Source organism: Chlorocebus sabaeus, chromosome 3 (assembly GCF_047675955.1).
Source record: "Chlorocebus sabaeus isolate Y175 chromosome 3, mChlSab1.0.hap1, whole genome shotgun sequence".
NCBI classification, from domain to species: domain Eukaryota; kingdom Metazoa; phylum Chordata; class Mammalia; order Primates; family Cercopithecidae; genus Chlorocebus; species Chlorocebus sabaeus.
In genome coordinates this window covers 51,216,098-51,360,276 of record NC_132906.1, presented here as the reverse complement: position 1 = coordinate 51,360,276, position 144,179 = coordinate 51,216,098, and the positions used below count along the sequence as shown (strand labels likewise).

The 144,179-nt window shown below is 33.5% G+C and overlaps 1 long non-coding RNA gene across 1 annotated transcript; it reads right to left on the bottom strand.

Annotated features, from left to right (window-relative positions):
- Positions 1-53,516: 53,516 nt before the first annotated feature.
- Positions 53,517-110,406, bottom strand: LOC119627524 (uncharacterized). Its single transcript, XR_005243701.2, has 3 exons — positions 110,284-110,406; positions 64,256-64,317; positions 53,517-54,277 (listed from the first exon to the last, which is right to left on the bottom strand). It is a non-coding gene; the product is annotated as an uncharacterized lncRNA (long non-coding RNA).
- Between the last annotated feature and the right edge of the window lie 33,773 nt (positions 110,407-144,179).

The following is a 144,179-nucleotide window of genomic DNA, read 5'->3' as shown; positions in this document are numbered from 1 at the left end:
TGCTTAAATAAAATTCTTGTGATATGAAGTACAAAAATGTATTTGAGACAAATTTGATTATGCCTGGCAATGGATTAGTGATACAGACAGGAGGCAGGAAAATACTGGGTAGAAGAGAGCAGGCCCCCAGCAAAGCTTCCACTCCCAAACCTGGAAACAAGCAGCCCTAATGGGAACCGGTATTTCTGTTTTCATGCCCAAATATTGCCTTTTCCAAAACCACTCTGGCCTGCCACACCCTCATCCTGTACCCACAAAAACCCCAACCCCAGACTCTATGGTTAGAAGAGCAGAAGAATGGCAGAGAAACATGACAGCGGAGGAGAGAAGAGAAGGGACATCCGAATGTTGAGAGCAGTTTGTCCGGGTAGGGTCAGAGAAGAGATAGGAAATGGGATGGCCAAACTCCAGGGGAAGATTTTCCTCCCACTCCATCCCCTTTCCAGCTCCCTATCCAACCCCTGAGAGCCACCTCCATCACTTAATAAAATCCCCGCCTTCACCATCCTTCCAGTCCATGTAACTTGATTCTTCCCGGATGCGGGACAAGGACCTGGGTACAAAGAGGGGGATTGTAGAAGGCTGTAACCCTGATGCCCCACTGAGCTGGTTACCACTTAGGCATCCATGATGGCAAAGCTAAAAGAGCACTATAATACCAATGGACACTGCTGTAGAGCTGGAGCCCTCCTCAAAAAAAAGTGCCCTCCCTGTCTCACCTGCGTGATCCCCCTCCTGTAAAGGGTTTGAGTGCATGGCGGCTGAGTAAATGAGCCACTCCCTTCACAAGGGTTCCCTGTGAAGGGGTCAAGGAAATTCTCCTGTCTCATTCATATTCACCATTTTTTAAAAATTTTTATTATTTTTTTTCTTTTATTATATTGTAAGTTCTGGGATACATGTGCAGAACACGCAGGTTTGTTACCTAGGTATACACATGCCATGGTGGTTTGCTGCACCCATCAACCCATCATTTACATGAGATATTTCTCCTAATGCTATCACTTCCCTAGTCTCCCACCCTAATAGGCCCTGGTGTGTGATGTTCCCCTCCCTTTGTCCATTTGTTCTCATTGTTCAATTCCCACTTATGAGTGAAAACATGCAGTGTTTGATTTTCTGTTCTTGTGTTAGTTTACTGAGAATGATGGTTTCCAGCTTCATCTATGTCCCTACAAAGGACATCAACTCATTCTTTTTATGACTGCATGATATTCCATGATGTGTATGTGCCACATTTTCTTTATCCAGTCTATCATTGATGGGCATTTGAGTTGGTTCCAGGTCTTTGCTATTGTGAACTGTGTGGCAATAAACATATGTGTGCATGTGTCTTTAAAGCAGAATGATTTATAATTCTCTGGGTATATACCCAGTAATGGGGTTGCTGGGTCAAATGGTATTTCTGGTTCTAGATCCCTTTATTTTACTAATAGATACCACATTTTTCCTCACTTAATCCCATCATGCCTTATTTAATTGTGACAAATAATTTAAAGAAACATTTATAACACAACTTTATTCATATAAAGCTTTGAGTTTAAGAGACAAAATCAAAATGGGTAGTGTAGATAAAATAGTTTGAAATTTATTGAATATAAAAAATTGGTTTACAAACATTTCCATTCATAAATTATTTAACTTCATTTTATACAAGGGATGATTCTCTCTATGGAAACAATAACTTCACATTGCTATGATTTTAATCAGACATTTTAAAACTGTAAGTGATATACTTGGGAATATTTGAAAATGTAATACATATTACATGGTATGATTGTGTACATACTGCATTTCTTGGATGCCATTGTCATTTTTGTGTTTATGTAGAGGAATGTTCTTTGTCTTAAGGAATGCACATTGACGTATTTAAACATGGTGTATTTTAGTAACCTGATGCCTAAAATTTACTTTTCTATGTAGCAAAAAAAGTCTGTGTATCCTGTGTGTGTGTATGTGTGCATGTGAAGAGAGAAAAAGAGAGAAGACTGAAATGGAACAAGAACAAAAAGTGCAAACAAAAATATGTATTTTACATATATTTATACAGAAAATATCATATAGAAATTATATATATATTAATTTTAGGTATAAATATAAAATATAATTAAATTTTTCTATATAGTCTACCTAATTTTTTTCCAATTTTATCTAGAAAAATAAATGCTTTTACTACCCCTTATGAATTATAATTGCAAATTTTGCCTTCTGATTAGTGTTCAACTCCAGAAAATAGATTATTCTCAACATTTATTTGATTTACTGTAAAACCATGTATATCATCGATACCTTTATAGTCTTACTTCCATTTGTTCTCTCCTGAAGGTTATCAGTGCTGTCTTCTTTTAAGAATTTTAATTATTTTTTTAAAGCCTGCTAAACTCTCAGAAACTTTTACCATTATGAATGATCCCGTCATTCTTAAAATATGTCTTTTCACTTGTCCCCAGACATTCCTTCTTGTGATTCTGCCCCTTGCTTCTACTAAATTGCCACCTACCACCCAAGGCTAGGTTTATGACTCTAAAATGAGAAAAATAGATGAGACTCTCTTGTGTCATATAGTGGAATGTATGATTTAAAGCTTGTCACATATTGGAGATGGAAACAATGCATCATTATGTTATCTCTATTCTATGTTAAATAGCTATTTTAGCCTTACTGCTTAGTCTTCCAGTTTTAAACTTTTTAACAATTTGCTAAAGATCCAATAGTTGATCAGTGCTTCACTTAAGGGGTATTGAGTACAGTATATTACCACCACCGGAAAATGAATTTCCTTTTTCTTTTGTTCTTTAATATATTTTATTTGTAGACATAATTAAGACATGAAACTTATGTGACATATTGAATTTATAATAAATCAAGATTCTCCATTAATAATATATTACCCTTAATTTGTAAACCTTCCCTACTTCATACTGATTGTCTTGATTTTTTTAAAGCTTAATATTATATTTAATATAATCTTTCCCCAATTTCCCTAAGTAGAGAATTGTTTTCCTGTAATCTTTTTTTTCTGCTTTTATGATCTGTACAAATTTAATTCTTTTTGTATCTTACTTACTTACCATATTTGATGAATAAGTCCTTTAAATTCCTTATGAGCATAAGTCAAAACTACTTACAGTTTCAAGTTTGAGATAGACTCACTTCTGAAATTACATTGGTGCAGCATTCACCAACAACCAATAATTTATGGGTAGAATTTTGTCCAGTTAATGATGAAACTTCCCTTTAAATAGATTTTAGTATGTGTCAGGAAAAAAAAGATAAAAATACAACTTTACTTTCAATTATTTGCCATCTATTTAAAGATACGTTGTAAGGACCTATCTTTATTTCCACATACAGTCTGGTAAAGCTGCCTTTTTTTGAAAAGAAGGAACCTCTTCTGTAGGCCAGATGCATAAACTGCTTGACAGATGTTGTATCCCTGCTTTAGCTTCCCAATCACTCTCTTAGATGGATTTACTGCTTTTCTGTGCAAGAAGTGTTGGGTTTCAGTAAAGATGCCAATAATTTCATATGCAGTGACCTTGGCATGAAGTAACTTTTCCAAAATTGTGAAACAGCAGCTGTGTGAATCTTCTTATTTATCTTTTTTATGCAAAATGTTTACTTTTTTTCCCTCATAAATATAACTTCAGTAGTTTGGTTACCTTGAAGTTGTACATAAAGGGAAACATGTAAGTGCTCATGGTAATGAAGGATATTTAACTCATCAGGATTCTAACTGCAAGCATTTGCTTTGGAGAAATGCTAAACGTTCACTGTGTAATGGGCAGAATAATCATAAAAGATCCATTATAGTGTGTTCCTTACATCCTTTTAGGTTGCCTTAGGGAGTAGACAGCAGGTCATAAAAAGTTGTTTTATTTAAGACTCTAACAGCTTTTTTCAAATCAGAAAAATCACAAACATTGATGTGTATCCTCACAGTGTTCACATAATTACCATTGAAAATCATGCTCTTAAAAAAAGTATATCTGTGATGAATACCCAGAAATGAGAATAAGAAAAATATACTCCTAATATTTTCTTCTCAAAATATGTGTGTTACTCTTGATAACATCCGTGTTAATTGTTATCTCAGTTAAATATACAATAACAAGAATAATATTCATCATTATAAGTGAGGCAGCGTGAAATCTAAAAATAAATATGTAATGCAATATAATGGAAACTTAAATTCCCAAAGCGATGATTGGTCATAGTTGGATGATCTTTAATTTTAAAGATTTGACTTTTATAGAGATTTTTTACTTTTCATTCAACTCCATTTTATAGTTTTAACAAGTTTTGTGACACAATCACTTATATTGAAACTGTGTAGATTTGAGAAAGTTCCTTTTTAACCAGTTTTGTAAGACTTTCTGATCCGAATATACCAAGATAGTTTGATTTTCAGGAAAAATTAAGAGTAGTACTTTGATTTTATATATCTGTAAATGATGGCAACATAAATTAATTGTTATCAGTTACTCTAGTGCCTATGATTATAATTTAATAGAGACTATACAAATCCAAAATTGTATTAAATATTAGAACATAATACAATGTAGAATCAAACATTTGTCCCTATAAAAATATGTTAGTTCTTTGTGTCTGCCACTTATTTTCATTTTGTTATTGATATCTTTGAACCCTCGTTCTTTTTCTTTAGAGACAGGGTCCCACTCTGTTACCCAGGCTAGAATGCAGTGACATGATCTGCAACCTCTGTCTCCTGGGTTCAAGCAATTCTGGTGCCTCAGCCTCCCAAGTAGCAGGAATTACAGGCACACACCACCACTCTGGGCTAATTTTTGTATTTTTAGTAGAGACGCGTTTTGCTATGTTAGCCAGACTGAGCCATCATTCTTTTTATGTGTACATCTGAACTATTTAAGTGATTGTGTTATGTAAAACAATTCAAACAATTAGTGGAATATTATTTTATGGAAAATAAAAAATGAGAAAGGCCATAAAGTGATCCAGAAATTATTGAAGAAAACTGACTTTATTCTACTTAGTTACATGTGTAATTGGTTGTTATTTTTCTCATCAGGATAATGTAGATGTGAATGGTGAAGGTTCTGGAGACATGTAATACAGCATTTCATTGACAGCAAATATATTAGCTATCTTAAGCGTTGGTTGCCTACATAATGAAACTGGTAGAGTAGAAACTGTGTGTATATTCTAGAGAAGTTGTGAGTATTAAGGAAATTAATGCATATAAAATGTTGCCACTGTATACTGAAAATATTAAGTATAGTTCATTTTGTTCTCAGAATGTAACTAAAAAATTGCTTAGTTCTGAGTTCAATAAATACTGCTGTTTGTTATTTTTTATTTGTGGTTATGATGTTAAAACACAGTAAAAATCTATTGTGCCTGTTGGTATCAAAATTTAGCATGTCCTTTTTTTCTTAGCCTTAATTCATGGTTATATAAAAGCATACATACAAAAGTCTTATTTCTAACTCTGTTTTTCCAAATTGTTCCCATGGTCCCCTATAGAAAACCATTTCATTAGTATCAGTTTGTATTTCCCTTATTAAGTAAGCAAATGCAAATGCACATCATATGCATATGCACGCACGCACGCGCACACATAGACACACGCACACACACATACACACATATATATATGTATTCATTAAATTTTTTTGATGTATAATAGGTGTACATATTTTGGGGATTCATGCAAAAATTTAACCAGGAGCTGTTTCATCCTCATATTTGACTTAGGGGATATTCTTTGGATAATGTCAGTGCTATATATTTGTCTCTGGTTTTCCACAGTTGTGGGGAGTGGAACCAGTTTGCTTCTACACCACTATTTTGGAACCAGAAGTGTATTTTTTTAAAAAATCTACAATATCATATGTAATACTCTTGAACTTTGATTTTTTAATGATAGCAACACAATAAATAATTCCATGAGTTTTTTTTTATATTTGTGCTAGAAGTATGGTAGCTGGTTTTAAGCAAATATGCCTATGTATACATAAGTAATTGTGTTAATTATTGGCAAATTCACCTTCATAAATGTATCATTTGTTATTCCCACAAGCAGTGAGCAGATGAGCTAGTTTGAATAAAGACTTGCCAACAGTGATATTGTCACACTTTAAAATTTTTAGGAAACTAATTGGAAAGCAAAGGTGTGATAATGTATTTTAAATATGCAATTTTCTTCTTTTTTAAAAAAATTCAACTTTCATTTTAGATTCAGGCAGCACATATGCAAGTTTGTTGTATATGAGTATATTGTGTGATGCTGAGGTAAAGGGTATGAGTAAACCCATCACCTAGGTAGTGAATATACACACATACAACACAATAGGTAGTTTTTCAACCTTTGACCCTTCCTCCCTCCATTAATAGTCCCAGGTTCAGTTGTTCCTATCTTTATGTCCATTTGTACCAAATGTTTAGCTCCCACTTATAGATAAGTACATAGAGTATTTGGTCTTCTCTGTCTGTGTTAATTGGTTTAGGACAATTGCAACCAACTTCACCTTGTTGATTCAAAGGACATGAGTTAATTCTTTTTATGACTATGCAGTATTCCATAGTGTATATGTACTATATTTTCTTTATCCAATCCATTATTGATGGGTATCTAGGTTGATTCCATGTCCTTGTTATTGTGCATAGTGCTATAATGTGATATAATAATTTATATTATAAATTTTATCATTTAAAATATTGGTGCATGTGTCTTTTTAATAGAATGATGTATTTTATTTTGGGAGTTTCCCAAGTAATGATATTGCTGAGTGAAATGGTAATTCTGTTTTAGTTATTTGACAGATCTCCAAACTGCTTTTAATAGTGGCTGAACTAATTCACATTCACACAAACAATGTGTGTGCTTTCCCTTTTCAACACAACTTCACCAGCATCCATTATTTTTTGGCTACTTAATAAGCCATTCTGACTGGTGTAGCATGATCTCTTATTGCAGTTCTGATTTGCATCAAATTTACATCATCAATCAACAATCATCATCTCTAATGATTAGTAATGTTGAACATTTTTTCATATATTTGTTGACCACATGTGTGTCTTCTTTAGAGAAGTGTCTGTTTATGCCCTTTGTCCACTTGCTAATGGGGTTATTTGTTTTTTGTTGTTGTATGTTACAGATTATTGTTATAGATTCTGGATATTAAACCTTTCTCAGATGCACAGATTACGAGGATTTTCTACCATTCTGTAGGTTTTCTGTTTACTTTGTTGACTTTCTTTTGCTGTTTAGAAGCTCTTTAGTTTAATTAGGTCCCATTTACCAATTTTTGGTTTTGTTGCAATTGCTTTTGGGGACTTAGTCATACATTCTTTGCAAAGTCTGGTGGTCAGAAGAGTATTTTGTAGGTTGTATTCTAGGATTTTTATAGTTTTAGATCTCTAATTCATCTTAAGTTAATTTTTGTATATGGTAAAAGATAGGGGTCCTGTTTTATTCCTCTGCATATGGATAGTCAGTTTTCCAAGCACTTTTTTCATGAAATATGAAGTTTTTCCATGTGGTCCAGTTTTGAGGGTCCAATGACTGTAAGCATGTGGCTTTATTACTGGATTCTCTATTTGGTTCCATTAGCCCATGTGTCTGTCGTTGTACCAATACCATGCTGTTTTGCTTATTGTTGCCTTGTAGTGTAGTTTGAAATTGGGTAATGTAATGCCTTCGACTTTGTTCCTTTTACTTATCACTGTCTTGGCTACTTAGGCTCTTTTTTGCTTCCATATGAATTTCAGAATAGTTTTTTTTTTTCCCCCCTAATTCTGTGAAAAATGCTGTTGTTGATTGTTTGATAGGAATAGCATTGAATCTGTAGATTACTTTGGGCAACATGGACATTTTGATGATATTGATTTTTCCAATCCATGAGCATGGAAATTGTTTCAATTTATTTGTGTCTCTATAATTGTATTCAGTAGTGCTTTTTAACTGTCCTTGTAGAGATCTTCCACTTTCTTAGCTAAATGTATTCCTTGGTATTTTATGATTTTTGCAGCTATTGTAAAATAGGATCGTATTCTTGATTTGTCTCTCCGCTTGAATGTAATTGGTATGTAGTACTGCCACTGATTTTAGTACATTGATTTTGTGTCCTACACTTTATTGAAATCATTTATCAGGTCTAGTAGCCTTTTGGGGAATTTTCAGGATTTTCTCCATATAGAATCATATCTTCAGTGAAGAAAGATAATTTGACTTCTTCTTTTCCTATTTGGATGCTTTTTTTTTCTTTTATCTGATTTCTCTGGCTAGGATTTCCAGTACTATGTTGAATAGGAGTGGTGAGAATAGGCATTGGTATCTTATTCCAGTTTTTAAGGGGAATGCTTCCAACGTTTGCCTGTTCAGTATGATATTGGCTATGGGTTTGTCATGGATGGCTCTTATTATATTGAGAATTTTTTTTTCAATGTTTCAGGTTTTTATCATACAGGAAATAAGTCTACTTTGTTGAGGGTTTTTATCATAAAGGGAAGTTGAATTTTACTGAATTTTACTGAAAACTCTTTCTGTGTCTATAGAGATAATCATATGGCACTGTTTCTGATTCTGTTTATGTGGTGAATCACATTTATTTATTTATGTTTGGACCAACTTTGTATCCAAAGAATAAAACTTACTTGATTTTGGTCAACTAACTTTTGATGTGCTGCTGGATTTAGTTTGCGAGTATTTTGTTGAGAATTTTTGCATCTATGTTCATGAGGGGTGTTTGTCTAGAGTTTCCTTTTCTGTTGCATCTTTGCCAGATTTTGGCATGAAAATAATGCTGGCTTTGTAGAATGAGTTAGAGAGGAGACCTTCCTCCTTGATTTTTTGAAATAGTTTCAGTCGGATTGATAGCTGCTCTACTTTGTGCATATGGCAGAACTTGGCTGTGACTCTGTCTTACACAGGGCTGTTTCTGGTTGGTAGTTTTTATTTGCTTGTTGCTTTTACTGATGCAATGTAGTAATTCATTACTAGTCTGATCCAGAATTCAATTTCTCCCTGATTCAGCCTTAGGAGTTTGTGTGTTTCCACAAACTTATCCATTTCTTCTAGATTTTCTAGTTTATGTTCACAGAGGTATTCGTAGTAGTCTCTCAGGATCTTTTGTACTTCTGAGGGATTGGTTGTAATATCACCTTTGTCATTTCTCAGTGTACTTATTTGGATCTTCTCTTTCTTTTTCTTTATTAGTCTAACTAATGTTGCATATATCTTGTTTATCCACTCAAATAACCAATTTTCATTATTTAATTGTTTTCATGGATTTGGGGGTTTAAATTTTATTTAATTTTTTTAGTTAAACTTTATTGATTTATGATTTTTATTTAGCTACTCTGATTTTAGTTATTTCTTTTCTTCTGTTAGATTTAGTGTGTGTTTGCTGGTTTTCTATTTTCTCTTGGCTAAATTAGATTATTAATTTGACATCTTTCTAACTTGTCTGAGTGAGTGTTTGGGGCTCTAAACTTTCATCTTAACACTGCTTTTGCTGAATCCGAGTGATTTCACATGCAACGTCTTTCTTTTTACTTATGTCATAGAACATTGCTGCCTTAATTTCTTTCTTTACCCAAAAGTAATTCAGAAGCAAGTCATTTAGTTTTCTTGTAATTTAGTTTTGAGAGTTTCTCTTGATACGGATTTCTACTTCATTCTACTTTTTTCTGAGAACATGTTTGGTATGATTTTGATATTTTGAAGTTATTGAAACGATTTATGGCTGAATATGTGATCGATCTTACAGTATTTTTCACATAAAGATGAGAAGAACGTCTATTCTATATTTGTTGCATGGGTGTTATATAGACGTCTATTATCTATTAGTTCCAGTTGTTTATATTTAAGTCCAGTGGAATTTAAGTCTAGAATTTCTTGTTCATTTTCTGCCCTAGTGATCTGTCTAACACTGTCAGTGTGTTATTGAAGTCCCCCAGAATTTTTGTGTGGCTGTGCAAATATATCTGTAGGTCTAGAAATACCTTGTTTTATGAATCTGGGAGCTACAATGTTAGGAGTGTATATACTTAGCATAGTTAAGTCTTCTTGTTGAGTTGAAATCTTTATCATTATGTAACATTCTTCTTTGCTTGTTTTTACTGTTACTAAAGTCTGTTTCATATGATATAAGAATAATGACTTCTGCTTTTTCTTGTTTTCCTTTTTTTGCCATAAATCTTTCCTCCTCAGTTTACTCTGAGACTGTGGGTGTCATTACATGTGAGATGGGTCTTTTAAAGAAAGTAGAAATGTGGTTCTTTTTTAAAATCCAACTAACCACTCTGTGCCTTTTATGTGGGTTATTTTGACCATTTACATTCAAGGTTAATACTGATATATAAGCTTTTGATCCTGTGGTGGTGGTGTCAGCTGGTTGCTTTGTAGTCTTGTGTAGTTTGCTTTATAGGACCTGTGGGATATGTAGTTGTCTGTGCTGTTGTGGTGGCAGATATTGTTCTTTTGTTTCCATGTTTAGAATTCCGTTAAGGAACTCTTGTAACGCTGCCTAATGATAAAGAATTTCTTTATCCACTATTTCCCTGTAAATTATTGTATTTCTTATTTGCTTATGAAACTTAGTTTGGTGGATATGAAATTTACGATCAGAATTTCTTTTCTAAGAAAGAAAAGAAAAATGCTAAAAATAGGCCTTCAATCTCTTCTGGCTTCTAGAGTTTCTGCTGAAGAGCCTACTGTTAGCCTGATAGAGTTCCTTTTGTAAGTGATCTGACCATTTTCTCTAGTTGCCTTAAAAGTTTTTCATTTTATATAGTTTTAAAATTTACTTTCATAAAGTTCTGAAAAGTTGTCTATAATATTTTAGTTTTTTCTGAATTAATGATTATTTTACTTGTCTTATCTTATTTTGGTTATTTTTATTTTATCTACTTTTTAATGTATTATCTTACCTAGTGATTTTGTTGATTCTTTTAAATATTGAGCATTTTAATTTACTTATTAACTGTTTTAACCTTACTACATTCTGCTTTTTATCTTTATTATTTTCTTTTACTATTTTGTCTTGATTTGTTTTTTGTTCTTTTTCCAGATTTTTCATTTGGAATTTAATTCCCCTGTTTTTATCTTTTATTTTTTATTTTGTGGTCTTGGGGAATAAGGAGATACAGTTACTGCCTTGATCTCTGTCTACTCTTTTCTTAAGCCCAACATTTACTCTACACACACTCCACCTCAAAGGAAAGAGAATAAGTCAGAACACATAGCATAATCTTTCTATGAACCAGATCTTCTGGTAGATAGGCTAATACTATTTCCTGGGAGGAGATAATTTGTCCACCAAATATACTTAGCTGGAGGAACATGACAAATTTTACGTTCTATAGATAAAAATTCCACTATATGAGGTTGGTGGGGATATCTTCTCCTGTTAGTTGTTTCTTCTGACTCTCCTATTTGATTTATATTCCCGTTCTCCCTCTCACTCTCTTTTCTGTATTCCACACATTTCGTCAAAAATTCAATTTTGATTAAGAGTACAACTATAAAGTAAGTATAAAAGTTTATTTCTATTAGGCTACTTATGCCCCATACTTATTCAGGCCTAATTTAAATTAATTTTTAAGCTTTGGATTTTCAAGGCAACACAGGGAGAATATACAGATATCTCTACTTAATATAAAAATCCAGTTCATTAAATCAGACTTTCTGCATGAAAAGATTTATCATGGATTTAATTCTTATTCTTTATTAACTTTTTCAGCATTTTACAGACATTTTCGTATGTACAGAAAATTTAAAAGAAATGAATCCTGCACACTCACATTCTATAACTATGATTTAACAATTAACATTTTACTATATTTGCTTTATTATCTATCTATGCATCCACCCATCAATTTTTATTTAATTTCAAAGGTGCAGACATTATTTTCATTCAAAAACATTTTTGCATACTAGAGTTAACTGGAGTTGGATATCTTTAAATGTTCTTTTTAAGGTCAAATTTACATAGAATAAAGGCAGCAATCTAAGTATACTAATATTTTTAATAAAATGCATACACTTGAAACCAAAAGTTCTATAAAAATGGAGATCATTACCATCACCCTTTTTGTCAATCTCTACCTCCAAATGCTGATAGGCAACCACTATTCTTTCCTTTGTCAGAACCAACTATTATTTTTGCTTGCTCTGGATTTCAGTAACTTGAAATTATGTATTATGAAATCTTGTGTAAGATATTTCACTCAGTTTAATGTTTTTGACATTTACCTATGTGGTTGTATGATTTTGCATTTTTAAAAAAATAATAATAATATATTTGACATGTCACGGAAAGACCCCCTAAGAGATTTCTGAGTAATACAACTAAGAGTTACCTGTTTATATGTAAGAAATAAACTATCATGTTAGGATACAAATATTTTAAACAGTTTCTACTGGATTAGCAAAAATACATATGGCTGCTAAATAAAAAGATCCCTTGTGTATAGTATGATTTCTCTTAGTGCCTCCTAATACATTTTATGTGCATTAGATTTGTTGATGCTTACAATGTTTTTCTAAACATCATTATTTGATTCTTAAACTCTGCAAATTGCATTTGACATATAAATTGAGATAATCTCTGCATGTTCATTTATAATTCAGTGAGCTTTGTAAATATGCATATATTTTTTCCTGTAAATATTTCCTGAAAAACATTATAATGAGAAATCTACTCCATAAAATATTTGGATATCAAAAACCCAGAGATCTTTCTCTAAAAAAAAAAGAGTAATTGAGGAGATGTTCTGTAGAATATGTTTGTATTGGAATTCAAGTTTGCCTTGTTTTCAATTTTTTCTTTTTGTAGTATTCTGCTAACTAATGTGTTCTTTCTTCCATAAACTTTCACTGGAGGTTAGTCCCAGGACCCGGCATGAGTCCAAGATTCTACTCTCCCTAATATGGTCATTACATCCCATGCCTCTTGTTTAATTACACAATACATTCATAGCTTCAGCAATAACTTACCATTTGTTTTTCAATTATCAGGTTTTTTTATTGCTCTTGTTTATTGCTTATTTTCTTTACTTTTTTTGTGAACTCCGCTATTCATGTTATAGAATATTAACAAAAACATTGTATCAATAATGTTTAAGTGCATTTAATAAGTTATTTTAAAGATATTTAATCATAGTGCAAGAAATAGAAGTTGATCTTGGTAAACGTGTTTTAAAGATTATAGTAGGATATTTTAACTGTTTTGTCTCCTCTTTTTTTGTTTAGTTTGATTAAATTTATTAGCATTGGGTAAAAGAAAATTTGTAATGAAGCTGCATATTTCTATATGTACTGCCAATTTTACTAATGGTCTTTCCCCCCCTCCCCCGCAATGATGTTTACACTACTTATTATTTTATTATTGACTTACAATCATTAGCAATTTACTTTTAAATTTTAAACTTTTTATGTAATGTATTATTTAACTACTAGTATAAATTGTTTTCTGAATTTTCATAGGACATTGCTGATTTCTTTTTGTGTGAGTAATGTTTCAAAGTTATTGCCTCAAATGTCAGCAAATAATCCAAAATAAGTAAACGTTTCAAACATCCTTTAGCTTATGCTAATTACACATTTTATTGATAAAGCAACTACTTGTTTTTAGGTAGCCATACAATTTTTAGTTAGTTCAGGAGTTAGAAGTTTTAGTCTACAAAGTAGTCAAGTATTTATCAAGCTCATGAATATGAAGCCTAATGCAGTCATTCTTGGAATACAGTTCCTTTCACTCATCTGCTCACATTTTAGAGTCTCCATTGTGTAACATAATGCCTGGCATATAATAAATGCAAGGCAAATTAAATATTTGGTGAATGGACTATTGTACTAGCATGATTTTGTAAAGCACTCAGCAGTTCAGGGAAAGCAGTCTGTGTGGTTACTCACAGTTGGAGACTGGCAGTGCTAATAACATGACAACAAAATCAGTTGAAGATTATATTGCATTATTGAAAGGGCTGAACACATTACACAGGATAATACATTCTGAAGTAAGAGGAAAAATCACAACAAAAGTAGCAAAGAAATAGACAATATGAAATGATAGAAGACTGAACTCAGAAAGAAATATTTAAAGAGAATTAAATGTATGATTGCTTCACGAAATTTATTTATCCTGTTATTTAATGCATACTTCCTTCATATGTAAAATTATCAAAGGCTTCTCTAGGCTTTATCCAGATAGCTATGCCTATTGGTACTCATAGTATGTAACTAATATCTTAGAAAAATTAGATGCTACTTTTTAGTATTTTCTCTTGCAATAATCTTTTCCATAAAATTGTGGATTATCCCCTTCTCTATTTTTCATCTCTTTTTGGGAGGTGTATCTTTTGAGGGTGCATCCTCCTTTCCCCCAGTGTTTTCTGTTTTACTACCAGTTCTTGGTCTTTTTCTTAGCTAGTAACCTCCCCTAAAGGGACATCATCTATAATTTATTTTCAATTATCACATAGAAGACCAGTTCAGAACTATTATTGGAGTCCCAGGCCCATCTATCTGTCTGCTTGATATTTCCAACAGGATGTCTCACCGACAATTCAAATTTAACAAGTCTAAAGATGAATTCATTTTTAGTGCTCCTCTCGGTTCCTGTCACTGCTAGTATCAAAGCCCTAATCTCCTCCCATGTTTTTGATGAGCAGAGCCATCTTCTACAAGTTGTGCAAACTAGAATTTTAGACATCATTACTGACTTGTCCTTTCTTCTCTCTCCTGTATTTCAGTCAAATTCTGACATTCATCTTCTAAACTCGTCTCCAATTCATCCACTTGATATTATCTTCCATTACTAATTTCAGACAATCTTCCTATGTTGATTATTGGAATTAACTGTTCAAATGTGGTCACTTTTGAAGAGAAAAGTGCTTACACCGAGAGACCTTACATAATAAAATTTGGACTATTTCTGACAACAGAATGATCATATTTCTGACTATAAAGATCTTACCTCAACTGTTGTTCTTACTCTCATCCATTCTCCTCCTTGCAGTAAGAGTTAACTTTTAAAATACAAATTTATCAATAATTCCCTTGCATTGCTCTTAGAATAAATACTACAATTCCTAACATGGTCTATAAGGTCTTGCATAGTCTGGCTTTCACCTATATTTTCAAATATTTCTCACACTCCTCTTGCTTCTCATCTTTCTCGCTCTGTTCCAGGAATCAGGCTTTGCCCTTTTTTACATTTTTAAATTTTCATTGTATTTTTGAGATGAAGCATTACTCTGTCACCCAGGCTGGAGTGTAGTGGCACAATCAAAGTTCACTATAACCTCCGTCTCCCAGGTTCAAGTGATTCTCCTGCCTCAGTCTCCCGAGTAGCTGGGATTGCAGGTGCGCACAACCACACCCAGCTAATTTTTGTATTTTTGCTAAAGACAAGGTTTCACCATCTTGGCCAGGCTGGTCTCGAACTTCTGACCTCTGGTGATCCACCTGCCTTAGCCTCTTAAAGTGCTGGGAATACAGCTGTGAGTGCCTGGCTGCTTTTTGTTTTTCAAATGACTGTGAACCTTTGCATTTCAGGATTTTGCATGAGTTGCAGCCTCTTAAAGATGCCAATCTTTTCTTCCATTTTATGCACCTCATCTCTACTGTATATGCAAAGTGCAGCTGAAACATAACTGTATTTTCTCAGAGAAATCTTTTCCAACCCTCCTCAAGACCAATGTTAAGAATTCTCAGAGAAGACTTGGTTTTTTCCTCTTCAAACTTAGGTATTTATGTACAGGTAATTATACATAAATTATATGTACAATTAATTGTTTAATACCAGTCCCCAACTATAATGTCAGCTTCATACAAGAAGAAATTGAGAATGTGTCATTTACCTTTTTTTATTTCTCTTGTTTTCTTTAATTTTTTTTTCTTTTTTTTTTTTTTTTTAATTCCAACAACTTTAGGAGTACAAATGGGTTTTAGTTACAGGGATGAATTGTAGAGTGGTGAAGTCTGGAATTTTATTGGACCCATCACTCAAGGAGTGTCCACTGTACCCCAGTAGGTAGGTTTTATCCTCACCCACCTCCAATCCTTCCTCCTTCTGAGTCTTCAATGACCATTATACCACTCTGTCTGATTTTGTGTACCTTAGCTTAGCTCTCACTTATAAGTGAGAACATGTGGTATTTGGTTTTCTATTCCTGAGTCACTTCACTTAGAATGATAGCTCTAGTGCCATCTAAGTTGCTGTAAAATACATTATATTATTCTTTTTTATGGCTTACTAGTATTCCATTACATAGATCATATATATTTCATATATATTTTATATATATGCATATATATCCCACTTTTTTATGTAGTCATTTATTGATGGAAACTTAGGTTGATTCCATATCTTTTCAATTGTAAATTGTGCTGCAATAAACATGCACACATAGGTATATTTTTGATATAATGGTTTATTTTCCTTTGGGTGGATACCCTGTAGTGAGATTGCTAAATCATGGTAGATCTACTTTTGGTTCCTTGGGAAATCTCCATACTATTTTCAAAAGAGGCTGTACTAATTTACATTCACACCAGCTGTATTAGTCTGTTTTCACACTACTGTGAGGAAATACCTGAAATGGGCTAATTTATGAAGGAAAGAGGTTTAAATGACTCATGGTTCCACACAGTTGGGGAGACCTCAGGAAAGTTAGCAATCTCCATAGCAGAATGGAGAGCAAATACATCCTTCTTCATGTGGCAGCAGGAGAGAGACTGAATGCCCAGTAAAGGTAGAAGCCACTTATAAAAACCATCAGATCTCATGAAAATTAACTCACTATCATGGGAACAGGATGGGGAAACTTCTCCCATGATTCAATTATCTCCACCTGGTCCCTCCTAGGACACTTGGGGATTATGGGAACTACAATTCAAGATGAGATCTGGATGAGAACACAGCCAAATCATATTACCAGCAGTTACAAGCATTCCCTTTACTCCACAACCTCACCAGTGTCTGTTATTTCTTTGACTGTTTAATCATGGCCATTCTGAATGGTGTTTGATGGCATTTCATTGTGATTTTAATTTTCATTTCACTGATAATTAGTGACTGGACATTTTTCATATTGTTTGGCTGTTTGTACATATTTGTAAAATGTTTATTCATGTTATTTGCTTACTTTTTAGGGGTTTTTTTTTTTCTTGCTGATTTGTTTGAGGTAGATTCTTGATAATAGTCTTTTGTTGGACATGTAGTTTGCAAATATTTTCTCCCATTCTGTAGGTTTTCTATTTACTCTGATGATTATTTCTTTGGCTCTGCAGCAGCTTTTAAGTTTAAGTGGGTCTCATTTATTTATTTTTGGTTTGATTGCATTTGCTTTGAGGATCTTTGTCATACATTCCTTGCCTAGGTCAACGTTCAGAATAGTTTTTCCTAGGTTTTCTTACAGAATTTTTATGGTTTCAGTTCTTAGATTTAAATATTTCATACATCTTTGGTTAATTTTTGTATATGGTGAGAGATAGGAATCTAGTTTCATTCTTCCACATGTGAGTATACAATTTTTCCAGCCTCATTTATTGACTTTTCCGCAGTTTATATTTGTATGTTTATGTTTTGTATGTTTTCTCGAAGATAAGGTGGCTGTAATTGGTTTTATTTCTGAGTTTACTCTTCTGTTGCATTGGTCTATGTATCTGCTTTTATGTCAGTACAAGGTTGTTTTGGTACTATAGCCTTGTAGTATAATTTGAAGTTGAGTAATGTGATGCCCCCATATTTATTCTTTTTGCTTAAGAATGCTTTGGCTATTTGGGCTCCTTTTTGGTTCCAAAACAGTTTTAGGGTTGTTATTCCTTCTAATTCTATTAAGAATGATGTTGATATTTTTATAGAAATTTCATTGAATCCGTAAATTACTTTGAGGAGAATGGACATTTTCATGACATTTGTTTTTCTAATTCATGAACTTGGGATATGTTTCCATTTGTTGATATAATTTCTTTCAGCAGTTTTCTTAAGTTCTCCTTATAGAGATCTTTCACCTCCTTGGTTAAGTGTATTCCTAAGTATTTTATTTTTTGGAGCTATTGTAAAAAAGATTGAGTCTTGATTTGATTCTCAGCTTGGTTGTTATTGGTGTGTTGCTACTGGTTGTGTGCATTGATTTTGTAACCTGAGACTTTACTGAATTCATTTATCAAATTGAGGAGTGTTTGGGGGAGTTTTTAGGGCTGTCTAAATATAAGATCATATCATCAGCAAACAGAGATAGTTTAACTTTCTTTTTTTCCAATTTGGATGTCCTTTCTTTCTTTGTCTTGCCTGATTGCTGTAGGTTGAACACCCAGTGCTATGCCGAACAAAAGTGTTGAAAGTAGACACCCTTATCTTGTTTCAGTTCTCAGGGGGAAAGCTTTCACCATTTCCCCTTTTAGTATGATGCTGGCTTGGTTTTATATATATATATGGCTTTTATTATTTTGAGGTATGTTCTTTTTATGACTAATTGGTTGAAGGTTTTAAGAATGCTGAATTTCGTTGGCTTCTTTTTCCGCATCTATTGCGATGATCATATGGTTCTTGTTTTTAATTATTTTTGTGTGATGAGTCATATTTATTGATTTGCATATCTTGAACCATTCCTGCCTCCCTGGGATGAAATCCTATGATCATGGTGAATTATTTTTTCCATGTGTTGTTAAATTTGGTTTGCTAGTATGTTGTTGGGAATTTTTATTGTTCATCGGGAATATTGTTCTGTAAATTGAATTTTTTGTCACATCTTTTCCTCCTTTGACATTTGGGTGGCTTCATAGAATAAGTTAGGGAGGATTCCTTCCTTTTCAATCCTAGGTCATAGTGTTAGTAGGATTGGTACCAATTCTTCTTTCCAATGTCAGTGGAAACTGGCTGTAAATTCATGTGGTCCTGGGCTTCTCTGTTGTTGTTGTTGGGCAGATTATGTATTACTGATTCAATCTCACTGCACATTTATCCTTTTATTCTTCCTAATTTTAAATTTTAATTGCAGAAAAAAATACAAAAATAGGCTCAGAATATGTAGAAAATGTTACTGTCCTAGTATTCTCTGTTTATTTTGGTTTTGTGTTTCATTTAGAGTAATTAGTAAGGATCCATTCTAAAAAGGATTGGGAGAAGATAGACCAATAGCACAGGAAAGATATTTTTATCTGCAGTCTAATTATCAAAATTTAACCTCTAGGAATTCTAACAAAATTACTCTATCAAAACGGACTCTTAATTGACAAATCCAGTATATTATCTTGAGTTTCTATCTTCATTGACTTCTATAGTACTGGCAACTACATAGTTTCTAAGATTTTTTCCCAAACCCTGCTGTATCCTTTTTTTTCTCTAATTCCTCTGATTCTTGAACTTTTTCTCAGTCGATAACCTACCCCCAAAAGATTTTATCTGTACCCCATTTTCAGCATATTATATTGTAACATAATTTACACTCATCCATGAGTTTTTCTTATCATTCTACTAGATTTTTAAATTCTCTGTGTGTTTTAATTTTTTGTTCATCTGTAGTACCTAGCATATTTGTATATACACTGTTTTTAGTAAATAGACACTAATTTAAGTTTAATAAGTACAGCAAAGACTTTAATGGCATATGTTTTCATGAAAAGTGGTGGACTCTGTTTCCCAGAAGAAATATTTTTATTTATCTATGGCTTACTAATCTTGAGCTTCAATCTGTCTGCTATAATGTTTGTTTATACAGTGCATGTGGTTAAGGGAACTCAATTCAAATATAAGTATATGCCTGTAACTCAATCTTTTATGTATTCATTTTTATGTTACATTGTATATCTTATCTTTTTTAGCTTTGTGTTACATTTATAGACAATCAAAAGTCTATAGCCACTGTGAAATGGGCTGTACGCCATCATCAATGATTTGAGAGTATTTCTAGTTTTTAAAATATATTTTATAGAAATGTGAGAGTTTAACATTTGAATGTTTTTAATGTTTCACATAATTTCTCATTGTTTTTATATTCTTTAAATAATGAATTCATAGTGAGCAAATTTTTATTTTGTAATTTACCTGCACTTTACCTGAAAAAATTTATAAATTTATATAGGCAATTATTTAATATTTCCTAATTATGCAAGTACTTGTTATAATTGCTGTGTAATTCATTTGATCTATTTATGAGATTTTGGAAAATAAGTTATTAGCAAACTTAAATGCTTTAACTTAAAAGTATAATAATATAATTATGGCAAGGTAAAGTTCTTATTAATAATGAGATGTTCTTATATAGGTAAATTATCTACAAAGATATTTAAGTAATTGAGTTACCAAGGACTATATAGTATAATTGACTTCAACATTAAAAAAGAAATTTCAATTTGGAAATTTCTAAGGAGGTAATGTAAAGGAAAGACATCAAAGTATTGAAAGGCATGATGAAGATTTCTCCTATGAAAATACACGCTGCAGAAATTTGGATAACTTACAACTAACTGAAGTAGTGAGTGACTGAAGTTATAGATGTTAATATTCTCTTGTGTTATATGATTTATTGTCCATCAGATAGCATATCCTACTTTAGAAGGAGTTTGGAAGTGACCATTAATTATGGCTGGGGCCATTCCTCAGCCTTCATATTAAATGGTAAAGTTGCCAAACGGTTTTCAACATATTTTCAGTCTGTTATGATTTTATTGTATTAGTTCCTGAAATAGTACAACAAAATAATCCCAAAATATTTGAGTTATGTTAAATATATTTAAGGTCAATAAAAATATGATGTCTAATTATTTTGTGCTCCAATTTCACCCACATTTTATAAACCATGAGATTCATAGTTAATGTACAATTTTTGTCTTATATAAACTAATATACTATTAATAGAAAACTAAAAATCTCCATGTTTCATTTTATAGAAGAAAAACTATTTTAAAAAAATTGAAAATGGGCCTCAAATCTTATCAACTAAAAAATACTAAGGAAGACATTTTAAATAATAAATAATATGAAGTGGAATCACAAACATCATTGAAAAATTTTTTTTGAGTGCTGCCTTTATGACAAGCCATTTTCTGAGTTCTTCACTGTACTTATTTTTCAAAACATCCCAATTGGCTAGATCCGATTGTCACCTACAGTTCATATATAAAGGAGATTATAAACACAAACATTATCATATCAATTTTTATCATATTAAGATTGCATTGTTACTAAATTACAGAATTAGGATCCAAATATGTTATTCTGTCATCAAACAAGGCACCACAATGCCTATGATAGATGAAAGAGGGGCTTTTGTTTTTCTTGGACAAACTGGAGGTATTTCCTGACGAGAAGGAGCATATATGAAATAAAATATCTGGTCTACGCTTTCCAAGCACAGGGAACAGCAAAGACAACATTGCTAAGACAAAAATGAGCAAGACATTTTCTAGAAACAACACACGAAAGTGATATGTGTGGCTAGACAGTAAGTGGTACAAAATCAAGAGAGAGCAAGTGGTACAAAGTCAAAGAGGGCTTAGTAATGTTTTCTATTGCATTTCTTGTGTAATATTCAACATTAGAGGAAGGATATACATTTCTCTTTAAAATGCGTGTCTGCCTTGTCTCTCAGTTACAGTTGCAACATGGGAGAATAACAGTCATTTTATAGGATTTCTAGCAAGATCAATTGAATTAATACACATAACAAACAGGCTCTGATGCACATTGAATAATCGATAAATATTAGCGGCTATTATTATTTTCTAATCTGGATGAGGTTCTGAGTAGATCCTCCATCCTTAAAGATGTAGGCATTTATTTCCATAAAATGATAATACTAGCACAATAAAAATAATTGTATACTATGAATCAATAGCATATAAAAGGATAAAAGTTACTTGCAAAATTTAACAAGTTTAAAAAAAGAGTGAAAAGTGAAAAAAAATGCTACATTTTAATCTATAACAAAAAGGTGTGTAAATATTTCCAAAGAAATGAGCAGATATGTTTAATAAAAGAAACACAGACAAGCAAGAGATCATCAATCAAATATGAACACAAAATAGTTATGAATCCATATATATCAAATGATTACATGAAAGAGTATCAAAGGTATTTGAACCATAATTAGCAATACAGGCATAGTTGCCAAAAACAAAATCATTCTGTTGGACATTAATGTATATGTAAAGTTAAGTAAAGCCAGAATAAATAAAAATAGATATCAAGAACAAGATACACTTTAATTTTGTGAACTAATAAACTTCATTATATTAAATTTAAAACTTTTATTAGAAAAATTATGAACAGCAAATTAAAATCAAATAGAGCAATTGGAAATATGTTTGCAACTCATGTTATAGAGAACATTAATTAGAACAAAAATTATTTTTATCAAGAATTGAGTACATAGTTTGATAGTTTCATATTATATATAAAATATTTTAGTTCAGATTATGTGTTTATTTCTAGTTCAAGTATTTTTACTTTAGTATGAAGGCTTCATATTAACATTATTCTTCATAGAAAGCGAAGTTCTTCAAATATTCTGCAATATACAGGCAAAGAGTCTCACAAACTACATTTTCTATAAATTTACCCTGTATACTTGAATAGTTATGTCTATAAAAAGAAATGCATAGGATATTTCTTTAAAACAAAAGTAAAATACAAGGTCAAGCACCCTATTAAATGAGACTTCTTTTTGGTTATTTCTTGAAAAACCAGTTGAGATTGCTTTTAAAGTAATATTTTAGGAAAAATATACATAGCAAATATTTTAGTTGCATTCCTTTTAACTACAGCAAAGATACAGAATTATTTTGTTCTTTGGGTTTTGTGTTCTGTCTTGTCTTAATATAGCTACACACATTTTACCACAAGTGTTTATTTCAGTGCAAAATTTTTAAACAAGGAAGAAATTCTTAGAATTTTCTGTTGGATTACTATAACATGGGGTTATTTATTTACAGGAATGGGGGATAATGTGAACTAGTATCTGAGTTCACTTTATCATATAAATTGCATTAATAAATAGATGTTTTTATATTTAGTAAGCTTGAAAACATGTTATATAAGGTCATCAAATTAAGAAAAATAGAAATTTACTTATTTAGAGACAACAGCTTATCAATCTATCAAAATATGGGATTACAGAAGCTCAACACTAATTTTCAGTAGAGCAATTTTTCTAACTACAAGAAAGTCATATTGAATATTTTTATACGGGACCTTTGTAACATAGGATAGTAAAACTTGAAAAAATTTATTTTGAGTTAAAAGGAACTAGAAAGATAAAATAACCATACTTTATTAAATACTGCATGAAAATTATGCATTTTTTGTTTCAAACATGTGTTAACAGATCTCAGATTGCTATTTAAGAATACAAAGTCTATAATTTTTGAGTCTTTCCTAAATACTTCAAATTACATCTTGGAGGAGGCCCTGGGATAGTCAGATGTTAAGTAATGCCTATGATTTAATGTTTTAGACACTGAAGTATGGTGGTTTCCTGCTCCTGGGTTTTGAGAACTCTTCAGCTTCCTAAAATGTGATTCTTGTTAACAAAAACTTTCTTGCTTTAAATTCTGAATCTCTGATTCCATTTGTACCATAATGAAGACCAAAAATTTTTAAGAATGACTAAACCTATGAGATAAATGAAAACTACATTGATGTTAATAAAAGTTATGCACAATAGACATACAAATATTTAGCATAGTTTTATTATTAACTTGCAAGAGTATTGAATAACTCATACATTTGAATAAATGAGATGTCTTCTTCACCATATCCTAGGTGTATCAAGAAAAATTGAGCAAACGTGTCTGTGTCTGTGTGTGTGCATGTGTATGTATATTGTTTGTGTGTGTGTGTCGAATCTCATACTTATCTTTATAAATCCACAGGATGCTTTTTAGTAACTATCTTAATTGACCTATGTCTTTTCTATTATCTCACTACTTTTGAATTTTCCTCCTCTGTTTGTTAGCATTTCACATTAGCACCTTCTGATTTTAGATTCACATTGCCACTTTAAAATTGTACTTGTTACTTCCCTGTCCTCTATTCTCAACTCTTTTCTCTTTATTCTTTCTTTTCTAGATTCAAATTCTCCATAATTTTCTTATTTATCCTCCCACTTTGCTGACCAGCTTTTCGTGCTGTATTGGAGTCTACTCTCTCTGTACTTCGCTATTTCTGAGTGTATCCTTTTGTTCTGGCATTTGTTTATATTCCTTCTTGGATATATACTATATATTTTTATTTTTGTTGTGGGCATACCTTTCTTTAGGAAAACATGATAAAACTACTTCATAACTTAAATGGGCATGACTTATAATACTATAAGCTTTATTATTAATAAATAATATGATAATATATAAGTCTCTGTTTTTAGTGATGGTGGAACATTTGATTTTGCCATGTGAGGTAATCTGTGTATTTTTATTTAAAATAAAGTATCTGTAGAGTAAAATGTCAGCCTAATTCGATTTAATCTCATTGAATTCAGCCATTAAACTGTATTATAGAACTGTTCCTAGGTGTCTGTATAGACATATATGAACGTCCACAATTTCCTCCCTGTGGTGAACCTCGATATAGGAAAATGCTTGCAAATGTGATCACATCAGAGCAAGAAGAACCTGTCTGTGTAAATTTTCTTAGCCTTTACCAGTCTCTGCTGAGATGTCCCCTTCATTTTGTTCATTGAGATTTGTCTTGTGTCTTGTCTTTTTCTTACTGATTCTAGTCATCCATCATTTTAAGGCAAAGCTAATTTAGTGATTTATTTGGAGGAGATAAACAACGTGCTCTTTGTTATTTTCCCCAAGGGTTTCCTCAACCCTTCCTGACTGCAGATTATTTGAAGCCCATTTGGATTTCTTTCTGGCTAAAGTTTTCCACACTGGAGTGTCTTCTATTTGACCTCTTTTCCCAAGATGCAGTGATTCTCGACTACATGTTTTGCTTTTCTGAATGGTGCATAGAGATATTTTTCAAATATTTTTCCATTCCATAGTAGAGTTTGAAGAGTTTTAGGGATATGGAGAGGAACATAGACCTTCTTTGCTGAGACATACTCTACTTTTGTTTGGCTACCTTGATGTGTCTCTTACTGCTGCTCCCTGGGTTGCTGCAGGATAAATGTAAGGCAATTTCCTTCCAGAGGCCTAGGAGGAATTTGGTATTCACGATACCCGATGCTCCTGGATTCTTCCTCAAATGATGTGGGCTTTCTATTGACTCATTACCTGGACACTCTGACTGGAACTGTGACTCCTTCTTAGAAGCCCTGGTAGACTACAAGTGCCAGACACTTTTCCTCAGATCCTCTCCAAACTTTACTTCAGGTTAGAAATGACTTTTAATTGTTTACTGCGTGGCGGTAAAATAACTTCATGGTAGATATTCCATTATGTCCATCATCACAATTTGCGTCTAGGAATTCTAGTCTTTTAGTTTTTGGTCAATATGACTGTAAAACAAGCCATATCTTCCCCAAGTGTCTAACTATCACAAACACAATTCTTCTGATATCAGACTGATTGCTGTGAATTAAAACACTCATCTGATGTTTTATTTATTTTAGTTCTTGTAGATATTCTGAGCCACTTGTCAGGGGTAATTAGTGCTACTGGCTCCAGGAATGAAAGATTATACAATTAAAAAAAAAAAAAAGAAACCTAGCCAAGAAAAAAAAAATGTTTCAGTTTAAAATGTTTAAGTGTTATTTTACATTGGCATTATGAAAAGCTTCGGTCTAATCTTAGAGTCACAAAGAGAGTCTAAGATTTGTTTTATAAGTATCTTTCTCTCTCTCCCTCTCTGCTCTTATAATTCCTACTTCCCATCAGTTAACAGGGTATGATACAACTATACTATATGCTATTTTATAACTCTTCGCTTAAATTTTTTTGTATGATATCCTTGCATTCTCATTCATCTAGAATATTTTCATTTATTTTTTCCAGGAGTGTTAGCCACCAAATTACCACTTCTGACAGAGATCACAACCAAAGTCATACTATAGTAGGGATGGGCTGCCTATGGTTTCTGGAGAGAATGTCTATCTCCAGCAATCATTTCACTCAGACAGTCACCACCATCTTTTATGCTCTGAGTTAGTTCCAGTGTGCTTCACTTTCCCTCTACTGCAGTAAACAAAGTTATCTAATTTTATCTAACCATTCTCATACAGCCTCCCATATCTTCTACCAAACCCACCTCCAGATTTCTCTCTAGCTTAAAGGTACCCAGTTACTTTGAAAGTCTGTATTTGGGATCAGGTATTTTCATAATGTTAAAATTCATTCCTAAGAATTTTTTCCTCCTCTCTCTCTCTCTCTCTCTCTCTCTCTCTCTCTCTATATATATATATATATATATATATATATATAATGGGTTCTCAAAAGTGTCTAATGATGCTATTACATTTCCCTGATTTTCATTTCTAAAACTCCAAACTAAGTATTTTAGACATTACTAACTCTCCTTCTTCTGCTTATGCCATGACATAGTCTTTGAAGATAATCTTGCTTCAAGCAACGTTAAGAAAATAGAAGCCCCCAGATAAGATAGCCTCTTATCATCCCACCTCCGAATAATGACTACGCCTCTCTTTGGCATCTGCAGCTTCCTTCCTCTTCCTTGCATTTGTTTCCAACTAAATGCATCTTTCTTTCTGTTTTCTTTGTTTCTTCTAAAACATAAACAAAAAAAAAACGGGATACATGTGCAGAACATGCAGGTTTGTTACATAGGTATATATGTGCCATGGTGGTTTGCTGCACCTATTGACCTGTCCTCTAAATTCTCTCCCCTCAACCCCACCCTCTAACCCCTGTGTACTGTTCTCCTCTCTGTATCCATGTGTTCTCATTATTCAACTCCCACTTATGAGTGAGAACATGTGGTGTTTGGTTTTCTGTTCCTGTGTTAGTTTGCTGAGGATGATGGCTTCCAGCTTCATCCATGTCCTCGCAAAGCACATGATCGCATTCCTTTTTATAGCTGTATAGTATTCCATGCTATATATACATATCACATTTTCTTTATCGGGTCTATCATTGATGGACATTTGGGTTGGTTCCATTTCTTTGCTATTGCAAATAGTACTGCAATAAACATATGTGTGCATGTACCTTTATAATAGAATGATTTATATTCCTTTGGATATATACCCAGTACTGGGATTCCTGGGTCAACTGGTATTTCTGGTTCTAGATCCTTGAAGAATCACCATACTATCTTCCACAATGAAGAACTAATGGGAACTAATTTACATTCCCACCAACATTGTAAAAGCATTCCTATTTTTCCACAGCCTCGTCACTATTTATTGCTTCCTGACTTTAATAATCACCATTCTGACTGGTATGAGATGGTATTTCATTGTGGCTTTGATTTGCATTTATCTGATGATCAGTGATGTTGAGCTTTTTTTCATATGCTTGTCAGCTGCATAAATGTCTTCCTTTGAAGTGTCTGTTCATATCCTTTACCAATTTTTTGATGGTTTTTTTTAATTGTAAATATGTTGAAGTTCCTTGTAATTTCTGGATATTCAACCTTTGTCGGATAGGTAGATTGCAAAAATTTTATCCAATTCCCCAGAGTGTCTGTCCACTCTGATGATGGTTTCCTTTTCTGTGCAGAAGCTCTTTAGTTTAATTAGATCCCATTTGTCAATTTTAGCTTTTATCGAAATTGCTTTTGTTGTTTATGCATCTTTTCTTCTATCGATAGCCAATCTCCTCATTTGTGCTCTAGATCTTCTTTCTCTTATCAAGGGATAATTTTCTTCACCTATCCACTTTCACTTTTACGTTATCGAGTTCTGCCTTTTTCCTGATGCATCCTACAAAGAAACACATTAACTCTGAATTCTCCTGTTTGAACAAAGCAATCAAACCAAATCAAACTAAAAACAAAAACAAAATGTGAATAATTTTTCTTTGATTCCACCTCTGTTTGCCACAATTTCATGTTCTATTTCTTTGTTTTTTCTAACTGTTGTCCCAAATTTTTCCATATCAATTCACTTTTAACCCACTACGATCTGGTTTATATATATTATGTTCCAATGAGTCCATAAAAATAGCTTTTGTAAATGACACTAAGGGTTTTCATGTGGAAACATACAGTGGATATTTTTCTGAACTCATTGTATTCTACTACTTGGCAGCTTTCCAGAGAATTGACCTTTATCTCTTTTCTAATATGTTCTCGCAGTTTCTATGAAACTTCAACCATCTGTTAGTGTGCCTCCTTTTCATTTTTTTCCTCTAACATTTCTTCTTGACTCCAACTTTTCCACTATGCTTCTAAAAGATGCAATACCTCAAGTTATGTGAATGGAACTTTTCTCTACCTCCATCAACCTTCTCTTCTTAGGTAATTTTGTCATTTCCCTTATCTCTAAATAGCATACATATTCTGACAACTTTCTAACTTAACTCTGTGTTTTAGACCTATCCTGTGAACTCCCCACTTACATATATATATTCTATTGCCCATTTGGCATTTCTGATTCGATGCTTCATAGCCATCTCTAAATTAATATATGTAAATTCAATTAGTTAATCTCTCCTAGTCCATCCAAAACTTATTTTCCCTTCAGTTCTAGTAAAGCTATCAAAATGATTAAGCCAGATATAATAACCGATAATAAATCCAATAGTTTTCTCACTTTTCTTTCAACCCATCTGCAAATTCTATCAGTTCCATTCTTAGAATAAATATTGTATATGTTTACTTCTCTACTGCTGTTATCCCAGGCCAAATTACTACCATGTACTTGCTATGAATTGCATTATGTGAGCCTCCTAATCTCTATTTCTATTTCCAATTTTACCTACTTCAAAATTATTCTATACACACCAGCCAGAATAATGATAAATTACTAAATTTGGTTATATCTCCCCTCTATTTAAATCCCTAAAATAATACTAGGAGTCATTCTTTTTACTATAGACTATAAGGACCCACTGCACCTTTTCAGTTATCCAGCATCATTTCATTCCTCACCTCCTTTGATTACTTTACTCCAGTGGCACTGGCCTGATACAATGGAAAGGTTCATATACTGGTCTTCTTGAAGCTCTTATATTGTTCCAAGCTCTACTAGAAGTCAGAACCTCTGTACCTACCCTTTCTATGCATGGAATTGTCTTAACATTTCAAATAGCTGGTTATTTCCAATATTTTTGAAAACAACTGCCCAGTTCTGTTTAGATGAACGACATGATGTGACTCACATCTTTAATAGATCCTTCTGTCTTCTCTAGGGAGACCTTAGGATTTTATTGCGTTGTTTGTCAATGTCTATAGGGCAATCAGAAAATTCTGACAGCATCAACGAGCAGGGTAGAAGTAGAGTGCAGAGATGGCTGAATTACTCTTTACTTGAGATAAATAAGGAGACAACCAGTTGTAACTAAATAAAAAAATTTGCCCTAGTACTGCCAAAGACTCTTCTTCTTTTTGTCCTTTTGATTGTCAGCATGACTTTGCCTTTTTATTCATGACTTATGCTTATATCAGTGGAACAGTGACTTTTTTTTTCTACTAGATCATTTTACGTCAATTATAAAAAGTGTTCTATTTCTGAAATTATTGAAAATAGAGAAAGAATATGTTATATCCATTAACTCAATCTTCATTTTTTGTTCACTTCTACAGAAATGTGTAACTGAGATATTTAAATTACTCTCTTGAAATAAGCCTCTACAATACATCTATTGTCTTTCGCCCATAGAATTACGTCTCCCTTCATATTCTTCGCAGATGTTCTCCGATTCATCTTTTTAATTTTCATTATTCTGTTATGTGAAGTGTGTCTCTCACTTTGTTGGTGGTTGGCAAATGTACATAAAAGCTAGACTTGAAAAGGTCTCTACACTTATAGAGGTAGAGACTCAAACCAGGCCCACCCCATGGATTCAGGCACCTCAGGCCAATTTTCATGCTAGGATGGTTCTGCAGCCTCAAGCTTAAAGTGTGCCCCAGCATAAAGTCAGCCACCATGGATCTAAGTTTTAGCCCCCAGAGACACAGACTCAAAGCCCATCCCACAGACTTACGTTCCTAGCACGTCCCTATGAACTCAATAGACAAACCTACCACACTGGACCCAGATGCAGGCCGGCGTGAATAGATTCAAGTTGCAGGCCCATCCCAGTGAACTTAGGCTTCAGGCCCAATCCTGCAGACCCAGCCAGCAGGCTGGTCATTGTGGACCCAGGTGTCAGGCTCACTGATGCGCTTACGCAGGCACCAGGCCAACCCACCTGAAGACTCCAGCTTCAAACTTCCCCTTGGACCTGCCAAATGGTCAGTCCAGAGTCTGAGAATGTTGACTTGCAAAGGGCTCTTTCTGTTAAAAACAACCTGTAAAAACTAGAAGAGGTGCCTAATTCTTCAAACATAAAAACACCAATGCAAGACCGCAAGGATCAGAAATAATCATAGAAACATGGCATTACCAAAACTATAAAATAAAACATGAGTAACCAACCCTGAATAAATGGAACTTATGAACTCTCTGACAAAAAATTAAAAATAATCATTTTAAAGAAGCTCAGTGAGCTACAAGAGAACACAGATATACAACTAAAAGAAACCAGAAAAGCAAAACGTGAAGAAATAGAGGTTCAATAAAGAGATAGAAATCTCACACACACACACACACACACACACACACACACAAAGGCAAACAAATTCTAAGTTGGATTACTCAACAAGGGAACTAAGAAATTCCATAGAAACTGCTATGGTTTGAATGTCCCCTCTAGAACTCACATCATTGAAAATTAAGTGCTAATGTCATGTTATTGAGATGTATGATCTTTAAGGGGTGATTAGGCTATAAGGGTTCTACCCTCATAAATTGATTAATGCCATTATCATGAGATTGGGTTGGTTATTGTGGACATTAGCTCCTAATAAAAAGATGAGTTTGGTCCAATTTGTCTCTTTCATTCACCATTTTATCCCTTTTTCCATGTTGTGATGCAGCAAGAAGGCCCTCACTGGCTGTGGCCCTTTGATCTTGAACATCCCAACTTTCAGAACCAATTGTCAACTAAACTTTCATTTTCTGTGACTTACCCAGTTGTGGCATTCTGTTTTAGCACCAGAAAATACACTAAGACAAAAAGCTTAATCAGCAGAATTTATCAAACAAAAGAAAGACTTAGTAAATTCAAAGTCAGGTCATTTGAAATGACCCACTTCAAAGGACAAAAGGATAAAAAAAAAATGACAGAGTGGAGATAACCTACAAAACTTATGGAACATCATCAAGAAAGCCAATACTTGCATTACAGGAGTCCCTTAAAGATTAGTAAAAAGAATGAAGAAAAAAAGCTTATTGAAAGAAATATTGAGAGAAAACTTCCTAGACCTAGTGAGGGAAATAAATATTACAACCAAATAAACTCCCCCAAACCCCAAACAGATTAAATATTTTTAAAACTTCACCAAGATCATATTATGATCAAATTCTCAAAAGTCAAAAACAGAATTTTGAAAGTGGCAAAAGAAAAGCAACCTGTCACAAACAAAAGATCCTCCATAAGACTATCAGGTGTTTATAAGCAAAAGCCTTTTAGACCAGGAGAGAATGGGATGACACATTGAAAGCTCAGGAAAAAAATGCTGCCAATCAAGAATAGTATATCTGGCAAGGCTATTTTTCAGAAATGAAGGAGAGATAAAGATTTTTCCAGACAAACAAAACATGAGATTTTATCACTAGTAGACCTCCATTAAAGAAATGCTAAAGATAATTCCATAACTTGAAAAGAAAGGATTTCAAATACAATGTGAAAATATAAAAAAATAGGCAAACTCACGGTACAAGTAAAAAATAATATAAAAATTATAATACTTTAATACTGTAGTGATATTCATAAATGATTTTAATTCCATACAAAAGTGAAAAGACAAAATTATTAAAAATATAGCTACAGTATTTTTTAATGAATACATGATATGTAAAAGATATAAATTGTGACATCAATAACAAAAAATGTGAGGGGAGGAGAATTTAAAATGCAGAACTTGAGCTCTTTTGTACATAAACAAACTTAAACTGTCATGAGTTTAAGACATACTGTTATAATTGAGCTTTTATGTATGTCACCCAGTAACTACACCTACAAATCCTTTAGTGTATACTGAAAAGAATAAAAACAAATAAATCAAAGCCAACCACTAAGAAATCATCAAATGATAAAGGAAGATAGTAAGGGTGGAAGGATGGAACAAAGAAACTATAAAACAGTCACAGTAAAAATAACAAAATCGCAATAGTAAGTCCTTACATCTCAATTACTTTAAATATAATTGGATTAAATTCTCCCATCTAAAGACATAGATTTTCTGAATGGATAAAACAATAACTACCATCACAACAAGATACAACAATATGGTACTTATAAAAGACATACTTTACTTTTAAGAACACACAGGCTGAAGTTCATGAATATTTTTTTAAAATACCATGCAAATGGTAACCAAAAGACAGCATGGTTGGCTATACTTATATCAGAAAAAGAAAGAATAAACCTACATCAAGAACTTTAAAAGTGACAAGAAAGAGTATTATAAAATTTATAAAAGAGTATATTCACAGAGAGGATTATATTATTAGAATATTCATTCCTTTGAAAAATCACATTGAAATTTAATCTCCGATGTGATAGTATTGAGATATGAGATTTTAAAATTTTGATTGAATCATGAAAGCTTTGCCCTCATGAATAGATTTATTCATTCATTCATTAATGGATTAATGTGTTGATGGATTAATGGGTTATAATAGAAGAGAACAGGTGGCTTTATAAAAAGAGGAAGAAAGATCCGAGCTAACGCATGTTCAGCCCCCACCCCCCCCCATCATGCAATATTCTGCACCACCTTGAGAGTTTTTAGAGTCTCCATCAGAAAGAAGGCTCTTAGCAGGTGTGGCCCCCTTGATTTCTCTGCTTCAATAACTGTAAAAAATAAATTCATTTCTTTCTGTATGAATTACCTATGTTTAGGCATTCAGGTATAAGCACCAGGAAATGGACTAAAAGAGAAGATAGCTATCTATCTATCTATCTATCATCTATCTAGATATAGCTATATAGAGATATAGATGGATAGATACCTATGGATAGATATCTATATATCTATGCCACCAAAATTATCTACATAGATATATATAGATACAGATATATAGAGATAGACATATCTATCTACATATAATTTTATAACATACTTATTTGTTACCATGAGGCATATGTCTATAGATAGATAGATAGGTAGGTAGGTAGATAGATAGATAGATAGATAGATAGATAGATAGATAATAGATAGACACTAGGTAGAGAGATAGATAGTTATGTCACCAAAATTAAAGCACCTGAATATATAAAGTGAACTGAAAGGATAAATCAAAACTGAAAAGATAAATAGTCAGCAATACATTAATAATAGAAGACTTTTATATCCCATATTAAACAAAGGATAAATCTTCTAGAGAAACTGTCAATAAGAAATCTGTAGAAATGAATAACTCTATAGACCAAATAGACCTAACAAACACATACAGACTACTCCATCCACCAGCAGCACATTACACATTGTTTTCAAGCACACACAGGACATTCTCCAGGATAGACTGTGTGTTAGGAAAAACAAAAACAAGTCTCAACATACTTAAAAATATTAAAATCATATTAAGTATTTTTTCATTAATAATTTTATAAAACTAGCCATAGATAACAGAAGAGAAATTGGAAAATTCACAAATATGTGGAAAATAAGTAACGTACTCCTGAAAAACTAATTGATCAAGAAAGAAATCAATAACATAATTAAATAATATCTTGAAACAAAGGAAAATAGAAATATGACACATCAAAGGGAATAAAATGCAGAAAAAGTTCTAAGAATTAACTTTATAGAAATAAATGCTTACCTTAAGAAAAGAGAAACCAAGATTGAAAGGGTTAATTACAGAATCTGGGGGTGGGAAAATGGTTAGAGGGTACAAAATCTTAGTTAGACAGGAGGAATATGTTTTATTCTCCTTTTTAGATATATTGCAGAGCATGATTAATACAGTTGATACAGTATATTTCAAAATTACTAATTAAATTTAAAATGTTCTCACCATAAAACGTGAGGTATTTGAGGTGATGTGCCAATTCTTCTACATTATATTCATAAATCATAACATCACTTTATACTCCATAAATACATACAGCCTCTTGTACATAAATATATACAGACAATTATGAATTGTCAATTTCCAATAAAAATTTAAACCAAAATTAAAATTTTGTCAGAAATGAAATTTGGATCAAACTCTTCTTTTATCAGTTGGTAAACTTTTATCAGTGTGTTTTACTGCCACTTTACTAAGTTCTAAAATGAAAGGTATAAGATCTTTGTGTGTGTGTGCGTGCACATATGTGTGTGTGTATACATATGTGTGTGTGTTTATGTGTGTTTATGCATATATACATGTATTACATTGTGTGTTGTGTCTACATGTTAGTATCTGGCATAATCATCCAGAAACCCTTTAAGAAATTCTATTCTATTCAGATTGGCTTAGACTAGTGAGTGCTCATATAAAATGTGAAAATATATAGTGAGTAAGAAGATGCCTTTAGTTCACATGACTTAAAAATTTTTCATTAATAAGCTAATTTTAAATTTGTTGATAAAATACAAATATTTTCAGAATTGTCAGAATAGGTTTTTGCCTGGGTTTACTATTCACACAGAATTATCTTTACCTCTTCTAATTATTTTAAAGTGACACAACTACAACTGCAGTCTAAAAAGAGAATAAGCTTTGTTTTTGTAACTTTAATAAGACTAGTTTAATATTTTTGTCTTAATGAAAACAGTTGTTTCTTCTAAGTTATTGGCAAAATACTTATTTCTACAACTATATAGAATTTACTGATGTGAATACCTAATATTCACAAGCTATAAAAATAGTTAACAGAGAAATAACTTAGAATGATGACTAGCTTTGTCTCATATCTCAGCTTTAACAAGTAATATAGTTATAGTTGTTAACAATATATATGTTTGGTGAATGAAAACGGGAAAACATTTATTAATAAACTTTTTATATAATTTAAATTCTAAAAATTGTATTTTATTATATTAAGTAACAGATATTCATTACACTTCTAGATCATTTTCAAATAAGGTAGAATACTAAAACATAAACTAATGTACAAATAAAAGTACATCCTCACTTTCTTAAATGTTGTAGGAAGACTAAATATATTTAGGTCTATTAATACACATAAAATTTTTCTCATAGACAAAAAATGTTTCTAATATTTTAGAGATGAAAAATGCTTATCTTTAAAATGCTAATATGTGACAGACAATTCAAAATTTTTTGCTTCCCTTGTTTTCAATAGAAATTACAGTTACTGAGTTAAAAATTCTAATTGATATATACAATTTTTTATACGAAGTCTACCAAAAATGTAAGATGTGTTTTTTAAGAAAAAATTATTACAAAGGTATAAATTTGTGGTTTTTTTGAGAATTTTTTTCCCCCAAATCCAGATGGTGTTTAGAGTTGTTTCAAAGAGTAATTTTAGGAAAGAAATAGACAAAATACAAAAAGAAACAAGGACCACATACAGTGGCTCACACCTGTATTCTCAACACTTTGGGAGACTGAGGTAGGAGGATTGTTTGAGGCCAGGAGTTCAAGACCAGCTTAGGCAATGTAGCCAGACTCTGTCTCTAAAAACAAACAAAAAACAACAAAAAACAAGTTATAAAAAGAAAAAAGAAGTACATAAGAGATAAGGGAAAGATGTGAAAAAAGTTGTAAGTATTAACATGTATTTTTGGTGAGGTGATTTCAAATAAGACCCTAATTTTTCAAAATGATTTTAAAAAATGGAGTAAATTTTTCAAAAAGCAAAATGACTGGTTATTCAAAACAAAACAAAACAAAACAAAAAACAGAAACCAGAAACTATAGGACCAAATTAAAGGTCTAAGCACATCATGAAAAGTGTGAGTACATTATGAAATGTTAATGAATGACAAATTTATGAGAGAAATTTGTGTGTGATCAAGCCAGCTATAATTAAAAGGGAATTATTTCTAAGTCTTTCTAAAGATTGAACTTTGAGATATGTACACACACATACTGATACGGAATTAAAATGGTGGTCTCCTATGTTACAACAACAAGGTTTTCTTGAATTATTAGTATTTCCTAATATATAATTGCCAAGAGGTTTTTATTTAATACTCAATTGGTTTCTTTAAGTTTTCCACCATCGTCTGAACTGCAACTTTACAGTGTAGATCAATGTTTTCCTCCAGTTTAACTTGGTTTTGTACTCTTGGCTTTTACTTTGGTGTTTGAAATATTCCATGTAATCAGAAAATCTTCATTGCTTTTACTAAGAATCATCTATGTCCCTGCTTAAAGTAATAGTTTTTTTGTTTACATTCCCGAGAAATATGACAAATTGTACACTTTTAACTTTAGACATACATTCTTTTTGTGTCTGATTAAAATTAAGTGCCTCTTCATTAGGTTCAACTTTCAAATTATCTAAATAGATTTCTTATAAGGAGAACCAATCACAGTAGAGGAAATTTTCTCTAACATTTTGGTAACTAACCTGAGAAACAACATATTTTTTAATATTTCCAAGATAATTTCCTGTGTTTCATGTTGGTCTTATTGATTTTCTTTGATTACTTAGACAAAAATGAGCTGTGAAATGGTTAAGGTTTTTTTTTGTTTGTTTGTTTTTGTTTTTTGTTTTTTTTTCTTTCACATATATGTAACTTTCCTTACTGTTCTAAAAATCTTTTGTCACTCTGGTTACGTGAATGACTATTATATCCCAAAAACATGTGATTCTATTTTGGAGAAGTGTTTTAAACTTTTTGACATTTTGCAGGCTTCCAAAGATCAAGTCCTAAATTAAGTCATTTTTTTAATCTCAAACTCATTTCACAGAGCCTAGGAACTTTTCAGTTGTGTAAAATGGAGTTAATAAACTAAATCATACTTATTTGAGATGTTGAATTATACATGAATCTTTATCAAATGATAAGTGATACCAGATCTCTCAGTTATATTTATGAGTGTATTATTGAATTAATTTTCCAAAATTGTTTAAAATTTTTAAAGATCTAATATGCCATCAGTCATAATTCGAGTTACTATGTTGTTTGCCAAAAATAACTGTATTTTCTTATCAATTTTGAACTCAGATTTTTAACCATGGCTAATATAAAATTTTGTCATCTACATTTACTGTCTTAATTTTTCTCTGAAAGCATCTATGATTAGATTCAGAGAAAAGCCTCTAACAATTACTGTTTAATACACGTTTCTAATAACTTTAAGAACATACCAACAGATGAAGTAAAATTTTTCAAAACTCTAATGAAGAAACTGATAGGTACATAAAATTGTGAATCAAAATTTAGCAAATATTTTAATACTGCAAGATTGGATAACTGCTGAATATAATGTTTTTACAACTTTGTTTGTTTGTTTGTTTGTTTTTGAGCCTGAGTCTCCCTCTGTCGCCCAGGCTGGAGTGCAGTGGCGACATCTTGGTTCACTGCAAGCTCCGCCTCCCATGTTCACGCCATTCTCCTGCCTCAGCCTCCCGAGTAGCTGCAACTGCAGGCGCCCGCCCCCAGGCTTGGCTAATTTTTTGTTTTTTTAGTAGAGATGGGGTTTCACCGTGTTAGCCAGGATGGTTTTGATCTCCCGACCTGGTGATCTGCCTGCCTGGGCCTCCCAAAGTGCTGGGATTATAGGCGCGAACCACCGCTCCCGGCCTGTTTTTAAATTTTTATTTGTAGCATTCTTTGATCCTTAGTTAAATGTTTTATTTTCCAGATTTATGACGTTTTGTCTTAAGCTATCTATAGTTTACATCAATTTGGCAAAGTTTACTTTTTTAAACAAAAGTGATAACATTTACTTCTCCCTACTTGAACCTTACAACATTCAGAATATATTCATGAGTATTCTTATTTCTATGGCAATATCAATTTTTGCGTAAGTTCAATAAGAATCTGCTCTCTTTAGTACAGGATATAGTTGAACACACTGGTTATATTACCAAGGTTTTGACTGAAACGTCATAATTTAAATTGTTTATAAGTACTGCAGGCAAAATCTAAAGTCTACATTTATTTGATATCCTAGTCCCAAGAATTTCTTAAATTTGAGATTTTGATGTAATTAATACCTACCTTGCTGCACTTAGGTAAATAATCTGACCAAAACTGATGAAACTAAACTTATTTTACAAACAAGTTTATTTTGCTCATATTATCTCTGGTAGAAATTGAGATATCTATGGAGAGAAAAGTTTTGTTTCTAAAGAAAAGCTATAATATATCTGCTATTAGACTATAGTTCTGTGCACTGTTTTCAAAGTTTTATTATCTATCTGTAGAGTAGACTAGATCCTGAATTCTTCTAGGTTGCTGCAATCTAACTTTATTCTATGAAATTACTAAAAATAGAAGCTACCGTGGTGCTAACGCCCTATAAGCTGAATGAATTTTAATAAATAAGTCTTGTGCCTGATACATGTACCATACAGAGTGCTCACTGAACTGCCTGATGTCATAACCAGATATATTCAAAATGCAAACCAAAATCAGAAGTTGATGGTTTCACACTGTAGACAGCTTTTCCCAAGATGGCAGAATAAGACTCCATATCATGATGAGATTCTTATCTGTCTTCCTGCCTACATTTTTTTACTTGGCAAGATAATGGTATAAGTGAAATTTTAAAACGAATTGCTTCCACTGATAACTTTGTAGCATCTTACCTGAGAGATTCTTTATTCCACCTTAGGAGTAATTTTGGCAACATCCCTAATACAACTATTGCTCTCTCTCTGCTTTAATTCAACCCAGTCGTGGATTACTAGATGATAAAATTGCTGCATATTATCTATTGGTTAAATAAGAAAATGTCTGTGCTATTGCTAATACTACATAATGTACCAGAATAAATTCCTCTGGGAAAGTGCGACCCATATCCACAAATAAGAAAACGGGCCACATCATGACAATAGGTCTCACCTAATTTCTCATGGTCATTTGATTTATTAAATTGGTGGTTTTAAAGCCTAGGTTCATGGCTCAAAAGTATCATGTAAACTGAGAAGATCTTATTAGTATTAATTTTACTCTCTCTCTCTCTCTCTGTGTGTGTGTGTGTGTGTGTGTGTGTGTGTGTTTCAATTTTGTATGTTACTTACAAATTTCTGCAGAAGTACAACTCCTAACAGAATAGTGCTCACCCGGAACCTTAAAATGACAGCAGCTATGGAACAGACAAAATGAAACTTAACAATGGACTACAGATAGACCTAGCCCTAACCTGAGAACCACTTCCTCCAAAGGTCCCTTATTACTCAAAGGTGGCTAAAAGTGCCACTGACCCTTTTTTGCCAATTATGCCCTCCAATATGGAACAAATCAACAACCTGGGAAAGATCCATCCCCACACCAAGGGACAATCAAAGATTCATTACCGGATAACTGGTCAGAGAAAAAAAAAATTACCAAAACAAACAAACAAACAAACCAAAACAAAAAGAAATGTGAAAGTTATAAGAATTAAAATGGCCACTTGTGTTAAAAAAAAAAACGACGAGTGGAACCAGGGAAGGCTATAAGGTAAGGTTCTCACAGATGAACACCTGATAAAAACAATTATCACAAAAGACTGTAAAAACCACAACCTTTTACCAGGGCAATCAAAACTTTATACACAAAAATATACTTCTGTGAGGACATCTGCTCAGCAATTGCCTTTCTAAACTTGGACTGGTGCCACCCTTGTTATTGATCTTTGTAGCCAAGGATAATTACCTCAAAACAATTATGTAAATCCTCATTATTTTTTTCTTTAAAAACCTTTGGCTTCCCTTTCCTCCCTCAGTATGTATACAGTTTACTATGGCATGCATATTCACATTGTAATGGTCACTTCTAAATAAATATCATTTTGTTTTAGAGAGCTTTTCTTTGTCTATTATTTAGGTTGATAGCCACATCATATTTTGGACCTGCTATACAGACATCAGAAGTAGTAGAAACCTTGGAAAATCAGAAATACTAAACAAGATTCACATTCATTTACATTGGATTTACTTTTAGTACAATATGCATACATAATATGGGTTAAAAATTTTCTGTAACTATCAATTCACAAACTCTTGTTCAGAGACAGAAGGACTTTCCTGGTGTAGGACACTTTGGGTTCTAGGACTAAATCGACCTCTATTAGGTTGAATCATTTAGCCCAACTAGAAGAGTTCGTTCATCTGTAAAATTAGCTGGTTTAAGTAGGAAATCTCATTGCAAGTGATATTTGAGTAGGAAATCTCATTGTACACGAAGAGCTGAGTAAAAATAATTTTTATTTAATATAGGCACACACTAAATCAATAATAAATAAACTTTGTCCCTAGAAGGAATAATGTGTTTGTAATATAAGAAAATGATACAATGTGTGATTATTCAGTGATGAAAATTCTTAAGGCCAACGTAATTTGGCATTGAAGGAAATTAGTGTCAATTTCTAAGTCTGGCTTTAAAAGTTTATATTCAACCTGACACCTGGACAGAGTGATAGTTTGAGCTCAAGGGTATACTTTATCATATCCATTTTGGATATTCATTTGCAATTTATTGAATTAAAATTATATTCGATATGTTAATTTTATATAAAGGTACCAGATTGGAGTTTTTGGGAAAGCAATTTTTCTAGATAGAATTGGATAAGTTCCTTTTATTTTATTTTTTAATGCATTTTGTTATGTGGGCCTTATTGGTAACAGATTTAAATGTAAAATACAGTGTTTTGATTAAGTTACATCTTAGTTCAAATACACTATAAATCACTGAGGTTTGCTAAATGTTCAACATTTTTTCAATGAATTTGTTATTCAAATATTTTAATTCAGATCTCCCAAGTGTTTATGTAATGACTTAGAATTGTGTTAAATATTGCTCTCCAAAGTATTCATTTCAAATTTTCCCAAATGTATTCTGTCATGAAAATTCAGTGAATTGAGATCTTCATAATTTACTTTGCCACCTAAACCCTACCGTATAAACTTAACACCTTCTATTATGAAAAGGAGAGCTACTCAAAACATTCTTAAAATCTTACTGTCACAGTCTGGTATATTTTCAGTAGATGCAAAAGTTTACAAACTGGGAACTCTCATTAAGTTAGTCCCAAATCTGCATTCTGTGTTTTTCCTTCTGTGCTTACTGAACCTTTAGAAAATCATTTGTGTGATCCACTTAAGTATCATCTCTGCTATACTGTTAAGTCTTGGACGACAGAATTTATATTATCAACATTTTTTACTATCACAGCTACTTATGATTAGCAGAATGATTTGGACAGTCTTATTTTAGTCAATATTGTAAACAGTACATAAATAAATGCATACATAATGAATGCATGAATAAATGAATCCAAATCCCTTATGTTTAGAATGCAGCATTCACACTACTACAATATGTTGACACAGTTCTGGTTGGCAACATTTAATGCAGGCAGGTTCTGCTGTAAGAGTGTATAGAACTTCATTTAGGGGCTCTCAAGAGTTTTATTTTAGACTTCAAATTGTAAAAACCCTAAGATTTCTATGGGCAATGATGAGCTCACTCAATAAAGCATAGCTTGCCTATTTGATTTATTTAGGCCATTGGATTCTTAATTCTAGGTGTTTTACAGTATTGCATTAGCTATCACTACTCTTCTCCCTCTTTATTCTGTTTTAGTATAACATCCAAGGTCACAAAAGGAACCGTTATGAGATGAACTTTCGTGAAATCCTATGGCCTTTTGGAAATTTATCTCAGACTCTCAATTTGGATTTGAATTGTTGATTAGATAACCATTGACCATGGTTACGTATTTAAGAGCTGCTGAGTGTAGGTTCAAAATTGGTGCTATTGTTCACTACAATTAATGAAGAGAAGGGATATTTACAGCACAAGACTATTTTCCTGAATTGGAGTGGAGGAAAAAGAATCAATGAAAGTGTGGTAAACAGTGGCTAAGAAGAGTGTAAACAGTCTATGCTGAAAATTCCCTGACTCTAGGAATCATTTTGCTCAGAACTAAAGGAAAACAGCAGTGAGAAGTAAGAAGACTCAGTCTGCCATAGTCACAACAAATAGAGTTTGGCTACTTTAAAAGGAAACACCAGCAATACAAGGAAGAATGTGATAAACTTAAAGACACTTTTTATCTCTTAGGAAAGTGAATTAAAAAAAAAATCCAAAATGCTTAAATTCAGCATCCAATGTTTTTCCCTAATATGTTCGAGAGGGAATAATGCCAATGTTTTAAAAGTTTATCTTACATCTGACAGATATAAGAGAAAAATAGGGAAGAAAGTAGAATATAACAAGAATTTCGGTCAAGTTGTTTTACTGCACGGAAAGAGAGGTCACCCTTTTATTACAATATAAGAGGTCAAAGCTTTTCGTGGTTAAAACAAAAGTAAAAAACTGAGAGGTTTGAGAAAGAACACACATTGGAAGATAGAGGCTGAAGAAAGACAAAATGAAGGCTAAACAAAAATTGACAGTCTTTTCAAGGACTTTTTCTAATTTTAAGAAATTGAAGAACATGTGGGACCCATTTCTGGGATACAAGAGAAAAACTGCTGGAGTCCGTCTTCTACCATTGAAAATCTCCATTTAATTCAACATTGAAGTACCAAAAGCATAGTAGTAAATATACATACATATATCCATTAATTGATTTTAAAAAGGAAAGAAAGACTCAGACAATTACTCAAGAATAAACATATTTCAGATATCATAGCCTGAATGGGAACCTTTGGTTTTCCCAGGAAATGAGAAGACAGTACCCCAATTAATCACCTGATAGAAGAGTTCCATCAATTGCAATTTCGATTCATGTATTTTACATTCTAAATAGTGCCACAAAGAGGCCCTGGTAGTGAGTATACATACAAAAATGTTTTTACTGTTTTACTGTTTTGTTTATATTACTCTTGTTTGTTACTTTACTCCTTTTCCTGAAACAATTAAGTTTCTCCTGTAGTCGGTGGCTGACAAGCATAGGCAAGCATTTCGCAGTAGGAGATGCATGTCTAATAATCACTTGTGGAGTTCTTAAAAATTACAAAATACCAAGTTCAACTTGGAATCAAATATGTTGAAATAAGCTGTGTACATGTGCATATTTAAATAGCTACGAAGGTGACAGCTAGGTGAGGCTCTGACTTAATACCTTATAACTAGTTGCCTTAAACATTGTTTTTGAGTGTTTCAATTTTGCACCAGAAATATTATTTTCTATGGGAATTTGTGTCTAGATCATAAAAAGCAGTAGCTGTTTGCATTTGTTTTTAGAGAATTGATTTTTTTCTCTAAATATTGTGGAACTTACATTGGTGCTAAAATGCCCTTATGTGTCTTGACCAGCTGCGACGTCAGCAAAGCGGACACACAAGACTGAAGTTAGACTAACCGACTTTGCAGATGTTAAATGAAGATATGAGTCTAATTACGGTAGAGGATGACTCAAGTGGCTACAGCTGGGGATAAAATCCAGGCTTTCCTTAGCCACATGAGTGTGTCATTATAGCAAGGACTGAGCTGAATAAAGACATGATAGTGGAGAAATTATTTTTGAAAATAAATTTATTTGAAAGGAATAAGAATGTTTATTCAGGAGGCTTTAATTCCCCTGTAGAAATAAAATGTTAACTTAGGAATATGTTTTGAAATTTACTTTTCTCACATTGCTTAGTTGCTGACAAGGCATGATAGTCAAAGCTTTTAAAATTTACTTTAATGCAACAATGTGATAGGTTAACCAATGCTTTGTATTATTTTATAATAGCCATGACAATTAGGCTACTTTTTTGTTTGTATGCTTACCAAGATTATGTTGTATTATTCCCGTGACGGTTTATGCCAGTTTTATCATGTATTTGATTATGCAGTTAAGTAATATGCAAATGAATGATGCATGAGTGTGGGTAAAATAGATTTATTTTGCTCTGTATGCACTAAGTGAAATACTTTGGAGATATTCCCTTAAGGCAAATCATTAAGAAGAAATAGCGGTCAAATTGGTTCTGACAAAGATTTTTAAAAGACTCAGGAGTGGTGGGAGAGTAAAGTGTATAGAAGGATTCTATACTCAGAATTATTTTCCAGTTATCTTTAATGTCTCTTTAAATAAGTAGTAAACTGAAAGTAGATGTATTATGGGAGTCATATATAAGAAATATTTTATTAAGATACATTATCACTGATGAATTATGTTTTTAAAGTTAAAATATAGAAATGACATGTATATCTTCTTAATTGATGAGTTAATATATTTGTTCAATTTCTGCACCAATACATCCATTAAATCCGAGAAGGATTCTATTTTCTGGAGGCAATGTTAAGGGGCATTTAGAGAAGCCCTTGATCAATGTCATGTACTGCTTATTTCACTGGTCCCAGAATGATCAATAGAAGACATGGCAAAGAGCAGGGAAGTGGCCTTACCACAATGCTTGCAGAAATTCTCTGATTCTCTGCCCATCTCTTCCTCAGAGTGGAAATTAATGTTCCTAATTGACAACAGGTTTTACTTACACAATAATAAATTGGAGGGAAGGTTGAAATAAAATGTGCCCTCTAGAGTAGAGGATAAGATATTTATGGGCCAGGCGCGGTGGCTCACGCCTGTAATCCAACACTTTGGGAGGCTGAGGTGGGTGGATCACTAGGTCAGAAGTTTGAGACCAGCCTGACCAACATAGTGAACCGCCGTCTCTACTAAAAATGCACAAATTAGCCCGCATGGTGACTCATGCCTATAATCCCAGCTACTCGAGAGGCTGAGGCAAGAGAATCACTTGAACCTGGGAGATAGAGGTTGCAGTGAGCAGAGGTCGTACCGTTGCATTCTAGCCTGGGCAATGAGAGCAAAACTCGGTCTCAAAAAAAAAAAAAAAAAAAAAAAAAAAAAAAGATTTTTTTGGGTAGCATCCTACTCTTTCTCCAAAGAGAAGTACTTATTTGGATAACTCACATCCAAGACTCTGATAACATGCACTTTATAGTAGAGTTTAAAGTTTAGCATGCATGAGCATGACTCCTTTCTCTCCTTTTAGTTAAATGAGTTCATGAGTGCTAAAGAACACTTTCATATAGGAGGTTTTTGGCCATCAACATTTCTGGGTTTCAATCATGGAAGTCAAATTACTAAAGTCACTTGGGGATTGTCCCTTGATGTAGTCCTGCATTAGCTCCTGCTCTCCTCAAGAACAAGTTGGAGTTAAATCTTTTACCATTTTACATGCAAAACTCTCTACTATATTGTGACTGAAAAAGATTTGAAAAGATCATCATTAAAAAATTTTGAACAAGAAACGTGTATATTTCTTAAATCACAGAAGCATGTGTAAAGTTATGCTTATAAAACAAGCTTGTTATTAACAGTTTTGAAATAAAAATTGAATCCACATTTAACATCTTTCCTTATACCTCGCTTTAATAAAAAATAATTTCATAATACAAGAAATATAATAAATATAATTATTTTTAACAAATCGAGCTTTGTATAGGTGCCTCCAAATTCTCTCCAGAGTACATTCTCCTCTCCCCAGCTTAAATATAATATTATTATTTTCTTAGTGTGAATATGCTGCTAAGATGGCTAGATGACCTTGGGCCAAGTAGAACTTATACTCAAGTTTCTTTCCTTAAGAAGAAGGTATAATGTGAAATAAGAACCCGTTGAGATTCCAGAATGGAGGTTTGGAGCTTTACTTTGGAGTAGCAGACACTATTCATTCCTCTGATTACACTGTGTTATTGTTTTTAGGCTTTAATTTATGCATTTGCTGTTGGTATGGTAATAGGAGCATGCAAATATCCACCAATTGAGAAGTGCACTAACTCATATAATTGTAAGTACACATGGGGCTCAGAAGTTTTAAAACATGTATTGACCACTCAGTCCAACCTTTTTTTTTTTTTTTTTTTTTGAGACGGAGTCTTGCTCAGTCGCCCAGGCTGGAATGCGGTGGCGCAATCTTGGCTCACTGCAAGCTCCGCCTCCCGGGTTCTCGCCATTCTCCTGCTTCAGCCTCCCAAGTAGCTGGGACTACAGGCGTCCGCCACTACACCTGGCTAGTTTTTTTGTGTGTGTTTTTAGTAGAGACGGGGTTTCACCGTGTTAGGCAGGATAGTCTCGATCTCCTGACCTCGTGATCCACCCGTCTCGGCCTCCCAAAGTGCTGGTATTACAGGCGTGAGCCACCGCGCCCGGCTAAGTCCAACTTTTAAAGCAGTGATTTGTTTTTACTGAAGTTAGAATACTAAGGATCTAAACCATCCAAAACTTCACAAAACGAGTCATTCATCTTGTTTCTTTTTCTAGTCTTGACATTAAAAATTCAGACATGAATTTCGTTTATCTCATTTTCATATGGCAAAAGAATGTGAGGAAAGTTTTAGGAAAATCCCAACTTTCGATCTTTTTTTTCTTCCTGGAATACTGCAACAGTATCTGTTAATTGATCAAGTGTTGAGTGTATAATTACTGATATTTCTGGGAATTTGAAATCAGGGATCTGACCTTGCTTTTTTAGGAGACCAGGTACAAATTTATGAATACCCGTTGAAGGTAATGATTTCAACTGTATTTGTATTAGGTGGTGCAAAAGTAATGGCAAAAACTGCCATTACTTTTGCACCAACCTAGTACCTCCGACCTTACTCCCCTTTGAGGCAATTTTCTTCTTTTTTTCCAATGACAATCAGCCCAGGCCAAAAGGATCCTTAATCAGCTGTCTTGTCCTAGTGTTATTTTGGTAACTTCAAAAATCTTGAATTACATTTTGGAGAACTGACTACTTTGACAAGATGATATAACCTTTGCCTTATGATTTTATTTTTCCTGATGTTTTTCTAGGTCATTCAATACTCACAATAAAAATAACTATAGCTATATTTCTTTGGCTTAACACTACCCATTGCATTTTGGACACTGGAGTCAATTTAAATTCTTCAGATGATGGTTCACATGTGATCAGTCACATGCACTATATCCCAGTATCTGTCATTTCCTCCTCTCTGTTGTCCACAGATGTTATTTTATGAAACCATTGAGTCTTGCTTGCTATATAAATTTTCTCCATCATTCCAAAGTCAAACAATCTGCTATGAAGAGATAAAACAAAAAAATAAAATTTCAGGCCAATATCCCTGATGAACATTGATGCGAAAATCCTCAGTAAAATACTGTCAAACCGAATCCAGCAGCACATCAAAAAGTTTATCCACCACAATCAGGTCGACTTCATCCCTGCGATGCAAGACTCATTCAACATACACAAATCGATAAACATATTCCATCACATAAACAGAACCAATAACGAAAACCACATGATTATCTCAATAGATGGAGAAACGGCTTTCAATAAAATTCAACATCCCTTTATGTTAAAAACTCTTAATAAACTAGGTATTGATGGAACGTATCACAAAATAATAGGAGCTATTTATGACAAGCCCATAGCCAATATCATACTGAATGGGCAAAGGCTGGAATCAGTCCCTTCGAAAGCCAGCACAGGAGAAAGATGCCCTCTCTCACCACTGCTGTTCAACATAGTATTGGAAGTTCTCACCAGGACAATCAGGCAAGAGAAAGAAATAAAGGGTATTCAAACAGGAAGAGAGCAAGTCGAGTCGTCTATGTTTGCAGATGACATGATTGTATATTTAGTAAACCCCACTGTCTCAGCCCCAAAACTCCTTAAGCTGATAAGCAATTTCAGCAAAGTCTCAGGATACAAAATCAAAATGAAAAAAAATCACAAACATTCCTATACACCAATAATAGACAAACAGAAAGCCAAATCATGAATGAATTCTCACTCACAATTGCCACAACGAAAATGCAATACCTAGAAATACAGCTAACAAGGGACATAAAGGACCTCTTTGATGAGAACTAAAAGCCTCACAGTGTGAGGAACGAATATCACTGGGGTCTTTCAGTGGGTGGGGGCTAGAGGAGGGAGAGTACTGGGACAAATACCTAATGCATACAGGACTTAAAACCTAGATGATGGGTTGATAGGTGCAGCAAACCGCCATGGCACATGTATACCTATGTAACAAACCTGAACGTTCTGCGCATGTATCCCGGAATTTAAAGTAAAATAAAATTAAAACACAAACAAATAAACAAACAAAAACAGGCTTCCATGTATTTCAACCAATAAAAAGTCATTATGCTTAACTGGGAAAAATACATTTCTTCCAAAATTTTAAAGCAAATTTATCAAGCTGACAAGTCTTAGGCTTTCAGTTGTTTATAGAGACTTCAGCGATGAAAGACCTTTATTAATTTAGAAATGCTTCCAGGCTAGTGTCATGTTCTCGGAATCTTGGGAGGAATCTGAAAAGTGTAGTATAAGAGTAATGCACAACTTGCAACAGGCTGCAATTACAAGCGACCCTCCCCTTTCATAGTTGCCTTTGATCCTTGCACCAAGTTTAAGCTCAACTCTCTTTCATTAAGGAGAGGTTTTTACTAACAAAGTTCCAAGTCCTTCATACACGTAGTACCTTAGTAGGTTCACCAAGATAGTTTCCTAAGTGAGGATATTCCTTTTTTTTTTTTTTTCTTCTTCTTCTTTTTTTTTTTTTTTTTTTTTTTTTTTTGATAGGGAGTTTCGCTCTGTTGCCCAGACTGGAGTGCAGTGGCGTGATCTCGGCTCACTGCAAGCTCTGCCTCCTGAGTTCACGCCATTCTCCTGCCTCAGCCTCCCCAGTAGCTTGGACTACAGGTGCCCGCCACCACGCCCGGCTAGTTTTGTTGTATTTTTAGTAGACACGGGGTTTCACGGTGTTAGCCGGGTTGGTCTGATCTCCTGACCTCATGATCCTCCCCCCTCGGCCTCCCAAAGTGCTGGGATTACAGGCGTGAGCCGCCGCGCCCTGCCGAGGATATTTCTTATTTACAAGATACTCAATTCTTAGTTTTTCTCTCTGGAACCCCGATACACTCTCAATACTGTGAGATTGCTAGTTTTGTATGATATTATATTCTGTTTTATCTTATTTTACTCAAAATATAAAGTTCTTATTTAAGACATATTTATTTTGGAGTGTATGGAGTTGTAAAAGAAATTCCAGTTGAGATCCAAAGGTATTCGTTGACCTTTTGATAGTATGTTTAATCCCCATTAATTTTTACAATAATTATACATAAAGAGAACTTCTGAAGTTACTAGTCATTAAACTCAAGAATTTCTAAGCTCTTACACATTAAAAGTAAAGCACTATTCTTCACAGAACTTCAAATCCCTGACATAGATATTATGTAAGATTTATTTTATTTTATTTTAGTTTATTTTTTTGAGACTAAGTCTCGCTCTGTCGCCCAGGCTGGAGTGCAGTGGGGCGATCTTGGCTCACTGCAACCTCCGGCTCCCGGGGTTCAAGGGATTCTCCCGCCTCAGTCTCCTGATTAGCTGGGATTACAGGCATGCGCCACCGTGTCTGGCTAATTTTTGTATTTTTTGTAGAGACGGGGTTTCACCATGTTGGTCATGTTGATCTCAAACTCCTGACCTCGTGATCTGCCCGCCTTGGCCTCCCAAAGCGCTGAGACTGCAGGCGTGAGCCACTGCTCCCGGCCCATGTACGTTTTATATTTGGGATAGACGCTTATGTCATTGGGCGTATATGACAAAAACGAGTGCAGGAGCGTCAAAAATGCGTCCCTGTTGCTATATTAAGAAAGTGAGAAAAGTGTATTCTACAATATTTTGATTATTTGAATTACATAAAGGTCGCTAAGTCATAAGCATTTAAATTCCTCTTATAATGAATTATTTCATTCTTCACTCTCATTTTGTTTCAATGCACTCCATATTCCAATTGTTTGAATCTACTTGGGAAGTTGTCTTTTGGGAATTCAATAGTGAATGAATAATATTTGAAGGGCAAGAAATCTGGACAAGGATATTATCTCATGTTTAAAGTAATGTCTTATTGTAATTTTACACAGATAATGGAGAGGTATCATGATTCTTAAAATCCCAATCCCCCAAAGAAGAGTGAATTATAAGTTCTTTAAAAGACCTTTACAACATAGATTACATAAAATTAGCATTAATATTAGAGTGGCTATGAACATTTACATTATGTTATAAAATATTGTCTACAACCAAAAATAGTATATCTTTCCTGACATATTTAAGATTCATATGTATATTTGATATGTTTGTATGCAAGGGCAGTCTTACTCATTTGAAAAATAGAAAGATTCAGATACCTTTCAATATTTATAAGCTCGGTGAAATATATATGCACTCCATATTTCCAAAAACAGAGGAGAAAGAAGAAAGGAATAAAAAATAGGCAAAAGGAAAATAAATAAAGCAAATTGTCCCAAACATAATGATTAGTCATGTTCTTTCCCAAAGCTTTGATGTTTCTCTAATAGAAGAAAGGTCAATGATTTTTAGTGTATAAGCAAAATTAACAATTATAATTTATCAGTATTCTGAGTTAGAACAGTGCTGAAAATGTTTGATTGGATTTTAGATTCAGAGCAAGTTCTGATTATGGAATATGAGATTTTGGGTGATGAAGGACATCATGATTCAACTTCCTCATGGCTCAGGGGAATCTGGTACCAAAGAAGAGAGATTTGTATTTGACGATTGTAAATTCAAGATATGCTTGCTCACTTCACATGATGTGTGATCATTCCTGATAATATAGATATACTTGTATAATGCTCATATAGTTAATTTTGAGCTTTAACAAAAATAGTTCTGCTACTTTTGATAAGAAGCCTATATGTGTGTGTGTATATGTGTGTATATATATATATAAATTCAGAATATTAAACTAGTAAAATATGTTAGAAAAATGTGTTTTGCCATTATTTTGCACAAAATATTGGAAATGTTTTTGTTGCTGAGTTATCAATTTCTACAGTTACGTAAATAATGACTTAATTAACTTCCTACCAAATATATGTTCCCATTGCAGTGTGTTCTATTTTGGGGGGCAGGAGGGGGAGATTGGCTTTAGTTGTGTCACTGACACACAAATGGCTACATTTGGAGGAAATTTTAAAACGTATTATATTATCTAGAAAATCTTTGTATACATAAAATGAATTCCAAGCAATTGTAAAAGAATTATAGTGTTAGAAACAGTACCTAAATATGAGTGGTAAAAGATAGGGCAAATTACCAAGAAACATCATTAATAATAAATACTTTTTGGAAGAGAGGGACATTTTTCCAAAAGAAAGAAAAAAGTCACTTATGTATTAAATCCAGAAGGTGGCAATCTTGTACTATTCATTGTATTATGCACATTTCTTGTCATTTTTTTCTCTCTCTTCTATACACACACACACACACTCTCTTAGATGTACATATGCGTATTTAGAAGTCTAAACACATAAAACTGCATGCATGCATCTATACAGTGGATACTTGTTCACATGGCAACATTGTAATATAACTTATATCATTGTCCTATTTTGCCAGGTATATCGAGTTAACAGTATATTTTAGTACTTAATTTGGAATATTTTCAGAAATATATCAAGAAATAGTTTTTAATGCAAAGTTAGTGCATACGTGCATTATTGAATAATCATTTTATGTTTCATCGATTAGGCAATATGTATTAAAGCAAAAATAATTTTGTTATGGAAAATTCATTTTCAAAATTGAAATATAACCGTATCCATATATACCAATTGTTTTTATGGTTTTATTTGGGTTATGTACAGTGAAGCACAAGCATATCAAGTAAGATAGAAACTCAGTTGTAATAGTTTAATGTATTTAAATGCAAATTTAACATATATAGTAAATTGTAAATCTAGATAAAGCAATAAATAATATGAGTGTGTCAACTATATTAGACTTCAATAACCAGATAACTAATTCTTAGTTAAGCAAACTATTCTTAGGGATGATGTCTCCAGCAAATGTGTAACTACATGAGATCTAGAGGCTAGGTAGAAAAAAAAGAAGAAAAGAGTTACAGACAAATATGTGGTTTAAAAAATTAAGACTAAAGAACCAAGAAGTAATTTCAAATCAAGTTTTAAAATATAAATGAAATATGTGTAATCCTACAGATGTTTAAAGACTTTATTTCATTGTATTTGTGACAAAGCAAATTCTACTTTTTTCTAGGTTATACAACCCATTTCATTTATTTATGAATCAATTTTCTGTATCATTTTCTTTTCACTTATATGGAGACAATGTGATACCGTGGCGATAACATGAGGCTTTAGCCTAAAACGAAGCTTGATGCATGCTCTTGCCTGCCGCAAACTAGTAACCTGACCTTGAGCAAGCTACTTAACCTGTCTGAGAAACCCACAGCCTGTTGGGGAAATAAGGGCAACATTACATAGAGTACAAAGTTGTTGTGTGTCATAGTCCATACTTCATAAAAGTTTCTTTTATACTTTCAAGTTTTGTTCTTGGTGTAGTGTTTATAATGCTAGGTAGCAATTTCAAAAACAATTTTACATTATGGCTTTTATGATGCTTTTACAAATCTGATTACAATACAGGAGTCTTTTCTAAGTGCTCCATGTTTTATTTTCCCCAAGAAAATAAATTAAATCTAAATTCGTGCACTTAAAATTCTGTTTTTTGAAACACTAAATTTTCACAAAATGTAGGATCATTTTTCCTGTGTAAAAATGGTTAAAATTTACATCATTTTTCTTCTTGCTAAGTTGTTAAAGAAATCTTACATAACTCACATTTGTTTTCTTATAAAAAATATTTCTAATTGGGTTGACAATAAGTTTTGTGGTTTGATTATCATCTAGAAACTTTAAAAGTGTATTGACATGTGTTTTTCATAAGATGCAAATGCACCCACAAACTAGTATGCATGATTAAGTATAAGTGAAACATTTCAAAAACTGAATTAGATATAGATTCTCCCAAACTACTAAGTGGTATAATTGTTCTGGATAGGTTTCTTGCATTAATAACCCAGTCAAGAGAAACATTAAATTTCCCAGAATGAAAACCTGATGAAAAAGAAAAAAAGAGGTGGTTTGGGTGGTGGGATTGTGAAAAGAATTATGAGCCACAGTAATTGACAACAGCAGGATAACTTTAAACTTCTATTTTCTGAGGCTTTTCTCAGAAGGAAGAAAAATGAAGTTAAACATCATCCTGTTCTCTAGCCCTATATAGTAGCATAGACATTTTTAATTACTATTAAATAAATTTAGTTATGTTACTTTGAAGTTTAAATGCCACTTCCAACTTTTAGTAGTTATTTCAGGTAGAATTGCATGAGAATTTTATATATTTAATTAGGTATTTTTTTTTTTTTGACTATTAGTACGACTTATTTGCACATGAAGAATTAATGAAAATTAATTTTGATTTAATGGGCTCTGGAGCCCATCCCAATAAAATAACTTTATTTTAAGCTATTTTCTTTTTATATAGTATATGAAATTATACTGAAATCTAAATAGCTTGAGTTTGACGTAATTTTTAAAAATCTGAATTTGATGCTTCATGAATTAGTAAAGATTTACTGTAACAACGAGTATCAAGCTTTTAAGCCATAAAACCTAACATGATAGCAGAATTTTTAGTTAGTAAAATATATTAATAATATTTAATGATATTTTCTTAAACTGTAGTTCATATATAATATATTTGAACTAGTATACAGGTAATTTTTGATCAAAGTGACCACAATCTTTTTTTTCTTAATAAGAAATGTACTCTAGGAATGCCTTACTGTTAACATGGGAAAGTGAACCAAAACATTATGCCATCATTTTGAACTTTTCACTAAATAATAACGTACACAAGCATTCACTTCAATACAGTCTCTTTGAAAGCTCTGCAGATTTATGTGAATTCTATTATTTGGTAAAATAATGCAACACCTAGGTCAATATGCTAAAGAAAAATTTACAGAGGCTATATATAGAGAGAGAGATATTCACTTCGGTATTCTCTCTTTTTATAATTTTTATATAATTTTTTTGTAATAGATGAAGTGTCACTATGCTCCCCTGGCTGGAGTGGGATTGCAGTGGCTCTTTGCAGATGCCATGATAGTGCACTGCAACTTTGAGCTCCTGGGCTCAAGCAATCCTCCTGCCTCAGCCTCCCGAGTAGCTGGGACTCCAGGTGCATGTCACTATGCCCGGCTTTGCAGCATTATTTCTAAATGCAAGGAACTGAGAATAATAGTCAACAATATTGGAGTGACGCTTAGTATGATGAAATGAGATGACAGTCCCTTAAGAAGCCATTCAAAATGATAATTTTGAAAAATATTTGAGTGTATAGAAAATACTTGTAATAATCATTCAGTCACAATTTTACAAATGCTTGTTAAACAACCCCATGGGCTGAGCCCCTTACTGAGCTCTGAGTTTCGTGTCTTGCACATCACTGGCACTCAGCAATGTGAAGACCAAAACGGAGTCTTTAGGAAGTCCTTCAGTTTGGTGTGCATAGAAAAAAAGACCTGTAATTTCATTCACACAATAAATTTATTGGTGGGGTGAATTTTGGTGATTGTAATATTTTCATTTACAAATACTTTCAAGTCTCAAGAATAGGCATATATTAAATAATTTGATAAATATAAGAAAATAAATATAGATACACAAACACAGACACACACAGACAGATTGACACACACAGACAGACACACACACACACATACAGTGCTCTTGTACCTTAAGCCACAGATTTTATCAGAGTTTAGATTCCAAACAAGGAAAGTAAATAATCCTCCTTTATCAACTGTAGTGCTGTAATACTAAAAGTCAAACATCATTAACAAAGTAGACACAAGCCCAACTACCAAATTGCTCTCATAATGTTAGAAAAAAATTATATTACAAAAAAACCCACACACAAAAATAAAACAAACAACAAAAAAACCCTAAACCCAAAAATCCTGTTACTCATATAGTTCTTACTGCTTTTTATTTGAATTGTTATTTCTCTTGGTAACTTTCTCATCTCTGAATCAGCACTGATATGTTCTTTATTAACATTTTCATTTCCTTCCCCATTAAATTCCTTGCAATATTAGGATCTAAACATATTTTATGTCTAGTTTGAATGAATACAGACAATTTTACATCACTTCTTTCAGTATAATCTGTGTTAAATCATGTAATATTTGCAAAACTTATTTGGCAAGGGATTTTATTAGAACAATGACTCACAAACCAGCATAAAGCAGTGTTTATTTACAATATGTTATGTTATGTGATTTTTTAAAATTTAAAATTAATTTCCTAAATGTCATGATAACCATTTAATGTGAATGCTGCTGGTTAGGTTAATTCATTTTTTTTCTTTAAAATTCTTAATATCTGAACATTTTTCTATTCAGAACTCATCTTATTACCTATAGAATAACTCAAAAGTATGTTAGATAACTTTTTACACAATTTCCAATGCAGTTTTCATATTCAAGTTTTAAAACTGATTATTTAGTAACAACTTTTGATGTACTCTAAGTGTTTGAATGTCACACCTAGGCCCATCTGAATAGAAGATTAAAAAAAAAGATCTGAGGATCACAAGTTCAGAAACTTAGAACCGTATTTAGAAATTGCAAATTATCTTTATTTAGCCATGATTTCTGCTGCTTTCAGATCAGTAGATGAGTAATACTAGTATGCAACTGAAATTCTGTGCATGGGGTGTTCTGAAAACCACAACTTCTCACTTAGAGAAGGAATGGCTCATAATTTCTCAATCAGATGTTGCTACCAACTGTACTGACTGGCACACTGTCTAAAAAAATAAATGCTTCTTTCCATTGCTACTCTCTATGATTATTATTGTTGTGTTTATATTATTATTATTTCTATTACTGTTGTTATCATTCATATATTTACAACCTGTGCCAATGAGACTCTACTAGTACTGGCAGACATATGTTCATGATCTTCATGGAAACTGCAATACAGAGGAGAAATACATGCTAAAAACATTTGGGCTTGCAGGGTGCCCAGAAATCAATTGGCAGATATATAATAATGAAGAGATATTTGCCATTCAATACACATATATTTTAGAAGGTATACAAATTCACAAAGGAGTCACTCTTCATTTTGATATACTTTGAAATACACATAATTACCCATGGCGTATGCTGGCTGTAATGATTAACTTTGTAATTGCGATTATTAGCTCTCATGAAAACAACATCTCTCACAATGTCATGATAATAAGTCTTAAAGAAAGTTTTTATTTAACCATTCTTCTCAATAAGTCTATGGTGCTGTTATGTTAAACTATTTGACTTTTTTTTTTTTTAATACCATTGTCCTCCATTTCCCTTACTCTATCTTAGTATTTATTCATGTATTCACGTGTTTAACAAATATTTTTGTGTGCCTACATGTGACAGATCACTTTCTGGCAAAGATAATATGGCTATGAACAAAATATATAAAAGCCCTAACTTTCAGAAAGTTTAACTGGGGCAAGACAAATAAAGAAAATGAACAAGATGCGCAACACTCAAAATGTAATGTGGGTATAGGTGAGGAAGATCATACAAATGGAAACTGGATTCAAAAGGCATGGAGGTCAGTGGACTGATCTGTGAAAATGTGATATTCCTACAGAAATCTGAAGGAGGTGAGAGAGTGAACCTTGTAGATTGTATTGGTAGAAGGAAATTCTTGGGAGAAGGAAAAAGAGAGAGCAAAGGTATCACAGCTCATTGTTTCTCCAACAAGAACTTCAAAGTAATAAATATGTTCAAAGTAAAATATATAGCAATACAGCTTTATTTACATAAATTATAATCTGAAAAACCAAAACAATTATCTAGATTATTAACACATTCATATCCCTATAGTTTGATTAGATGGGTATTCCTAAGTTACCGGGGAGAATGTAATACATTTTATTGTTACAGTCTGATCCCTAATATTTCATAAAGTTAGCAAATGTGTACAGAGAAACTTTGTTTTGCCAGTAATTCTTTTGGGCCTCCAAACTCTCAAGGTAAATAAGTCCCAGGTTTTGCTCCCCGAAGAGTCATTCTTGTAGGAGAGAGAGACACAAGTATAATTCATGGTAATATAATTTAAGTATCACTATGGAAATGTATACAGAATGCTACTGCAAGAGATGGATAGTTAATTTAGCTTAGGAAAGGATAGAAAGTGCTTCATAAAGAAAGATATGTTCTAGTTTGACCTTGTAAGGGGCTGGACATATTCAAGGCCAAGTAAAGGAGAGGTAAGAGAATTCATAAAGCAAACAAACAAGATAATTTAACATAATTGTCACATAACTCTTTTGAGGAAAGTAATTAAAGCTGCTTTATAGGAGTTGATTATTATGAGTTAGTGAGTGATCTTTGTTTCCACATCAGCTAATGAAAACAATCATTATAATAAATTATAAACGCTTATATTGACTAAGTGCTTTGTATGTGAAAGTGAGTTTCATCAATCCTCAGAGCAACTCTGTAAAATGGGCACATTTGTAACTCCATTTTGGAGAACAGAATATTTAAATCAAGTAATCATTCAAAGGTCAAGAGAGTACCTGGTTGAAGCAGGAATAAACTACTTGTTCTTTACTATGAGGTCAAATTCTTAAGCCTTGCAAACTATAAGCAGTGGGGAAGGCTCTAAAACTGACTGAGCTGAAGAACATTACAGATGACTGTGTCCTATTCATTTTACAAACAAAGAAAATGGAGTAAAATGAATTGGCTCCTTCTCCCTATTTACAAATTTGAAAACAAAACTGGAAAACGACTCTAGTCTCTTTATTTGGTATTTCATATTTGGCAAGATTTTCTAAAATAGGATTTTGCCCATTTGGAACAGATCTCATCTCTTTCCTTCCTATCAGCACATTTTCAGAACATGTCTGTTTAGTAAATCCTGAATGATTTATTTTTGAAAAATAATATAGACCTGAGTCAAGAAACTTTACCCCAAATTTCTATTTTTGAGACCTTGGATACATTTATCTCTTTGGCAATGAGTTCTTCATTTTTATAAAATAAAAAGTTGAATTGAATGTAATATCTTATACCTCTCAAAATCAATGGTAAATACTGCTACTTTTTATTCTTCTAATTGTGCCCTTGGGTATTGCTGAAATGTCAGTTACCATTGAAAATAATATTTTACATTTGTATAACTGAAAGAATTATCCAAATTTTAACATGTTCACTTTTTGAAAAATAAGGGATCTGAATATTTTATTTTAAAATTCCCTGTACAGTGGAGAAAGCAGATATTCAAAAGGTTAATTTTAACACACTCATTCAGTAAGAGTAAACAGAAATTCAATCACAGTTCTTCTGATTCAATGTCCATTAAATACACTGCTAAGTTCAGTGGTCTTTTGAATGAAGCACAGTTTTACAACCTATGATGTGACTAAATGAGAAATCAGAGCCATGAAACATGAACAAAAATCGAAAAGAGCAGGATCTGCCACCAATTTGGGAAAGAAGTTAAAAGTAAAATAACTACTGATGGAGGCAGTTGAAATTGATTGGAAAAAATGGAATCCAGCATTTCTTAATCAATCTTGGGATAGTTGGACACCTGATTTAAAAGGATGACTGATTGACTTCAGAATCTGGAAAGCTGTCAGTGAAATTTTGTCATTAGAGTGTTGTTATTCCATTCAAGGTTATTAATTCAACCTTTAGTATAACTTTAATGCTTTCTCTTCATTTGTCAGTTATTAGCTTTTGCCCCAGGTTGGATTTTAATTACATTTACTTTCTTTGTCATTAGATGTGATTTGCTAGGTCATTTTGCCATTTCAAAAATCAGTTGATGAGACAGCTGATGTACTTAATGAAACTTAGAGATGATTTTGTATGAAATGATTCTCACATTGTTATTTCAGTTCAAAATATGTTATAGTTTCTTTCTTGTTATATTTAGGATTAAAAAATCAATATGTGTGTCTACAAGAAAGAATGTATAGACTACAGCAATATTTTGACTGTAATAATGCCATTCTGCTAAGATAGTTTATTATGGTGAGAGTATTACCCCAGAGAAAATCTTTTTTGTCATTGCCACTCAATGCTATTGAGAAACCCTTTTAACCCCCAAAATTAGTGATAGGCAACTTAAGTCAAAGACAATATATACTTTGTCCTATAATTTTTTTCTTATAAAAGTTTTTGAATATTTGTCCAGTTATGTGTTAAATCATTTGATACATATGTGCATAATGCATATGTACATATAAAACAGTGCTTAGGGATATACCCTTTAGTATTCTTATGACATTTTATGTGTGTATGTAAGTATGGATATATGTATGGCTGTTTGCAGCATACTAAAGTAAATGCCAGTGTAAAAATTAGTGGAATGTAGCATGAGAACTGAATTGCTTTGTCTAGTGTCACTAGCCACACAAGCATTAGAAAACATGGGATGAGATGGCACAGAGATGCTATGAGCCAGTGGTGCAGGCTCTTGAAGCAAAATATTTGAATTCAATTTCAAACTTTTGTACTTATATAAAAATGAATTGGCAGAAATTGTTCTCTTTGTCTTAGTTTCCTAATCTGCAAAATAGGGATTATAAAATCTATCTATTTTATAGATTAGGAGATATTTTTATGAAACTAATACAACATGAATTTTGTTCATATGTAGATACATTGCTTATAATATTTCCTGAAAAAAAAATCACTTCTTGAATGCTGTTACTTTTATTACTATCACATAGCAACATTTTAAATTTTAATGTCAATTTTCCTCTTATATTACATGTATAGGTTATGAGTCAAGGTTGTTTGTTAAAATATCTGCAATCTGTAAAGCATTTTTTTCTGTTTGTCTCTGCCTCCTATCTCTAGTCTGCTTTGGGATGGTCTTAGGGTACAACTGTAGCAATAATGACCTGGAGGTCAATGACACAGTTCCTGTCTCTCTTAATCTGTGAGAGGCACCAAAAGGAGGGAGAACTATCAAGATACAAGAATATGCCCTTTTTGTATTGTTCAGTAGCAAAATTTTGTGAGGAGCACAATATGGAAATATGATCGTTCAGTTTATACTAGTAATTATTTAGAGACCAAAGTATATATTCTTTTTCAACAGTTCAGGATTAGTAAACTATGGTTCTCGGAGTTTGAGATGGATTCTCAGCAAGACTCAGTCCTCTGTTTTGTACCTGGATATTGATTCTCATAATGTCATTGATGGACATTAAAATAGTATTTTTTTTTCTCCTTTTTGGCTCTGAGTCAGCTCTTCAAATGACCGTGAATTTATACTGAGCCAGAAGTGCTGAAGAAAGCTTCATTACTGGTGGATAAAGTGCAACACCATCATTCATTTTTTAATTTAGGCTCTGCTTAAAGTGTTGGAGGTTGTAATCAATTACATTAACACATGATGCAATTTGACTCATTTGAGCAATTTTAATCAGGATTTCATCCTCATCATAGTGCTGAGACTGCTGTATTGAAAGAAAATAATGACCTTTTGATTGCAACAAGGGATGTTGTCTTTCATGATTTTGTTGGACCTTTTGGCAGCATTTGATGCAGTTAATCATGACATTTTATTGGCTGGTTTATAGATTTTGTTAGAATTTTCTCAAGTAAAATTAAAACCAATTCAAATGTTACCTCTCAGTGATATATTTAAATGTTTGTTCAGTAAGGTTCTTTGAGCTCTACTGTAGGATTCTGTAAGAAAAGAGCTTCTTTCTTTTTTCTTCTTTCCTATTTGTATTTTGTACAAATGCACTTTCTTATAAAAGAGTATTTTGGACTTTTATAACACCATAGAATGCTTTAGATAGTATTTAACATCTCTGGTTGAAAAATCAGTGAACTGTGTTTGCTGCTGAAATATCTTATGCTGGCCAATTGTATTCCTTTATTAGGTATGTCTAGTTATACATCTCTAGCTCCTAATTTGTTTTTTTAGAGGGAGAGTGAGATTATATAGCATAGACATGCAGACATGCAGTAAATAGGAAACACGGTATTCTTCTCTAAGTCCAGATTTTCAGAGGGGTCTCAGAGGTCACTGACCAAACTTTCAATAAGGTAGCTCTTGACATCATGTAATACTTTGTTTACCTTGGATGTTTAACTATATTGACATTATATTTGCAATTATACAGAAAGCAGATGGAAGCCTCTTGATATTGTCTGGCTCAGAGGCACAGGGAAAATACTAATGTGTTTCATCTTTTGTAATTTCATTCATGAGAAACTTGAAATTTAAATGAATATTAAAGGATCAACAGTTGTTAAATATAAATGTATGTTTCTGGAAGAAAATGGTTAGCAATAGGCCTACAGATGATTCCTTCAATTCAATGGAGGGGTGTCCCCATGAAACAAAGAAGATAGCCTGGTCAAATACACTCATAAATAGTATAATGACGAACCTCTTGCAAAAATGTTATTGGTATTTGCTGGTGAAAAAGCCCTTATGTATAAAATGTTCTTCACATGTTGTACCTGTTTAATTGCTTAGTACAAGCACATGTAGAGCATAAGGATTTAAGAGCATGGCTCCCTGGTAAAGGTCCTGTATGTTATGTAAATATCAGAGTATAAAGTGGAGATGTATTACAACTAAAACAACTCTATTTTTATTTTAATTAGTGTAACTTCAAACATTGTTTAGAAACTTCATATGTTATTCTGTTCTAGAACATACTCTCATGTAACAAAAAATAAATGCCTCAAAACAAACAACAACAACAACAAAAACAACAACAACAAAACAACAAGTCAACCTCTGTGGCAGTCCCTGAACTTCTCTGCTTTGCTTGTACATTGTAATCATTTCTATGGCTCAGATTTTTCATAAATCTCAAGTTCTGAGTGAGTCTGATTTGACAATGCAGTTCTTTTTATTGCAGTTTCTCAGAGGATTGCTAAAGAAATTTTGTTTTCACTTATTTTTTATGTCTTTTTGGAAATAATACAGTATGTATTCCTTAAGATAATGAAATTAAATACTAAATATGATTCACATCATGGATAATTATTTTAAATTGTATTTTAAATGAATTTGGAATTTTGTATGAATAAGGATCCTTATATAAGTGGTCCTTTTTATTATAGCAGCAATATTATTAAACTACTAATTATATTAATATATTATAGCTAAGCATTAATTTATCTTTTGATAATATTTCTGAATATGTCCCTGGGATTTATAATTTTCAGAACATATTTTTTCATTATATTTATTCTGAACAATTTCTTCCTAAAAGTAATTTCTTTTTATTTATTATTCACAGTATTCTGTTGCCCAAACATTAACACTTTATTCCTTGGTTGTCTGGCTCTTCAACTCCCTAAGCCTGCATATTGTTTGAATCAACCTACTGCTTTTTCCAATCTTACTTCTGAATTTAATGAGACAAAACTATGTGACAATGAGCTCTAAATTCACAAACATTTTCAATTTTATACAGCAATTCTTCAATATCCTTTAATCAAAACCCTCCTTGATTCTCAGAGCCTGCAGTTCACAGACTACAGTTACACAGCAGATATCCTTATTACAAACAAATAGCTTTAATAAGATATAAACTCCATCAATATTTTACTCTTTCAAACTAGAAAATCATCTGCATTGTAATACCACCTTCCCCTTAACCTTCTATCTGAAATGAAGGTGTTTTTGTTTTCCTGAAGTATAATTTCTCCATTTTTAAAAATCTGAAACACATACTTTCTTCCCAATGGGAGTCTAGTTCCATCAGTTGTCTTGTTTTCAGCTTCATTGGCACTCTTTCCCTGTCTAATTATTCTTGCCCATACCTCTCTATTTTAAATACAGTAGAACTAAGAAATAAACATAAGTACAGTGTGCATCTTGTGTAGCTACTGAAGTATTTCTCTTTTCCTCCAAATCATACAAGTTCTTAAAAGAGTAGCCTATGGTTTATAATCTCCAATCTTATATTTATTTATTTAGTACCTTGCCTATTACCCAGCCAGCACTGTTCTTCCTGGTATTACCAAGGATATTTCAGTTACCAATTTCAATAGTTGTGGTGATGGTGGTAGTTATTGTTGTTGCTTTGTATTACCTCATTTTTCTGAAGCATTTACTATTGGTGACCATCCATGTTTTATCTAGTTTATCTGATAAAATGGTCTCCTCTAACTTCTCTGTATGTTTATTGATTGTGTTCTTTCTTAGATACTCACATCATTTTTACTACTGAAACTTTAGTGCTTTCCAGGTTCTTTCATTGACCTACTCAATTCACTTATTTCCTTTGTTATTTTAAGAAGATTCATGGCTTTTTGCCAGTCCTAGATGTTGGTAACTTCAAATCTCTCTCTTCTCCTACTGCTGTCTTCTGAAATGCAGACCAAAACTTGTGATAACATGCAGGCTATCTACACTTTGATTTGTTTAACTTACCCAAAACTTTACTCATAAGTTGTTACTGTCCTCAAAACGTGCACGTGAAGGTACCATCTTTAATCCACTCCCTTATATAAGCAGAACCCCAGAAGTAATCTAGGGAGAGGTTTCCGTTATAGCATGTCCCAAATTCGTTGAGAGTATTGTTCATCTCTGCCCTCTTGTCAGATGATTTTCTCTCATCAAATGTAAGTTTATCTGTGTACTCCAAAGTGTTGTAAAATATTACCATTTTGTTTGTGTTTTATGGTGTAAAAAATGCTTAGATTCTTCTTATATCCTCATATATGATATCTTAACAAGTCATTCAATTTGGTCACATTGATATATTAAAGACCTCTCAAAACTGCTTCATATTTCCTATTACCTCCACCCCCAATTCTTTTGTTAAGAGCTTTTTCATATCAACCCTGGATTATGGCCAGAGCCATTTAATTAGCCTTCATGAATCTAATGTACCTTCAAACTCAATCCAATCTCTATAGTGCTGCCAGAGAGCTCTTCAAAACCTAGCATTCAATTTCTTTGTTTAAAAATATCTCAAGATCATTATCCACTTTTAAAAGAGCAAATCAGTAAGCCACATAAGAAACACCTTCATATTGCAGCAGCTGGCTGTACTGGCAGTCTGGTCCTTTTATCCAAATATTCTAATGGTTCATAACACTTTTCTTCAAGAAAACCTTCACTGATTTCCCTAAGTTGGGAGACGCATCACGGTGTTTTTCTATAATCCTAATTACATAATTATATTTACCCCGTAATGTTTCAGTTTGCTCATGATCCAATTAGTTCATGGTCCTTTCAAAAACTGTGAATCTGTATGAATTAATAAATATATCAGCATTAAAATGATCCTGTATTTATGAGTTAGTAATAGAAAGGCCTAAATATATAGACCACTTGTTTTAGAATGTCATTTTCTTTTCTGTCACTTGACTATAGTAGCTGGCATATCAATTTATTCTCTTTCAAGTAATGCCAGTAAACACTCATCTCTAGCATTCGAATTTTGTTTCTGTGTTTTTGCTTTAGAAACCACTATAGAAACCACCAAATTTCTAAGCAAAGAGAAACATAGTTTTGGAAGTAAAATTTGAGCATAGACTTTACACGTGAAACTTGAGATGAATCATTTTAATTTAATTTAATTATGTATACTTGTGGGGTAAAATGTCTTGTTTTGATCTATATACATCTATCTATATATATGAAGATTCAATCGAGCTAATTAGCATATCCATCACCTCATCAACTTAACTATTTTTATAGTCACATCATTAAAAATATTATTTTAGCAAATTGGAAAGACACAATACATTAGTATTAACTGTGGTCACCATGCAGTGCAATAGATCACTAAAATTTATTTTTTTCAGTCTAACTGAAACTATGTATCTTGTGATTAATATCTCCCTTATCCCCAACACTTTTCAGGCCTTCCTCCCAAACCCAGACTGTCTTCCTAGTCCCTTTCCAAGAGATAAACCATTTCAGATTCCACATATAAGGTAAGATCATGCATTATTTGTCTTTCTGTGCCTGGCTTATTTTACTTAGCATGATGTCCTCACATTCCATCCATGTTGTCATTAATGATAAAATTTCTTATTTTTTAAGGAGAGATGAGTTTTTGTTAGAATGAGTAAAATCAATTGAGGCCATGTCTCAGGGGAGGAAGAAGATCGGCATGGCATGGAAAAATTTGAAGTCTCAGCAGAAATAAACAAGAAATATATTTCAGACAGGAGGAACAGAGTACAGAATATATACAGAAACAGGAATTAAAATATGATTTATTAAAAATATTTCCTAAACCTGTATGTTAAAAATCTTTCATCTTTCAGTTACAGTTCATCTTGTACTTATCTACATATTCTCATTTAATTATAAAATAATATTATTTGCTATTTCTCACATGATAACAAAATTAAGTCTTTTGAAGTTTAGTTGATTATTTTTGTTATTAAAAACAGCAATTGCTCACTGTAGGAAATTCAGAAAAAATAAACAATAACGGTATTTTTTTTCAACTTTCCTAAATAATTTTTAACATTGATAGTTTAAATGTTTTAGAGTTCATTTGAGCCTCTACTGAAGCTCTCTGCTTAATTTTATAATCAGCAAATCTCAAGATATAAAAACTTGGTAGAAAAAGAGACTAATTTTATTAACATTTATGTGATACATAAGTTATATAACTCATTTTATTTTGGAAATTGTGAATAAGAATATGCTGACGTAAATATCCCAAGGCTTTAAATGATTTACCATTGTGAAGTTATTGACGATTAAAATTATGATCATAAAATTTACTAATATTTTAATGTACTCTAATTATATTCTAACACCTTGGATAAATAAGACTATATACAATATAAATATCCTCAAGCAAAATTTAAATCAGAATTTTTTTCGTTTCAATTTGAAATAAAATTCTATTAATCCTAAAAGAAAAAAATCCTAAAATTCTATTAATCCTACCTTTTTATCTATTTGAGATTAAGAAAAAAATCCTAATTAAGACAGTATTTATCATATAAACAGTTGTTCAGGCTTAATAATAATAATTTATCAGTAGCCTTATGAAATTTTAACAACTTGGTTCTCTAAATCTATATCGCTATTTATAATCCATCAAGAGAGTTTTAATGTTCAGACTCCCATCATGTGTTTCTTCCTTTATTGTTATATATATATATATATTTTTGCCAGCTTCTTTTCCTGAATGATAGACTCATATATGAAGCTCCAACTTGATTTTGAAGAGACCAGATAAGAAGTATAATTAGTAAAAGTAACAATCACTGAAATGATAAAGCAGAAAAAATGAAACACAGGAAAGCTAATTCCAAAGGGTCCATTTTTTCAGCAAGCAAAAAAATAGCCAAGTACCATATCTTGGCATTGACAGATTAATCAACAGTTTATAATATATTATACTCTCTTTTTAGGATCATCTCCCTCTGCTCCAGCAAAAATAAAATATTCACTCTCTTCTTAACTCCCATGGGATAAGAAACATACAATTCTTGCCACATGATCGTTTTTTTCTTATTGTTTTTTCCCTCTAATGCATTTAGTCTTATAGAAGCCCATCTTTCCCGTTGCATTTTTTCTAATAATATCAATTTATTTTTTCCAATTGCAAGACAACAGCTTCCCAGGGTCACTCTATTGTCCCACCATATTCTACTTTTTATTGTCAGTTTATTTTAATGCACTTTATTAAATCCCACTTGCTGATAGATACAAAATATACCTTATGTATTTGGTAACTAAGAGATTAAGATTCTCCTATTACATACACTAAATACCAAGAAAAACTATATTGTCATTCATGGAAAAGGTATATGTAGTTAATGACAATTTTATGATCCGGATGTAATTTACTTACTGTATAATAGTGTAATTATTTCTGTTTATATTTGTAATTTGCACTATTACATGGAATCAAATATTATTTTACCAAGGATATGGCCAAAAATAAGATTTATAATGTAGTTAACAATGACTCATATTAGTCAGATATACAATAATGCCTATGAAGCTATTCTGGAAACATAATTTAATTTAAATTGAAAGCAAAAACGTGGCTAGCTCCTAGAATAAGCATCCCCTAATTAACACCTTGAATAGGTGAAATTGTACTGAGATGATGACCAATAAACTGTCACAGAAATGCCTATTGGCAGAAGACATTCAAAAAACAACTAATTCATACTTTCACCTTAAGAAGTGTAATAGTGTATATTTTTTTAAAAAGAAGGTTTTGCTACACAACACAAAATAACCTTATGTTTTATTGAGGATTTGATGAGATACTTTGTAACAGTATCTCATAATCATATGTTTATGATAGATTAAGAGAGCTTAAGTAAATGTATAAGGTGAGCATGCCATCATTGAAATAAAATTTTCTGAAAAACTGTATGGAATGTTTATATTATTACTATTGTTTCTATTTAATCATTTAAACAATATATTTTAATTTCAGCATACTCAATTTTTTAAAGAAAATTTACAGAAATAGATGTTATTTCAAGAAGATAGTGTATTTAGTACTTTCATAAAAATAGCTAGTTTAGTAGAAAATATTTCTAGTAAGATCAAGATTAAAAATTTTATACAGAGATGTTCACTTAGTTTGAATGTATTTGATAGTCACAAAATATCCCATTATGTGTCTTATTCCATAGGCAGCTATGATAAGACAGACATTTTCCTGAAGTTCTATTGCTAGGACTGAGCAAAGAACTTAAAATCTGTGCCTACAAACAGGCTGACAATATTGCAGTTTTGATATATTAGCTGCTCTTTAAATTATATCACTAATACATATTTTTAAGACAAATATAATACATCATTTTTAGTGAATTATATTCTATAGAAAATTTTCACATTTTAACTGTTGTGTTTCATGTATGATGAATGCAAAAGTACTAAGGAAATATATATCAATGTATAACTACTTTTTAAAAGGAAAAGCAATAAACATACACACAGAGTAGTATTGCTAAAATTATCTTGAAGACTTACTTTTAGAGGTAACTCATGAAATAGAAATTTTCATTTGCTGTTCAAAATTATAATAATGTTGAGATCCCAAAGTACTATTTTTCTAGAAAGATTGCCTCTCACTCAGCTGCATAGATCAATAAAAGCTCAATATTATTTTTTTAAATTATATATTATACATACTTCAGATATATATGTTAAATAATGTTATTGAGTAAGCTAAGAGATATTATATCAACAATAGAAGATAAGTATGCATCTATACTATTCACATTAATAGGACTTTCTGCCATCACAAAATTCCCCAGAAGATGTCAATGCAAGGCTGTAAGATATTACATTCCAAACAGAAAACTGAACTAAATCAATGAAAGTCACTGGGGACATCATGAGTATAGCTACAATGTCAACACCAAGTGACAAGATGCCAGTAAATTTGTTTGGAGAAAATTTGTTAGGTAAAACAAAATAATTTTAAAAGATAGTTACATATTAAAGATATACTTTAAAAAGTAACATCACTATACAACTGAAAAATGTACTGTATATAAAGGTCTTTTAAAATATAATTTTTCTTTTAAATATACTAGTGACAAAAATTATCCAAATAAGAGAAATACTGGGAAAATTATTTGAGAAATAGCTGAAAATTTTTACTTTTAAGATTAAATATTATATCACTTCAAATTTCCTTTTGATCATCTGTGTGTCTCTGTGTGTGTATTTAAAAGACACAAAAGCTCTATTCTATGAGAGAGAAGGAGAGAGACAGAGAGAGAGAGATGGTTGCACAACATGACAATTTATACAGCCATCCAGTGACCACACAGGGCCATTTCTACAAATCCTTCTCTACAGGGAGAACTTTATATCTGTTCAGTACTTGTTCTCCCTTGTCTTTCTAAAATCTTTTCTAGACCTTACTAACTTATTTACTGCATCATAACTTAATTGTGACAGAAAGAATGGAAGTCTATATTTTTTTCTGTAAGAAAAAACATGTTATAAATTTAGTAGCCAATGACAAGTTTATAACTAGATGATATCCTAATATATAAACAAAACTAAAAAAAAAAAAAGGAAAAATTCACACGTCTCTTAGCTATGCACTTTAGAAAATCCTCCAAAGAAGCATATAAATACATCTCCAAATAAAACCAAGAATAGACATATATCTGGAAGACAGCCAGTAGTAATAAAGCTTCTCAAATAGAACTCCAGTGCATGTCACATTTGAGAAATGAGACCATGCAATGTGTTGCTTACAGTCCTTTATAAATAGTTTAGTTTACGTGTTGTGTGTGCATGTATGTAACAAAAGATCATTTTAATTTTTGTTAGTGAAATAGAAATTTTACCCAATAATTTATATTTTAGTTACGTTTCTGGTTATGTGTGAGGTTGAACTTACATTTCTGAGTTATACATATCATAGAACTGCCAAAATGTTTTCACATAATTAAAAGCAAATGGTGATCATTCAAAAATCGTTCTCATCGCAGCTTGTACTAAATGTGAACAAATACTGCTGAAACTAAAATCAACACAAGAAGACATTTGGTCAGTGCAGAATGTGTAAATATTTTGGTTACTGAATTCTTAATAATCTTAGCAAAACTATAAAATCACAAAATATAAAGAATCATACTTGGAAAGAAAAGTTGAGTTTACACTGGGAAAATTTCTTCAAATCCTACATGCTTTTCAATTTCTCATTTATTTCAGTGTTACTCGGGACATTGGTTAACAGTTTAATTCTATAGGTCTACAAGATTTGCTAGATCTTCAGAAATTCAACAATATCTGGTACAAACTGAACAACACGAATACATACTTATTGAATGGAGTATGTAATAGTTAACTATAATTAATCTTCAGATACTTTTGAAGATTTTATTAGATTTTTCTTACTTTTGTATAATAAAAATTGTGATATAATGTATTGATTTTAATGATCATCACAGTACGTATTTTATTCTTTTTTCATATTTTATTTTGGGAACAATTACCTTATTTGATAAAAATTTGATATTCCCTGTAACACGTGGTGTTATTTGAGGTTATGATGAACATTTAGAAGTTGAGTTTTAGAATCTAGCATCGTTGCCTCTATGTATATCTTTCAACTTCTGAGATAACCTGAGCTTCTAAACTTTTTCATTTTAAGAAATGACTTCTTGGTATCAAATGTATGTGATGACAAAAACATTGATTTAAGGTTTTTGAACACTATGGTGTGCAAAGCTAGATAATGTTGACAATATAAAAACTGCAATAAAACCTTGTCAATAGACAAACTCCAATAAAACATTGTTTAGTTGGCAATCATTCTCAGTGAAAAACATATTCATAAAATACAATGAAATACTTTCACAACTAACAATGAAATAACTATATATTCTCAAAGCAGTTCACAGTATTGATATTTATTACTGTCATGCACCGCTTAACAGGAATATGTTCTGAGAAATACATCATTAGGCAAATCTGTTCTTGTGTGAACACCATTGAGTGTACTTAAGTGGTATAACCTACTACACACCCAGGCTATGTGGTATAACCTATTGCTCCTAGGCTACATACCCATATAGCATGTTACTGTACTGAATGCTGTAGGAAATTGTAACACAATTATACATATTTATATGCATAAATATATCTAAAGATAGAAAAGTGACAGTAAAATTTTGGTATAGAAGATAAAAATTCACACACCTAAATAGGACAATTACTAAATGAAGGTTACAACATTGGCAGTTGTTCTGGATAAGTCAGTGAGTGAGTGAATGTGGAGGTCTAGGAGATAGCCGTACATTATCATATTCGTTATAAAGACTGTACACTTAGATTATGCTAAATTCATAAGACATTTTTCAAGTTATTTATTTTTAATAATTAATATTAGCTTACTGTAAGTTTTCCGCTTAATAAATTCTTTCCTATGTAAATCTTTTTACTTTTCTGTAATAACATTTAACTTGAAACAAAAACACATTTACAGATGTAAAAAATATTTTCTCTATATTCTATCCTATAAGCTTTTATTCTTGCTGTTTTTCCTTTTTTTTTTACATTTTAAAAATTTTGTTAAAAATGAAGGCACAAACGCACACATTAGCCTAGGCCTACACAGGGTCAGAATCATCAAGATATCACTAAGCAACAGGAATTTTTCAGCTTCACTAAAATCTTATGGAACCACCATTGTATATGAGGTCTGTCATTAATCAAAACATTATTATTGCAGTTCCTGATTGTATTTCAAATGTATTATGATTTGCTATCACTACATCCTTACCTATAGAAAGTCACCCAAAATAGAATTAAAACTGACAAAGATCAAGTTAACAACAAAAAGCAAAAGTAATAGAATATCAATGCCTGTGTAGTAGTTTACTTATGAGAGAGCATGTTTGTTATCATGGCCAATTTTCCCCATATTCTTTGCCTTCATCTTGTTATTGAGCAGATTTTGGTATCAAATACACATTTGTTAATATCATACCTGCTCACATAAAATAATTTTAGGCAATTTATGTTAACAATTATATGAAATCACCAAACATACTAAAAAAAAAGCCAATTGTTGACTGAAGCTCTATTTTGTGTCAAGTAATGTATACATATTTTTTTATTTAATTAGCAAAATAGAATAAAACAAGGAAGAGAAAACTTTGTGATACACACATTCTTCCATTTTATAGAAAAAGGAAATGGGTCACACTTGGTTAAGTAAATTGCTCAATTGTAAAGTGCATTCAAATTCAGAGTTCTACAATGTAAAATTCCATGCTTTATAAATATATACTAGTCTATCCATAATATATTGTCAAAAATTAGATACTAAAGACATAAGAGGAAGAAGAAATCCTGCAGAGGACTCATTTTATTAATAATAAAATACAAAATTTAGTCCTGAACATCTGAGGACCTAAAACTATTATCTACCAAAATTGTTTGCGTAGCTGTTACTTTCTATATTCTTTAGGTTGAGATATGTCTTCTGGAACATTCATTTTCTTCACATAAACTTTTGATAAGAGCAGCTTAGTGCACAAAACATTTTAAATCTTTGGCAAAATATATACAAGAAGTATTTTCTTGATTTTTCTTCAAAAAGATCTGCATCTTCTGAATACTAAGTGTATGTGCAGACGATACTAGTGATGCTTTATTGAAAAGGTGAGTGCATTTGGACTCTATTCTGGTCTTAAAGGGAAATGGAGGGTGTCAGATATACACATGCTTAGGAATATTAACAATATGAATCTGACCTCTTCTTGTCAAGCAGGGGTCAAATAAGCTAAAGTATCCAAATGGGTGATAGGTTAACATACTGTGTCATGGGCCTTATTCTGGAATCTCTAAAGGGCTGTACTGTGATGGTGCTCTAGTATATTTCTTTCTCTATTTGATGTTAAAGGGATCAGAAATAGAGTTTCAAAGAGCAACATGAAAGTGATATAAGGTGTTCAATCCAAAGGTTATGAAAGATGATTTTATGAAGAAAATCAAAGGTGCTCTATTTGCAACCAAGGCTATTTCAAAACTATTGAAAGTATTTCTCTGGAATCAGAAGATATATATATGTAATCTGCTGTAATGAATAATAGTTACAGGTGAAATCTAATTAAGTAAAATATCATTGCAACGAAAACATGCATGTAAAATATAAAAAACTTCACAGGTACATAGTGTTTCACACTTCGTAAACACTTTTCTGTACAAGATCTAATGCAAAATAAAAATCACTTACAAAACTTAAAAATAATAACATTGCTGAAAGATGGGGGAAAGTTTTAAACTTTTAGGTTGATTGATGCCTACGTTTTTAAAACCTCCTCACAGACAGTATTTTTTAGATTTAGAAAGTATGACTTGCCTGAAATCATAGGGAGCAAAAGTGTCACTCTTTAAAATCAGAGTCACCAGTTTCAATCTGTAATACCTACTGTTGCTAATCATAACAGGAACCGCACTGTGTATGTTTAAATGCCTTTATAAAAAACATATATTCATGAATCCAATATTTGTAATAGACTTTTCAGGTAGATATTACTAGTATCATAACTTTATGTTAAGTATGCTAAAGGTCAAAGAAGTTTAACACCCCTATGCAATACTGTTTGCCAAAATCAGCCCTGAAATTCAGGTCTTTTAATTTGAGATTACATGTTTTTCATACTATGCTGGATTGCTAGACTGTACTTCATACTCAAATCACTCCATTAATTTCAGCACAGTATAGGAAATTTATATGTTCTTTGAAGTTTCCTGTATTACATTTGATAGAAATAATACACAGAAATTAAGAATTCCAAAGTTACACAGAACTCTTTTTGTAATAAAGTGTGTTTTTAAAATGAGCAAACAAACTTTTGCTTTCTTTATCCATTTACCACAAAAAATCCTCAATACTAACCTTCCTTCATTGTCCTCATTTTCACATATTCCACAAGCCATTGTGATCTGTCTCTCCTTTTATTAATCTGCCGAAAGAGCTCCTATGTAAGTCACTGAAAACTTATTAATTGCCAAATATAATAACCTTCTCTCAGTTTTTACCTGAGTGACTTCTCTGAATCGTTTTCAATGTCATTCACGTCATTCACAATCTTCTATTGAAAATTCTATTTTTGATGTTGACTTAGCCTTTCCTTTTTAATTTTTGGAAGAATGTTTTTCAGACTTGTTAGATGGATCCTCTTATTCTGTATCTCCAATCTGCCTACAGGGCTGAAGTCATACTTTCATTGACTTAATGGATGTTTCTCTGAGATTTTACTCAGAAAACTAAAATCTTTCCAAAATCCAACTCACAGTCTACTCACAGAGTCAGGATTTACTTCTGATTCTGCAAGTAAATTAAAGACAATACTGCCTGTAGATCTCTCTACTCTCTGACTTATTTCTCGCGACACTCATCCTCATCCACTCTGCTCCATCTAATTAATAATTTTATTTACCTTTCCCACTAGCTGGAATGCTCTTCCCCAGGTTTATGCATGACTCTCTCTCTCAACTTCAAGTCCTCACATTTAAAATTCCTAGTATTCTTTTGTCTCCATCTCCTTTCTTGCCTAATTTTCTTCACAGACCTTATCATCATTTTCCAGATTATATATTTTTTGCATATCTGTTTAACGCCTGTCTCCTCTACCAAAAATGAAGTACCTTCTGATCAAGGGTTGTTATCGGTTTTCTTTGTTGCTCTAGCCATCTGATATGACTTGCCCATGTCCCCACCCAAATCTCATCTTGAATTGTGGTTCCCATAATCCCCACATGTTGTGGGAGAGACCAGGTGGAGATAATTGAATCATGGGGCGGTTTCCCCCATCCTGTTCTCTTGATAGTGAGTGAGTTCTCATGAGACCTGATGGTTTTATAAGGGGCTTTGAACTCCTTTTGCTCTGCACTTCTTCCTTCTGGCACCATGTAAGATGTGTCTTTGCTCTTCCTTCATCTTCCACCATGATTATGAGGACTCCCCAGCCATGTGGAACTGAGTCCATTAAACCTCTTTTTCTTTATAAATTACCCAGTGTCAGGTATGTCTTTATTAGTAGCATGAGGACAGACTAATACACCATATATAGCACTTTGCTTGGTAAATTCAAGTCGTTGTTGAATAAATTGGTGAAAGAATATTTCACTCCTTTCTTTTATATACTTTCCACATAAAAATAAATATTATTTGTGTCATATTATTTTGCAACATAACTTAATTGAGGCCCACAGCATCGTATTTTGCTCTTTGTCAGTGTCCCTGTCTAAGTGGTATTAGTGACTCTTTGCTCTTTTTTCTCGGATCTAGTATCACAGAAACATGAGCGGCATATTTCTCAAACGCAGATTTGATCCTCTTAATCTCTCATAATAAAAGCATTTACCAAAGGACAAAGTTCAAATCTGTTTTCATTTTACAACAGGTTCTTCACAGTCTTAGCCTAATACACAGCTCCAACTCCTCACACTCTCCAGAATTATTTCCACATTGTAACTACACAAAAATAATTATTGTAACCTGATCATAGTCTTTTTTCACATGTGTCTGAGAGCTTTTCTTTAGAGCAAAGTTAACTATCCTTCTGCTATCCAACTGGAAAATGCCCTCTCAAGCTTTCAGAACATCTTTTATATGATATCTTCTCTGACCATTTCAGGAATAATTATCACACATTATGCTGTTTTAAAATATCCATTCTTCCTGGAATTATTAGCATCATAATATTGTGCTCATGTAATTCCCTGGTGAAGCTATAACATTAATGAGAGACATTCAGGTGTTTATAGAAGGAGAACAAGTTGAGAGTTGCAAAAAGGTAAAAATGGCATATATTATGTAGATAGAGAAACCAGAAAAACCTGGAAGAAGACAAAGTATAGAAAATGAAAACAAGTATGTGATAGGAAGTATACTTGTCAGCATGTAACAATATGCTTCTGAGGTCTGGACAGACAGCACAATGAGGGCAAAGACAAAAATGAATAATTGCAAGATTTAGTTTGTATTAGCGATTTAATAAAAAACTTTGGATCGTTATGCTTTTCTAGGACCTATGCTAAATTTCAGTGCTACAAAGAACAGTAAGAAAGACAAGCATTATTCCCTGAGGCCCCTGGTTGGCAGGAAAGTGGCTCCTAATTGGGAGATCAGTAAGTTTAAGTAGGGTCCCAGCAACAGGGCAAGGTAAGGAAGCAAAATTCTAGCATACCAGTAAGGGAAAGGTTAGAACATCTTTTGTAGGAGTCTGGGGTAAAAGGAGGTTATCAAGCTTAGAATTCATTAAATAGTGTCAAGTTAGAGCTCCCAGTCAATAGCTGAGATACATTAGGGGTAGAATCTGGGAGCAAAGTGTGAGCTCAGTCACTAAAATTGGACTGCTAGGTTCAATTCTGACTAATAGCAAGAGTGATATCATAAGGAGCAACAGAATATGAGCCTTTAGCTAGTTAAATGCCTTCTAATTCACCTCTGGATTACTTCTAAGAACAAACACACTGCAGGGAGTTATCAAGGGCTCCCATAATGAAGATAAGATGAATGAAAATGTCAGGAAGAAGTACAATCCTATTTCATTTCCCCTTTAGGCTGTGACGTCCTCTATGTTAGAAACAATGTTTTATTTACCTTTATATCAGGATTTAGAATAACTGAGAGTACCTATTAAGTACACAACAAATATCTATTGCAGTGATTAAACAGAATTATACCTTCAATTATTGTGTTTTGTTTAATTTTACCATAGGGACATGGTGATGTGCTATCAGACATTACAATAGAGGCTATAAACACACAGAGTATATCAAAGTAAGAAATGGAAAAAGAAAACACTTAAACCATGTATTCATTTTTCTTGATCTTCTGAGATATATCCTAAACGTAAATTCTTGACTACATAATTGCACGATGACAAAGTTTTCATGTGATAGGAGAAAAAAATGGGAGATGGAGATAAAAGATAAATCTGAAAATAATATAGGAAATAAATTCATATATCCTACTTTGATCATATGAATTATTTTGAAATCTATGTTTTAGATGTGAAAAGGGAAAAATGTGATGACATTTGTCTAATTAACAGGTTGTATACACTTAATGATATGGTGAGGGATAAAGACAATATATTTTGGGGTACTGTGATTATGGCAACACACTGAAATTTGACTGCTAAAATTATTTTCAACAAAATTTGGACTTTAAAGGCGATTTTATTGTTTATAAAAAGTTATCTGCTAAGCATGGTGGTTTATGTCTGTAATCCTAGCACTTTGGGAGGCTGAGGTGGGCTTATCACTTGAGGCCAGGAGTTTGAGAACAGCCTGGCCAACATGATGAAACTCCGTCTCTATTAAAAAGAACAAACATTAGCCCAGTGTTGTGGCATCCTCCTGTAATCCCAGCTACTTGAGAGGCTGAAACAGGAGAACGCTTGAACCCAGGAGGCAGAGGTTGCAGTGAGCTGAGATCATGCCACGGCACTCCAGCCTGGGCGACAGAGGAAGATTGTTTCAAAAAATAATAATAAAATAAAATTAAAAAATAAAACAAATAAAATAAAATAAAATAAAATAAAATAAAATAAAATAAAATTCCCTGTCTCTAAGTAGGTGAGTTTCCACAGTCCAAATTTTAAATACGAATAATGCATTTAAAAAAAAAAAGTCATTCTGTTTCAGAGACAAATGTGCACTTTTACTCCCCACTATATAGAAGTAGATTTTCTCTGTACTGGTTTTTTTTTCCTGTATTATTTATCTTTATCTGACTTATCTCCCTAAGAACTAGGTATATGGCAAATATGATCTTTCTGTACTTTCTTCACAACTCTTCTGTTAACATAGATATATTTTAAAATGTAAACATTTATTAAAAAGCAAAAAATAATAAAAAGCCGTGTTTCTTACAGTATAATTTTACTCTGCCCATTATTTATCCATGTTTAATTTACCACTAAACTCTGAAAAGCTTCAGATATCATTAAATCAGAACGTATTTTTAATTTGCATACATTTTTATGTAATGGCTGTATCATATGTTATCTACTTAGTATTTCCTATTTTGGGGCACATTGATTGCTTCTAAATTTTTTAAATAAATAACTGTATAGTGAATATCTTTCTACATAAATTTTTCTCATTTCTACATTTTGTATGTTTTTGACTTCAGTTTTTTTTCCTTTTCTTCCTTTCTTTTCAGTCAATTGCTCTGAATAGGGTTGTTTATATGTCATAATGTTTTTTTTTTTTTTTTGAATTAACATTTCTAGGTTATTGGATTACAATTTTTAAGACTGATGCAACTGAAGATTAAGATGGCTGTCATAAGTTAAAATAGCCCAAATTAGAATTTTCTTACTTTACCCATATGATTCATAAAAAATAAGCATTCTTAATACAAAAACCATTAAAATGAGAAAAGAATCAAATTTGTTGACTGACTGATAAAATCAACTGCTTCTTATTTTCTCCTACCCTCCTTCAGGGTTACATCTTCTCCAGCCCAAGAATTTTCCACCACATAGTTGTGTGTGACTAGACACATATGATTGCAATGGATTCCCTTGAAGTATTACTTGAATGTTCACATATGAGGAACAAGTTGAGTCTCAATATGTTATTACATATGTATGATATTTGTTTTATTCCCTAATCAGGTTATAGACATTTTTGGTGACTCATTTTGTCCATCAGAAGCAGGCCTATGACTCATTTATTTATTTTCATTGAGAATGTGACAATAGTTTCTTCATTTTCTTCTAAAACTATCTTCAAAAATATGCAAAAGTCATATTTACATATGCTTCATCTCAGCTAGGCTAAAAATGTTTAGTAATACTCCAAATTGAAAAACAGTTTACTCTACATATATATTATATGGCCAACTTATTCAGACCAGTAAAAATTATTTTGACTTTACATAGTATATGAACATATTTACCATAAATTTAACCTTTTTCCTACATGTGACAATCATGACAAGTATTTTGTGGAAGAAATATCCACTCAGATGCTGAAACCTGTTTTCATTTCCCCTTCTCTTCAGTTAGGTAATTATTAGCAGACCATTAAGAAATGGCTTATATTGAAGGGGCAAAGCAAGATGGCCGAATAGGAACAGCTCCAGTCTCCAGCTGCCAGCACGAGCAACACAGAAGACGGGTGATTTCTGCAGTTTCAACTGAGGTAATGGGTTCATCTCACTAGGGAGTGCCGGACAATCGGTGCTGGTCAGCTGCTACAGCCCGACCAGTGAGAACTGAAGCAGAGCGAGGCATCACCTCACCTGGGAAGTGCAAGGGGGAAGGGAATCCCTTCTCCTGGCCAGGGGAACTGAGACACACAACACCTGGAAAATCGGTAACTACCACCCCAATACTGTGCTTTACCAAGGGTCTTAACAAACGGCACATCAGGAGACTATATCCCACACCTGGCCTGGAGGGTCCCAGGCCCACGGAGCCTCCCTCATTGCTAGCACAGCAATCTTTGATCTAAGGGCAAGGCAGCAGCAAGGCTGGGGGAGGGGTGCCCACCATTGCTGAGACTTAAGTAGGTAAACAAAGCCCCTGGGAAGTTCGAACTGGGTGCAGCCCACAGTAGCTCAAGGAGGCCTGCCTGTCTCTGTAGACTCCACCTCTGGGGACAGGGCACAGCTAAACAACAACAACAACAACAACAACAACAAAATGCAGCAGAAACCTCTGCAGATACAAGCAACTCTGTCTGACAGCTTTGAAGAGAGCAGTGGATCTCCCAACACGGAGGTTGAGATCTGAGAACGGACAGACTGCCTGCTCAAGTGGGTCCCTGACCACTGAGTAGCTTAACTGGGAGACATCCTCCACTAGGGGCAGACGGACACCCCACACCTCACACGGTGGAGTACACCCCTGAGAGGAAGCTTCCAAAGAAAGAATCAGACCGGTACACTCGCTGTTCAGCAGTATTCTATCTTCTGCAGCCTCTACTGCTGACACCCAGGCAAACAGAGTCTGGAGTGGACCTCAGGCAAACTCCAACAGACTTACAGCTGAGGGTTCTGACTGTTAGAAGGAAAACTAACAAACAGGAAGGACACCCACACCAAAACCCCATCAGTACATCACCATCATCAAAGACCAGAGACAGATAAAACCACAAAGATGGGGAAAAAGCAGGGCAGAAAAGCTGGAAATTCAAAAAATAAGAGCTCATCTCCCCCTCCAAAGGAATGCAGCTCATCGCCAGCAACAGATCAAAGCTGGACAGAGAATGACTTGACGAGACGAGAGAAGAAGGCTTCAGTCCATCAAACTTCTCAGAGCTAAAAGAGAAATTACGTACCCAGTGCAAAGAAACTAAAAATCTTGAAAAAAGAGTGGAAGAATTGATAACCAGAATAATTAATGCAGAGAAGGCCATAAACAAACAGATAGAGATGAAAATCATGACACGAGAAATACGTGACAAATGCACAAGCTTCAGTAACCGACTCGATCAACTGGAAATATCAGCGATTGAGGATCAAATGAATGAAATGAAGTGAGAAGAGAAATCTAAAGAAAAAAGAAGAAAAAGAAATGAACAAAGCCTGCAAGAAGTATGGGATTATGTAAAAAGACCAAATCTACATCTGATTGGGGTGCCTGAAAGTGAGGGGGAAAATGGAACCAAGTTGGAAAACACTCTTCAGGATATCATCCAGGAGAACTTCCCCAACCTAGTAGGGCAGGCCAAAATTCAAATCCAGGAAAAACAGAGAACGCCACAAAGATACTTCTCAAGAAGAGCAACTCCAAGACACATAATTTCCAGATTCACCAAAGTTGAAATGAAGGAAAAACTGTTAAGGTCAGCCAGAGAGAAAGGTCGGCTGCCCACAAGGGGAAGCCCATCAGACTAACAGCAGATCTCTTGGCAGAAACTCTACAAGCCAGAAGAGAGTGGGGGCCAATATTCAACATTCTTAAAGAAAAGAATTTTAAACCCAGAATTTCATATCCAGCCAAACTATGTTTCATAAGTGAAGGAGAAATAAAATCCTTTACAGATAAGCAAATGCTTAGAGATTTTGTCACCACCAGACCTGCCTTACAAGAGACCCTGAAGGAAGCACTAAACATGGAAAGGAACAACTGGTACTAGCCATTGCAAAAACATGACAAAATGTAAAGACCATCGAGGCTAGGAAGAAACTGCATCAACTAACCAGCAAAATAACCAGTTAATATCATAATGGCAGGATCAAGTTGATACATAACAATATTAACCTTAAATGTAAATGGACTAAATGCTCCAATCAAAAGACACAGACTGGCAAACTGGATAAAGAGTCAAGACTCTTCAGTCTGCTGTATTCAGGAGACCCATCTCACATGCAGAGACATTCATAGGCTCAAAATAAAGGGATGGAGGAAGATCTACCAAGCAAATGGAGAACAAAAGAAAGCAGGGGTTGCAATCCTAGTCTCTGATAAAACAGACTTTAAACCATCAAAGATCAAAAGAGACAAAGAAGGCCATTACATAATGGTAAAGGGATCAATTCAACAGGAAGAGCTAACTATCCTAAATATATATGCACCCAATACAGGAGCACCCAGATTCATAAAGCAGGTCCTTAGAGACTTACAAAGAGACTTAGACTCCCATACAATAATAATGGGAGACTTCAACACCCCACTGTCACCATTAGACAGACCAATGAGACAGAAAGTAAACAAAGATATTCAGGAATTGAACTCATCTCTGCAGCAAGCAGACCTAATAGACATCTACAGAACTCTCCACCTCAAATCAACAGAATATATACTCTACTCAGCACCACATCACACTTATTCCAAAATTGACCACATAATTGGAAGTAAAGCACTCCTCAGCAAATGTACAAGAACAGAAATTATAACAAACTGTGTCTCAGACCACATTGCAATCAAACTAGAACTCAGGACAAAGAAACTCAATCAATACCACTCAACTACATAGAAACTGAATAACCTGCTCCTGAATGACTACTGGGTACATAACGAATTGAAGGCAGAAATAAAGATGTTCTTTGAAACCAATGAGAACAAAGATACAGCATACCAGAATCTCTGGGACACATTTAAAGCAGTGTGTAGAGGGAAATTTATAGCACTAAATGCCCACAAGAGAAAGCTGGAAAGATCTAAAATTGACACACTAACATCACAATTAAAAGAACTAGAGAAGCAAGAGCAAACACATTCAAAAGCTAGCAGAAGGCAAGAAATAACTAAGATCAGAGCAGAACTGAAGGAGATAGAGACACAAAAAACCCTCCAAAAAATCAATGAATCCAGGAGCTGGTTTTTTGAAAAGATCAACAAAATTGATAGACCGCTAGCAAGACTAATAAAGAAGAAAAGAGAGAAGAATCAAATAGTCGCAATAAAAAATGATAAAGGGGATATTACCACCGACCCCACAGAAATACAAAATACCATCAGAGAATACTATAAACACCTCTATGCAAATAAACTAGAAAATCTAGAAGAAATAGATAATTTCCTGGACACTTACACTCTTCCAAGACTAAACCAGGAAGACGCTGAATCCCTGAATAGACCAATAGCAGGCTCTGAAATTGAGGCAATAATTAATAGCCTACCAACGAAAAAAAGTCCATGACCAGATGGATTCACAGCTGAATTCTACCAGAGGTACAAGGAGGAGCTAGTACCATTCCTTCTGAAACTATTCCAATCAATAGAAAAAGAGAGAATCCTCCCTAACTCATTTTATGAGGCCAACATCATCCTAATACCAAAGCCTGGCAGAGACACAAGAAAAAAAGAGAATTTTAGACCAATATCCCTTATGAACATCGATGTAAAAATCCTCAATAAAATACTGGCAAACCGGATCCAGCAGCACATCAAAAAGCTTATCCACCATGATCAAGTGGGCTTCATCCCTGGGATGCAAGGCTGGTTCAACATACACAAATCAATAAACATAATCCAGCATATAAACAGAACCAAAGACAAAAACCACATGATTATATCTCAATAGGTGCAGAAAAGGCCTTTGACAAAATTCAACAGCCCTTCATGCTAAAAACGCTCAATAAATTCGGTATTGATGGAACGTATCTCAAAATCATAAGAGCTATTTATGACAAACCCACAGCCAATATCATTCTGAATGGGCAAAAACTGGAAGCATTCCTTTTGAAAACTGGCACAAGACAGGGATGCCCTCTCTCACCACTCCTAGTCAACATAGTGTTGGAAGTTCTGGCTAGGGCAATCAGGCAAGAGAAAGAAATCAAAGGTATTCAGTTAGGAAAAGAAGAAGACAAATTGTCCCTGTTTGCAGATGACATGATTGTATATTTAGAAAACCCATTGTCTCAGCCCAAAATCTCCTTAAGCTGATAAGCAACTTCAGCAAAGTCTCAGGATACAAAATTAATGTACAAAAATCACAAGCATTCTTATACACCAGTAACAGACAAACAGAGAGCCAAATCATGGATGAACTTCCAATCACAATTGCTTCAAAGAGAATAAAATATCTAGGAATCCAACTTACAAGGGATGTAAAGGACCTCTTCAAAGAGAACTACAAACCACTGCTCAGTGAAATAAAAGAGGACACAAACAAATGGAAGAACATACCATGCTCATGGATAGGAAGAATCAATATCGTGAAAATGGCCATACTGCCCAAGGTAATTTACAGATTCAATGCCATTCCCATCAAGCTACCAATGACTTTCTTCACAGAATAGGATTAAACTGCTTTTAAGTTCATATGGAACCAAAAAAGAGTCCGCATTGCCAAGACAATCCTAAGTCAAAAGAATAAAGCTGGAGGCATCACGTTACCTGACTTTAAACTATACTACAAGGCTGCAGTAACCAAAACAGCATGGTACTGGTACCAAAACAGAGTTATAGACCAATGGAACAGAACAGAGTCCTCAGAAATAATACCATACATCTACAGCCACCTGATCTTTGACAAACCTGATAAAAACAAGAAGTGGGGAAAGGATTCCCTATTTAATAAATGTTGCTGGGAAAATTGGCTAGCCATAAGTGGAAAGCTGAAACTGGATCCTTTCCTTACTCCTTATATGAAAATTAATTCAAGATGGATTAGAGGCTTAAATGTTAGACCTAATACCATAAAAACCCTAGAAGAAAACCTAAGTAATACCATTCACGACATAGGCATGGGCAAGAACTTCATGTCTAAAACACCAAAAGCAACGGCAACAAAAGACAAAATTGACAAATGGGATCTAATTAAACTAAAGAGCTTCTGCACAGCAAAAGAAACTACCATCAGAGTGAACAGGCAACCTACAGAATGGGAGAAAATTTTTGCAATCTACTAGTCTGACAAAGGGCTAATATCCAGAATCTATAAAGAACTTAAGCAAATTTACAAGAAAAAAACAAACAACCCCATCAAAAAGTGGGCAAAGGATATGAACAGACATTTCTCAAAAGAAGACATGCATACAGCCAACAGACACATGAAAAAATGCTCATCATCACTGGCCATCAGAGAAATGCAAATCAAAACCACAATGAGATACCATCTGACACCAGTTAGAATGGCGATCATTAAAAAGTCAGGAAACAACAGGTGCTGGAGAGGATGTGGAGAAATAGGAACACTTTTACACTGTTGGTGAGATTTTAAACTAGTTCAACCATTATGGAAAACAGTATGGCGATTCCTAAAGGATCTAGAACTAGAAGTACCATATGACCCAGCCATCCCATTACTGGGTATATACCCAAAGGATTCTAAATCATGCTGCTATAAAGACACATGCACACATATGTTTACTGCGGCACTATTCACAATAGCAAAGACTTGGAATCAACCCAGATGTCCATCAGTGAAAGACTGGATTAAGAAAATGTGGCACATATACACCATGGAGTACTATGCAGCCATAAAAAAGGATGAGTTTGTGTCCTTTGTAGGGACATGATGCAACTGGAAACCATCATTCTCAGCAAACTATGGCAAGAACAGAAAACCAAACACCGTATATTCTCACTCATAGGTGGGGACTGAACAATGAGATCACTTGGACTTGGAAAGGGGAATATCACACACCAGGGCCTATCATGGGGAAGCGGAAGTTGGGAGGGATTGCATTGGGAGTTATACCTGATGTAAATGATGAGTTGATGGGTGCTGGTGAGTTGATGGGTGCAGCACACCAACATGGCACAAATATACATATGTAACAAACCTGCACGTTATGCACATGTACCCTAGAACTTAAAGTATATTAAAAATAAATAAATAAATAAATAAATAAATAAATAAATAAAGTATAATAAAAAAACAGAAATGACTTATATTACTCTAAAATAGTACTTCTTATCTAGTGAATCAGGTTGCTTGGAGATAGGTTCAACTAACAATAACATCACAAAAGAACAATATTATAGAGTATTATTAGGAAAATTTTATGCTAAATTCCTTAATGAGTATTCAATACATGCTAAAATATTTTAATTGAATAAAACAAATATATGTGCCTATACTCTAAATTTCCAAAAGAAAATGAATTTGTGCTGGATAAAAAATAAATTTTTCTCATTCTTACTTTTAGCATTTATGGATGTGTCTTTAAATAAATAAATAAATACATACATACATACGTAAATACATAAATAATGATCTCCATATTGTGATGGTCATTTTTTATTTTATCAATTATGAGAGAACAGAATAAAATCACTTTACACTATTCATTACCATCAAAGAAAATGAAATGCCTCCAATAAAAGGCATCTCCAGAATGTTGACAGTCAGGTTTGAGAGCAAACAATAGGCAAAGTGAAATAAAAAAGCAATGTAGAGTGAACACAGTAATTTATTCAGGTAATTAGAAAGAAAATTGCGTTCAACTGAGTACCATAATTGTTTTGAGGTCAGTAAGTAAAATTTGCAATTAAACACACTTTATTTAGTACATGAATAATCATGACTTCACTCTTTTATCTGTTGAGCATCAGAAAAACGTTGAGTAAAGTGAAGTTAAAACAAACTTTCAAACAATATTTTTTAAAGTTTGTATACCAAACTTACTCAAAATTCCTTAAAAATTTGCCAATATTAGAAATTTGTGTTTTATCATCTAACATTACTTATCCAAGAAAATGGCATTGACATATTTAAATTATTTTCCAAGGTGAAGAACAGTTGTTTATCTTATGTACACTGTTTTGTTAATTTAGTATCCCTCTTATAAGTTATATTTCTTATAACACTTCTATAATAAAATTTTATAAATCCTGACTTTCATATGAATGAACTCTATTCATCTGAAATATTTAGAACTGTATAAAACCTAAAAAGTATGGAAGGGATAATTTAGCGATTATTATATTCCATTCACTACAATAAAAGTATACATCACTCCCCTACTGATGTTACAGCATACTGACTTATAAATATAGATGACTCATTATTAAATCCTAGAAAACGTGCCTAATGTTTTCTAATCTCTTAGCTTCTACATTTAAGAATCACGTTTAACTTATACTCTTTCATTTTTAGATAATTGTAGAGCCATTTCGGTTGATTAAAAGGATATCAGTCTTAGAGGACCAAAGATAATTGAAGCTGCCCCTGATACATGGATGCAAGACTATTTTAGATACCTGAAAAAACTCTAAAGTAGATTATAGGATTAGTAACAGATCTTTTCTCTTACAGTGGGAGAAACTTAAGAGTCTATAATCCAAAAGTGGAGCATATCAAAAGCAGCACTTTTTACAAGTTGGGTATATAACTGCAAAAATTATTTCACTTTTTCATTCTTTCTCAAAACTTATCTGTTAAATGGCAATAGGTTTAATATTGGTAAGCCTCTTTCAGCTTTCAAAGAGTACAGAATCTTATGCAGAAGATAGATAAGAAACTAGCACTGAGTCTGAATTCATCACTGCTGGGACCCCAAGTCCTGCATAAAGCTTGGTACTTTGTAGACATTCAATTCACATGTCGAATCAATTCAATATGTTTTATTTTGCTTACTTGTTCTTCCATCATATAATCTTTCTCTTGGTCATGAAATTGACTCCAATGTTAACGATATGAAATCTCTTTCTCAAGGCATTGAGAACCAAGCAATATCCAGAAATTTGTAATACAATTTACTAAATATTATAATGATTTGTGAACAAAATTATATGGAAGAGCAACTATCAGCCTGAGGTTTAAGGAAGGCTAAGATGTTTTCTAAGGAAAGGTAATTCTTGATGTGAGGTACTGGTAGGGAACATGGGTTTAGGTATAGAGAGAAGGTAAGAAGGGACAAAATCAGGAGGCAGCATATGTGAAAGCCACAGCATGAATCCTTTGAGTGACTAGAGTTCCAAAGCGAAAATCATGCAAAAGAAAATAACAAGGAAGTAAAGGAAAAAGGGAGAAGTTAAAGTCCCTCCCATTATACTCTTAGGGCTAATTAATTTGAACTTGATATCAAATGGTTTCTATAGCTAATGGAGAAGAATAATCATGGTAATGATTATCTTTGGTATTTATTTTGGTGGTATTTATGTTTCACAAATATTATTCAAGTTAAAATAGCAAAAAGGCATTAAAGGACAAGAAGAAACTACAGGGAGACTATGTAAAACAGGATGAAGTAATCCATAGGACATGGTAAACTATCAGCATTAGGAATGCTAATAAATTTATAGCTTTGTTAAATATTAAGTGATGAAATTCACAAGATTCAGTTATCAATTGATGTGGATGATAGAAGCCACAAAACTGTCCATAAAGTTCATGTATTCAGAGCTAAGAGAATCGTGGTGCTGTTCATTAAGAAATGATATGTTTGGACAGGAAGATTTGAAGAGATTTAATCCCAAGTTCTCTTTGAACATATTGTGTTGAGTAATATCTCTGTGACATGCAGGTTATTTATATGCCCAAAACGATTTCATACATGAGTTTGAAGCTTAGGCCTCTCTGACATAGACTAGTTCAAGTCACAAAATGAGACAAAATTTCTTTGAGGAATATTCAGTGGGAAATACTTATGGCATAGTCAGAACCCGGAGGCAAACATGAGAAGAATCAGGAAACAGAGAAAAAGTACCAGCAGAGTATTTTTTGTTGTTGTTGTTGCTGTTGTTGTTGTTTTTGGTTTTGTTTTGTTTTTGTTTTTTGGTGTTTTTTGAGGACACAGAAGAAATTTGCAAAAGCGGGAAAGTGGGCCATAGAACCAACAGCTATGATAATATACTTCGAGATCAGCAAAATATTAAATAAATGAGATTATTGGTAGACCTCCTTCCTAAAGTAGTTTCAGTGCAGTAGTGAGTGTAAATACTTAACCAAACTGATTGGAGGAATGAAAATAAGCAATAGGAGAATGTGAGCTTGTGTAACACTTTCAACAAGCACATTTGAATGGAAATAAGGACGAGTATAACTAATTTGACATCTTGGGTCAAAAATTAATTTTTAAGGTGCCAGAAAATTTAAAGTGTAGTAGAAAGGAATAAAAAAAAAATGAGAGAAAGATTAATGTGATTATATGGGCAGTGGATAATTGAAAATCTTTGGATAAACTGAGATCCTGAGAAGAAGAAGATTATGAGATACAGAGCAGGGATGATGAATTTAATCCTAGACAAGAGGAAGAACATGCTTTTCGTAGGAATTATGTTCAAAGTTGATTGCTTTGCTTCCTCAATGACACTTTTCAGTTTTTTCTGTTTGTTTTTGTCTTAATAGGCAAGTATATCTGTTGAGATTCAATGGGAAATGTCAGATTTATAGGAGGCTATAGGAATATGATAAAGCTTAGAAATAAGTAAAGGTCAAACTGCTATATGTTTGCATACATTTGCATGGGAAACTAGAAAAAAAAACATTTCTATTAGAAGAAACTTCAATGTTACAAATTATTGTCTTCTGTTATACCTCTTAGTTGTCTGTGGGTTTTCAGCTCACTTCCTGTTTCTCTGAACTTGCCTGTGCATTGTGTTTGAAAGGGAAGACTCACAAGCACATTCTCTAACACTCTTTGCACCTAGAGAACTCCAGTGGGAACATAGAGGTAGGATAGGAATTGAATGTAATAGTAAATAATTTCAGTGCAGCCCTCAGAAGTTCAAATTGCTTTTTGCAACTCCTGGCAGCATGCTTTCAGGCAGAAGCTGCCCCTGCAAGAGTCACATCCCCCTCCTCCAGGGCCGAACCAGCCCCCTAATTTCTCATGAATCCTTTTCTCTTTTGCTTCTACAGCCCATCTAACAACTTTGCAACTGATTTCCTGCATTTTCTCAGTATCTGAAGTTCTAGAGTGATTTCCGCATTCTAGACTTGACACCTACTGATACAATTGCCAAGAAACAAATCAGAACTGCATAAAACATGAATTGTCTGAATATAGGGTAAAAACAAAGATAACTAATATATTTTTACTTAGTAATTAAACGATTACGAAAAAAATCTAAATTCCAAATTCTCAGTTTAACTGAACCAAACACAAATATGCAGTGAACACCTTGCCTTATGAATTAAGTCATCAGAATTTCACTTTTTGAAAAAAGAATTTAAATGTTTAATGAGCCTCATCAAATAATACACCATCCAAATTTAATGAGAGACAAGCTATATTTTTGAATATATTACATTTTCTGAAATTGTAGTAGGTAGTTAATGTTATCACCCATGCTGTTAATAACAAGTCATGTTGGCACTTTGGTAATGATTCCACCTATTTTTTAAGATTCAGTATTTCTAACTTTAGCTCAGTGAAAATTTTGTTTTATTATCATATTAATAGCATAATAATGAGATGTGCAATATCTAAATACAATTATCTCAGCAGTTTAAATCATTGGGATTGGGAAGACATTGGTCAAAGGATACGATATTTCAATTAGACAGGAGGAATGAGTTTTGCCAATCTATTGTACAACATGGTGACTATAGTCAATAGCAATGTATGGTATACTTGAAAATGCTGAGAGTAGCTTTTAAGTGTCCTCATCACAACAAACTATGTGATACAATGTGTATGCTAATTAGCTTAATTTAGCCATTCCACAGTTTATACCTATATCAAAGCATCATGTTTTATACCATAAACATACACAATTTTTAATTTGTCAATTAAAAATAAATAAATACAAATATACTTTAAAGCATTGCTGCTGAGAATCTGATTGCAAGTGTAATTTTTCATATGGGTGAGGTAAATTTCTATGGGGAAAATTCTTTTTGTTGTTTCAACCTGCACTCTTCACCCCAGCCAGCTGTTTTGTTAAAAATGTAACTGTATTGGTTACCCAGTTCTGGGTTATAAATTGCCCCCATACAAGTCTTTAGTATATCAAATAGTTTCTAAGGCTCAGGCATCTGAAAAGGGCTTATTTAGGTGGTTCTGGTTCAGGGTCTTTCACGCAGCACTAGTTAAGTTGCCAGTTGGTGCTGAAGTTCCTCTTCCAAGCTCACTTGTGTGGCTCTTGCGGGAGGGGGAGGCTTCAGGTCTTGGCCTCTTCCCATGCCTCTGTAAAGGCTTCTCAGGACACAGTTTCCCTTATTGCAAGATATCTGAGACAGAAAAAGGGAATGTGTCAAGGAGATTTTTATGATTATAGATTCTCCAAAGTGAGAACCTGCAGGATTTTGTAACTTACTATTAGAGGTCACATGCCATCACTTCTTGCACGTGTTTTTGGTCACATGGACCTATCTAGGTCCAATGGAGGGGGGGGAGTTACAAGAGTCTAAACACCAGGAGGCAGAAATCATTGTGATCCATATTGGAGGTTGTCTTCCACAATGTCCTTTCTTTAGAATTACTCCAAAGAGGATACAACGATTTGGGGGAATGAGAATTGAATAAATGTATATTTTAGGTTGGGAAAATGTAAAACATTTTCTATGTAAATTGCCTGCCATCATTCAATCTTTACTACCATCTTTGCTTTTGAAAAATGGTGTATTATATATGCACTAAAAATTGTACCCAGACGTGGGAGAAAATGAGAGAGAAATATTTCAAATTGTTTAACAAGAAAAATTATAAAATAAATAATTTCTGCTCATAAGTATAATTTTTAGACAGAAATCACTAGTAGTAAGTGAAAATTTTATTTCTATAGTTGTTATGTTATATATTTAGAAGCTTATTTAATTCAGTAACATTTAAATATACTGCCAAATACATATAATCTAATATATGATTTTTAAAACATTTTTTTCAATATACAAAACTAATCAACACAAAAGATAAATTTGTGTGTATTGAGATAACAGGATTTTTATACTTTCTCTGGGTTTCTTAAAATGGAATTCAAATAAAGCATGAACTAAAGATATCATGTCTTATTTATCATTCCATAAGAATCATAGGTATTCTTCACTTCTCCAATAGAATCGAATATCATATTTTTTATTCCCTTTTTTAATGTTGGCAACTAAATACTTAGGTCATTTACTTTCACTTCTTTTTTTTATTATTATTATACTTTAAGTTCTAGGGTACATGTGCAAAATGTGCAGTTGTGTTACATATGTATATATGTGCCATGTTAGTGTGCTGCACCCATTAACTCATCATTTACATCAGGTATATCTCCTAATGCTATTTTTGCCCCTCCCCTCACCCCATATCAGGCCCAGGTGTGTGATGTTCCCCTTCCTGTGTCCAAGTGTTCTCATTTTTCAATTCCCACCTATGAGTGAAAACATGCGGTGTTTGGTTTTTTTGTCCTTGTAATAGTTTGCTGAGAATGATGGTTTCCAGCTTCATCCATGTCCCTACAAAGGACATAAACTCATCCTTTCTTATGGCTGCATAGTATTCCAGGTGTATATGTGTAACGAGGTTTCTGGGTTAAATGGTATTTCTAGTTCTGTATCCTTGAGGAATCGCCACCCTATCTTCCACAATGGTTGAACTAGTTTACAGTCTCACTAACAGTGTAAAAGTGTTCCTATTTCTCCACATCCTCTCCAGCACCTGTTGTTTCCTGCCTTTTTAATGGTCGCCATTCTAACTGGTGTGAGATGGTATCTCATTGTGGTTTTGATTTGCATTTCTCTGAAGGTCAGTGATGATGAGCATTTTTTCATGTGTCTGTTGACTGCATAAATGTCTTCTTTTGAGAAGTGTCTGTTCATATTCTTTGCCCACTTTTTGATGGGGTTGTGTTTCTTTTTTTTAAGGAAATTTGTTTGAGTTATTTGTAGATTCTGGATATTAGCCCTTTGTCAGATGAGTAGATTGCAAAAATTTTCTCCCATTCTGTAGGTTGCCTGTTCACTCTGATAGTAGTTTGTTTGCTGTGCAGAAGCTCTTTAGTTTAATTAGATCCCATTTGTCAATTTTGTCTTTTGTTGCCATTGCCTTTGGTGTGTTAGATATGAAGTCCTTGTCCATGCCTATGTCGTGAATGGTATTGCCTAGGTTTTCTTCTAGGGTTTTTATGGTTTTAGTGCTAACATTTAAGTCTTTAATCCATCTTGAATTAATTTTTGTATAAGGTGTAAGGAAGGGATACAGTTTCAGCTTTCTACATATGGCTAGCCAGTTTTCCCAGCACCATTTATTAAATAGGGTATCCTTTCCCATTTCTTGTTTTTGTCAGGTTTGTCAAAGATCAGATGGTTGTAGATGTGTGGTATTATTTCTGAGGACTCTGTTCTGTTCCATTGGTCTATATCTCTGTTTTGGTATCAGTACCATGCTGTTTTGGTTACTATGGCCTTGTAGTATAGCTTGAAGTCAGGTAGCATGATGCATCCAGCTTTGTTCTTTTGGTTTAGGATTGTCTTGGCAATGCAGGCTCTTTTTTGGTTCCATATGAGCTTGAAAGTAGTTTTTTTTCCAATTTTTTGAACAAAGTCACTGGTAGCTTAATGGGAATGGCATTGAATCTATAAATTACCTTGGGCAGTATGGCCATTTTCATGATATTGATTCTTCCTATCCATGAGCATAGAATATTCTTCCATTTGTTTGTGTTCTCTTTTATTTCATTAAGCAGTGGTCTGTAGTTCTTCTCGAAGGGACACATTTAAAGCAGTGCATAGAGGGAAATTTATAGCACAAAATGCCCACAAGAGAAAGTTGGAAAGATCTAAAATTGACACCCTAACATCACAATTAAAAAACTAGACAAGCAAGAGCAAACACATTCAAAAGCTAGCGGAAGGCAAGAAATAACTAAGATCAGAGCAGAACTGAAGGAGATAGAGACACAAAAAGCCCTTCAAAAAATCAATGAATCCAGAAGCTGTTTTTTTGATAGACCGCTAGCAAGACTAACAAACAAGAAAAGAGAGAAGAAGCAAATAGACGCAATAAAAAAGGATAAAGGAGATATCACCCCCAATCCCACAGAAATACAAACTACTACCAGAATACTATAAACACCTCTATGCAAATAAACTGGAAAATCTAGAAGAAATGGATAAATTTCTGGACACATATACCCTCCCAAGACTAAACCAGGAAGAAGTTGAATCCCTGAATAGACCAATAACAGGCTCTGAAATTGAGGCAATAATTACCTACCAACCAGAAAAAGTCCAGGACCAGACGGATTCACAGCCGAATTCTACCAGAGGTACAAAGAGGAGCTAGTACCATTCTTTCTGAAACTATTCCAATCAATAGAAAAAGAGTGAATCCTCCCTAACTCATTTTATGAGGTCAACATCATCCTGATACCAAAGCCTGGCAGAGACACAACAAAAAAGGAGAATTTTAGACCAATATCCCTGATGAACATCGATGCAAAAATCCTCAATAAAATACTGGCAGACTGAATCCAGCAGCACATCAAAAAGCTTATCCACCATGGTCAAGTGGGCTTCATCCCTGGGATGCAAGACTGGTTCAACATTTGCAAATCAATAAATGTAATCCAGCATATATACAGAACCAAAGACAAAAAACACATGATTATCTCGATAGATGCAGAATAGGCCTTTCACAAAATTCATCAGCCTTTCATGCTAAAAACTCTCAAAAAATTAGGTATTGATGGAAAGTATCTCAAAATAATAAGAGCTATTTATGACAAACCCACAACTAATATCATACTGATGGGCAAATACTGAAAGCATTCGTTTTGAAAATGGGCAAAAGACAGGGATGCCCTCTCTCACCACTCCTAGTCAACATAGTGTTGGAAGTACTTTCACCTCTTTTTTTTAAGTGTCTTTAAGAGTTCAAGTTTATAAGAAGTCCCACTATATCTTAAAAAAAGAGGTTTTGGTTAGACTTAATACCATACAAACCCTAGAAGAAAACCTAGGTAATACCATTCAGGACATAGGCATGGGCAAGAACTTCATGTCTAAAACACCAAAAGCAATGGCAACAAAAGACAAAATTGACAAATGGGATCTAATTAAACTAAAGAGCTTCTGCACAGCAAAAGAAACTACCATCAGAGTGAACAGGCAACCTACAGAATGGGAGAAAATTTTTGCAATCTACTAGTCGGACAAAGGGCTAATATTCAGAACCTACAAAGAACTCAAACAAATTTACAAGAAAAAACAGGCCGGGCGCGGTGGCTCAAGCCTGTAATCCCAGCACTTTGGGAGGCCGAGACGGGCGGATCACGAGGTCAGGAGATCGAGACCATCCTGGCTAACACGGTGAAACCCCGTCTCTACTAAAAAATACAAAAAAAACTAGCCGGGTGAGATGGCGGGCGCCTGTAGTCCCAGCTACTCGGGAGGCTGAGGCAGGAGAATGGCGTAAACCCGGGAGGCGGAGCTTGCAGTGAGCTGAGATCCGGCCACTGCACTCCAGCCTGGGCGACAGAGCAAGACTCCGTCTCAAAAAAAAAAAAAAAAAAAAAAAAAAAAAAGAAAAAACAAACAACCCCATCAAAAAGTGGGCAAAGGATATGAACAGACATTTCTCAAAAGAAGACATTCATACAGTCAACAGACACATGAAAAAATGCTCATCATCACTGACCTTCAGAGAAATGCAAATCAAAACCACAATGAGATACCATCTCACACCAGTTAGAATAGCGATCCTTAAAAAGTCAGGAAACAACAGGTGCTGGAGAGGATGTGGAGAAATAGGAACACTTTTACACTGTTGGTGGGATTGTAAACTAGTTCAACCATTATGGAAAACAGTATGGCGATTTCTCAAGGATCTAGAACTAGAAGTACCGTATGACCCAGCCATCCCATTACTGGGTATATACCCAAAGGATTCTAAATCATGCTGCTATAAAGACACATGCACACGTATGTTTATTGCGGCACTATTCACAATAGCAAAGACTTGGAATCAACCCAAATGTCCATCAGTGACAGACTGGATTAAGAAAATGTGGCACATATACACCATGGAATACTATGCAGCCATCAAAAAGGATGAGTTTGTGTCCTTTGTAGGGACATGGATGCAGTTGGAAACCATCATTCTCAGTAAACTATGGCAAGGACAGAAAACCAAACACTGCATGTTCTCACTCATAGGTGGCAACTGAACAATGAGATCACTTGGACTCCGGAAGGGGAACATCACACACCGGGGCCTATCATGGGGAGGGGGAAGGGGGGAGGGATTGCATTGGGAGTTATACCTGATGTAAATGATGAGTTGATGGGTGCTGACGAGTTGATGTGTGCAGCACACCAACATGGCACAAGTATACATATGTAATAAACCTGCACGTTATGCACATGTATCCTAGAACTTAAAGTATAATAATAATAATAAATAATAAATAATAAAATAAAATAATAATAAATAATTTAAAAATGAATTAAAAAAAGAGTTTTTGGTGTTCAATTTTGTAAATTCCAGTGTAAATAATTTTCACAAAGCATATTTTGGGGAAATTTATGTTTTAAAATATTTGAAGGTTTTTCTTTTCTTTTATGGCTTATTTGAAAGTTAATTTAAGTAAAAACAGTAATATTTAAGAAAAATAGAATATTCTTATGATCAAAAAGTGACTAAATTATTATATATTTCATGTATTCTTAAAAAAATTATATAGTCTCTCTTTTTGAGGATGAAAGATACACTCTATAGTTATTAGTTCTAGCTTGGGATATTGCTGTTTCAGTCTTCTCTATACTTACTAATTATTTTGTTTGTAGTGAATTATTACCTTCTAATAGAGTTGTGTATATCACAAATTTATCACCATAGATTGACAGTTATTTGGTAATCCTTTTAGTTTTTCTTTGTATAATGGGAGATTATTTTTAATGTATATTCAGGTTTTATTCTTTTTATATTATCTGAATTATTGTATTATTTGATACCATCTGTGTTTATTTTTATTAATGTTTTACTGTTAATATTTATTTTGACACATTTTTTGTTTATTTTCTCCTTGTTAGTCCATTCTCTTTTTATTTTTAGCATTAAAGTATTGTCATTTGATTTAGGTGGATATGCTTAGGTGGGTATCTTCTTGTTTACTATTTTCTAGAAGGTATTTTCTCTATTTTATTTTCACTCTTTCTTATAGTTGTGTTTTAGGTTAGTCTCTTTGGAAACCTGTATAGTTTCCAAATATAATCTAGTTCAAACATAATCTGATCATAAACGACTTATAAAGCCTAAGTTTAATTCGTTTACATTTGTTTAATTACTGATACATTTAAATTTATTGATTCCATTTTAATCTATGCTTTTAATGTGACTTCTATTGTTTAGTTCTTTTCCCTTTTTTGTTACATTCTCTTAAAGTGATAACGTTTCCGTTCTTCCATTTTGTTACAGCAAAGGGGTCCTGATGCAGACTCCTAGAGGGCGTTCTTGGGTCTCATGCAAGAGAGAATTGGGCGAGTACATAAAGTGTAAGCAAGTTTATTAAGAAAGTAAAGGAATAAAGAATGGCTACTCCACAGACAGAGCATCCCTGAAGGATGCTAGTTGCCCATTTTTATGGTTATTGCTTGTTGATATGCTAAACAAATAGTGGATTATTCATGCCTCCCCTTTGTAGACCATATGGGGTAACTTCCTGACATTGCCATGACATTAGTAAATTGTCATGGTGCTGGTGGGAGTGCAGTCCTGAGAACAACCAGAGGTCACTCTCATCACCATCTTGTTTTTGGTGGGATTTGGCTGGCTTCTTTAATGCAATCTGTTTTATCATCAAGGTCTTTATGACCTGCATTGTGTGCTGACCTCCCATCTCATCCTGTGACTTAGAATGCCTTAACTGTCTGGGAATGCAGTCCAGTAGATCTCAGTCTCATTTCACCCAGCTCCTATTCAACATGGAGTTACTCTGGTTCCAATGACGCTCACAATGTTTCCACTCCTAAAGTGAAAAATATAGATCATATTCCCCCCAACATTTTTCTGATTATCTGCACTTAATATACATATATAATTGTCAATTTCTCCAACAAAAATAAAGTTTGCTGTTTTTTTTTTTCTTTTTCTCCTGAATTATTTTACATGTTCTAATTTTTACCTCACATAAAGTTGCCCTATGAACATTTTAAAATTGTCTAATAAATTTTTATCATACTTATTAAGCTATGTGCTCATTATTTTGTATTACATCTCATACAATTTGCTTGTGTTCACTTTTCTTTGCAGTACCTGCTTTTACAGGTCTTTTGGTTGGGAGTCTAAACTTACAGCTAGTATTAGTTCACTTTTGAGTGATCTTTAAACTAAGCAGATGTTTATTCATTCATGAAAATGTTTATGGTTTCCACTTTACAAGGGCACTCTTTTAAGCACTTGGGGATCAGGCAGTTGACCAAACATATAAAGGCTGGACCTTGATGTGGCTGCTCTTCATAGGTGGGGGGAGTAATGATAATGAACACAAAAAATAGAAGAAAATAAAATAGAATATGATATAGAATATTAGGTATAAAATCTTTAAAAGCTAAAAAGGAAAGACTAAAAATCTATTTTATTTTAGATATAGTGTTAGGAATGATTTGGTGAGGAAATTGCTTTTGAGGAAACTCACTGAAAAGTGGGAGAAGATATCTAGGTGCAGAATGCATCAGACCAAAGGAGGATATCCTCAAATACCAGTTTTCCCCTTTGTTGAATAGAAATAAATACTACTGGGTCTGTAATAGTAATCAAATTAGAATAATGATGTTAAAGTATTTTGTAAAACAGAGTCTCATACAAATAAAAGATAATATTTAAATACCATGCAATTTAAGTCGGATGCTCTCAAATCTCAGAGTGTAGCAAAACAACCTGGCGTGTTTTTTCATTTTATTTCATTTCATTTCATTTCATCTTTCTGTTTCATTTTGACATAGTAGTTCTATTCACATGGTGCAAAAACCAAAATAATAATTTCAAGTGTATAGTGAAAAATCCAGCTACTCCAACCTCCTCACCCTGACATGTCCCCCTAAGCGAGTAATCACTGCTTTTAGTTTTGTGTGTATTTTACCAATATCTTATTTAAATCCAGCAACTAAAAGCTTTTACCCCACTTTCTTACACGAAGTACGGTATTTAATATAAACTGCTATATACTACCCTAGCCTTTGGCAACCAACATGTTAATGATTTAATAAATCCAAATCTCTAGGAACAGATTGAGATTAAAAAGCAGTGATCAGACATGAATTAGGTGCAGATGACCTGCTGTAACACTTTGAGGGGTTATGAATTATCAATATCTTTCAAAAGAGCCCCAATATGTCAGCATTTTAATCATTCCAGTAACACGGAAAACACAAATCACTGAAAGTGTCCTGCAAAACAGCAAAAGAATAAGACTGGCCAACACACACACACACACACACACACACACACACACACACACACACACACACGGCTTAATTGTATAGCACGATCACTAAATCATTTTAATGTCTAGAAATATATTAGTCAGGCTTCATCAAAGAAGTAAGTATATTAAGAACAATATAAACTAAAGAATTTGTTGTAAGGATTTAGCTTTATTCAATTATGAAAGCTCTTCTGTTTGTGTAGTAGCAGGGCAGGCAGTGAGAAGTGGGAAAGGGAGAGAATTTGAATGCGAAGAAGAAAGTGAGGAGGAGCATAAACAAACTATAATCTGTGAGAACAAACTGGAAACTGCTTTGCTCTCTGACTCTCTTTGAACCTTCCGAATAGTGACCTGCCAGAGAAGCTGGTTCCCTTTATTACATACCTGACCCAGGAGCAGAAGAAGCCAAAGGAATATGCACCCAACAGCTGCCCCAGGAGTGGAACATGCTGGCCCAGGATTCAGAAACCCTGAGCTGGAGTTGCTGAGGGCCTGGTAAGGCAATAGACCAACATATAGTAGAACAACATGGCTGTGTGGTACTAGCAGCTGGTGCTCTGTGACTGCTGAACTTTCGTTTTTAAGTATAAAAAGGATATGGCTGCTGCTTCTTGGATGCTTAAGTTCTGTTTTGAGGATTTTGTACAAAATATTTTCTATGGCTGAAACTAACCTGCAGCCGTTTACTGTTCCGAGAAATTTAGTCCTATCCTATCTAAACTGACATAGTACAAATCCACTAGGGTTTACCCTTTGTCAATTTGACATCAATATATACCACTTGATCATGATTAAATTCAAATTAAGGCAATAACAAAATTATCTCCTGCCTAACATAATATAATCATTCTTGCACAACTGAAGACATACCAAGTCTTGCCTCGAAGGAGGATATACTCTTTTTATCTGTCTTCATAGATGTTAATTATTCTTGTTGAGTTATATTTCCCCTTTAATAGTCTCAGTAACTTATTTACTGAGATATACAATTAACTATTACGCCATATTATGTTAGATGGCGGGAGATTGAGAGAAGGGAGAAAGAAGTGCCAGTTACACACAAAATACTTATACTAAAATAAAGAATAAATATGCAGAACTTTTAGGGGCTGTATTAGTCCGTTTTCACACTGCTGATAAAGACTACCCAAGACTGGCTAATTTATATATCAAAAAGAGTTTAATGGACTTACAGTTCCAGGTGACTGGGGAAGCCTCACAATCATGGCAAAAGGCAAGGAGGAGTAAGTCATATCTTACCTGGATGGCAGCAAGCAAAAGGAGAGTTTGTGCAGGGAAACTCCCCCTTGTAGAACCATTAGATCTCATGAGACTTGCTGGTATTAATAACTGTTTTATTCTACTACCAGTTCTTTAGTCACATGAACATAAAAAAGCTTCTCCTCTATTCATGAATTTTTGCCTGGTGGTGTGACTCAAACTTTCAATACGCAGATGTTTCAAGTGCAGGTAATTTAAAGGCTATATTTTAAGAGTAACTGATTTATGAATTTCCTCCACTATAGTCGCAAATAAATTAGGTTTATAAATGCAAAGAATATACTACCTCTTGGGAGAGTCCAGCAAATTATCAAAACAAGGGAACAAGAATATGCCATATATACATGATATACATGTACACACATTTGTATGTTCCATGATATATAGAAATTATAGCACAACTTTGACATTTCTTTATATATCTACTAATTTGGGATATAAATCTTCAAAGCACATTGTCATCTACCACTAAAGCATAAGCAAGGGCAAGGCAAGAACAGCTAGACTATAATATTGACAGGTAGATACCACTCACTATCTTAAAGTTTCACATGTAAATATCACGCTCCTTTCAATGGTCATATTTATGCCTCACAAAATTATAAATTCAATGTCATTGTTGTTTTCAAATAGTTGAAACAGAATTTTGTACATAGTACATAATTACTAAGTAAACAAAAATCTTATATGTTCAATGCCAATAAAGTAAGAAATTCATGGGCGGAAAGATTCAGAGCAGAGGTTTTCCCCCAACAAATGGATACAACTCTATTGTTCCTGACATGTGCTGCTATGATTAAGACTATACGCTGCTAAATATTATAATTAGTAAATAATCTGCTTTTTTTCTGGTAGCCTTTAAGATTTTCTATTTTTGATCTTACATGGTTATTATATATTTGACTAATATGCATATTTATTTATAGTTTTTGGTATTTGATCTGTGCTTTTTAGATCTAAGGAATTCTCTGGGAAATTAAGGCAATGACTTCTGCAACTTCTCCATTGTTTCTTATGTTTACTTCCAGAATTATTGACTCTTGTGGAGATCTCTCAATCTAGTCTGAATATCTGTGGACATAAAGTCTTTTTGTTCCTCTTTTGTCCTTGGGAATAGACTTTTGTAGTGGAACATGTTTAGTGTTCTCTGACTTGTAAGAATCAAAATCCGATCATTGTTTTCAGCCTCGAAAAACAAAGAAAATCCGACTGGTATCCTTGACTCTATGTATTATTTCAAGTTGATGTTTAATTTTCTGATCAAAGATCAAACAAGATCAATTATGTTGTTTTTTAAGAGAATTCATGACTTCTTGTTACTGCTATTTTTATCCTTATATATTTTTTTAATCACTATTATGTGTTGGGAACAGAGAGAATATATCGGAGTGATCTGAGCCAGAATTCCATTAATTCAACTTCTAACCCTGTATTTATTATTTATTATTTATTATTTTCTTTCCTTTAAACACATTTCTTATTTTTGAGGTTTATTTCACTTTACTTTTCTGTTTCTTTCCTCCTCTACCCTTGAAACCTTTCTCATTAAAGCATAGGCCCTCAAATATATATATATATATTTTGGTTGAGTCTTGCTCTGTTGCCAGGCTGGAGTGTGCAATGGCACGATCTCGGCTCACTACAATCTCCACCTCCCAGATTCAAGCGATTCTCTTCCCTCAGCCTCCCAAGTAGCTGGTATTACAGGTGCATGCCACCACATCCAGCTAATTTTTGTATTTTGAGTACAGACAGGGTTTCACCATGTTGGGCAGGCTGGTCTTGAATTCCTCACCTCGTGGTCCACCTACCTTGATTTCTCAAAGTGTTGGGATTACAGACGTGAGCCACCATTCCTGGCCCATATATATATCTTAAACTTGCATTTATATATATATATATATATATCCTGTTCAGAGGCATTTCCTGTTTGTTCATGTAGTAAATCTCTTGTTCGATTAATATGTATTATGTTTGATAACAGTTACATAGTTACATTTGCTTAGAGTAGAAAAGAGGGTTGAGAGTGTTTGGAAAAAAATACACAAGTTTTAAATGTTTAAGGTAAAAAATATGCTCTATGAAATACAGCAGAGAGAATACTGTAAGTCTTAAATATTTAAAAAAGCACAGCATCTCATGGTCAAATCCTACCCATATTATCTCTGAGGAGTTAAACCCAAAGTAATAACATAAAAATTCAGAGAAAACGCTGCTTTAAACAATTAAATAGGTAATGACAGAATTATATAAACATAAATTTTAAAAGAATCAAAAATAGACTGAAAAAGTGGAGCAAGCAGAAAGACCTGTGTAAAATTAATTCCCAGGACAAGAATGTTCAAACATGATAATAGTATTAGGCAGGCAAAGAGAAATATGTGTCATCCTGGACAAGAAAAGATATATGCAAATGTAATCTTCACTCAAGGGTCTGCATGTTAACAAGCACAGCATAGCAACTAATCAGTCTCCAATATCCTAGTGCGTTGTCTCCTGCTGTAGTAGTAATGACCTACATTGTGTTGTTTTACTGATATATAAATATGTAAATGGAGAAATTTTGTACAACTATTTTAGGACACCAGGTTATTTAAAAGGTATAAAAATACTAAATAATGGGTAAGAATGTCTCTGGGTTCTAATGTGTTTTCTTGTTCCTTAAGAAATTAATGATCCCTTTAACCTTTTGCAGTTTTCCTCTAATAAAAAGCAATAGAAAAAGTAAAGCTGTAATGTCTTTTTAGGAAATTCATCTTTCTGCAGGGAGAAGTTACAGCAAACAAAGAAACAAGAATATGTTTAGCCACAGATCATGCCAACCCAGATGGGAGATAAAAATTGCCACTTTTTCTATATAAACTAGTAAAAAAAATGTACACTAAATTGTCTTGAAAATAAAATAAATGAAGTGAAAACTGAATTACTCAAGTTAACAAATATGTATTGAGTATCTAGTTTTGTCACAGATTTGGTATAAATCAGTAGGTAAAGCAAACACAGACGTCTTTCTTCGGGGAACACACATTTTGTTAAGACAGGACAAAAAGTTAACAATAAGCACCATAACTGTATGCCAAGTATATAGTATGCTAGAAAGTGTTAAAGGCTATAAAAAATAAACAAGTAGTTCATACAGATTGGCAACACTGGGGCTGAGGGATAGTTTGTATTCTAAGGAAGATGCAGGGTCAGCCTTACTGAGAAGACAGTGTTTGAACAGAGATTTGAAGATAAAGGTATAGGGTACTTAGATTTTTGAGTAATAAGAGTTCCAGGCAGGCAAAAATTGGTACAAAGGTGTAGATGCGAGAGTCTTCCTGGTGCATTTAGGAAAAGAGAGGAACTCTGGGGACCAAGTGGATTGAATGAGCAGTAAGTTGAGGAATTAATGGGAAGTGAAGTTGGAAAAGTAATGTTATTCATAGCATTTGGATAGGGTTTTCATACTAGGTCATTCTTTGTTGTGGGAAAGTTTTTGAAAAAGATTCTTCGGTCGGGCAAAATTGAATCAGATTTCTGAATTCTCTAGTAAGTCAGCCCATCTGTGCACTTCCTTGTAAAATCCAGTTTTAGCAAAGAACCCTGCTAATTTAGCTTAGCAAGAACCACCCATCCTTACGATCTGATCACCTTCAATATCAGATTAGGTTCTTCATTTACCACCATCCCTCACTTGATGTCTTATCACTGTGGCCTGACTTCAGCAAGAATGTTGTTGAATCGATTCAGCCAGAATCCTCCCTGACATTTCTTTCTAGCAATTTTTCATCCACCGATCCCCACCCTGCTCTTTGACTATAAATTCCCACTTGTCCATGCTGTATTCAGAATTGAACTCAATGTCCCTTCCTCACTGCAAGATCCCATTGCAGTGGCCCCAGTGCCTATTGCAATAGTCCTGGATAGACTCTTAGTTAGTAAGCTTTAACAAGTGTCACTGAATAATTTTTTAATAGTTATGGTGTATCCCAATATGGATCCATATTGTGAATCACCAAGTAAGGTATAGATTATAACTTTTCTCAAACCAATTTTCATATGGTTTTATTCCTTTATAACCTATGTGTAACATCTTATGAGTCTAATATTTTAGAGAAAATGCTTTGAAATAAATTAATGACTCCTCAAATCTACTGTAAGTTCAAACTTAGAAAATTCAAATGTTTATCTTCATATTATTTGACCTTTTGAGAAAAAAGTACTTACTTTTTTATTTAATCATATTTTCCATATCTGACCCTTAAAACAGAACTTTCATAAAATTATATTTTCGGCATGTTTTCAAAATGATCCACATAAGATCCTTCTTCATTCCCACCCACATCATTATTTTCTCGATATGCATGGTTTCAGGTCTACTTTTACTTCTGATCTCCTGATTTTGAGTTTAATGAATTTTGACCTATTTGCATATTTCCATCTGCAAATTGAAATGTCTTGAATTGTATTTTCTTCTATCTCTTATTTTTCCTCCTGTTGTCACTATCAGCATCAAAACACTTCCAGTCTTCCAGGTTAAAAATATATAAATAGTTTTAGTTTCCATTTTCATCTATACATAATATTCAGTTGGACTCCAAATTTTGCTGCTCTTAGCTTTAGTGTTTCTTGAAAGTTTTATTTTTGTTGCAATTTTATTTCTGTCCTGGTTTTCCTTAATCATTCTTACGAACTATTAACAGAATTTTGGCTAGATTTTCTGTTTCCAGCCTTCTCTGAATTATGTCATTATGTCATTATGGTGGGGCCTAATCCAGTATAACTGATATCCTCATAAAGGGAGAAAATTTGGGCAAAATTGACTATAGATGTATGACTATGTGAAGGTACAGGGAGAGCATGACCGTTTACAAACCAAAGACAAAGGCCCCAGAAGAAATCAATCTTGCTGACACCTTGATTCCAGACTTCTAGCTTCCAGAATTATGAGAAAAAATAAATATGTTTTTTTAAAGCCACCCAATGTTTGGAACTTTGTTATGGCAGCGTTAGCAAACTAATTCAAACACACTTCTCAGATGTCCATGGGCAGCTCTTCCCCTTATCTTTCCACTTTCTTCTACTGGGAACTGAAGTTTTTAAGATGCTGATCTAATTTTTGAAAGGTACTGATCCTCTGTTTTCTGCTCTGGTTCTCTGTCTCTTCTACTTGTTTAGAGGTTAAGGTTGATGGCCTACCTGCTGCTGTTTCATGAGTTGCTATAATTGAGGAAGTTGTGGTATTTGCACATCAAGAAATGTTTGGGTTGTTTACACCAGATCTTTCCATTTGAGGTACCTCACTGACTGAGTTCTTATAGGAAGCTTGGTACAGATGAATAACATGGCAGATTATGTAATGTACATTAATGATATTAATGCAGCTACATTCATTCAGCACAGGGTGTACTTTGGTAGGATACGCCAACTCAGCAATTTACTCATCAGCAAAAAAGGCTTTTACTTTAGCTCTTAAGAAAGTAATTTTGTGTGCTTTGACAGTTGACGTGGGCAATTGTGTGTAGCCCTCATCAGTGACAATTTGAAATAGGAGCAATATAATCATCTGGGTATAGCTTTACAGAATGAAGAACCATTTTAGTTATCTACACATAGTATATCATCCTAAATCTTGCAGTCAATGACCACTTACTTGTTAACATACCGTTCCTGACAGTGGTCATCTTCTACTTCAGTTTTTACCTTATGTTGTTCTAAAAACCCAGAGTATCAGTGACTAGAGGAAATATTTGGCTTCAGAGTGTAATAAACACATATCAAAGGCTTGCTGCTTTATGCAGCCTGCTCTCATCTCTCGCCACTTTTTTTGCACAAGCCGTTATTAGCACTAGTCATTTTAATAATGACTATAGCATAAGCCTGAAAACTGAGTAAACTTAGAAACCCATACAGGCATTCTTCCTGTCAATTCAGCAATCTGGAGTGCTGGGAGTCTGGATGGGCATCTTGTACTAAGACTGTCATTCACAATAATTAACCAACTGAGTTTACCAGTGATATTGCTATCTTTTAACTCCCCTAGGCAGCCTCTAACAGAACTTCTGTTCCCCTAACTGTACACTATACCCCTATATCATTGTCTCTTTGCATATGCTTTTTTATAAATCTCTACTTATCAAAAGTGATCTAACTTTTATAATCACCACTTTCTCTCATTAAAAAAAAAATTTTCATTAAAAACAGGTCACTCTCTTCTCTAGCCATCCAAAATACTTTGTTTCTACTGATGTGTTTATCAATCTACTCACTATAGTAAAAGTCATTACTCACATATCTTTGTATACTTTTAGACTGTAAGCAATATGATGCTCTTGAAATAAAATACTCTCTACGTGACTTTGTGACTATATTAACTTTTTTGAGTCTTCACTTCTTCATTTGTAAAATAGTAAACAAAACTTCTCATATATACTATAACTTTGATGGGATTTAATAACAAAGTGTTTGGAAAGTCCATTGCATTTAAACTCCAGAGACATCTACAATTTTCTTTATATAGACTCCTCAAAATATAAATATCAGCCACACGCTTCCCATAGTAGGTACTTAATAGGTATCGTTGAACAAAAGAGTGAAGTTTCATTTCCTTTTCATTCTGTTTCAATGAAAATACAGACCAGCATTTATTCCGTATGACTGATTTTGTACTTTTCAGCACAATATCCTATGAAGAACAGTTACTCAGTAATTGTCTGTTGAGTTATAAATCACAAAGGTTTTCACAACAAAAGTAACAAATTTAGTTGACTTTTCTAATCAGTTATTCCAAAATGACTTTTCTTTTTTAAAATCATTTTTTAAGAATTCTGTTCATAGCTGTAAGGCCAGATAACAATCATTAGCATTTATTGACCTTTTGCAGTAGTAATTTAATCTTTGGGGGAATAAAGTTGATTAATCACAGCTTGACATATTGAAATTTGGCATAATTCTTTCCCAAAAGTGCTTATAGGGCAGCAAGTTCTAGGGCATTTAGTATAATAACTAAAGCACATATTACAAATAAAATGTGTTCAAAAAAGTCTTTCTGAAATTTAAGGTCATCAATTTTAGTAAAGTCCTTCAATCCTGGAATAGCCTTCCAATAGTACAGAGAATTTATCATATGTATTAATCTCACCTTCATTCAAAAATTTCAGAAAAAGTGTGGCTAATAATTTAAGTACAAGAAAAAGGGTAAATGTATAATAAAAATGAGATTTCAAGAGACTCTATAAGTGGAAGAAAATTTTTAAAAACATGGCCAATATTAAAGATTACATCACTTGACAAACATTCAATATCCTAACTTAACATGAAGAGGCTGAAACACTAAAATCTGTATCTTTGGTGCCAATTAGAGAATCTCATAAGATTTCATCAATAACTTATACTCACGGTAAACTTAAATTTGGAACGTAGTCAAATGGAGCAAAGGGGCAGAACTGGACATTCGTTTTGCAAATTGAACTAAAGGCAGTACATTTCTGGTAGATCTCCAGTTCAGCAAAAACTTCTTTCTGATTATAGCAGACAGGCTGTCCTAGTCGGTTTGTACTGCTTTGGCAAAAGGCCTGAGATGGGGTAATTTGTAAGCAAGTGAAATGTATCTCCTGTAGTTCGGTAGGCTGGGACATTCAGGATCAAGACTTCAGCATCCACTGTTTGGCAAGAGCCTTCTTGCAGCATCCTCATATGGTGTAAGGGCAAAAAAGGGCCTAGCTATCTCCTTCCAGCCCTTTTTGAAGGTCGGTAATCCCACTTATGAGGTCTCCATCCTCCTTACTCAATCACCTCCTAGACGTCTCACTGCTTAGCACCATTGCATTGGAAGGTGAGTTCTACTATAAATTTTTGAAGAAGACACAAGCATTCAAACCCTAGCATAAGCCATGGATTTGAAAGCAATATTTTTATCAGAAATCACCGAAGTTGGTAGGGTGATTATTGGTTCTACAGTTTCTGATTATGATAGGGAACAGCTTCTAAGGAAACCCACTGCAAAACTGTGGCTTTAGTATCGGCCTAGAGTAAGTTTTTCAAACACCCAAATAATTTAGTAAGCTACCAAACGCTATGAGATAAATTGTCCATCTTTATGCTAGCTGAAATGGATTGTGCTCTAACCTGTATTCTATTTAAATGAATAATTGAATCAGAAATTTCTTTAACAGCACACAAAATATAGAAAATTGGGTTTTGTTTTCTGGATAGTTAGGTGGAAAGAGATTCAAGTGTACATTATAGATAGGATATTGACTTTTCACATTATACAGTGACAAAAGAATTAATTCATTATCTCTACCACCTAAAATGAAGTTTCTGTTGAAGGAGATGCTTTATTAGATATGGCAGCTGCTATGATAAAACCTTACAGTGAAAATGAAGCTTATCTTGCAGACTGTTAAGTTACAGTGGATTTTCAGTGTTTGATTTTACCTGGTAACTTAATTAACTTTTATTTGAAAGTTAGTTAAGAAAATACTTGACTCTGGGAAGTGCAATGAGGACTTTTGGATGGAAATAAATAATGGTGAATATCACAATCTTCTCAGAGTCTCTGAGACTTCCTTCTCATCATAAGAAGCTTTTCTGTCTTTGCTTTGGAAGGCTATCCTTGTTTATCTTGTAATGGCCTCACTTAAGGTTAAGCCTTCTCCAGACAATCACAAGAGGTACCAGATTTCCTTACATCTCACTTCCATGACTCCTCATAGCCACTAAACTCCAACCTGCCACTTGATGGGTAAGAAAATATCTGACCAAAAAAAAAATAATAATTTTACATAGTAAATAACACAGTATTTTGCTTATCTTCAAAAGTAAAAAAATATATGGGGGAATGTATATGAGACCAGTTGAAAATAAACATAATATTAAATTGAATTATCTTATGGAAATGAGAGTCTGAGAAAAGTTAACAAAGATTACGGATTACATATCTTAGTTTATACCACTGAGAATGGTATCATATATTTTATTGGTTAGTATATTGAATCAAGAATCAAACAATCTACAATTACTGAAATTATTATGCCTGAAATTCTTTGTATTATAAACTGAAAGAAACTCCAAAACTTGGAGAGACAAAAATGTTGCATATAATTCATAATATATGACTTTTTCATAATTATGTACTCAATTGACCAAGGAACTGTTTAATTCACAATGAGATTGAGAAATATATCATTTAAAACACTGCAGTGATGATTCTGTATAGCACAACAGTAAATATATGAGATGATTGAAACTGGCTAATTAATTTTAGTAGGGATGATGGGATCCTAGAGTGTCAGGAGCAAAGAACCATCATCTGACATGCACAGGTGACGTAATTTTCTCACTTAAAGAAAGACTTGGCCAATTAACTGTGTAAATATGCACTCAAAGAGGAAACATTTCCAGTTATTCGGTTGGTACTACACATTGTCTCTGAGCTATCAGTAATCCGTAATGATTCAAAAGATGAAAACTGTGGTTCACTAATCAAAGTACATGTTGAAATGACTCTATGTCACCATGGGTTTTGTTTTGTTTTGTTTTCTTTTTTTTCTTTTTATCTTTTTTTTTTTTTTTTTTTTTTTTTTCTTTTTTTGATGAAGTCTCACTCTGTTGCCCAGGTGGGAGTGCAGTGGTGTGATCTTGGCTCACTGCAACTTCCATCTCCTGGGTTCAAGCATTTCTCCTGCCTCAGCCTCCCAAGTAGCTGGGATTACAGGCATGTGCCACCATGCCCGGCTAACTTTTGTATTTTTAGTAGAGACAGTGTTTCACCATGTTGGCCAGGCTGGTCTTGAACTCCTGATCTCAAGTGATCCACCCACCTTGGCCTCCCAAAGCACTGGCATTATAGGCGTGAGCCACCACATCTGGCCAGTTTTTCTATGTTCATCAATTTAACCAATGAGTACTTTCCCAGATCCTGAATATGTTATTCATATACATATATTTGACAGTTAACAGAAATAACAATCTTGTTTTCCTGACCTTAGACGTAAGAGTTATTATAGTAAAATGAGAGAAATGGAACCTCTAGAACTTAACTTCCTTAATAAAAGAGCAAAGTGATAGCAATACAACATTTCTGGGTGAGCTGCATAAATAAATGCTACCATTAAACACCTGAAAAGTGTACATATCATACACATATTTAGCTTACTTAACTGGTCTGTACACACGTGTCCTGAAAAATTACTGTGGAGAAAATTAATGCATCCCCTGATACGCAACTCTCCATCTGCTAACAGCTTTTTCTCCATTCTTTAAGAGAAAGCACCAGATGTAATTTGATTAAATCTATCAGGGAACAGCAGTAGACCCTCATTTTCTTACTTCTGTATTACATCAACTCTCCTGTTAAAGTTCCGAATTAATCCAGAGGGATGTTGATCATTTCACTACTCCAAAACATAGCATATTGGTCTATAACATTTATAATGTCAAGACCTCATGGGAAAAAAAGAAGGAGGCATCCTGAATGAGTTGGCAAGACTTACACATTCTGAAGGCTGAGAGAACTAAGTCCCAGAGTCTGCCTCCTAAATGAAGTTTCAAGGAATTACTGTGTGTATGTGTATGAGTGTGATATTTCTTCCAAGGTAAAAAATACAGATTGTAGCTCCATTCACCCACTACTGCTGAAACAGAAGCACAGTGATTTTTAGGATGTTTTAAATTTTGGAAACAAAATATACCATATAGTTGAATTGTTCTGACCTATTTACTGGATAAATTGAAAGACTTTTAGTTTTTATCAGACCCTAAATCAAGAAGATGCTCTCCACCTTGTCCAGAGTTCACTTCAAGCAGCTCGGTCACCAGTATTAAAGACTCAGTAGATCAAGTTGAAAAGACAGTCAGTGAACATTACAAGCATTAGTTAGACTGTAAAGCAAACACACAAACATTTATTAATTGCTTTGTAAAATAAGTTGAAAATCTACTGTTACAATATAACCAATGTGAGTAAAGAGAAAAAAGATATAGAAAAGAAATATACTGTGTACAATGTAATCTCATAGATTTAAAATGGATAAAGATTGGTGATACTTGAGAAATAAAAAATGTTAAATAAAAGAGGAAAATATCAGAGATAAAAAACTGCTATAATGATTACACATAAAACTTTCAAGTATTTGTTTAGAGAATGACATGAAGTACTTATTCTATACTTATGGATTGATTTAGAATACTTATTTGTACTTATATTTGTCAACAACTTGTTGAAGATCTACTTGCCAGAGATCTTTCATTCTCATTTCGCTTCTTTGCTTAGCTCAGCGCAACTACATGCACAGAATATTCTCACCATTGTGCTGCAGAGAGAAGTGGAGGTTCTCTGCAGTATATAATATAAAACATATATTTTGATATGTTTTATATTATATATAGATAGTGATGAATCATGAATTATGTCTCCTACCAAGCAATGATCATGACTTTCAGATGGAGATAGGAAAATTTACTGCTACAAGCCCTGGACAGAGGTGATAACATAATTTTCACTCAGGTAAAGACTAGATATTTAGCTGGTGTGGACTCTGACACTCCCCTCCCCACTCCCCCACACACACAATTTTGTGCTCTGAATCATGACCTTTCCTTAGCCTGATTGCTCAACATTATCTTTCAAAGTAGTCACTCTTAGATCATTCTCTCATCTTAAGGTTTCACTATATTCCAGCCATACTTGTTTCTATCCTTCCACACAAATCTTTTTCACGTTATTCATTCATAACAGCTTATGATGGAAAATGTAGTTGAAAAAGTGCATTGCTTAGTTTAACTATGAGTCATATCAATAAAGAAAAATGATTCTGCCTTAAACAAAGGTAGGAAAGTTTCATTCTTCATAAAAAAATTCAGCAAGGTATCAATTCCTAGAGAAAAAATCGGGGAGATACTTCTTTCTATCCAAGGAATGTGGTTCTTTCTGTCAGAACTACTCAAATAATATTTTCTAATGAACCAACGTAAGGCTAAAAATTAAATTTCCCTTGCAAGACTTTTTAAATATTCACATTCTGCTGCACAGCTAAATGTTTTGGTTTTGTTTTAGAAAATCTGAAGGAAATTTTTCTAGTCATAAGGAAAACATTCTTTGTGAAATTAAAATGATATCTATTTTCTTATTATAAACTAGTAATAACTTGAGAAGGGTGTTTTGATTATTAAAAATGCCTGTTTTTGTACATAATACATTACTTACATGAACTGGAATTTTTTATGACCTGGGGAATATTGAGTTGTATAAGAATTATGTTGTATTTTTGTTAGATAAATGGCAAGTGAGAGAGGGGCAAGAGAGTTTCATTGGATAGTTCTTGTAGACACTGAGTGGTTTTGTTGACAGATGAAGGCCAAGTGGTTATAGTTATTTGTGAGTGCAGTATACAACAACATGAAACAAGAATAGCATAAAATCAAAGTGCTTTCATACAGGGAAAAAAAGAAACTACCAACAGAGTAAACAAGCAACTAACAGAATGAGAGAAAATACTTCCCACTATGCATTTGACAAAGTTCTAATATTCAGAATCTATAATCTATGAGGAACTTAATCCAATGAGCAAAAAAAATAAGCAACTCCGTTAACAAGTGGGCAAAGGAAATGAAGAGACACTTCTCCAAAGGAAACACACATGCAGCCAACAAACATATGAATAAATGTTCCTCAAAAAAACATAGAACAAATGCTCTAATGTAATCATTAGAAAAATGCAAATCCAAACCACAATGAGATAACATCTCACACCAGTCAGAATGGCTAAAATTAAAATGTCAAAAAATAAGAGATGTTGACAAGGTTGTGGAGACAAGAGAACACATGAACTGTTGGTGGGAGTGTAAATTAGTTCGGCCACTGTGGAAAGCAGTTTGGAGATTTCTCAGAGAACTTAAAACAGGCTACAATGTGAACAAGGAATCCCATTATTGGGTGTATATACAAAGGAAAATAAATCATTCTACCAAAAAGACATATACGTTTGTATGTTCAAAGAGCACTATTCACAATAGCAAAGAAACGGAATCAACATAGCTACCCATCAGTGGTGGACCGTATAAAGAGTATGTTACATATACACCACGGAATACTATGAAGCTCAAAAAAGAATGAAATCACTTCCTTTGTAGCAACATGGATGCAACTGAGGCCATTATCTAAAGCAAATTAAAGCAGGAACAGAAAATAAAATAACATATGTTCTCATAAGCAGCAGCTAAATACTGAATACATATGGACATAAATATGAGAAAAATATTCTCTGGCAACTACTAGAGGAGGGGGGTGAGGATTGCAAAAACTCTTCACTGGTACTATATTTACTACCTGGGTAATGAGATAATTCATAGTCCAAACCCCAGCATCACACAGTATACCCATGTAACAAACTCACACATATATCCACTGAACTTAGCTAAAAGTGGAAATAAAAATTTAAAAAATAATGATATAAAGCATATAATACGTTGTTGAAACAGGTTGTTGTAAAAACAGTGATTAAAAATAAAGTATAATAATTGTTAAATTTACTCAGAATTGTGAAAAGTAAAAGAGCTAATGATGTAAAACTTGTAGAAACACGTGAATCTGGCCAGGCGTGGTGGCTCACGCCTGTAATCCCAGCATTCTGGGAGGCTGGGGCAGGCAGATCACAAGGCCAGGAGTGCAAGACCAGCCTAACCAATATGGAGAAACCCCATCTCTACTAAAAATACAGAAATTAGCTGGGTGTGGTGGCACATGCCTGTGATCCCAGCTACTCAGGAGGTTGAGGCAGAAGAACCGCTTGAACCCGGGAGGCAGAGGTTGCAATGTGCCAAGTTTGCGCCACTGCCCTCCAGCCAGGGTGACAGACCAAGACTCTGTCTCAAAGAAAAGAAAGAAAGAAAGAAGAAGAAGAAAAAAAAAGAAACATGTGAATCATATTTTATAAAACAGAAGAAGAAAAATTGAAAAAAAAAGTTATTTTTGTTTTTGATACAAAACAAGACAAAACTAAGAAAACTGCAAAAACGTGAAGCCATCGTTCTGCTTTAAATAAGCTAAGAATTTCAGGTTACCTGATATATCTATGCATATTCATGGGCTCGAGTATCTGTACTATATATGCATGCACATATACTTGTATGTGTTTACACACAGGCATACATATATAGGAGTGTGAGAGAGAGAAAAAGAGGAGATTGAGAGACAGATACATTTATATACACATATGCAACTTAACTATTTTGTTTTGATATGTTGACCAATGTGTTTGCTTAGAAAAGCATTTTGCTAAATCAATTGATAATGCAGTTTTTTTACACAGTTTTTAGGCACTCATATTTTGAAATACATTTTCTTTCCCACCATGAGAGGATTCACTGCATCTTGATTAAGGTTGATAGTTAAGGTTAGCTTATGCAATTTTATTTCAGACAATCTACTAATCAAATCCTATTGAGTGGAGGTGCCAATTAGCCATTAACTTCGAACAAAGCATATATGAAATGGCCATGAACAAACAATTAACAGCTTTTTGAGACATAATTTGTGGTAGTAACTTGCTGATGGTTTGTTAATATTTTTATTTTCTTTTTCATTACTTTAAAATTATTTAACTGTAGCTTTCTTTAAATATTATTTTTTATATTTGTGAAACAAAGCTTCCTCCATGACATTTGTCTTTGAGCATTGATAATAAGCATTCATTTTATTATTTATTTTTGTGCATTTAATAAATTAACTATAACTTTTAATACATGCATCTTTATCAATTCTCTAATCTCTAAATTACTTCTTTATATTTTTAATCAAAGTGCACCACTTATTATTAATGAGGTTCCATAAAGAATGAGAAAACTGTCTAAAATGAGTTCTGCTTTTTATATAATAATCTAATTTTATATAACAATCAAATTTTCATTAAAATTTGGAAGCAAGCATTATGTTTCCAGTTTTACAAATGAAGAAACACTATCTCCCCTTTTGCTTCTCTACTCATTGTCTCCCCCCATCCCACTCCCATAGATATAGAGGAATATAGAGGAATGACCACAACCATTGAAAATCCCATTACATGTAAATACCCAAAAGAGGGCATTCACTGTTGATGAGAACTAAGGAATCAATTAGACAAAATAACTTGGCCAGTTGTTGGTCAGCAGCTACCACTATTGGCTATCTTAGAGTTAGCACAGAAAGCATCAGAATGAAGTAAGTATGACAGCAGTAATGGCAGGTATGCAGTATCCTTACAGCATGAATTCCAATAGTGAAGTTATTACTACTTTTAATGTTCAATCTCTCAGCAACAAAAACACACACTGAGTCTACAATCCTTGAGGAGAGACTCTGGATACTTGGTGGCAAATGGAATATTTCGGATCTCTTCTACCATAGAAGGGGAAGCCGTCCATTTTTGAAAGGAAGAAACACATATTCCAAGAATATTAATTATGCTCCTGCATTCTGACCCTTAAGTAGCATCTGTCTCCAGAGACTTAATTTTTTTTTTATTCACCTGCACAGAATTTCACATAAGATGTCAGATCAACGCACATACTTTACACAAAAAAGATGCATGAATGCACCCATGTCCTTGGTATCCATTGAGTATTTCACAATAATGACATCAAAAATCTAGAAGCGTATGGGAGCAATGGAATGCCCAGTCAAATGCATGGCAAAAGCACCAGTTTGATACTAATATTTTATAAGAGTGAGATACCACCCTGTAGAGTGTATCAAAGACTTTGAAATGGTGACGCATCCCAGCAGGAAGAATGCATGATTCACAATTCAAGAGCTGGAAGCAAGTATAGGCCTACTTTTTTAAATGATTTCTTTTTATTTTCAGTTTTTATGGGTACATAGTGTGTGTGTGTGTGTGTGTGTGTGAGAGAGAGAGAGTATCTCTCTCTCTCTCTATCTATCTATCTATCTATCTATCTATCTATCTATCTGAGGAATTATCCCACTTACCACCATCCTATGTAGTGTTCTTGGGATCAATATAGGTGAAAATTATAGTAAGGAGGCAGGATTAGGCAGAAGGAAAATCTGATTTGTGTTACACATTCAGCAAATAGCTTTGGATGGTGCAACTGAAAGATGCTTTAAGAGTTTTCCCATTTCAGATGGAGAGAGCAATGGACAGACTAGGGAAGAGGCATGAGCCTGGGGAAGTACTGCAGTGACTCTTGTGGGTTTGGAGATTTTTCATTCTAGAGGGGAAACATTTCTATTGTGGGAAATACAGCAAGAAAAACCACTGCTTTTGTTTAGGTATTTCAAGGACTTAGTGCCAATGGTCCGGCAGGCAAAAAGCGGATTCTTCATCTTGTCAGGAAGAACTGAACCTGATTATCAAGAGGAGGTAGGGAGGAATGCATTTGACATGTAGGTAGGCTATTTTTTTGTGCTTTTTGATACTCCTTTACCTAATTTTGATGTTTAGTGAATAAATCCAGCAACAGTGAGTTACAAAGATTATGCGACTTATGGCTCAATTTCTCAGGTATGAGGATGCTTGTCATGCCAACAATAAGCCCACAAAGACCATTAAAAGTTCTGTGTGAGCATAAGAGGAATCTGAGACAATAGACGAAACTATGAGTATTGGTTATAGTTCCAAGGGCAGCTGCAATGCCAGGGACTCTATCTAGTTCAAAACCTAAACTATCTTACTTCAGTTTCACCCAAGAAGTGATACATGAGAGGGCTGAAAGAAATGTTTCTGGACTCTATAAGAAGAGTGTATCTGAGCAGTACAAGAGTGGATTGTGGAGCAAGCTGTGATGTACTATGACTCCACTACTGAGGATACTGCCAGAAAATTGCTCTCAGCTGTCAGTCCTCTTTTCACTGATAAAAAAGTACGTCACCTAGGATCAGACCTCTTTCCTTGGACAGTCTTCATTCAGTGACTAATCAACCTAGATTAGTTCCCTTGTACCATATTGGAACAACTCTGAAGGGGGCTCCCTATTGGGTCAGCCACGTCATTATTGAGCCTGCACCCATAGCTCTGCCCAATCCTGCTTTCTTACTCTCTTGTTTAACAGCTACAAAAATCTAGTAAAACTCTTGGGTGGTAATTGCCATCTCAATGTCTGCCTTTCGAGCAATCCAACTTAAAGCACTTATAAGAAATTAATTGTGAGGCTGGATGAGGTGGCTCACGTCTGTAACCCCAGCACTTGGGAGGCAGATGTGGGCGAATCACTTGAGGTCGGGAGTTCGAGACCAGTCTTACCAACATGTAGAAATCCCGTCTCTACTAAAAATACATAATTAGCCAGGCGTGGAGGTGCATGCTTGTAATCCCAGCTACTCGGGAGTCTGAGGCACGATAACCGCTTGAACCCGGGAGGTGGAGGTTGCCGTGAGCCGAGGTTGCGCCACTTGCCTCCAGCCTGGGCAACAAGAGCGAAACTCCGTCTCAAAAAAAAAAAAAAAAAAAAAAAACGAAACAAAACAAAAAATTCACCGTGTACCCAGCAATGTTTCAAATATTATATATATGTACTATATATATGTACAGAATATTATATATATTTTATATACATGTATGCATATATGTAAATTCCCTTTGTCAATAGAAACATGTATATGAACGTATTATTTAATCAACTAGATAAGAAGTCTGTATGCTATTATAGAAAAGGTCATCAACATAAACAGTTTTTAAAAACTAAAAATAAACTGTTTGATACATCATGTGTATAGACACTCTGATTTAAAAATTACTATATTTATCATTGCAGTCTCTGTAGTCATAATCATTTGATGTAATAATAATTTTTGGAATATATTTGCCAGGAATTCAGATTTTCTTTAGTGTGAAAAGTATATATAAAAGATAAAATAACCTTATTTTTTTCAGTACCTGAAAAAGTTTTTGCTGGCATGAAGGTTATTTGTTGTAATACTGGCTCTATTCTTAATATCTGTGATAGAAAAATAGAGAGGAATATGAAGTACTATTTTCTAAGAACTCAACAGTATCTTCTATTATTTGTTCTTCATCATAGTTGCTAATACGAACTCCTTTATTTCCATCAAGGAAACATTATTTTGAAAAAATACTTTTTAAAGCAATGTTAATTTATAATAACATGAAAGTGAAAATAAGGTGTGACAGAAACCATTAAGGATTCTTCCAGGAGGATAAAGAAACTGTAGAAATTAACACAGTTTTATTTTAAAATTAAAATGCATTCAATTTAGAAAAAAATACAAAAATAACTTTCTTTCAGTAGCAAGTTTTTTTGGAGTAAATTGTTCCAATTTAGAATTTTCTTTTGTTATGATAAAAAGTAGAGCAAAATGCCAAGGGTGATAAAATGTATAAGCCTCAGATAAAAATCACTGCTTTACTATTTAACCTTTTCTCCTCTCTCCAAGGTGATGTACAACAGTTTTCCTTAAGACATTTTAGGTAAAAATAACATTTATGCATGCAAGAAATATCTGGTTACTCTGATTTTTCCAAATTGACAGATAGCATTGTATGTTTTTATTGTGTAGAACAAGATCCATTAAAGTATTCAGTATAAATATACATTTTGAAATGTTTAAATCTAGCTAATTTACAAATGCAGTGCCTAAAAGATTTTACTGTTTTTAAGATCAATAACACAATTTATTATTTCCATGTAATAAAGTATGACTATTCTTTGGGCCTGAAGAAATTTTCAGTTTTATATTTATATAATTTTACCTAGAAAACAAAGTACTAATGCCTCCCAAAATTTCTTCCAAAATAAGAAGTAATTGTCCAGAGCTACATCAATGACATAAGAGTAACTCAAATGACATAAATTTTAATGAGAAACATCAGGAAGTTATTTTATCAATTTGCTAAACATTTTAATACATAAATGTAGTATCAATTTTTTTTCTTTATAGTATGGAGAAGAAGAAGAAAGAAATGTAGATTATTCTATTATTTAGCTGAGAAAAGCATGAGATTATATATAGTCACATATGAAAACATCTACTTGCTTACTGATATACAGATGAATAAAGGTTTACTTAAATTTATATAAATGTTATCCCTGGGAAAGAATTTTTTGTACAAGATATGGTAATAGCCCTGTCATTATGCAACAATCACTATGAAAGTGTAAATCTGGGAGAAGCTGTAGTGAATAGTAGACTTCTCCCAGTATTTCATTCCTTTGTGTATTCAACAGATAGTACAGAACCTTATCCAGTAGACATTTCAAAAATAATCTACACTTATCTTTTAAAATATGATTCCGTTGTCACATTATATTATTTTTATATTATTTTTTCCTCAGTGAGTAAAGTAGAAAGTATACTATACTCATTTTGTACTCTGTGAAAACTTAAAAGTAAATGATAAAAACATATTAATTAATTTATTCAAATAAAATACAAATGCCTTGATAATTCAGAAATTGTATGTATTCAAATGAACTAGATTAGCTATATGTATATGCTGTTGTCAAGCTTTAAAATTTTACCAGTGTTATCTCTCACTTTTTTTAAAAAAAAGCACAGTCAACAAGTAACAAAGGCAAGTAATGATTGTATAGAATTTTACAATACATGCAACTGATGACCGAATAATATCAATCATATATAAAGATCTTGAATCAACAAAGAACAGTTAAATCACCCGGTAGTAAAATTGTCAAATAATACAAAAATGCAGTTCAGAAAATATAAGGACAAATAAATAAGTATATAAACACATACTCATATTGCAAGAAAATAGAAAACATGTAAATGTGTGTGTGTGTGTGTGTGTGTATGTTTGTGTGTATCTGTGTCCTAACTGGTTTACTATGCTTTCCCTTTCCAAAAAAAAAAAAAAACAACGATTTATTGTCTCTGTTACAGTGTCTTCTTCTCCAGTTATCTAGTGATTTGTTAACCACTTTCCACAACAACAATACTGATTACAAATATGCAAGAAATAACCTGGAAGTTTTGCAAAAATTCCAGGAAGGATATCACAAATGTGATAATACACATAACGTTTCAGGTATGTTGAGTATTAATCAAATAAACAGTTGAGAATATGGAAAATGGGATGCATATATATTTTTTTTTCAGAAATTTGTTCAGCAACTGCATGAATAAAACAAAGGATAAAGGGTGACTACAATGTTATTAATTGGTTGATGTAAAGAGATTCGAATAGTGACAGCAATAGAAATGCACTTCCAGAAAAGTTTTTGAACACTTCTTGTTAAATTGTCTCATAGGTATTTTAAGAATTATATTGTTGCATGAAATATAAATGTTTTTTCCATGTGTGATCTACTTAGTAATTGTAGTATATGGAAAATAAAATGATTTTTGTACATTAACTCTACCATTTCAATATGGTGTCCAGAAATTTTTCAACTCATTTTCTTGGAATAGTCATGTATAAAATAACAAATAAAATGATTATTTTGAATTTTACTTGCTAAATTCAGCATCATTGCTTCTCTTATTACATTAGTTTATTATGTAATCTTTGAGTAATAATAGGCCTAATTGGGTTACATTCATCCAGTGTTGCATTTTTAAGCTTGTTTCTAACTTGTTATTTGACATAGATCTATATAGCTAAATATCTATCTATATTTTATCAAAGGACATTCTGTCATCATTATAGATAGTTTTTTCTATTTCTATTATGTTTTTCTAATAGACTATATTTTCTATTTGCTTAATATCTTGAAATGTAGGAATATATTTCCTGTGATTGAACCATGAAATAAAGTCCAATTTACTATGTTGCGTAATCCTTTGAAAGTTCTTCTGGCTTCTACTTTTTAATATTTTATTTAAGATATTTGCTTCAGTATTGTTCTGTACTTTTAGGTTTTGGCATCAATATAATACCGAATCTGTTAAAGGAATTTCAAAGCTCTTCTATCCTTGCTGGCCTCTAAACAGTTTAAGTAACATTTAGCATTATCTATACCTTGAAGTTTTCAAATAATTGGCTTTCAAACCTGACACTCTTTGGGAAAAGTAATTATTTGAGAATATTTTCAATTGCCTCTAAACTAATTGCCTGCCCGGATTTTCATTATTTTTACTGAATAATAATACTAATAATTAGAATATATAAAATAACTTCAAATATATTTGGTTTATTTTATAATATTTCCTAATATAAAAGACATTACTGAGAACCAGCAGTAACTACTGAGAAAGAGTACTTTAAAAAACTACTAACCAACGTAAAAATGAGTAACTCTTGAAAATGAACTTAAGAAAAATTTTGTGGTACCTATGTAAAAAAGGAACTTAGAAAGTATTCATAAGAAACATAAATATACAAGACTGAGGCAGGAGAATTGCTTGAACCCAGGAGGCGGAAGTTGCAGTCAACCAAAGTCGCAACACTGTACTGCAGCCCGAGCAACAGAGCGAGACTCTGTCTCAAAAAAAAAAAGAAAGAAAAAGAAATAGACATATTTTATGGTTAAGAATATTTTTAATTAGGGGATACCAGATATTCTACTCATTAGTGAATATATTAGAAAAAGTAGAGTTAGACACATAACACATTGCTAAGAAATTAATAACAACAGTGTAAAAGAAAGTGAATATAACCTTAGATTTATAAAAGTAAATTAATTAATACCTAGTATAGAATAGGCACCACTAATGTAGTTCAGATCTGCTAATCAGATAGAGGTAAGAAAGAATTATGCACAATCACTGCCCCTTCATAAAATATGAACCATTCTGGTTTCTATGTTGTTTCTTGGTTAAATTCTAGCACTGACTTTTTTCTTCTTCTTTTTTTTTTTTTTTTACATAAGCTTGTGTTGTGTTTTGGACTTTCTGGACTGTCTGTGTTCAATTTTGTATTAGACATTTCTGCTAAATGAGGTTTTACATTATTTTTTGAATTCCAGAAACATTAAATAACAAGAATAAATCTATCCCATGGTTTGGGAAAACTACCTAGAAACACTCTACAATTTATTTTATAACTTAGCCAGTATTTATAATTTCTTGTCAGTGAATTTTAGTACTCACTTTCTAATAAAACATCTATTTAATTTAATTTTTCAATACACAATTCTGGACTTCTTCAGATTATGGTGTTAAACATTGCATGAGATCTTTTTTCTCATTCTGCTCTTATGAAAACATTTGATAAGCTGCAAAATAATAGCTTGTTAGAAATATAAATGAATAAAATTCCAGTGAAACCTTTCTAAAACGTATCTAAAATGTAACCACTTTGGGAGGCCGAAGAGGGTGGATCACGAGGTCAGGAGATCGAGACCATCCTGGCTAACACGGTGAAATCCCATCTCTACTAAAAAATACAAAAAATTAGCCGGGTATGGTGCCTGTTGCCTGTAGTCCAAGCTACTCGGGAGGCGGAGGCAGGAGAATGGCATGAACCTGGGAGGCGGAGTTTGCAGTGAGCCGAGATTGCACCACTGCACCCCAGCCTGGGTGACAGCGAGACTCTGTCTCAAAAAAAAAAAAAAAAAAAAAAAAAGGGCATCTAGGTCAACTAATCTTTATGTTGCAGAATCAGTGGAAAGACATACAAACTAAAGTGTGACATACATAGTATATTTGCTAGCGTAAAGGCAAATTTGTCAGTTTTATTGGCAAGCATTGACTGTTGTGAGAAATTAGAGTCCAAAAGAGTCTCAGACTTGAAGCCAATTCAAAATTATTTTCCAATTCTTTCCCACTGTACTGTCACCAAGCACACAAAGCTGAAGACTGGAGAAGTGTAGATGTGTAGAAAGAATAGTAATACTTATTTGAATAGAGAAAAGTGTTAATGGAGGATATTTTATATATTATAAAAAAAAAAAACAGAGTAGAATAAAACTTAAAATGATTCCTGTCTTTATTCATACTGTTAGTAGTAATAGTATTTTCATACCATAGCTATATTTTTAAATTAAACTTAGCATATTAAATGTAACATAAACTACATATTAGTGTTACAGCATCATTAGCTATTAATGTTGTTTTCTCGGTAACAAAAGCAGAATCTTTATATATAATGGTTGAAAAAATTATGTAAAATGTATTATTAGCAAACAGTAAAAAGTACTATATAATATTAAGTAATGAGTTAAAAATATACAATATATGGAATATATGCTAGTGAAAAGGTGTAATTATTAATTACAGATTCTAGAAATGGTAATATTTCTTTTATCAAAATACATTAAATTAAAGTACAAATTAACTGTGAAGCCCCATTAATGCATTAAGCCTGTGAACTTCGCTTCATATTGTCTTCTCCTTCAATAACAGATTATGGAATGGGGATTGGGTCAAGACAGCAAACTAGAAGCAGCTCATGAGTGCTCCTCTCACTGAGAGGAAACAAAAGGGTTAGTGAACACTGACCCTACAAATCAATCATCTAAGAAACCACATTGGGATCTATCAAGGCAGCAAAGGGACCCAGAGAGCACAGAGGAGTGAAGCTGGTCTGCAGCCTATCTGGAATGAACACAAAGTCAGGAGAAGCTGGGTAACACAGTAAAGTGTGAGTGAGTGAGAGTCCCCTGGGGGATTCAGACTCTCCACACGTACCTGTGCAAGCCTGGGAACAGGAGAATAATCTTGGCTTCCACAGCAAACCCCTCACCCTGCCCAGCCCCCACATGCCTCTAAACTGAGGCAGCGGTGGAGAAGCAAAAGGAAATTTTGCAGTGACAACTCTCAAGTCCAAGAGGATTTGTACAAGCCTTGGACCCCAGATAACACTGGCATCAGTGCCAAAGCCCCAGTAGAGGTTACAGTTGCGGTGCTGGGGGCAGTAAGATTGCCCCACAAAGCCCTCGCGAGACGACTCATTCTTGGCTTCAGCATCTGGCCCAGATGTCCCGCTTCTGTCTGAACTCAGCTGGTAGCTGCTGCTTCCTCTTGCCCTGGGAAGCACATGGATGGCAGATTAAGTGATTACACCCACCCTGCACCACTGGTAGACAGAAAGGCAAAGCCTGATAAAGCTTCCATTCCAGGGGTCATGCTTCTGTCTGAAATTAGCTGGTGGACAGATCCTCTTGTTGTCCTGGGAAACATCTGAACCTCAAGGTGGGTGACTCTAGCCACCACCACGTTTTGTAGCAGTCAGACCACACCTGCTAGAAGTAGTAGTCCTAATTCTGCCTAAATTCTGCCAAGGAGTACAGTCTCCTGTTGCCTCAGGAAGCACTAGCAAGGCAGAACAGGTAACTCCACTCACCCCTGCCTCGAGTAGTCAGATGACTCATACTGAACTAGAATTTCCAGCCTATCAGTCTCTCTTCTGTCTTAACACTACAGGAAAGCAAACCCCATGTTCCCCTGGGAGGCACCTGAACAGTAGATTAGGTGACCCAACACCCCCCCACAACTTATAAACAAATGGGTCTTACTACCTTGGGTGGTACCCAAGAAGGGAGGAGCCCTCAGCCTCAAATAATTGAGAAAGATAAAATGCCTGGTTTTCAGACTGGTGGATAAGTAGGGTGTGCCTCACTCTGCAGAGCTGACCTGGCAAATATACTGCCTGCCTGCCAACAGTGGCCCCTGCCTGAGGGAACCGTGTGGACAAGAACAGCAAACAAAAGAAACATGGTCACAGAGCCATTGATCAGAGGGGTCTCCTCCAAGGCCCAGGAGTGAGCTAGATGAGGGGATCATCTCTCCCTCCCCACAACTGGGCACTTGGTGCCAAGTGCGCCAAGACACAAAAGAGCTCTGCAGCAGAGTAAGATCTTATCTGCTAGCGGACACCTTTAAGCATTACTTACTGGATTGCAGCCAAAAAGACAACACCGAAACATTTCACCAGTATATGGGATCTGTGAAAACTAAAACAAAGGCTCTCGCCGGCACCACACTCCAGCCATAGCATGTGCGCCTAACTGTCCTGCCATGTCTGTCGGAATATGTGAGTGAGAAAAAATGCCACTGCCACCAACCAGATGAAACACTTTGGCTAGAAACCCCATCAGAAAGTTGAGGCCAGTGGACCCAAAACACCTTGGCCCCTTGGACACAGCATGTTCCTAACCCAAAAAGCCAGAGAACAAAGTTGGCAGCCCAGTATCAATCCCTAGAGTTAGCACATGCAGAACCTGCAGCACAGGAGTGCTGAGCTGAGCCTTGGCCCTGTGACATCTTCCAGAGTTAAAGTCAGTCAAGCGAATCTGCCTTATACCAAAACCAAACCCCCAAGGGCATCAGTGAAGATAAAAGCAAAATAACTTCATTCAAAGGACAGCAACTTCAAAAATCAAAAGAATATTGGCCCACGCAGAAAAGAAAAAAACAGAGCAAGAACTTAGGAAAGTAAAAAAGACAGAGTGTCTTTTTACCTCCAAATGACTGCACTCGTTCCCAGGAATGGTTCTGAACCAGGCTGAAGGGTGAACTGCCAGAAATAGAGTTCAGAATATAGATAGGAATAAAGATAATCAAGGTTTAGGAGAAAGTCAAAACCCAATTCGAGAAATCTAAGGAATACAATACAATGATACAAAATCTAAAAAACAAAATGGCAATTTTAAGAAAGAACTAAACTTATTTTATAGAGCTGAAATATTTAGTAGAATTTTGTAATACAATTGTAAGTATTAACAGTAAAATAAAACTAATTGAGAAAAGAATTTCACAGCTGGAAGGCTAGTTCTCCAAATGGAACTGGTCAGACAAAAATAAATAAAAAAGAAAAAAGAATGAACAAAATATCTGAGAAATATGGGATTATGTAAAAAGACCAAGTCTATGACTCATTGGTGTCCCTGAAAAAGAAAGTAAGAAAGCAAGCAATCTGGAAAACATATTTGAGGGCATCTTCAGGGAAATTTTCCCCAATTTAACAAACTAGGTCAACATTCTAATTGAAAAACTGCAGAGAATTCCTGCGAGATACTATAGACTGCAACTATCCTCAAGACACATGCTCATGAGATTCTCCGAAGTCTACCATTACACACACACACATATATATATAATTATATAACATCTATATAATTATATATAGCATATAATTATATATGTTTGCATATGTTTATATATGTTCATATATAATTATATTATGTATATGTTTATATATACACACATACACATATATATATATTTGGCAACTAGAAAGAACAAGCAGGTTACCTACAAAGAGAACTCAATAAGGCTAACAGTGAACCTTTCTTCAGAAACCCTACAAGCCAAAGAGACTGAGGGCCTATATTTAGCATTCTTGAAAAAAAAAAAAAAAAAAGAAACTCCAATAAAGAATTTCATATCTGTTTCATATCTGGCCAAACTAAGGTTGAAAAGTGAAAGAGAAATAAGATCATTTTCAGACGAGCAAATGCTAAGGGAATTCATTGTCACCAGACCTGCCTTACAAGAAGTCCTTCAGGGAGTAATAAATATGAAATCAGAAGACTAGTAACAGCCACCACAAAAACACAATTAAATATGTAGTCCATTGACACTGTAAAGCAACTACAAAATCAAACCTGCATAATAACAAGCTAAAAACACAATGACAGGATCAAATCTTCACATAACAAAACTAATCTTTAATGTAAAGAGGTTAAATGCCCCAATTAAAAGACACAGAGTGTCAAGTTAGATAAAGAAGCAAGACCCAATGGTATTCTTTCTTCAAGAGACCCATCTCACATACAATGATACTTATAGGTTCAAAGTTAGGAAATTGAGAAAAAGCTACTAATTTACAAGAAAGAAAAGCTATTCTAATTTCAGACAAAGTGGACTTTAAATAAACAATAACTTAAAAAGATAAAGAAGAGCATCATTACATACTGGCAAAGGATTTGTTTAATCCAACAAGAATACTTAACTATTCTAAGTATATATGCATGCAACACAGGAGCATCCCGAGTTATAAAATAAGTTCTTAGAGACCCACAAATGGACTTGGATAATCACATAATAATAGTGGGAGACTTCAATACCCTGCTAACAATATTAGAGAGTTAATCAACAACAACAACAAAAAATTCATAAAGGTATTTGGGACCTAAACTCGACACTTGATTAAATGGACCTAACAGACATATAAAGAACTTTCCACTCAGTAACAACAATATATACATTATTTTTATATTCACATGGCACATCCTTTAAAATTAACCACACAATTAGCCACAAAACAATTCTCAGCAAATTAAACAAACAAACAAAAAAATCACACCAACCACACTATTGGACTACAGCACAATAAAATAAAAAATAATACTAAGAAGATTTCTCAAAACCACATGATAACATGAAAATTAAACAATGGGCTCCTCAATGACTTCTTGGTAAACAATGAAATTTAGAGAAAAATAAATAACTTTTTTGAAACTTATCAGAACAAGGATAAAACCTACGAGAATCTCGGGTCACAATGAAAGCAGTGTTAAGAGGGACGTTTATAATGCTACATGCCCACATCAAAAAGTTAAAAAGGTCCCAAATTAACAACCTAATATTGTACCTAGAAGAACTAGAAAAACAAGAGCACACTAACCCAAAGCTAACAGAAGATAAGAAATATCCAAAATCAGCGGTGAACTCAATGATATTGAAACCTGAAAAACCATACAAAAGATCAAAGAAACCAGAGGTTTGTTTTTTGAAAAAATAAGTAAGATTGAAAGAAAACTATCTAGACTACTAAAGAAAAAAGAGAGAAGATCCAAATAAACACAATCAGAAATGTCAAAGGAGACATACCACCAACCCCACAGAAATATAAGAAAACCCTCAGAGACTATTGCAAATTCCTCTATGAACACAAACTAGAAAATTTATGAGTAATGGATAGATTCCTGGAAACATACAACCTTCCAAGATGGAACCAGAAAGAAACTGAAACCCTGATCAGACCAATAATGAGCTCCAAAATTGAATCAGTAATAAAAATCCTATCAATCAGAAAAAAAAAAAAACAAAAAACAGGAACATACATATTCATAGCTGAAGTCTACCAAATGTTCAATGAAAAACTGCTACTATTTCTACTGCAACTCTTCCAAAAATCTGAGTTGGAGGAATGCTTCCCTAACTCATTGTATGAGGACAGCATCATTCTGATGCCAAAACCTGGCAGAGAGACAACAACAACAAGAGCAAAAAAAAAAAAAAAAAAAAAAAAACCTTCAAGCCAATATCGTTATGAACATAAATGCAAAAATTATCAGCAAAATACTAGCAAACAATAATCTAGCAGAATATCAAAAAGCTAGTCTACTATCATCAAGTAGGCTTCATTCCTGGGATACAGGGTTGGTTCAACATACACAAATCAATAAATGTGATCCATCACAGAAACAAAACTGAAAACAAAAATCATATGAGCATCTCAATCGATGCAAAGACTTTCAATAAAATTCAACATTTTTCATGTTAAAGACCATCAACAAACTAGGCATTGAAGAAACAAACCTCAAAATAATAAGAAACATTTATGACAAGCATACAGTCAACATCTTACTGAATGGGCAAAAGCTGGAAGCATTCCTCTTGAGAACCAGAACAAAACAATGATACCTACTTTCATCACTCCTATGCAACATAGTACTGGAAGTCCTATGTTAGAGCAATTGAGAAAGAGAAAGAAATAAAAGGCAACAAAATAAGAAAGGAGAAAGCCAATCTATCCATCTTTGCAATAGATATGATTTTATTTGTAGAAAATCCATAGTATCTGCCCATAAGCTCCAAGATCTGTTAACAACTTCAGCAGAGATTCGGGATACACAATCAACGTACAGATTTGTAGCACTTCTGTATAGCAACGACATCCAAGCTACATACCAAATGAATGACTCAATCCCATTCATAGTAGACACACACACACACACACACACACACAGACACACACAATACCTAATAATACTGCTAACCAGGGAGATGAAAAGCCTCTTCAATGAGAATTACAAATCACTTCTTAGAAAAATCAGAGATGAAACAAACAAATTGAAAAATATTCCATGCTCCTGGGTAGAAAGAATCAATAGTCTTAAAATGGCCATACTGTGCAAAGCCAATTACAGATTCAATGCTTTCCTTTCAAATACTAACAGTATTCTTTATAGAATTAGAAAAAAAGTTTTAAAAATCATATGAAATGAAATTCTGCCCCCAAAGTCAAAGCAATCATAAACAAAAAGAATAAAGCTAGAGTTGGAGGCATCGTGTTACCCAACTTCAAACTATACTACAAGTCTACAGTAAGCAAAACAGCATGGTACTGGTACAAAAACAGATAAATAGACCAATAGAGAAAAAAATAGAGAGCCCAGAAATAAAGCTGCACACATACAATTATCTGAACTTCAACAACAACAACAACAAATCAATGGAAAAAAGACTATTTTATTAATGGTGCAGAGACAATTGGCTAACCATATGCAGAAGATTGGATTGGGACCTCTTCTTTAAACAGTATACAAAAATCAACTCGAGATTGATTAAAGCTTAAATGTAAAAAACTATAGAAACTCTTGAAGAAAACCTAAAAGATACCATTCTGGACGTAGGCCCTTGAAAATATTTTATGATGAAGATGCCAAGAGCAATTGCAAAAACAATAAAAAATTGACAAGTGGGACCTAATTAAGCTAAAGAGCTTCCATGCAACAAAAGAAACTATCAACAGAGTAAACAAACAACGCAAAGACAGTGAAAAAAATCTTGCAAACTATGCAGCTGACCTTACAAAATTTTATGTTTAATATTTATTTTTAAAACTATTATTTTTTAAATTTTTGTGGATACATATTAAGTGTGTATACATATGTTTATGAATTACATGATATATTTTGATACAGGCATACAATACGAACTAATCACATCAAGGTAAACAAGATATTCCTCATCTCAAGCATTAACCCTTTGTGTTTCAAACAATTCAATTATGTTTTTTGAGTTATTTTTTTAAATGTACATTTAAATTCTTTTTCACTGTACCCATTCAGTTGTGCTAGCAAATACTAGGTCTTATTTACTCTATTTTATGTACCCATTAGCTATTTCCCCATACACCCCCTCACCCATTCCTGACTATTTTTCCCATCTTCTGGAAATCCTCATTCTACTTTTTATTTTCAGAAGTTCAATTGTTGTAAGTCTTAGCACCCACAGATGAGTGAGAACATGTGATATTTGTCTTTCTGTGCCTGGCTTATTTTACTTTACATAATGATTTTTACTCCCATCCCTTTTATTGCAAATGGCAGGATCTCCTAAATTAATATCCTAAATTAATATTCTTTTCTATAGTGGAATAGTGCTGCATTCTGTGTATGTACCATGTTTTCTTCATCCATTCATCTCTTAATGGACAAAAGCAGCTAGCAAATCTTGGCTATTGTGAATAGTGCTGCAAAAAAACATGAAGTTTCAGACATCTCTTCAACATACTGATTTCCTTTCTTTCGGCATTTACCTAGAAGTGGTATTATTACCAGAAAGAGGTCCTGATCCAGACCTTGAGAGAGGATTCTGGGATCTCACGTGTGAAAGAATTCAAGGCAAATCAATAGAGTAAAGTGAAATCAAGTTTAGTAAGAAAGTAAGGAAATAAAGAATGGCTACTCCATAGGCAGAGCAGCCCCAAGGGCTGCAGTTTGGCTAATTTTATAGTTATTTCTTAATTATACTCTACACAAGGGGTGGGTTATTTGTGAGTTTTCTGGGAAACAAGTGGACAATTCCTGGAACTAAGAGTTCCTCCCTTTTTTATACCATATAGAGTAACTTCTTGACATTGCCATGGCATTTGTAAACTCATGACACTGGTGGGAGTGTCTTTCAGCATACTAATATATTATAATTAGTGTATAATGATCTGGGAGAATGATCAGAGGTCACTTTTACTACCACCTTGATTTTGGTGGGATTCAACCAGCTTCTTTACCACATGCTATTTCATCAGTAAGATCTTTGTGACTTGCATCTTGTGCTGATCTTCTGTATCACCCTAAGAATGCTTTAACCTCCTGGCAATGTAGCCCAGTAGGTCTCAGTCTTATTTTTCTCACCCTTTATTCAAGATGGAGTAGTTCTGGTTCAAATGCTTCTGACAGGATTTCTGGATGATATGGTAGCTCTATTTATAGTATTTTAAGGAAACTCCAAACCGTTCTCCATAGTGATTGTACTAATTTACATTCTTAGCAACATCATATGAGTGTCCCCTTTTCTCCATGTTTTCGCCTGCATTTGTTACTGCCTGTATTTTGAATATAAGCTGTTTTCACTAGGGCGAGACAATATCTCATTGTAGTTTTAATTTGTGTTTCTTTGATGATCAATTATACTGAACACCTTTTAATATATCTTTTTGCTATTTGTGTGTCTTATTTTGAGAGATGCCTATTCAGATCTTTTGTCCAGTTTTTGATTGAATTATTAGGTTTTTTTTTTTATAGAGAGAGTTGTTTAGGCTCCTTTTATATTCTGTTTATTATTCCTTTATCAGTTTAGATAGTTTGCAAATAAATTATCCCTCTATGAGCGGTTTCTCTTAAATTTGGTGATTGTTTCCTTTGCTTTGCAGAAGCCTATTAACTTGATGTGCTTTCAACTTTCCATTTTTACTTTGATTGCCTATGCTTGTGGGTTTTGCCCAAGAAGTGTTTGCCAAGATCAAAGTCCTGAAGAGTTTCTAAAACGTTTTCTTTTAGTAGTTTCATAGTTTGCGGACTTAGATTTAAGTAATTAATACATTTTTTGTATATGGTGAGACATAGGGGTATAGTTTCATTCTTCTGCATATAGATATCCAGTTTCCCCAGCACTATTTATTGAAGAGATGGTCATTTCCACAATTTATGTTCTTGGCAACGTTCTAAAAAAAAAGTCACTGGAGATGTAAGGATATGTTTCTGGGTTATTTATTCTCTTGCACTATTCTATGTGTCTGTTTTTGTCCAGTACCTTACTGTTTTGGCTACTATAGCTCTGAAGTATAACTTAATGTCAGGTAATGTGGATACTCCAGTTTTTGGTTTTCTTTTGTTTTGTTGTGTTTTGTTTTTGCTTAGATTAGCTTTTACTATTCTGGGTCTTCTTGTTATTCCATATGAATTTTAGGATTTTTTTTCTACTTCTGTGAAGAATGTCATTTGTATTTGGTGGGGTTTTTATTAAATCTGTAGATTGATTTGGATAGTATGAATATTTTAACAATATTAATTGTTCCAATCCATGAACATTGAATATCTTTTCATTTCTTTGCATTCTATTCCACATCTTGCAACATTATTTCATAATTTTTATTGTAGAGGCCTTTCACTTCTTTGAATAAGTGAATTCCTATTCATTTTATTTGTAGCTATTGTAAACAGGATTACTTTTTCATTTCTTTTTCAGAATGGTTGGTATTGGCATGTAAAAATGCTACTAATTTTTGTGTATTGATTTTGTATCCTGAAATATTACGGATTTTTTCAGTTTTAATAGTTTTTTTGGTGAAGTTTTACTTTTTCTTCAAAATATAATATCATATCATCTCCAAAGAGGGCAATTAGACTTTTTCATTTTCAATTCATATATCTTTTATTTGTTTCTCTGGACTGATTGCTCTGGGTAAAACTTCCAGTACTAAGTTGAATGACAGTGGTGACAGTGGACATCATTGTTGTATTCCAGATATTGGGGAAATGTTTTCTGTTTTTCCCCATTCTATAGTATGATAGCTGTGGGTCTGTCATATACTGCTTATATTATATTGAGGTATGTTTCCACTATACTCAGTTTTATAAGGGTTTTTTAACTAACAGGGAATATTGAATTTTATCAAATACCTTTTCAGTGCCAATTGAAATTATCATATTTTTTTTCCTTCGTTCTGTTACTATAATGCTTAATATTATTTAATTTGCTTATGTTGAACCTTCCTTGCATCCCTGGGATAATTCTACTTGTAATGATGAATGATTTTTTAATGTGTGGTTGAATTACATGTTCTAGTATTTTGTTGATGATTATTGCATTAATGTTCATCAGTAATATTGGGCTGTAGATTTCTTTTTTTTTTTTTTTTTTGATGTATTTTTCTGATTTTGGTATCAGAAGTAATGTTGGTTTCATGCAATGAGTATGGCAATATCCTGTCTTTATTTCTCAGAATAGTTAAAGTGGCACTTGTATTAATTCTTCTGTAATGTTTGGTAGAATTCATCAGTGAAGTCATCAGGTTCTATGCTTTTCTTTGTTCAGAGATTTTTTATTACACCTTCTGTCTCATTATTTGTTATTATTGTGCTTAGGTTTTGGATTTTTTCATGGTTCAATCTTAGTAGGTTGTATGTGTCTAGGAATTTATCCATTTCTTAAAGATTTTGCAATTCAGTGGAATTTAGTTACTCATAATAGCCACTAATGATTCTTTTAATTTCTATGATGTCAGTTGTAACGTCTCCCTTTTCTTCTCTAATTTTCTGTATTTGAGACTTCTCTCTTTTGTTTCTTAATTATTCTACCTAAAAGTTTCTCACTTTTAATTTTTCAAAAAACTAACTTTTTGTTTCACTGACCTTTTGTATTTTCTTCATTTCAATTTTATTTATTTATGCTCTGATTTTTGTCATCACTTTTTTCCCACTAATTTTGGAATTGGTTTGCTCTTACTTTTTGAGTTCGGTCAGATGCATCATTACGCCGTTTATTTGAAGTTTTTCTTTTTCTAAGTAGACACTTATAACTTTTCCTCTTAGCACTGATTTTGCTGTATTCCACAGGTTTTGGAATGTTGGGTTTCTATTATCATTTGTTTCAATACGTTTTTTCAATTTTTTTCTTAATTTCTTCAAAGATCATTTGTCATTCAGGAATATATTGTTCATTTTCCATGTATTTGTATGATTTACAAAACTCCTCTTGTTATTTATTTCTGGTTTTATTCCATTGTTGTCAAAGAAAATGCTTAGTATTAGTTCATATTTCTAAAAAATTAAGACTTGTTTTTTGACCTAACATATTGTCTATCTAACCTTGAGAATAATCTATATGCTGAAAAGTAAAATGTGTATTCTGTAGCCATTGGATGAAATGTTCTGTATATATTAGGTTTGTTTGGTCTATAGAGCAGAATAAGTCTAATGTTTCTTTGTTGAATTTCTTTCTGAAATATCTGCCCAATACTGACAATGGGTTACTGAAGTCTCCAGCTGTTATTGTATTGGGATCTCTCTTTCTCTCTAGCTCTAATAATTTATTCATTATGTATCTTATGCTCATGGATAGGAAGAATCAATATCATGAAAATGGCCATACTGCCCAAGGTAGTTTATAGATTCAGTGCTATCCCCATCAAGCTACCAAGGAGTTTCTTCACAGAATTGGGAAAAAACTGCTTTAAAGTTCATATGGAACCAAAAAAGGGCCCGCATTGCCAAGACAATCCTAAGTCAAAAGAACAAAGCTGGAGGCATTACACTACCTGACTTCAAACTATACTACAAGGCTGCAGTAATGAAAACAGCATGGTACTGGTACCAAAACAGAGTTATAGACCAATGGAACAGAACAGAGTCCTCAGAAATAATACCACACATCTACAGCCACCTGATCTTTGACAAACCTGATAAAAACAAGAAGAAGGGAAAGGATTCTTGATTTAATAAATGGTGCTGGGAAAATTGGATAGCCATAAGTAGAAAGCTGAAACTCGATCCTTTCCTTACTCCTTATATGAAAATTAATTCAAGATGGATTAGAGACTTAAATGTTAGACCTAATACCATAAAATCCCTAGAAGAAAACCTAGGTAATACCATTCAGGACATAGGCATGGGCAAGGACTTCATGTCTAAAATACCAAAAGCAATGGCAATAAAAGACAAAATTGACACATGGGATCTAATTAAATTAAAGAGCTTCTGCACAGCAAAAGAAACTACCATCAGAGTGAACAGGCAACCTACAGAATGGGAGAAAATTTTTGCAATCTACTCTTCTGACAAAGGGCTAATATCCAGAACCTACAAAGAACTCAAACAAATTTACAAGAAAAAAACAAACAACCCCATCCAAAAGTGGGCAAAGGATATGAACAGACATTTCTCAAAAGAAGACATTCATACAGCCAACAGACACATGAAAACATGCTCATCATCACTGGCCATCAGAGAAATGCAAATCAAAACCACAATGAGATACCATCTCACACCAGTTAGAATGGCGATCATTCAAAAGTCAGAAAACAACAGGTGCTGGAGAGGATGTGGAGAAATAGGAACACTTTTACACTGTTGGTGGGACTGTAAACTAGTTCAACCATTGTGGAAGACAGTATGGCGATTCCTAAAGGATCTAGAACTAGAAATACCATATGACCCAGCCATCCCATTACTGGGTATATACCCAAAGGATTATAAATCATGCTGCTATAAAGACACATGCACACGTACGTTTATTGCGGCACTATTCACAATAGCAAAGACTTGGAATCAACCCAAATGTCCATCAGTGACAGACTGGATTAAGAAAATGTGGCACATATACACCATGGAATACTATGCAGCCATCAAAAAGGATGAGTTTGTGTCCTTTGTAGGGACATGGATGCAGCTGGAAACCATCATTCTCAGCAAACTATCGCAAGGACAGAAAACCAAACACCGTATGTTCTCACTCATAGGTGGGAACTGAACAATGAGATCACTTGGACTCGGGAAGGGGAACATCACACACTGGGCCCTATCATGGGGAGTGGGGAGGGGGGCGGGATGGCACTGGGAGTTATACCTGATGTAAATGAGGAGTTGAAGGGTGCTGACGAGTTGATGTGTGCAGCACACCAACATGGTACAAGTATACATATGTAACAAACCTGCACGTTGTGCACATGTACCCTAAAACTTAAAGTATAATAAAAATAAAAATAAAAATAAAATAGAATAAAATAAAAAGAAAGAAATTTAATGAGACTGGTGTATACAAAGTTATCAGAAAATGTTCACTTTGATTTATATACAGCAACAAACATTTGGGAAAAAACATACACACATTAAAAACAGACGCCTAAAAATAATTTGAATAAAATGATGCAAAATTTCTTTACTTCAAACAAATAAAAAATACTGAACAGAAATGAAAAAAAGTTTAATAATTTGAAGAAATAATGTAATTATTATTTGGAGTACTTAATATTGTCAAGATGTAAATTTCCCTTAAAATAATCTATGAAGTCAATTAAATCTCAAATGGAGATTTGACTTGATGTAAAACTCAGGTCATTTTATGGAATTTGGCAAACTGACTCTGTTACTCATTTGGCATACAAAGGACATAAGAGGCTAAGACCTTATTTAAAATGAGGAAGAGAAATAATGTTACAGGAAATACAGTATTAGACTCCAAGACTATTAAAAATACTGCAATTTAGAGATTATGGTATTCAAATGTGGATGGTCAAAAAGATAAACAAATAAAAATATACTATTTTAAAAATAGACCTGGCCAAGCACAGTGGCTCATGCCTATAGTCCCAGCACTTTGAGAGGCCAAGGTGGACAGATCGTTTGAGTCAAGGAGTTCAAAGACCAACCGGCACAACATGGTGAAATACTACTTCTAGAATTTCACTGAACTGGCCATGTTTTAGCAGGTCAGTTTCACTAGTTAATTTCTGTCTCTACAAAACATACAACAATTAGCCAAACATGATGGCACATGCCTGTAGTCTCAGCCACTCAGGAGGCTGAGAAGTAGGAGGATCACTTGAGCCTAGCTGATTGAGGCTGCAGCAAGCCCTAATCGAGCCACTACACTCCAGTCTGGGAAACAGAGTGAGACTTTGTCTCAAAACACACACATATATGACATTCCATATTTGACAATATCAATGATATTTAACGAGACAGGAAAATCTTGTTAATAAATTATGATGGATCAACACAATATCTATTTGGTAAAAGTTAACCTTATTCCCTACTTCATACCATGTACAAAATTTAATTTGAAATTATTCATCAATCTAATTATGAAGTTTAACACTGTAAAGCTTCTAGAGTATAGTAAAGAAGAATATATTTGTAACTCAGGCGTGGGAGATTTCTTGGTCAGGTTTCAAAACTCATAATAGGAAGGTTAGACTTATAAATTATTTTTAAAAACTACTATTTATGAAAGGTGTTATTAAGCAAACTAAAAGGCTAATCAAAGAGTGGAAGAAAACAGAGGCAATATATTTACCAGGCAAATGCTTATATTGAGAATATTTAAGAAAATTCTACAAATTGATAATAAAATGTTATATAAGCCAATTTAAATAATGGATAAAAGCCTTCAATAAGCATTTCTCCAAAAAAATCAACATCTTTAGTAAACAGTATTACTGAAATACACATTTAATATTGAATTACCGTTATATCCTATTAGAATGACCAGAATTGAAAGAATAATAAAACCAACTAAATAAGTGAAATGTTAGCTGCAAAGAATATAATTTTTTTAAGCAGATTCCAATTAATTTGAGCACACACCTACTGTAACCAAGCACTTCCCCCCACAGGTGAATATCCACAAGAAATGAGAATATATTTACATCAAAATATACATATCTACATTTTCAGGATGCTCCAGATTATTTACAGAAGTTTCACTTATAAAAACCCCAAATTGGAAACAGTCAAAACGTTCATCATCAGGAGAACAGATAAACTAATTGTATATTCATTCAAATTCATTCAATATTAAACAAAAATTAAAGTGATACATGCAACTGCATAAATTTAAGTTAATGAAGATAACTTGAGCCAAATAAACTGCCCACAAGGAAGTTAATGTTTATATTATGTGATAATATTTATAAGAAGTTCTAAAATAAGCAATATTAGTTTATCTTAACAGAATTTAGAGGAATGATTATGAAGGCAGGTGGGAGAATTGAATGCCAAGGGTAACAAAATCCCTAGGTTAAAGAAAATATTCTGCTTTAATCTGGGTGGTTTTCACCCAGGTGTAGACATATACTGTATAACATTCACTAAGATGTACAATTAGGAATTACGCATTTTGTTTTTGTAAACTGTGCTCAATTATTTTAAAGGAAAGGGAAAAAAGAACAACAGCAACAACAACAAAAGCAGCCTCCTGCCTGAGAAGTCTCTTATAAATAAGAAGTGGAAAAGAACAGAAGAAAAACAGGAATGACAAGATCACGTTCCAAAAAGTCTTGAATACATGGGAATTTATTATTAGCTACCTTGATCTGCAAAAACATAGAGGATATATGCTTCCAGAAAGAGAAAATGACTGATTTTATAAGAGGAATTTAGCTGCTTGAGCTCAGTATATCACCTCCATTTATTCTCAGCATGCCATCAGTAAATAGCTATCTGTTCTCAAAGGAAGTAATAACTTGAAAGTAGTCTTCATAAACTTTTTTTATGCCATGCTATGCTATGTGATGTAAAGGTACTTTAAAGAATAAGGTGGCATGAGAAAAGAATATTTAGGGATATCAGAAAACTACCCCAAGAAACAGGAAAATTGTCAAGAAACAATTCTATAGATTCTCCAAGAAACTAATGGCAAGATGGTTTTATTTAAAAAACATGAAAGTAGAGCTACCAAGCAAAGAAAATCCAGGGAACAAATATATAAATGCAATTTTATTAACTTACAGCCACTGTGAAGCCTCCATAAGAAAGAAAAATACAACTGAAGCTTTGCTAGGAAAATTGAAGTCAATCTTGAAGGAAATACAAAGGTAAATGAAAATAAAATACATTATCAAATATAAATATGAAATAAGTCTAAAAGAGGGTAACTACATGCACAAACGTATTCAATCTTCTATTTACTATGCATTTATTGGGCACCTGTTATGTGCCAGTCATTGTTGCCAGTACTTTAATATAAAAATTTCTGTTCTCATATTGTTTACAGTGTAGTAGAGAATGGAATTCTAGGTTTGGAGATGGGATGAATGGCCAGCAATTGAGTTCTCATGTGCCAGGAGTTATTCTAAAATTTGTACACCTAATTTTCATATAAACCCACAAAACAGTATATTATTGTTCCCACTTTACAAATCAAGAAAGCGAAATTCAAGAAATTTAGGTAATCTGTCCAACATTATAGAGACAGGATTCAAATCTAAAGCTATCTGTTTCTGTTGTCCAAATCCCTAGCCATTAATATGATATACCACCCTTCTAAGAGCAGAAAGAAACAAATGAATATGGGGCTACTGTTTAATGAAAGAGAAAAGCAGATTAGAGAGGAATGTAAATGACATATGTATATATTTATATTTATAGTATATATAGAGTATATATATAATATATTTGTATATTATATATTTATATATAGTATATATTTTTATATATTATATATTTATATAGTATATATTTTTTATATATTATATATTTATATATAGTATATATTTTTATATATTATATATTTATATATAGTATATATTTTTATATATTATATATTTATATATAGTATATATTTTTATATATTATATATTTATATATAGCATATATTTTCATATATTATATATTTATATATAGTATATATTTTTATATATTATATATTATATATTTATATATAGTATATATTTTTATATGGTGTATATTAATATATGCTATATATGCATATATTTCATTAATGAAATAAAATTATAATGTTAGACAAAGGTGGGTTGTAATGACTGACGTAGGTTTAGGAAAAAAAGTCAATACACAAATTTACCCGTATTTCATAGCAAGAATTCGATTTTTTTGTTTGTGAAATTTAAATGTGCAATAAAAACACAATGTTCTCAGCCCATTAATGTTTCTTCCTACTACATTAAGCACTAGTGGAATTGTAAGTACCAAATACCTCTCATAAAGCAAATATTAAACAAATTTTTAAACTTTTCTCAATTCCATGACAGTTTTCTTTTCTTCTTTAAACTCATTAAGAAATAAAAATAACAAAGATTGAATAATTGTATTTGGTAACTTCATTTCTATTTCTGTCTTCACTCCATAGACTGTAATGTTTTATAGATAGGAATCTCATTCAGTAATTTTGTTTTAATACTATTTTTAAATTTTTCCTGATAATATGTCCAAATTATTGAAAAGAAAACTACCTTAAAATACTACCTTGACATACAATTAACATAGCAAAATTTTACTTTTTCAAAAACATTTTTAAATGTGCTATTCTCTGGTTTTGATTGTATAATATATATCTCTTCCTTAAAATAAACAAGGGATTTTTTTTGTTATTTGTGTCTTCTGCTATTATAAATTAACTTTATGTATAATCAAATCATGCACATATGCATACATTTTTGTTTTAGGTATGTAAATACATATATACACATATACGTCATATATGTCTATTTGTCTGTTATAAATATTTTTACCTCATGTAAGTAAAATATATTCATTAAAAAGTGAAACATTATTAGTTTTCTCTTATTCGAGTTTTGTATTTAAAATTGATTAAAAGGTTTTCTTTATACCTCCATGACATGCCTTTTGTGTGTGTTTTTTTAGAGCCTCAGAGAAACATCAAGAAATAATTAACAGTTGTGATAGTTAACTTTAAGTGTCAACTAGACTGGATAACGGAATATCTAGAGAACCGGTAAAGCATTATTTCTGGGTTTGCCTGTGAGGGTATTTCTAGAGGAGACAAGCACAAGAGTCAGAGGGGGAGATCAAGTGCATGGGGAAGATCAAGTTTCAATGTGGATAGTCACCATCCAATTGGCTGAGGGTACAGATAGAACGAAAGAGGAGAAAACAAAATTATCTCTCTTTCTCTCTCTCTATGATACTGTCGTCCTCTGACATATACTACATGTGTATAGACATCAGAACTTCAGGCTGCCTGGTCTTAGAACTCCGTGACTTGTATCAGTGTCCCCTTGAGTTTTCAGATACTTGGCCTTGGAATGAAACTTACACTATCAGCTTTCCCGGTCCTGAGGCCTTTGTACTTGGACTGATTCACACTACGAGCATACCCAGGTCTTTAATGCAGAGAGTCATGGGATTTCTCATCCTCCATAACCATGTAAACCAACTGTTTTAATATATCCCCTTTCTTATGTCTGTATCTATCTAGCCTATTGGTCCTGTGTCTCTGGAAAACCCTGACTCATACAGCAGTGCAAAGATTTTATGAGGAGGCATGCTACCACAAGACAAAAAATGAAAAGGAGTTCTGGAATGATGAAAGAACAATCAGACTTTGATGCAAGTATATCCATAAATAAAAGAAAGAAGGACACAAAATTGCATGGACACATCCTAGATTGCCAGGTTGCTAATAAATGATTGGTTTGAGTGTCACTGTTCTTTTTTGAAAGTGACCAGAGGAGTTTGGTGTGTCCCAAGAGTTGACTTGCCTTAGTACACTCCCTCCACATTTTGTAATTAGCCAGTAGCAATCTTGGGGATGTATAGGTGCAAACAGTGTAATAGATTTCAGAGAGCTACTCATGGAGACTTGTAAATTGCGCTTCTAGAACGTTGAGAATGGAGGTGTAATCTCCTCCAAACTAGACTATATATATATATATATGTGTGTGTGTATGTGTGTGTGTGTGTATATATCTGTGTGTGCGTATACATGTATGTGTGTGTGTATATATATGTATGTTTGTGTGTATATATATTCTAAAGATCAAATATATATATCTGGACAAGTATATGTATACATATATGAATGTATATGTATATGTACATATGTGTGTATAGCATGATGCATGTTTATTATGGAGTGCCACTTCATCAGTTCCTTTGTGTCCTTTGGAATACTTAGCCATTCGTTATACCATGTTTATCCTTTCAGAGTATCGACCATTCTTACGATAACAGAATTATCAACAAATGTGTTTACTTCAAAAAAGAGTAGGTAATGCAAGATAACAAATTGGTCTTTACACCTAATGATATACCATAAATTTATTTTCATGTCAGTACTTATATAGCCATTGTGTTTAATGTTTAATGGATAAGTAGTACTTTATTGCATAAATTTTCTAAGATATATTTATGCTTGTACGAATAATTTGTTTCTAGATATTTGCTGCTAACACACTTAACTCAACACAGACGTACACACACGAACACACACAGACTCACATACTGTGAGTCTATCTATAGGGTAAAATCCAAGGATTATTGAATACAAACGACTATCAGATTTTAAGACGTACAGATTTAAAACAAGAGTAGTATCTTAGGACACTAGTATCCTACTGAAAATTTACAATGTTTACCTTGCTCCCAGCTTTCCCCAAAGGGACTGTGGTCTTTCATCTCTCATAAAACAAATATTTAACAAATCTTTAAACTTTTCTTAATTCCACGACAGTTTTCTTTTCTTCTTTAAACTCATCAAGAAATAAAAATAGCAAAGATTGAATAATTGTATTTGGTAACTTCATTCTATTTCTTTCTTCATTCCATTGACTGTAATGTTTTATAGATAGGAATCTCATTCAGTAATTTTGTTTTAATATTATTTTTAAAATTTTCCTGATAATTTTTTGCGTTGGAGAAGATTAAACCTGCTTTTAGGGAATAATTCCCACTGGCTTTAAGTTGACAATGATTCCAGGAGACTTAAAACATCACTGTGGCCCTCCAATCAGAGCAGGGGCTGATGGAGGTCAGGTGATCAATAAAGTTTTACCTCAAGTCCAACTCACAGTGGGTGCAGTGGGTCCTTGAACCCATTCTGTGATTATTTTCTCAGTTCCAGATTCATAATTGAAATAGACATACTTAGCAGCTGGCATAATCCTCACATGGTTTCCCTCACCTGGTCCTTTACAAAGGCCTCAGGACCTGGAAAGCTGATAGTGTAAGTTTCATTCCAAGGCCAAGTATCTGAAAACTCAAGGGGACACTGATGTAAGTCACGGAGGTCCTTTATGGTGGAAAATGTCAAATGGAAGCGAGTAGAGATGTCTCTCCCTAGGACAATAATAAATTGGTGAATTAAAAGCAATACCATATTTTTGGAGGAATTTCAGAAACGAATGCCACCATCATAGATGTGAAAGATTCAAGGTGATGATTCCTACCACATACCTATTTAGTTCTCCTATTTGGCCTGAACAGAAAATAGATGGATATTGGAGAACAACAGTGAGTTATTGTAATTTTAACCATGGCAACTCTAATCACAAATGTTGTACCAGGTGTGGTTTCATTGCTTGAGCAAGTAAACACATTTCCTGGTACCTGGTATGGAGCTATTAATCGGCAAATACATTTTTCTCCACACCTGTCAATAAGGCCTACCAGAAGTAGTTTGCTTTCAGCTACAAAGGCCAGCAATACACTTTCAAAATTCTACCTCAGGGGCATATCAACTCTCCAGCATTGTGTTATAAGTTAGTTCATGCGGGTATTGATCACTTTTCCTTTCCACAATGTTTCACATTGGTTTGATCTCTTAAATTGAAGATATTATGTTGACTATACTTAGTGAGTAATAGTTAGAAATGACTCAGAACTTATTGGCAAGACATTTATGTGTCAGAGGGTGGAAAATAATTCTTCTAAAATTCAGAGTCCTTCTACCTCAGTGAAATTTCTAGGGGTCCACTGGTGTAGGGCATATTGAGCTAACTCTTCCAAGGTAAAGGATGAATTGTTATATCTAGACCCTCCCATGACCAAGAAAGAAGCACAATGCCTAGTGGGTCTACTTGGATTTTGGAGGCAACATGTTCCTCATTTGGGTGTATGACTTTGACCCATTTACCAAGTGACCCAAAAAGTTGATAATTTTAGGTGGGGTCCAATATAGTGGAAGGCTCTCCAACAGGTCCCGACTGCTGTACAAGCTGCTCTGCCACTTGGGCCATATGATATAACAGCTCCAAATGTACTTGAAGTTTCAAAGGCCGATAAGGATGTTGTTGGAATCTTTAGGAGTCCCCTGTAGGTGAATCATAGCACAGTCCTTTAGGTTTTGGGATCAAGGCTCTGACACTATCTGCAAATAACTACTTTCCTCTTAAGAAATAGTTCTTGACCTGCTATCGGGCCTTAGTAGAAACCAAACACCTGACCATGGGGCACCACATTACCATGACATCTGAGCTGCCTATCGTGGACTGGCACTGACTATAATTATCTGAACCACCAAGCCACAAATTGGCCATACACAGCAGTACTCCATCAGCAAATAGATCAGCATATATGTGAGCATGTCCTGAAATAAGTTACTTGAAGAAGTGGGCCAAATGCCATGATTCCTCTTCCTGCTACATTCCCTTCTCTCTCCCAGCCTGTAGCTTTAAACTCTCAAGGAATACCCTATGATAAATGGAGACAGGACTAGAAGACTCAGGGCTAGTTTACACCTGTGCTGCACAATATGCAGGCGCCACCTGAAAGTGAACAACTGTGGCACTACAACCCTTTTCTGGGATATCTTTGAAAGACACTGGTGAAGAAGCATCTTCTCAGTGGCTGGCACTGAATCCAGTGAACCTGGATGTCACTTTGCTTGGAATAAGAAATAACCAGGCATTCAATTATATACCAATTTATGGGCTATGGTTTGGATGGATGGAGAGGGATTTGGAAATAACATGATTGGAAAACTGATGAGAAAAATATTGAGGGAAGAGGTACGTGGATAGATTTCCCTCAGTGGGCAAAGACATAAAAATATTTGTGTCCCATGTGAATGTTCACCAAAAAAAAAAAAAAAAA